Source organism: Pan paniscus, chromosome 8, assembly GCF_029289425.2.
Source record: "Pan paniscus chromosome 8, NHGRI_mPanPan1-v2.0_pri, whole genome shotgun sequence".
In the NCBI taxonomy this organism is placed as follows: Eukaryota; Metazoa; Chordata; class Mammalia; order Primates; family Hominidae; genus Pan; species Pan paniscus.
This window is the reverse complement of record NC_073257.2, coordinates 112,881,052-113,019,281: the sequence shown is the minus strand read 5'-3', so window position 1 is coordinate 113,019,281 and position 138,230 is coordinate 112,881,052. Positions and strand designations below refer to the sequence as shown.

At 53.0% G+C, this 138,230-nt stretch overlaps 5 protein-coding genes and 1 long non-coding RNA gene across 45 annotated transcripts in view; 2 read left to right on the top strand and 4 right to left on the bottom strand.

The window, feature by feature from the left end:
• The window catches only part of TLX1 (T cell leukemia homeobox 1), a 6,471-nt gene extending 3,473 nt beyond the window's left edge, over nt 1-2,998 (bottom strand). For both annotated transcript variants that reach the window (XM_057298989.1, XM_003825487.4), the window contains exons 1-2: nt 2,188-2,998; nt 1-125 (exon numbers count right to left, since the gene is read on the bottom strand). The exon at nt 1-125 is cut by the window's left edge and continues 77 nt beyond it. In XM_057298989.1, coding sequence (XP_057154972.1) covers nt 1-125; nt 2,188-2,755 — 693 coding nt within the window. In that variant the 5' untranslated portion in view covers nt 2,756-2,998. The remainder of the gene's footprint in view (nt 126-2,187) is intronic.
• A 109-nt stretch (nt 2,999-3,107) lies between these two features.
• On the top strand, nt 3,108-45,560 carry LOC130540559 (uncharacterized). The gene is made up of 3 exons (XR_008954555.2): nt 3,108-3,541; nt 7,198-7,336; nt 44,156-45,560. It is a non-coding gene; the product is annotated as an uncharacterized LOC130540559 (long non-coding RNA).
• Nucleotides 45,561-66,746: 21,186 nt separating this feature from the next.
• On the bottom strand, nt 66,747-77,409 carry KAZALD1 (Kazal type serine peptidase inhibitor domain 1). Of its 5 annotated transcripts, none has more exons than XM_063607525.1 (6): nt 72,781-77,409; nt 71,796-72,354; nt 70,469-70,684; nt 70,242-70,389; nt 69,947-70,064; nt 66,747-67,630 (listed from the first exon to the last, which is right to left on the bottom strand). In XM_063607525.1, exons 2-5 carry the CDS (start codon nt 71,835-71,837, stop codon nt 69,970-69,972), a joined length of 501 nt encoding a protein of 166 aa, XP_063463595.1. In that variant the 5' UTR covers nt 71,838-72,354; nt 72,781-77,409; the 3' UTR covers nt 66,747-67,630; nt 69,947-69,969. The 5 variants fall into 5 exon arrangements, with proteins under 5 accessions (XP_063463595.1, XP_008949067.3, XP_063463593.1 ...); XM_008950819.5 differs by having other exon boundaries at nt 70,469-70,629; nt 72,781-77,408; XM_063607523.1 differs by having other exon boundaries at nt 69,970-70,064; nt 70,469-70,629; nt 72,781-77,408.
• Nucleotides 77,410-92,970: 15,561 nt separating this feature from the next.
• Nucleotides 92,971-102,974, bottom strand: SFXN3 (sideroflexin 3). 5 transcript variants are annotated; one of them, XM_003825481.7, is made up of 11 exons: nt 101,733-102,974; nt 99,360-99,523; nt 98,548-98,718; nt 98,116-98,214; nt 97,656-97,731; nt 97,409-97,494; nt 97,015-97,142; nt 96,788-96,837; nt 95,524-95,573; nt 94,994-95,041; nt 92,971-94,728 (listed from the first exon to the last, which is right to left on the bottom strand). In XM_003825481.7, the coding sequence occupies exons 1-11, from the start codon at nt 101,739-101,741 to the stop codon at nt 94,632-94,634; spliced, it is 978 nt and encodes a 325-aa protein (XP_003825529.3). In that variant the 5' UTR covers nt 101,742-102,974; the 3' UTR covers nt 92,971-94,631. The 5 variants fall into 5 exon arrangements, with proteins under 5 accessions (XP_003825529.3, XP_063463591.1, XP_034787211.2 ...); XM_063607521.1 differs by having other exon boundaries at nt 98,116-98,210; nt 98,544-98,718; nt 102,679-102,708; XM_034931320.3 differs by having other exon boundaries at nt 98,116-98,273; nt 98,595-98,718; nt 101,733-102,365.
• Nucleotides 102,975-102,991: 17 nt separating this feature from the next.
• Nucleotides 102,992-126,593, top strand: PDZD7 (PDZ domain containing 7). 17 transcript variants are annotated; one of them, XM_034931306.3, is made up of 18 exons: nt 103,003-103,140; nt 103,529-103,701; nt 103,829-104,219; nt 110,120-110,260; nt 110,578-110,752; nt 111,796-111,972; nt 112,236-112,383; nt 113,503-113,563; nt 114,964-115,359; nt 115,885-116,082; nt 117,759-117,809; nt 118,375-118,550; nt 121,930-122,021; nt 122,172-122,263; nt 122,427-122,498; nt 123,330-123,947; nt 124,854-124,954; nt 125,354-126,593. In XM_034931306.3, the coding sequence occupies exons 3-18, from the start codon at nt 103,994-103,996 to the stop codon at nt 125,735-125,737; spliced, it is 3,108 nt and encodes a 1,035-aa protein (XP_034787197.2). In that variant the 5' UTR covers nt 103,003-103,140; nt 103,529-103,701; nt 103,829-103,993; the 3' UTR covers nt 125,738-126,593. The 17 variants fall into 17 exon arrangements, 13 of the variants coding, with proteins under 13 accessions (XP_057154961.1, XP_034787198.2, XP_008949063.3 ...); XM_034931307.3 differs by lacking the exon at nt 103,529-103,701 and having other exon boundaries at nt 102,993-103,140; nt 117,762-117,809; XM_008950815.6 differs by lacking the exon at nt 103,529-103,701 and having other exon boundaries at nt 102,993-103,140.
• On the bottom strand, nt 126,380-137,196 carry LZTS2 (leucine zipper tumor suppressor 2). Of its 15 annotated transcripts, none has more exons than XM_003825478.5 (5): nt 137,008-137,196; nt 131,252-131,701; nt 130,032-130,691; nt 128,494-128,751; nt 126,380-127,730 (listed from the first exon to the last, which is right to left on the bottom strand). In XM_003825478.5, the coding sequence occupies exons 2-5, from the start codon at nt 131,657-131,659 to the stop codon at nt 127,047-127,049; spliced, it is 2,010 nt and encodes a 669-aa protein (XP_003825526.2). In that variant the 5' UTR covers nt 131,660-131,701; nt 137,008-137,196; the 3' UTR covers nt 126,380-127,046. The 15 variants fall into 15 exon arrangements, with proteins under 15 accessions (XP_003825526.2, XP_008949064.2, XP_063463587.1 ...); XM_008950816.6 differs by lacking the exon at nt 137,008-137,196 and adding an exon at nt 135,833-135,999; XM_063607517.1 differs by lacking the exon at nt 137,008-137,196 and adding an exon at nt 135,537-135,673.
• Nucleotides 137,197-138,230: the final 1,034 nt, after the last annotated feature.

Here is a 138,230-nt window from a genome sequence, read left to right as displayed (position 1 = left end):
GCGCTCGGCCGAGGCCAGGTACTTCTGGCGGTGGAAGCGCTTCTCCAGCTCGCAGATCTGCAGGCGTGTGAAGGACGTGCGCGGCTTCTTCTTCTTGGGGGGCGTCCGGTTCTGATAGGGGTGACCTATACGGCGTGTTACAGTGAAGGGTGAGAGGGCCACTGGAGCGGGAGACAGACAGACGGCAGAGGCAAGCAGCAGAGCGTCAGGAAGCGTCCCAGGCCCAACACCCCGCGAGTCAGCGAGCGCAGCAGCTGAACCCCCACGAGCAGGGCCGAGATCCTCCCGTTAGCCCTCAGCGACAAGCCCACGGCGGGAAACGGCCTCCTCCTGCCCGCCAGTCCGACGCCGCCGTCGCCGCTACCACGGAGGCCTCCCTAGCCCCGGGCTCCCGCGAGCCCAACCACCTCCCTGCCGCCTCTCCTCCAGGGGCAGTCTAAGGCGAGCTAATGGTCACGCTCCCGTCCCCTCAGTCAGCCCCAGGCCTTCAGGCTCAGAGTAAGAGGCCGAGCCTGACTCTGGAAGCCGACCTGAGCCTCCATCCACAGCAGCACACACCAACACAACGTACAACGGGGGCAAACTCACAGATCTATACACCCAAACAGGACCAGACAAGCACAGGCACGGGACAAGCACACAGGACACAGAGCAACACAAGGCCACAGCCATACACTCGCTGAAACCGCCTTCATGCCTGACACAGTATTAGGGCCCCGCGGTAGGCCCTAAACCGGGTACCTTTCACCAGAGGCCCAGGATTAGTGGACTCCCGGCTGGGTTTCCAGCAGGGCCCTTCAAGACTGGCCTGGCCTGGGTGGGGAATGGGATGGGTACCAGGCCCTGCTGCCCCAGGCCAGAAAAAACTTAGGTTGGGGGCACTGGGACCCCTCTAGGGAGGGCCCTTCCTGAGGCCTAGACCCAAGCAACTGTTCTTCCTCTGGACACCAGCCTCCACACCACTTCTGTCCTGGCCCCAGAGTCTGGTAAGAAGCTGCAGAAGCAGTTTCCCTGGCTGTGCTGCTGCCTGGAACAGAAGCAGGAAGCCAGGGGTGCTTTGGAATCTCCTGGCCCAGTATCTAGCTCTCAGCAGCTTCTCCCAAGTAGTTATGTAAACCCCCCTTTCACTGTTGGGCCCTTGAACCGGGGGACCCCCAGGAGGCCCCATCTCTGCCAGCAGCAGCCAGTACCTCCTGCCTCCTCTCTCTAAGATCGGCTGGCTAACCTGGGCTCAATTTGTGGCTGCTTCCCAGCCCGGACGGAAGGATCGTGGTCTAGGATCCAGGGAACCCTAAGGGGAGCAGAAAGTGAGAACGGGGGAAGGGATCCACGCCAGAGGGAGAGTTGAGTGCCCGGAGTGGAAACGGGAGCAGAAGGAGCCAGGGCCAGCAGAGGAAGGCGGGAGCGAGCAGCAGAGAAGGCGGCAGCGGCCACCACTTAGTACCCAATGTCCCGGGAGTAGTCTTCCCGCCACCGATCACCAGCCTACCGGTGCATTGTTCGTGCCCAAGATAACAGGACTGGGCCCGGGGTAGGACACCCAGCCGGGAGAGAACAAAAATGAAAAGCTAGCTGTCCTGGGCGGCTATGCCCCGCTGCCATCCTCCCAGATGAAGCCTGCTCTCCGGAAAAAAAAAAGGCCACTGGTTCTGCTGATTTACCGGGGCTCAGAGCCCCCACTGGCCCCGCAGCACCACGGGCACCGGAGCTAGGAGCGCGAAGTGCATGTGTGTAGGGGACTGGAGGTGGGGGAACCTGTTCTTTTTTTGTGTCTGATCCTGGGGCTCGCTTCCTGGGTCCTAGAACAGCAGCCAGGACGGAAGAAACTGTTCACGTTGCACCCCTTTCTCTAAGATTCCCAGGCCCAGAGTAGCTGCAGAAGGTGGTCCTGAATCTATGGCCTCCTTCTCTCTGCCTGACCCGGCTAGTGGATCCCGAGAGGGGACCAGGGAGAGCTCCTCCGAGCAGGGGTCCTTCGGGAGACAGAGAGGGGTCCAGGCTGAGAGAACTCTTCAAGCATGGCGAGTCTGCGTTATAGAATCGGGCGGGCGGCTCAACTTGGGGGAAGCACCAAGAAGAGCTGGGCGACCTGGCTCGCAGAACGGGCTTTGGGGAGCCACCCGGCGGGGCAGGGGTAGCACGGAGCCCGGGCCGCGGCCAGGCGGGGAGCGCGCGGGCCGGACTCACCTGTGAACCTGTCCTTTGTGTATCTGCGGTTACTCTCCATCCAGGGGAAGGTGAGGCCAGTGAGGTTGTTGACGCCCGGCATGGCAGGCACAGAGGGCACGGTGGGCAAGCCGGTGGCCAGGGGCTGGGGGTGGGCCACGGCTCCGGCGAGCGGCCTGTGTGCCGGCACCCGGATCACCCCCGCAGCGCTGAGTGCCCCGGCACCGCCGCTGCTGCCGCCGCCGCCGCCAGGACCGGGGCCGCCCGCCAAGGCCATGTTCACGTTGTAGGAGCCGGTCAGAGGACCCATGCTGCAGGCGCCGCCGCCGCCTGCCGGGCCTCCGGGGCCGCCGGGACCTCCAGTACCATAGGCCCCCGCGCCTCCAGCCCCCGCCCCGGCCGCGGAGCCCCCGCCGCCGTAAGTGTAGGCGCCTCCGACCAAGCAGCCAAGGCCGTATTCTCCGTCCTGGAGGCGCGAGGCGGGCCCCATGCAGCCACCCTGGTCCGGGCTGTTGAGGATCTGGTCGATGCCGAAGCTAATGGGCTCTGCGTGGCCCGGGTGGAGGTGGTGCGGACCCAGGTGCTCCATGCTGGCCCTGGCCCCACGGGGGGGCCCGGGCGGCGGCGCTCGCTGCGCTCGGCTCGGGGGGGCAGCTAGCAGGGGCTGGGAGGCAACAGCGGCTCCTGGCTGCGCGGAGACTTGGAAGCGAAGTGCGCAGAAAGGCTAAAGTAGAAGGCGGAGGGGAGGGAGAGAGGGGGCGCCGTATTCTTCCCCTCTCTGGCTTCTGCTTCCCCGCTCCGGCTGCTCGCTCGCTGTTGACTCTGGGACATCAATCACCAGGCGAAAAAGCCCGGTGCAAGAGAGCTTCGCGGTTTCGACCGGGTCTCTCCATTGGCTGTGCGCGGAGAGGAGCGGGGTGAATGACAGCGCGAGGGAGGGGAGGGGAGGGGGAGAGGAAGGCCAGAAGCCGAGACTGATGCAGGAGCCAGAGATAGAGGGACGGAGACCAAGACTCGGAGCAGTTCATGAAGAGAGAGAAGAGGGGAACAAGGAGAGGCTTAAAAGGAAAAGGGAAAACAGGAAGCGACCATTCCCAGAGACGGACAGACAGACAAACCCAAGGAGGGTGAAGTCAACTGTCTTCCCGGCCTGTTGGGAGCCCTCCCCTCACTTTGAACTGGGCCAAAGGAGTCCAGCCCACAAGGCGTCTGAGGAAGGGATGTCTCTGCCCAACTGGAGAATCTCCCCAAGGGCTCAGCTGGGAAACACCTGTCACTCAACCAGGAGATTTACTCCAAATTTCAAGTCCAGCTTTTTAGAAAGTAGAAGACTGTCTACTCCCCAGGTATGGAGCCCAGGCCCTGAGGCAGGACGGTGAGTTCAGGCTTGCCCTTCTTTAAAACACAGGCCTATGAACAACTGGCTATATGTTATAAAAATCAGCAACCACCCCCCAACTCAGCCTTCTTAGACAAATTCAGGAAGGGAACATTTCCTGAAAGGCAGGCACAAGTCAAGAGGGTTGGTTTGGGGTCTGCTGCCAGGGTGCCCATGCCTCAACATACCCCTTTGGTTTTAAATAAACAGATGTGTCAAGAAGTAAAATCCTACAGGGTTCGAAAGAGGCAATTCCTACAGTGTTTGAATGAATTCAACCAGATTGCATTCCACCTAACAATTGCCCCAGGGTTGGCTATTCCAGACAAGAAGCCTTTGGACTGTGGTGTGTGTTCTTTTCTTACTTTTGGAATCTTGGGAGGGAGCCATAGGGGCTTAAGGCCGTGGGGGCTGGGATTGGTGGGACTAGGATCAGGGAAGTGCATCCAGGACAAATTTAGGCCTTTCCAACGTTTTGCCAGTGGCTGTCTGGCTGAGAGCCCAAGAGAAAAGGAGGAAACTCCCTTTTTCTTCTTCCTGTCTTTCCCCTCTCCAGTAGAAAATGTTTGCTACCTTTTAGAAGCCAAGCTTTGGGAAAGGCACAGGTTCCATCACTTGGGATCTATTTCTGTTCTATTTCAGTTCAGTTTCAGATTAGACTTTTGGGTAGGCCCTGTCTCTATCTGGAAAGATGCTAGGATGTGAAGACTCACATTCTCTCCCATCAAGTCTTATTGCAATCTATTTGCTTTGGGCATGTCTGTCACCTCCACTTGAAGAGATCTTCATGGAGGCAGAGAGTGGCTTATTCATTTCTGTTCTCTCCTGAAGAATACAGCCCCAAACAACAAAATATGGTCATCTTGGGTGAATAACAAATGAATGTATCTCTTTATTCAATAATATTTATTGAGTACTGTACTCACTATGTGTCAGGCACTGTTCTAGGCATGGGGGACATAGCAGTGAACAAAACAAAGGTCCTGACCTCATGAAGCTTACATTCTATAGAGGAGGTCAGACAATAAGCAAAGAAGCAAATACAACAAGACAGATGTTAGTAAGTATTATGGAGAACAATATAAACTCTACACCAATCCTTCGAGATGAGTATTCTCCCTATTTTACAGATGTGAGGAAAGTACATTTCAGAATAGCTATGATTGGTGTGGATCAATATGGAGGAGCTAGACTCAACTTGCTTTTGTGGGTTAGCCTGGAAACCTACGTGCTGGTTGGAAGTTTGTATCTGTGGGGAAAACCTTGTCTGAGCTCTAGCCAGGTGGACAAAGGCCCACTCAAGACAAAGCCAAATGTGAAATTGGTAGTTGTTTGTAAACACTAAGCAGAAGGCTGGGCATGGTGGCTCACACCTGTAATCCCAGCACTTTGGGAGGCTGAGGCGGGCAGATCACGAGGTCAGGAGATCGAGACCATCCTGGCTAACACGGTGAAACCCCGTCTCTACCAAAAGTACAAAAAATTAGCCAGGCGTGGTGGTGGGCACCTGTAGTCCCAGCTACTCAGGAAGCTGAGGCAGGAGAATGGCGTGAACCCAGGAGGCAGAGCTTGCAGTGAGCTAAGATCGCGCCACTGCACTCCAGCCTGGGCAACAGTGCAAGACTCCATCTCAAAAAACAAACAAACAAACAAAAAAACACTAAGCAGAAACATGAGAGGGCTCCGCTCCCTCGCCAGTTCTCTTCTTCCCACTTACCCAATCCAGGTACTCTACCCCTTCCCAGGGAGTTCCATAACTTACTTTGGAAGTTGTCTGACCCCGAATGAATCTCTTCCTGCCTCTTATCTTGAGGGAACTAAAGCAGAAATAAATTATTTATTGAAAGACAGTTTTGTGCCAGGTACCACATCATGCTTATCTCATTTAAGACTTATAACAACCCAGGTAAGTTAATAGAAATGTCCCAATTTTTTTATAATTGAGAGAATTGAATGAATGTTCATGGCAGTATTATTCATGATAGCCCAAAAGGGGAAACAACTCAGATGTCCACCAACTGATGAATAGATAAACAAAATTTGGTATATCCACACATGGAATATTATTTAGCCATAAAAAGGAAAAGAAGGGAAATGCTGGTTCATGCTATAACATGGATGAACCTAGGAGACTATTCTGCTAAGTGAAAGAAGCCAAGCACAAAGGCCACATATTGTATGATTCCACTTTTATGAAATGTCCAAAATAGGCAAATCCACAGAGGCAGAGAGTAGATTAGTGGTTTCCAGGGACTGGGGGCAGCAGGGAATGGAAATTGACTGCTAATGGATACAGAATTCCTTTTGGAATGATGAAAACATTCTGGAATGAGATAGTGGTGATGGTTACATAACTTTTAAAAATATTAAAACCCACCGAATTATACATTTTAAAGGGGCTGAATATTATAGCATATGAATTATACCTCATTTTTAAAAAGAAAAAAATGGCTGGGTGCAGTGGCCCGTGCCTGTAGTTCTAGCAGCTCTGCAGGGTGAGGCTAGAGGATCACTTGGGGCCAGGAATTTGAGCCTGAGATGTGCTATAATTGCACCTCTAGCCTGGGCAACATAGCAATGCCCCATCTCTAAAAAGAAAATGAAAACTGAGACTCAGTAAAGAGAACAAACTTGCTCCAAGTTCCATAGACAGAGAAGATTGATCTGGAATCTCAAAATCTGAGCTATTTTCCTTCTTTGAGGCTGAAAACTATGGGGAAGGGTACTGCAGCTTTTTTTGAGGCTGGGTCCTAGTGGCCTCACTCCTTTTAGTCTCACCACAGTTTTACTTGCTGCAGTTAAAACCCCATCTTTTGGTGTGGGTTGGTTGAAGGTAAAATTTACAAAACTAAATAAAATAAAATAAAATAAACCACCTATCTTTCCAGGTGCACATCTCCAGCTCAGATGGCCTCCCAACCCTTTTGGCATTTGCCTGATCTACCTCTTGAACTCCTCAGATCTGGTACCAGTTGTCCAGGGTACCTGGGAGGAGACTTTACCATTCCTGGCCCAGCTTAAGGTTGGCAGAGTCACCACTCCCTTGTACATGGCCCACTAAGACTGTCAAGCTCTTCTCATTAAAATCCAGCAGCCCAGGGATATACTGACTTTCCCCTGCTATCACAGCCGCTTCCTTGACGGATTTCTTCCTTTTTCCCCTCCTACCTTTTTTGTTTATCAGAGTCAACTTTTATCCCAATTGGGGATACTCCCAACTTTTACCCTCAATGAGGTGCTGGGATTCTGTGAGTCAGCTTAATCCCAGCCTTTGTCTTCCAATAGGGTATTTACTGAGGGCCAAGACTACCCTCTCTGTCCCTTCCTTACCTAGAAAGATGAGACCGGAGGGTCAGGATTTGCTGGGCTCTGGCGCCCACCCCTTCTCCTGAGAGCAGTGTTACCTGAGCACGGTGTTGCAAGGTTGGGAAGTTTTCTGAAACAGGAGAGGAGACTCACACAAGTTTATATTCGCTGCAGCTTCTGTGTTTCCACCGTGCTTTTGCATGCCTTGCAAAACAGCCCTGATAGGAATGAGGAGGGAGGGGAAGAAAGCAGGACTCACAGAGCAACTGCCATGTGTGAGCCACCAGAATGATCTCTCCACTCATCTTTAATCCTGTGATGTGGTTTTTGTTATCCCCATTTTACAGATGAGAAAACCAAGGCACTGAAAGCTGGAAAGGGGCAGACCAGACGCAAACACTGCTTTCTTGACTCCACTCACTACAAGCTGCTTCCTTAAGCCTAAACTTGGCTCTTGCCTCACAGGACTATCTTGCAGGAACCTAGGTGAGTTGCAGATCCTTCTCTCTGGTTCTGAGGCCACCTGGTAACACCCCTCCCCCCAAGCACTGGCTCCCCCTGGCCTGCAGAATAAAAAAGTGCCTCCAATTAAAAGAAGAGCAGCTGGGGCCAGGGCCCGGGCTGGGGGAGGAGGAAAGGACGGGCTCAGCCCAGGGGGAGGCCCCTTTGGATCCCACACAATCTCCTCCTCTTCCCCGCTCTGAAAGAGACCCCCGGGCCAGGGGTTGTCCTTTAGCTTACGGGTATGTGTGGAAACTTAATTACTTTGTGTTTGTGGGGCCGTGCATCCACGAGGGGAAAGCTGGATGGGAAAGCCTGTGTGACAGTCAGGATTGAGAGGGCTGTGCAGATGTCCTGGGCATGTCTTTAAGAAATAATTTTAACAATGTATTCAATGAATAATTATAGAGCGTCTAGTATGTATCAGGCACTGTGTTAGGCTGTTGGGATACAACTGCAAGCAAAATGCATGTTGGTAAGAGTGTTGGAGGAAAAGAAGGGAGTCTGGGTATTTTATACAACTGGATTTTGTCATGTGAGGATGTATGTGTCAGTGAGAATGCAAGTGAATGTGTTTTCTGCAACCGGATGAGTATGTGTTTACAACTGTTCCTCTGTAGTGAGTGCCTGTGATGGGATGAGGGCATCCCTCTGCTACGACTGCGTGCTGCAGATGGTGTGTACCATGGGAGGAGTGTCTTTTATTCCGATGGAATTGTCAGAGAAGTGGCTGTGTATGGGCCTGTGGTCGTGGGGAGGGGGACACAGGGTATACCCAATGGATATATAGTAGGGAAAGGGGGCTGAGAAATATGTAAGGGGATATGTGACATGATGCGATCCATGGCGGGGCCAATGGGGTCTGCATTCCTAGTACCGAAAGTGTTCCCTCTACCTTCCCATTTGTCTCAGAAAAGGGGCAGAAAACTTTCCCTGCTGTGGGAGAGGCAGGATCACCTGGTGACTTAGGGACTTAGAGACCCAGTAAAGGGCACTGTAACTCCAGGAGCCCTGGGTTGGGGAGGAGGGTCTCTAGGAGCCTAGACTGAGGAGGTAGGGGGAGTGAGTAGGCCAAGTGACTCAGCTCAATGAGTCCTCGGGGTTGGGGGGGTTGTTCCAAGGCCAGCCCCCTGTCCCCCTACCCAATTCTTACATAAGATATGGAGGACCTCTCCAACACCAATGGACAGGCACACATTTTCCCATCAGTGGAGAGACCCTGAATGGATAAAGGACAGATGGACAGGAGACAGACATGTCCCTGCTGTAGGCCACACTTAGCTGTCACCTTGTGTAGGGGTAGGGAATTTTCTTCTCCTCCCCTGCCCATTCCTCTCAATCAGAGCCCAGCAGGTGGATGCTTCAGAAATAGGGTGCTTCTGTAGGGATCCCTTCCCTTCACTGTCTCCCCTCCCTGCTCGGCTTCTTACCCTAAAGGAAGCTGTTGGCCTCATTACCCCTGGGCATTGAGCTAAGGCTTCAGGCCTCTCTCTGACTAATTCCCTCCCAAGAGAGGCCCAGAGATCCTCAGATTCCACCATCCATCCAGCACTGTATTGACCATGGTGGCCTTGATTAGGGAATCTCCCATCCTGAGTCACCTCCAAGGATGCCAGAAACCTGGAAAGGGGCAGGTAGGGAGTAGGCTAAGAGAAGGCTCAGGGAAGGACAGACCCCCAGGGCCCTGCTCCCCCAGATAGCTCTCAAAGGGCTCCCTGGGCACGGAGTTCAGAGTCCCATCAGTGGGTCCCATCAGTAGGGCAGCTGAGCCTAGGACCCAGGGCTGTGGACCAGCCCCAACCTCTCTCATCCTTCGTGTCTCCCTTGGCTCCACTCTGCTGGCCAGGTGGGTCTGTGCTGGGTCCAGAAGCCAAGCCCTGCACTAAGGTGTGGGGGACGGAGAAGAAGCCAAGAGAGCACCAGCCTGCTGTGGGACCAGGCCTCTGAGGGCCCCGCTGCTTTCTAAGAACCATCCTATTCCTTCCTGGGGTTGGCCAGCTCCCTTTGCGGTCTGCAGAAAGGACCTCTACAGGTGTGCGGATCCCTCACTTTGCCTGTGCACAGTAAAACAGAGGAATGAGGCAAGCTTTCCAGCTGGGTGGGTGACGGCCCTGCAGTGGCCAGCTCTACCCAGATTTCTCATCTCAATTCCTCGCCTCTGCTGGGGGTGCAGATTTGGCCTCAGAGTAAGGGTGGGTGGAGATGCTCAAGCACAGGAAACCCAGCCTCCCAGGGGACCCAATCCTGAACTGTGGCTGAAGAGGTGGAGGTGGGGGTCATGCAGTCCCTCCTACGTGCTAGGGTCACCTTGACACAGGCAGGTCTAGTTATTTCAGGGGGTACTTAGGACTGTTTGCACATTGGAAGCTGCAGGCTCCTGCTGAGCCAGGGCTGGACTGTGCTGGGAGTGGAAAACTGACTGGGACACCTCCTCAAGATGAGAGAGCCTGGCTACCTAGGACTCTGCCTCCACCCGAGCCTGGTGGATGGAGTTCAGGTTTGATACTAACTTGCCAAGCTCCTCTTCCACCAGAAAAGCAAGGCGGGGTGGGGAGCGGTGGAGAAAATGGCCTCAGCTGGGGAGACCCATCTGCTGGCCGGTGGTAGTTGGGGCGGGGAGGTTAACATGTTCCCCATGGTGTCCTGACTACACACTGAAGCACAGCATATACACCAATGGTGACACACAGAAATACCCAACTCCCGAAGACTTCCAGACACAGGCTTGGCACAGAGGCAACACTCTCACACGCAGATGCACAGACGCCCACTCACCTTGCACACGAACACGCAGACACTCCTCGGTGTGCAGTCCCCACACGTGCTCACAAAGCCTCCTTCATGCACTCATGTGCAGATGCCCACAAACACATCCATCCCACTCAGTCTCTGCAGCACAGATCCAGAACCAAACGAAACCCTCTCCCTCCGTGCACACAGCCCTATGGTTGCTGGTGCACAGGTACACACAGACACACCTAACCACACTCCTACAGACTTACAGGCACGCTCACTTCCACACAGACCTTCCTGCTCAGATAACACAAAACAAAAAAACAAAACCACCCCCTCCCCTCTCACACATACTCTGAAGACGGCCACAGGGAGCTCAAAAGCAACCACCGTTTCCCAACTTTCCTGGGGAGGCCACGGTCGCCTTCCCTCGCGGGGAAGGAGTGGGGGGGCGGGGCAAGCCGCAGGTGCCAGAAGTGGGTGTGGGTGGGGTGAGCGCCGAAGGGGGAGGAACCGCATCCATATGCATGGTCTTCGTGCACAAAGAGCAGCTGCCCAGAGCTGGAGTCCCGGCGGGCCCAGAGTCGCACGGAGGCGGCGGCGGCCCAGCTAATTGAATTAGGTCGGCCAGGCCCTGCCACCCGCGCGCCACCCGCGTCCGCTCTGCCACTCGTCTCCGGCCGCCGCAGGCGCTCCTTGGGTGCCGAGGGACGGATTGAGGGAAGGAGGCGTCTCCGCCTGAGCCCCGGCCCGAGGCGGCCTCTCCCCCCGGAAATAATCCCATTGTCCCTGGGGCTGCGGGCGGCCCTGGGCGCCCGGGATCCCCAATTGGACTGCGGCACTGTGATTAATGGGACTGCGGCGAGGAAGCTGACACCGGGAGGGGCCGTCGCTCTCCTCCGCCCGGTCCTTCTCAGCTGCCCTGCGTTCCGGTGCCCCTTCCCCACCAAAGTCGGGAAGCTAGAGCGGGGAGGGGCGAGGGGCGGGTGCGGGGAAGGCCACTGCTGGGAATTAGACCAGTTAGGGGCCTTCCTGAGTGTGGTATGAGCCTGAGATGAGCGAGTGGGTCTGGGTGTGCGGCCATGTGCCCGAGAGTGCAAGAGCACCAGAGCTGTCAGCCCCTGCCAGTGGGGTGGGATGCTGGGGGGGGTGTGGATATGGTAAAGTGCACAGGTACTGCAGGGCAGGAATTATTAGAGCTGTTTGTAGTGACGCATGAATGGGATTTGTAAGGAGACCAAGCTCCCATCCCTGGGGGCCACAATAGCCCCAAAACCAGGGAGCTGGGCCTGAGTCCCGGCACTGCCCTGGGGCCCACATAAAGTCGCTGCCTGGCATCTGCCCTCCTGTCGGCCCAGATTTCTGCAGCCACCTCACCCCTCGACCCGACCACCGGCAATTTACAGTGGGGCTCCTGGCACCTCACTTTTCCCATTCTCCCCTACCCGCCATGGGCTCTGCCTTCCTGGGATGAAGCACCAGCAGTTTCTGTTCAGCTCTTCCACTCCTGACATCCTTGATATCCGGACTGTTCCAATACTTGTAGCCCTTTTGAGGTTAAGCTCACAGATCCCCCCACCCTCTCCACAACACACAGGAAGCCTCCGATATGTGGCTGGGAAATAACTCCTCTGACTTAGGTCGCCTGCGGCTCCTAGGGCAGAGACTTTGTGTGTCTGTCCCTGAACTGCAAGTGCCTGGGGGCAGACCAGAGTCTCAGCTTGTCACCAGCAGATACCCACTCAGAGGTGTTCTGGACACCAGTGAGACTTCCCTGGCTGTTGAGCTCCACCCAAGATTGGTGCAGACCAGAATGTTCAGGCGGGGTGGGCACGGGGCATGCCCCTGAGTCCCACGGGCAACTTTGCCTTCTCCACTGTGAAGCCGGAGACCTGGTTCTGGACTGAGTGTACATATGAGGTGCCCTAGGGATCCAGTTCGGGGCTCTTAGGGCCGTGGAAGAGGGAAACCATCCTAGGAATCCCTGGCTGCACTGGGTTTTCAGGATCATCTCAGTGGCCAACACAGCCCCAGCCAGGACCCCTGGTGGGGTGCCTCCCACCTGCTGCTGCCCTCTACTGCCCCCCTGCCCCTACTTGACCAAATCACCCACTTCCTCACCTCCACTGCCACCCTTAGCCCCACTCCACTCAGCTCTGGAGTAGGTTTGCCTCCTGGCAAAAGAAAACCCCGACTAAGGGTGGGAGCTAGGCGAAGCCTGAGCCTCCCACCCACCAGAAAGACTCAGTGCATCTCATATCTTTGTGCCCCATTCGCCAGGGACCACCACCTGGGAGGGATAACACCACTGGGGAGACGTGGTTGCTGCTCCTGCCGGCACATCCTCCACTGCTGCCCAAGGCTCAGTGAGGTAGGTTGAGGAGGGAGCTCTGGGCTGGGGGCAGCCAGCGGGACACCGAGAGGGCGCGCGGCACCAACGCTGGGTATTCTCGCAGGCCCACCGCCAGGCCTGGGCGGCCAGCACCGTCTTTCCTGGGACTTTTACTGCAGCACCGAAATGAACAGTGACATTCCCCTCTCCCCTTTCATAAATATTGCATCTTCCCAATGCAATTACAGGAGACGGAACGGCATGAGCGTTTACAAAATAAGATTATGGGGTAATGCTAATGCAGTTTATGTCTGCGCTCTGACACCAGACAAACTCCCTATTAATAACCTCTCAATGAGGTGCGAGGCTCAGAACGCAGAGCCCGCGCTTCCGGGACGCGCGCTCTCCAAGAACGGCCGAAGCGAAGCGTGGCCGCCTCACGCTGGGGGCCGCGGCCTGCGCCCTTTCTCAGGGGTGCTGGGTTCCCAGCCTTTCCTGGCCTCTTGGCCAGGAGTTCCCCCTGCGCCCCTTCTCCAGAGGCAGCCTCACCGAAGCCGGGAGCCTCATCGGCACCCTCACCTCCATTTATCGTCTATTTCTGCAGCAGTTTAGTCCCGGCTGGTGCTAAGCCCCTCTCTTTTAATCCACACTGCTGGGAGGGGCCCAAGTTTTCTCCCCTAAAGGGCATACAGGCCGTGTTCTTCCCCCACTCAGAAATTGCTCAAGGCTTCGCATTGCCTTGGCGGTGGGGATCCAAATCCCTTCCCCCTCCATTCAAGGCACTGCACTTACTTTCGTTTCATCTGTAGTACCTTGCCCCAGTCGCTGGCTGCCCTTTGCCCTGTTGTACCAACTGATAGAAACGCTCACACCTTCCCCAGTCATCCCTTGGGTGCAAAGCCCTGAAAACCCCTTTCCCTATGCCCAGCCCCGCCAAAAGGAAAGAAAATTTCTACTCCTACTTCAAAAACGAAATCAAAGTTCTGCCTCCCTGCACATTCTCAGAGCACAGTTCATGAGTCCCTCCTCAAGTGGCCAAGAGCACACAATTTTTAAGAACTACTGTGTTTGGCCAGGCACAGTGGTACACATCTGTAATCTCAGCACTTTGGGAGGCCAAGATAGGAGGATCGCTTGAACTTAGGAATTTAAGAGTAGCCTGGGCAACATAGCAAGACCCCATCTTTATAAAAATAGAAAAGTAGCTAGGCATGATGGCGCATGCCTGTAGTCCCAGCTACTCCAGAGGCTGAGGTGGGAGGACCCTTGAGCCCAGGAGCTCTAGGCTGCAGTGAGCCATGATTGTGCCACTGCACTGCAACCTGGGTGACAGATAGAGACTCTGTCTCAAAAAACACAACACAACAAAACAATCCTTTTTTGGATCATAGATTCAGAGTCACAGAGACATGGGTCTAGTCACAGGACACAGAGTTGTAGTCACACTGCTTTTATAGTATGTTTGTAAACAGATCAATTAACTGCTCTAACTCTTGCTTTTCTTGCTTATGAGAGGTATAGTGGATTCTGTCTTCTCATTCATCAAGCCGAAACAGTGTAAAGGTTTCCTAATTTATTGGGCTATCTCTGTTTTTCTTTCTTTCTTGTGACTGCACTGAAATTTATGTAAGATGTATATCATCCCTTCTGGTTCAGCCCTGCTCAATTTTCCAGACTCAGTTGATGAGTTCCTCAGACACTGTGTGCCTTTCTTGCCTCCCTAACCCCTCTTCTTGTGTCTTCTTTAGGGTCCCATTAAGAGGGCAGGGCTAAGGTGACAGAGATCTGGGAAAATAGGGGATCTGCACAGCAGAAAAGTGCAGACAGGATTTCAAGGTCAAGAGAGCCAGCCCCCTGCCTACTTCTTGCCCTGCTGCTTGCTGGTCATTAACACAACCCCTGGTTCTTCTCGGCCTTCAAATAAAAAGACATTTCATGCCCAAGGACTCAGTAATGAGGAACCAGGGAGGGGCTGGGGAGCCTGCAATCTCAGCAAAAGTTTCCCCACCTCAGAGGCCTCCTCTCCTTCTTCCCTCCTCCTCCTTGCTTCTGAAGTCAGCGAAACCTTTAAGCAGCTTCTGGAAGAAGGAGGCCTCTCTGATTTTGGAGCAAGCAGAAGAGTGAGGGGCACGAGCAAGGCCTCTTTGTAGGCCTCCTGGAGGCCCTTTCCAGCAGCCACCACCTCTCCATCAAGGTAGAATTGTCCAGCCTTTGGAAGGCCATAGGGGACAGGATGGGGCCCAGAGCCTGTTGGATGGGGGGACAGCGAATGCTTTACTATATTCTTCTATCCCTTGCCCCTTAAAACTGGGGCTAGACCTAATCTGGCCAGCACACACTTACCCCCAACTCCCACCCACCATTCTTGCTCTGGGCTACAAGTGACTTTGCTAAATACTGAAAACCTGCCTGAATCTGCCTGGAGACATTTCTGACTGACCACAACATCCCTCTGCTTATTTATGAAGGATTAGACCTTCTCTTTACCCCACCTCTCCTAGCCAGTGTCCCTCCCGAGTCTTTTCTAAGTGCTCTGGGTATGGGAAACCTTCCTAACCAGGCCTTTCACATGACTTGTACATGATGTATAGACAAACACACACACACACACACACTCAGAGGTACATACAGACTCCTCACTCTCAAAAATGTGTATGCAAACTCGTAAGCATAACACATTGACCATCATTGAAGTCATGGGTCCAGCTATGCAGACATGCATCTGTACTATCCCCCACTGAAAAGCATGCACTCAGAGATGCATACAACCACACAGGTGTGCATGTCCACACAAAAGAACACGCACACATAAATACACAACCAATCCATATGCCAAGCATTGTTTCCAAAGGTGATGCTGCCATGGAATATCCCGGAGTTTGCCAGGGTTGAGAAAAGTGGCTTCTCTTATCCTTGATGGGAATTCTGTGTACATATTATAATGTGTTCAACCTATCTGGGCCTTGTGCAGTTGTACGACAGTATTGGTAAAAACCACTCCCCAGAAGGTACCTGGGCTATGAGTCATCCCGGAGGACCTGGAGAAGTACGAAGAGCAAAAAATCTGTGCTGAGGGGCGTGGCCTATTCATTGGAATCAGAACCTGACCATCATCTGCACTCTGTAAGCCAATTGAAGAGCTTAAAATGGGAAGTAGGAACCTAGTGGGCAGGCTCCAGTGGGGTGTGGACTTTGAAAAAAGAAAGGAAGGCAAGAAACAGTGGCTCATGCCTGTAATCCCAGCACTTTGGGAGGCTGAGGCGGGCGGATCACTTGAGGCCAGGAGTTCAAGACCAGCCTGGCCAACAAGGCGAATCCCATCTCTGCTAAAAATACAAAAATTAGCCAGGTGTGGTGGCACATGCCTGTAATCCCAGCTACATGGGAGGCTGAGGCACAAGAATCCCTTGAATCTGGGAGGCAGAGGTTGCAGTGAGCAGAGATCGTGCCACTGCACTCTAGCCTGGGCAACAGAGAGACTCTTGTCTCAGAAAAAAAAAAAAAAAAAAAAAGAACCCTGTGCTCTCAAACTCCCCCTTTTGTCCTCAGGTAGCTGTGGTTTTTTTCTCTTAGGAACAAGTTACCCTTTTAAGTCTTCATGCTGCTTGAGGGTTTGTAAGGGAAAAGTAGCTATTTCTTCATATGTTGCTGCTAATTGGTTCCATCCTCCCTGGGTTATGTAACAAAAAATACAGTACTGTTCATATTCTTTGCTCAGATTATCCCTCTTTTGGGACCATATCCCAAGGAAATGAAAAAGCAATTTGTACAAAGATGTTTATAGCAGCGCTATTCATAATAGTTCCACCTTGGAAACAATCCAAATACCCAACACTGGGGAAGTGGTTAAGTCAGCTAGGGGACATCAGCACAAAGGAATAGCACACAGCCCATCAAACTGCTAAACACAACACAGGAAAATGGTGTGATGTGCCACATTCTAGGTGAAGACTCCATGCATTATAAAATATCAGTATTCCCCAAGGCAATTCATAGACTTGATGCCCTACTAAACAAAAACTCATTTTCTTGAAACTCAGAAAAATAAAAAGATTCTACATTTCACATGAAAGAGTAAATAGGTGAACCTGTCAAATAATTTTCTAAAGAAGAGCAAGTTTGACCAGATGTTAAAACATTTTGTTATAGGATAATTAAATGGAAACAATGTAGCGCAGGCATCAAAATTGGCACTTAAATCAATGGGACAGAATAGAGCCTAGAAATAAACATAATCACACCTAAGAATTTAATATAGGTATTAGAAAATGGGGAAAAGAACATTACCAATAAATTGTGTTGAGAAAAGCCTTACCATTTAAAAATGAATTTAAGTTATTTTATATCATATAAAAATAAAAATAGGCTAGGCAGGGAATTGGGGAATTCTCACACCTGTAATCCCAGCACTTTGAGAGGCCAAGGTGGGCAGATCACTTGAGCCCAGGAGTTCAAGACCAGCCTGGGCAACATGGCGAAACCCTGTCTCTGTACAGAAAAACAAAAAACAAAAACAAAAACAAAACAATAGGCAAACAGGCATGGTGTCGCATGCCTGTAGTCCCAGCTACTCAGGAGGCTAAGGTGGGAAGATTGCTTGAGCCCAGGAGTTGTGATTGTGCCGTTGCACTCCAGCCTGGGTGACAGAACGAGACCCTGTCTTAATTTTAAAAAAAAATTTAAAAACCAACAATGCATGCTGGGTGCAGTGGCTCACACCTGTAATCCCAGCACTTTGGGAGGCTGAGCTGGGCAGATTGCTTGAGCTCACGAGTTTGAGACCAGCCTGGGCAACATGGTGAAACCTCGTCTCTACAAAAAATACAAAAATTAGCTGTGTGTGGTGGTGCCATGCCTGTAGTCTCAGTTACTCAGGAGGCCGAGGTGGGAGGATGGCTTGAGCCTGGGAGGTGGAGGTTGCAATGAGCCGAGGTGGCGTCACTGCCCTCCAGCCTGGGCGATAGAGCCAGAACTTATCTCAAAACAACAACAAAACAACAAAAAAAATGCAAAGTTAAATTTTTAAAAAATTGAAGAAGATGATATATTTTTATGGGCTAAACTCAGAAAAAGCACAGATGTTAGCTTTTGTGTGTGTGTCTCACTCTGTTGCTCAGGCTGGAGTGGAGTAGTGTGATCACAGCTCACGTCAGCCTCAAACTTCCAGGCTCAGGCGATTCTCCCACCTCAGCCTCTCGAGCAACTGGGACTACAGATGCATACCATCATGCCTGGCTAATTTTTGTATTTTTTGTAGAGACAGGGTTTCACCATGTTGCACAGGCTGATCGTGAACTCCTGAGCTCAAGCAATCCTCCTGCCTCAGCCTCCCAAAGTACTGGGATTACAGGTGTGAGCCACCGCTGGTTTTAACCTTAATAAGATCAAGAGATGAAGCATTATGAGTGATATAAACATACATCATGGTGGTGTTTAATGTTGATGAAGTTTTTTGTTGCTGAGAAGGTAAGAGTTCAGTAAAATGGGGAAGGGAGAGGTATGTGTTTGCACCTTTCTGTCAGCACAGAGGAGACCTTGGTGCTGCTTGTGAAAGGGCTGCGCCTCTACCTGCTGTGGGTCCAATGGGGGTCCTGGCAGCAGAGCTCCAGGGCAGCTAGCTGGGGATACTCACTCATCTTCCAATCTGATCCTGAGCCTGTGCTTTCCTGTCCCCAAACCAGACTCAGATACCTGCCAGCCACCTAGAAGCCAGATGGCTGGGGTGCCAATTCCAATCCTCCACTTAAAAACCGGGCAAGGCCGGGAGCGGTAGCTCACACCTGTAATCCTAGAACTTTGGGAGGCTGAAGCAGGCAGATCACCTGAGGTCAGGAGTTTGAGACCAGCCTGGCCAACAAGTCTCTACTAAAAACACAAAAATTAGCCAGGTGTGGTGGTGTGTGCCTGTAATCCCAGCTACTCCAGAGGCTAAGGCAGGAGAATTGCTTGAACCCAGGAGGCAGAGGTTGCAGTGAGCCGAGATTGCGCCACTGCACTCCAGCCTGGGCGACAGAGCGAGGCTCTGTCTCAAAAAATAAAATAAAATAAAAATAAAAAAATAAAAACTGGGCTGGGCACCATGGCTGACACCTGTAATCCTAGCACTTTGGGAGGCTGAGGCAGGAGGATCACGAGGTCAAGAGATTGAGACCATCCTGGCCAACATGATGAAACCCCATCTCTACTAAAAATAAAAAAAATTAGCTGGGCGTGATGGCAGGTGCCTGTAGTCCTAGCTACTCGGGAGGCTGAGGCAGGAGAATTGCTTGAACCCGGGAGGCGGAGGTTGCGGGGAGCTGAGATCGCGCCACTGCACTCCAGCCTCGTGACAGAGCGAGACTCCATCTCAATAATAATAATAATAATGATAATAATAATAATAATAATAACAACTGGGTGACCTTGGACCAGTAACTTGACTTTCTAGACCTCAGTTTTCTCATCTGGAATTGGGGATAATTACAGCATCTCTTCATAGACCTCCTGTGAGGGTTAAATTCATGTAAAGCCCACAGAATAGTGTCTGTCCCAGAGTAACTTCAGAAAAGTTGGCGATGATTCAGGCTGGAGTTGAGTTGAGGGAACTCTAACAGGGGAGGCAGAAAATGGTGATTGACTTCTGTGATGCCTCTGTCTCCTAGGTCTTTGGCTGGTTTTTGAAGCTGAACCCACCTGGTTTTCTCCTTTATCTGATGCAGCAAGAGAAATTTGGCCAGGAGGGGGCCGTTGGTGCAGACCAAGCATCCAGTGGGAACACACAGGGGTCAGCTACCTTGGATTCCTCCTCCCCACTTGGGGGTTCAGCTTTCCTATTTCCCCCAGGGACAAAGACCCAGCCAGGTCACTCTCAGGGATTCAGGGAAAATAAGCATTGTGTCTGGGGCATAAAGAAAGGCCAAGTTCTGGGCATGTGGCTGCAGGCATGTCTTACGGGACAGAGACAGCCCCCCCAGCCGAGGACTGGCCTCCTGATAACTCTGTTCTGCCTGGAGTGTCCTTGTGCTGGACTTCCTCCAGCAACCTCACCCTTACAGAAAAATAGGGATGCTTTTCTTGAACTTCCTCTTTCTATTCCTCCTTCTAAGTCAGGGACAGATGGGGTGGCAGGGGTGGGAAGTATACTGATCTGTTTCTTGTCACTGTTGCCTCTATGTCCTGATATAAAAACCTGGGAGTCTTGTCTTTTTGGTGAAAACTCAGTTTATTGCTACATTTTATTATTATATCACTCATTAAAATTAGCCAAAATAGGACTTTCCAGGACCTACTTATTGGCCACATAGTAGCCTCTGGGAGGAACAAAGGGAGTGGCTGCTGGGTCCACAGAGGATGAAGAGACATGCAGGGCAGGGGTCTTTCAGAGCCACATCGCAAAGTGCTTTCTTCTCTTGAGACTGGACCAGGTGAGCCTGTAAGAGCCAAGGTGACTACAGAATAAAGTGAATGTCAGCCCTGGGGGGAGGGGGGCCCAGAGGTCAGCTGCAGAGAAGGGGAAGAGGATCCTGCCTGGCCCCACCGAGAGGCCAGCCCCACATAAGTGCTTGAAGTTTGAACTCAGACAGAGTCAGGGTTGATGACCAAGACCCTTCTTTCATTCATCCACCCATGCATTTATCTATGTACCCACTTATTTATCTATGCAGCCAACTTTATTGAGCTTTGCTCCAGGCCAGGACTGTCTGGTGCTGAGCTGAACAGATCTGTAGGAAAGGAGTTTGGGACAGACCCATAGGATGTGGGTTTGGCAATTCTTTCTTTTCTTTTCTTTCCTTTCTTTCTTCCTTCTTTTCTTTCTTTCTTCTTTCTTTCTTTTTCTCCTTCTCTCTTTCTCTCTCCTTCCTTCCCTCCCTCTCTTTCTTTCCTTCCTTCCCTCCCTCCCCTTCCTTCCTTCCTTCTTTCCCTCCCTCCCTCCCTCCCTCCCTCCCTCCCTCCCTCCCTCCCTTCCTTCCTTCCTTCTTTCCTTCCCTCCTTCTTTCCTTCCTTCCTTTTTCTTTCTTCAATTTGCCACATTGCCCAGGCTGGTCTCGAACTCCTGAGCTCAAGCAGGCCAACTGCCTCGGCCTCTCAAAGTGCTAGGATTATAGGCATGAGCCACCATGCCTGGCCAATTCTTTTATTTCTGAATCAAAGCCAGAATCAACCACTTCTCAACCTTTCTGGGATTCCTGGTGACTTTGTAGTTTGCCCTGTGTTTGTTTTTTTTGCTAACCCCTGTTTGCCTATAGTTCCTGGTGATCAGAAAAATAAGCAAACCGAGCCTACAGCAGGAGAAGGGAGATGTATGCTTGTTTCAGAGCCCAAGAGCGGAAGAGACCTGGAGAGGCTGCAGAGAGAAGAGTCCAGGGAGGGGGAGCCAGAAGTCAGAGCTCTCCTACCTGTCCTCATCCCTCTGCCATGACCATCATCCTCTCCCTAATGTCCCCAACCCCCTCCCACATCCCCTGTTCCTTTCTCCACCCCCTACTCCCTCTACATGTCCCCTAGCCTCACACAGGGGTTCTCATATCCCCTCCCCCTTGGGAATCTGGCCTTGGGCCTCTGGTGCTGGAGAACTTGGGCTGGGCCTGAGCACCCCCTCCCTAATGAGCATTCGTTCTGGGATGAGCTCTGGCCTCCCAGGGTCAAAGGTGGCAGCTTTATTTACTCACAGCCATGCTCTCACTGCCCGGCTCCTTTCATCATTTTTTTTGTGATGGAAACAGCCCAGTGGCCACGGGCGCCCTGGGGGACCACCCCACGACCTCCCCTCTCCCCGAGCCCCCAGACACAGACACTTGTATTCCTCCAATAAGGGCTCAGGTTTCTCAACAAAGTACAGCTTTGCTCTCAGGACAGTTTTCAGCTGTCGATTTTATCACATTCACATTCTGTTCAGAGCCTGAGCCAGAGAAGCTGGGAGCTGGCCGGCATGTGAGAGTGAGCACGTGTGTGAGAAGCAGGGCGGCGTGGGGGCTGAGGGTGAAGGGTGAGAGTGGGCATCTGTGGGTGAAATCCCAGGTCCATATGGTGTGTCTGCTTTAAGAATGTTTTCATGTGTGTGAGAACCTATGTGTGTATAAGCATGAGTATCTGAGGACAAGTATTACATATATCCATTTACCCCCAAAATAGAATAGGAATACTGTTGCCTGCACTTTCCCCTACATGTGCCCATATGGCTCATCTCGCCAACTTGCCCCGTGCTCTTCCTCCTCTCTGCTCCTCACCCCTCCAGGTGAGGTGCCTCTGTGCAGGAGGCACGTGGATCTGGGTGGCCAGCCTGAATGTGAGACGCCTGTCCAAACCAAGGCTCTCCTCACTGCCACAGCCCTCCTGCCCACCTCCATCTCGGCTTTCTTGGCCTTCTTACTGGAACTCATTGACCCCCTTCTAAAGCAGTGTCCCGGCCGGGCGCGGTGGCTCACGCCTGTAATCCCAGCACTTTGGGAGGCCGAGGCGGGCGGATCACGAGGTCAGGAAATCGAGACCATCATGGCTAACATGGTGAAACCCTGTCTCTACTAAAAATACAAAAAAATTAGCCAGGTGTGGTGGTGGGCGCCTGTAGTCCCAGCTACTCGGGAGGCTGAGGGGGGAGAATGGCGTGAACCCGGGAGGCGGAGCTTGCAGTGAGCCGAGATCGCACCACTGCACTCCAGCCTGGGCGACAGAACGAGACTCTGTCTCAAAATAAGTAAATAAATAAAATAAAAATAATAATAATAAAGCAGTGTCCCTGAGGGAAAAACCCTGATCAGGGAGGAGTTAGCCCTCCAGGAGCCCCCAAGTTGGAGTCCTGGAAGGGGTCAGACCTCAGGTGTGCACACAAATGTGGCAGTATTGGAAGGCCAGCCACTCCACAGAGGGACAGAAGACTTATGGAGGGAGGTCGTGGCTGCGGGGTATTAGGCAAGAGTGGCTTCTGGCTGATGTTTGCTCTAAAATTTAAAAAAAAAAAAAAAAAAAGGAGTGGCTTCTTAGGAGAGAAAAGCCTGAAGAGGGCCTCTCTTTGGGGACCCTCCAAAGGTGGCCCTTGGTCACACTATTTAAACTCCCAGGATCTGATTTCTGAACCTGGAAAGCGAGAGAGAGCACTCTGGGCTCCAGCACCATCCCCGTGTGGTGTCTGTGCCTGCGAGTATCTATGTGTTCATGATTGTGTACTCGTGCCTGCGGGTGATGTGTTTGACAGTGTGTGCTTGTGTGATGAATACACACAAGCCTACAGGTGATGATTTCCCAGTGCGTGTGCTCATGCCCCATGGAGGGGGTAGAGCGGTAGGTCCCATTTTAAATTACGTTATCCCATGTGTCTCACAAGCCCTTGCCTGACCCTATGTCCCAGTTTTGCATTCAGAATCTCTGACTTCTGCAGGTCTCTGGGACATAGGGCCTACACTGGGAACGGGGCTGTGCAGCCCAGGGGTGGAGGTCAGCCTGTCTTAGCTCTCCCATCTCCCTCCAGGCTGGGCTCTGGCTCTGAGCACATTTGCACCCCTCCTCAGGCTGCCACCTGTCTGGGCGCCTGAGGAACCCGGCTCCATTCCAGGCCGAGGTCCCTCCTCCAAGTCAGGGTCCCTCCCACCTTCTCTCAAACCTGCTCAACCTGCCTGGCAGCCCAGCATCTCCCAGAGGTGCCTCCAGAGGTGGGATGCACTGGAACAGCCCTCCCAGCAGCATCAGAAGCAGCAAGAGCTGGGAGTGGGGTGGGTGGGAGGGCAGGCTGACCCTGCAGAAGAGGATGGGGAATTAAGCTTGCCACTGCTGCTGGAATGACACCTCTCTCTGACCTGAGCTTGCAGAGCCTCCCTTATAAACTGCTCCCGCCCCCGCCTTGCCCCTCCCTGCCCCTGGCTCTTGGATGGCCTCTGAGAGTGACCTACTTTTCTCCACCCCCACCCTCAGTGGTTCCCTCCTGGCTCAGCTGATATTTTATCTGAGTGACCCAGGGGCACAATGGGTATATTGCCACCCCCAGAAGTGTCCTGGAAGCATCGATGGTGGGATGCAAGCTAGATGTGTGTCTCTCCTCCGCTCCCAGGGCTTCCTGTTAGGATGGGAGCTCTGAGCAAGCCCAGCTTCCTCAAGCACTCCAGATGCTCGCAGTTACCAAAGTTAAGTGTCTACAAACAGACTGAAAGGATGGACAGAGCCACAAAGCCCCTCTAATGAGAGAAGGGTCAGACAATGTTCCTCTTTTTATTATTATTATTATTATTATTAGTATTAGTATTAGTATTATTTTTAACTCCTGGCTTCAAGTGATCCTCCCCACTTGGACTCCCAAAGTACTGGGGTTACAGGCATGAGCCACTGTGTCTGGCCACCTGCTCCTCCTGTTAAAGGGATGAGAAACATTAACATGCTCACATAGATACACAAAATAAAAAACATTTGTTGAACACTTACCATGTGCTGGGGGATGTTCTAAGAGTTTTACATGACTTAGTTCACTTTAACCTTCACAGCAATCCTATGGAGTAGGTATTATCCCCATTTTATTTTTTTATTTTTTATTTTTTTATTTTAGAGAGGCGGGCAGCTTGCTCTGTCACCCAGACTGGAGTGCAGTGGTGCCCCACCATGCCTGGCTAATTATCCCCATTGTTTTTATTTATTTATTTATTTTTGTTCTGTGGAGATGGGTCTCACTATCTTGTCCAGGCTGGTCTCAAACTCCTGGGCTCAAGCTGTCCTCCTGCCTCAGCCTCCCAAAGTGCTAGGATTACAGGTGTGAGACACCTGGCCTAATTGTCCCCATATTAAAGACAGAATGACTGAGACACAAAGAGGCTAAGTAACTTGCCCAAGATCATATCTCCAGTAGATACTGAATTCAGGATTCAAACCCAGGCAGCATGGCTACTGGCAGCGTGCTCTTCACCACCGCTTTACAACATTTGCATAATTCCCCTGAAGGATATACACAGCCACTCATATTTAGGACAGGCCACCTCACATACATAATTGTGCATAGAAATACATCATTACCTAGTTGTTTATCATAACTAACATTTATACAGCAATTTATTTACAAATCACTTTCACACCCAGAAACAATGCCCAGTGAAGGATGGGTTGTTAACTATTTAACAGATAACAATTAAGACTACGTTTACTGACTCAACTGGGGCTCAGCTATTTGGCTGGGAGCGGTTCATCTTTTCTTTTCTTTTCTTTCCCTTCCTTTCTTTAAATGAAAATAAAGCATGCTTCATAGTAAAATTAAAACAGGACAAAAGAGAATAAAGTGAAAAGTAAAAGGCTCCCTCCTTCCTCCTGTTATTCCCATTTCTGGAGGTATGCCCTTCCAAAAATTGTCAGTGCACACGTAAGTAAACAGTAATAGAGATTATACATGGCTTCTCATTCTTGCGAGGAAGTCTTTGTGGCGAACCCCTTGTTCTCCTCATTTTACACATTAAGAAATCTCTGGCCGGGCACGGTGGCTCATGCCTGTAATTCCAGCACTTTGGGAGCCTAAGGCAGGTGGATCACGAGGTCAGGAGTTCAAGACCAGCCTGGCCAAGGTGGTGAAACCCCATCTCTACTAAAAAATACAAAAATCAGCCGGACATGGTGGCAGGCACCTGTAATCCCAGCTACTCACTCGGGAGGCTGAGGCAGAGACTTGCTTGAACTCAGGAGGCAGAGGTTGCAGTGAGCCGAGATCGTGCCACTGCATTCCAGCCTGGGCGAAGAGCAAGACTCCATCTCAAAAAAAAAAAAAAAAAAAAAAACTCTTAAGAGTGGGGTACTGCGTTTTATTTTTATTTTTTTTTGAGATGGAGTCTCGCTCCATCCACAGGCTGGAGTGCAGTGGTGTGATCTTGGCTCACTGCAACCTCCGACTCCAGGGTTCAAGCCATTCTCCTGCCTCAGCCTCCCGAGTAGCTGGGATTACAGGCATGTGCCACCACACCCGGCTAATTTTTGTACTTTTAGTAGAGATGGGGTTTCGCCATGTTGGCCAGGCTGGTCTTGAACTCCTGACATCAGGTGATCCGCCTGCCTCGGCCCCCAAAGTGCTGGGATTACAGGCGTGAGCCACCGCGCCGGCCCGGTACTGTATTTTAACAAGCTCTCTAGGAAAAAAGTGGCATAGCTCTCCAAGGCCACTCAGGTACTAAATGGAAGTTAGGATTTCAGCCCAAGTCTTCCCGACCTGGAGCCCGTGTCCCCCACTGCCCTTGCCCCAGGGCCCATTGCCTCCTCCATCCCCTGTTGGCACCTGCTGGCTCAACACCCCTAGAGCCAAGACTCTGCTGCTCTGAGCCTTTCAGGGTAGGGCGAGGGCTGCGCTGGAAAAGGACATTCCCTTTGGAAACTTAATCTAAGGGAGGACTTGCTGAGCTAAGCCCTGCTGAGGGGGAGGCCAGGGAGCAGGCCTGGGGACTTGACTGAGACCCAGATCAGCCAAGGGATGGGCTACCAGGATGCCCCCTCGAGCCCCCGGCAGGCTTCACTGCGGCCTTGAGGGCTATGGAGAGTGGCAGGTAACAGGCCTCCGTCTCCACAGTACCTCCAGCCAGGGACTCAGGATTGGGAGAGGAGGCGGGGTCTGGGGCTCCCAGGGAGAAGAGGGGCCTGTAGATGAGAACTGCAGCCCCCCCACAACATCCGCCTCTGGGAGAGGGACTGAGCGGGGGCAAGAAGAGTATCATTTCCAGCTTCTGGGGTGAAAGGGGGCTCTGGAAGCCCCTGCCCCTGCTGTGACCCCTCCTGGGTAAGTTTCCCCAAGGGCCGCTCAGACCCGTCTTCAGCTCTTCCATTCAGGGCCTGGGTCCCTGGCAGGGCTGGGACCTTAGGAGACAAAATTGCTAAGACTCAGCCATAAACCCAGCTGCTGAGGATGTATGTGTATTTGTTACGAATGTCTCCAAGTGGCTGGCCACAGTGGTGCCACGGCATTCTGACCCAGGTGGCCTAGGCTGGTCATGCAGGACTTTGCTGGGTCTTGCGTGCCTCAGGCCTGGACCCAGTCCTCACACCCCCCATCCTAGTGTGGAATCTGGAGAACAGGCCAGGGCCAAGGCCAGGATGGAACCTATCTTCCCCCAGAGGACACTTTGGAACAGGGTACTCAGTGAGGTGCCCCCTTCCTATCTGGCCAAGAGGGAGCTTGCCAGGAATCAGGGATTCCTGAGGTCAGTACTCGGTGGAGGGAGAGACAGCCATGGTGAGACTTGCAGAAGCCAGAGGGAGACTGAGATTGGACCCCTCTCTCCACAATTTCCAGGCCAGGCCAACCCAGGGGACAAGGCAGGCCTCCCTGAAAGCCCACCCTCTCCCTCCTTGGTTCATGGCAGAGCCTCCCCAGTCCCTATCACCTTAAGGATCATGCCTGCACACCCTAACCTAGACATGCTACCTTTGAAGCCCCACAGCTCTGTCGTGATCAAGGTGGGCCTGCATGGGACACCCCGCTTCTCTCTCGGATGCAGTAGCACTGCACTGGGCATCAGAGGGCATAGGACTGAGCATAAGCTCAGCTTGGCTTCTAACTGACTGAGGGATTTTGGACAAGTCACCTCCCTACTCTGAGCTTCAATTTGGCCACCTGTAAAACATGAGAGTTGAACTTCATTTCGAATCATGGGAATCTGGGTTTGAGCTGGGGAGTGTGGGGTTGGCCATGGGTGTTCTTCTTGGTGAACAGAGCAAGGAGCAGAGTAGAGACCCCTAGGAGATATTACTGGTCAAGAAGAGAAGATGTATGTGTATTTGCTATGAGTGTATTTATGATCATATATAGTATGTGACGTGTACATATACATGTGGAAGCATAAATACACATGTAAGGGTGTGTGTGTGTGTTTGTGTGTGTGTGTGTTTACGGCAGCAGCTAATTGATCCCTGCCTCCCAGTTGCTGTGGGGGAAGGGGCTGAGAAGGCAGTCACTCATTAGGAGGCAACTAATGGGCCCAAATGGCCTTGTCAGCAAAGGCTGAGCTTAGATGAGCTTCCTCCCGAAGTGGGGAAGGAAAAAGATGTGAAATAGAAAAAGGAGGGGAGAAGAGAGCAAAGAAGGCGGGCAGAGGCCTCAGAAAGAATGAGGCTTCCCCAGGAGAATCTACAAGGATTGCAGTATCCTCACTTTATCCCTGTTAATAAATATTCCTCCTGCCAAGAGAAAAAGTTCCTGCTTTTTCTGACCCAAGGAAGTAGAGGGCAGAAAACTGTCAAGGGAAGAAAGGCAGACACATGTGTATTCCCATGCCCACAAGCACAGGTGTGCTAGCTGCATGCATATGGCCACACTGAGACGCAAGCATGTGGGCTATGTCGATGTGCAGTCTCAACACTTGTCATGCACGTGCTTACCCAGACACACCCACCCCACACACCAGCCTGAGCATAGGGAAGTGTGGGCATGTGCCTGGCACGGGAAGGTGTATGCGCATTCACCAGGGGTGCTGGCTCTGTGTTGGTGCAAGGGAGACAAAAATGAGGAGGACACAGTCCCTGTCCCCCAGCTGACATTTTATTTTATTTTATTTTATTTTATTTTATTTTATATTTATTTTGTTTTATTTTTGAGATGGAGTTTCACTCTTGTTGTGCAGGCTGGAGTGCAATGGCATGATCTCGGCTCACTGCAACCTCCACTTCCTGGGTTCAAGTGATTCTCCTGCCTCAGCCTCTTGAGTAGCTGGGACTACAGGTGTGTGCCACCACACCCATCTAATTTTTTTGTGTTTTTAGTAGAGATGGACTTTCACCATATTGGCTAGGCTGGTCTCGAACTCCCGGCCTCAGGTGATCTGCCCACCTCAGCCTCCCAAAGTGCTGGGATTACAGGCGTGAGCCACCGTGCCTGGCCCTCCAACTGACATTGTAGTTGGGAAGAGGTTGCTTGCTAAGGAAACGGATCATTTATATGATGACACAGGGTGTACTGGAAAGATGTTTTGTACACCAGGGCACGGGTAGATGGCCCCCCAGGATCCCTGGGGGCCACCTGCTATTCTCTTTGCAGGGAGCCATTTTTGTATCTCCAGTCAGCTGAGCCCTGTGAGGGGTCCCCTCCCATCACTCCCACTCCACTGCACACTTCCTTCACCTCACCTGATGCCCACTGTTGCTTCACATCCTCTTGCTTCTAAATTATGAAAACACTAATGGTGTGCTTTGATATTAGTAAATCAGACTCATAGTCCAGATACCCACAGTGGCGGGGAGGCCCTCCAAACTTCACGAAAGGGTTATTTCTATCTCACACTATTCACAATGTAGATTGGAGAGGAAATTAAGAGTTGACTCTAAAAATGTTAAGATAAAATGTGGGTTAAAATTAAATAATTTCAGGCTAGAGACAGCAATTTTAAATAAGAGAGTAACTACAAAAGCCATAAAGGAAAATATTGACAAAATATTTACATCTAAATTGGAAACTGCTGTATAATAGAAGATGGTAAAGGACATTGAAAGACAAGCAACTAAAATACAACAAGTAAGCTGGGCATTGTGGCGTGACTGTAGTCCCCGCTACTCGAAGGGTGACGTGGGAGGATTGCTTTAGCCCAGGAGGTCAAGGCTGCAGTGAACCCTGATGATGCCACTGTACTCCAGCATGGGCAAGAGGAGGAGACACTATCTCTAAAGAAAAAGAAATTAAATTAAAATAAAATTGTGTGTGTGTGTGTTTGGTCTGTCACCCAGGCTGGAGGGCAGTGGCAAGATCATAGCTCACTGCAGCCTCGAACTCCTGGGCTCAAGCGATCCTCCCACCTCAGTCTCCAGAGTAGCTGGGACTACAGGCACACATGCCACCATGCTTGGCTAAATTGTTTATTTTATATTTTGTAAAGATGGGAGTCTTGCATGTTGCCCAGGCTGGTCTCAAACTCCTGGCCTCAAGCAATCCTCCTTCCTCAGCCTGCCAAAGTACTAGGATTACAAGCATGAGACACTGCACTCAGCCAAAATACAACACATATTAATAACTAGAATTAAGAATTTCCAACACATTAATAAGAAAAATATTTTTGAAACCCCAGTTTTTAAAATAGGCAACTGGGCACGGTGGCTCACCCCTGAAATCCCAGCCCTTTGGGAAGCTGAGGCAGGTGGATCACCTAAAGTCAGGAGTTCAAGACCAGCCTGGCCAATATGGCGAAACCCTGTCTCTACTAAAAATACAAAAATTAGCCAGGCGTGGTGGCAGGCACCTTTAACCCAAGCTACTCGGGAGGCTGAGGCAGGAGAAGCTCTTGAACTTGGGAGGCGGGGGTTGCAGTGAGCCTGGATCGCCCACTGCATTCTAGCATGCGTGACAGAGTGAGACTTTGTCTCCAAAGATAAAAATAAAAATAAAATGGGCAAAGTATATGAAGAGGTGACTTACAGAAATAAAAATACAATGTCCAATGAACTTAGGAAAATATGCTCAACATGAGAGAAATGCAATCATAATTTGAGAACTACAAATTAAAGTAGACATAAGATTTGTTTTAGCTTCATCCATTAGATTAGCAAAAATTCAATGTACTGACAGTATCCAGCATGGGAGAGAGTGTGTACGTAAGTTGGTCTTCTCATCCTCTCTTGGAAGTGCCCTGAATTGGTTCAGTCTTCTTGATAGGTATTTTGGCAGTTTCTATTAAAATTAACAATACCCATCTTCATTTGACCAACTCTATTTCTAGATATCCATTATCCTAACAAAATAGCCATGTCTGCCCACAGAACCACATACCAGAGAGTTCACTAAGCAAATTTACAACAATGAAAAATCAGAAGCAACCTAACAGTCCACCAGTGGGAATGGGTGAATAAACAGTGGCACCCCCATCTATGGAATACTTAAGGTGAAGCAATTAAAAATAATGAGGTAGACCTCCATGTTCTGATATGGGAAAATGTGCATGCCATATTTTCATTCCAAGCCATATATATAGATAGATAGATACATTTTTTTTGAGATGGAGTCTAGCTCTGTCACCCAGGCTGGAGCGCAGTGGCACGATCTCAGCTCACTGCAAACTCCACCTCCCAAGTTCAAGTGATTCTCCTGCCTCAGCCTCCCGAGTAGCTAGGATTACAGGCACCCACTACCATACCTAGCTAATTTTTGTATTTTTAGTAGAGACGGTGTTTCACTGTGTTGGCCAGGCTGGTCTCAAACTCCAGACCCCATGATCCGCCTGCGTCGGCCTCCCAAAGTGCTGGGATTACAAGCGTGAGCCACCGCTCACTGGAAAAGCAAATTGCAGAAAAACAAAAATACTCAGGTACAAAGGTAAAAACCCAACAAAAAAATCGTATGTTTCTCTTTGAATAATATATACATGTAGGTAAATGCATAGGAAATGATCTAGAAGGATACACAGTGAATTGACCACAGCAGTGACCTCTGCAGATGATTCTGGAATTGGAAGGATTATTTCATCTGTATTTCTTACAACAAGAATGCATTTTTAGTTTACTTTTGAAATTTAAAGTAAATTTAAATAAATGTGGTTCATTTGAATAAATGAATTAACAAAAGTTTCAGCAGTGAGTCTTGACATACACAAACACGAGGCACTAAGATTTTTATTCATTGCATGAAGAAAGAGGCCCCTTTTTGGCAGCAATTCTGCTTTAGCAAATGTCACAAGGACCTGCCTCCCATTCCACCCCTGGAATGTTAAAATTGGGGGCTGTCTAGACTGTTAGAGGGCTAGAGACCTTCAGTTTACACAGGTAAGGGAAGATGGCCAGGGCCCAAGTCATAGCTTCAGAAAGATCACAAAAGGCCCATGGAAGGCGGAGAGTGGCAAGGTGACTGTATTCTTGTTTGACTTGCAATTTGTCATCTTAGGGACAAGTCCAGGCCCAGGGGCTCATGGCTGTACTCACAGCACCTGGATTCGGTCCTAGTAATTCATGATAAATATTGAGTGACTGCTGGCACTAACAGTCACTTACATCAGGCAGCTCTTTGCAGTTGATACAATCCTGCCTTGCACATTTCCTCATTTGTTCCTCATAACCTCTGAGAGGTAGCTTCTACTGCCATCCCCGTGTCACAGATGAGGAAACTGAAGTTCAGAGAGGTCAGACTTGGCCACGTTCACTCAGATAACAAGAGGCAGAGCAAGACTCAACTGCAGTCCTTTTGACCTCCTATCCCTAACTCCACTGTGGCAAAATCCCCCTGGGGTTACCATCTGCTCCCTCCCTCAGCTTTCTGGGTATGAGCCTTAGCCCTGGCCTGACATTTTCTCTGGGAAAAATCCAGTGAGGCTGATCCTAGGCAGAGGACTTAACTGAGCCTTGGTTGCTGATGAGGACTATGACAGGCAGTGCGGTTCGGTGGTGAAGATGCACGAGGCTCCAGTCCCAATTCCTAGCTGAGTGACCTTGGGCAAGTTATTTAACATCTTTGCCTATTTCTTCATCTGTAAAATAAGAATAGGAGAACCTGGCCAGTCACAGTGGCTCACGCCTGTAATCCCAGCACTTTGGGAGGCTGGGGCAGGTGGATCATTTGAGGTCAGGAGTTTGAGATCATCCTGGCCAACATAGCGAAACCCCATCTCTATTAAAAATACAAAAATTAGCCAGGCAGTAGTGGAGTGTGCCTGTAATCCCAGCTTCTCAGGAGGCTGAGCAGGAGAATGGCTTGAGCCTGGGAGGCGGAGGTTGCGGGTGAGCCGAGATCGCACCACTGCACAATCTATCTCTTGGAGATGTGAACATACACTGAGATAATACATATAAAGTCCTTAGTTTGGTGCCCAACATACTATTAGCTCTCACCAGATGCTCAAGATGATGGCAACTGATTACAGAATGGCCCTCCCAGCCTAGTGAGTGTGACTTGAATCTCAGTCTTACTGCACACTTGCACCATAGAAAGAGCTATACCAGAGAGAGATGTGACAGAGCAGCCTGGGAACTGCAAAGCAGTTACTTGGTTAGGGGATGCTGAGCCAACATTTAGCTGCCAAAAGGGAAAAATAAGGTCCCCAAACAGGAGAACAGGCCAAGTGTCCTTGGAGTGGGTAGACAGAGCTCAATGTGGGGATGGGTCTGTGGTCAAGGTCAGGATGGGACTGGTGTGCCAAGCAGAGATGTCAGGAGAAATGGCCTGGGGGAGGTCTTTAGGGGGCACTTAGGGTTCACAAGGAGAGTCACCAGATGGGATCCAAGAGCAAGGGTGCCATTTGGATGCAGATTTCTCTTCATCTGGGCTTCCTTCTCTGGAAGGGAGCCAGAGAGGAAAAAAATGGAGAGCCAAGGTATGCAGAAGACCGAATCCCCAAAGCAGCCTCTAAGCCTTGGCAACTGCTGACAGGGAGCCTCCAGAGTCACTCAAAGTCAAGGAGAAGGGCTCTCCAAGGCACCAGTTCCATAACGCATTTCAGGCAGCTTCCTGTAGCCTCTCTCCCACCCTGGTCCCACAAGAAGCTAAGCCAAACAATGATCAGACCATAGAGTCAGTAGATGTGGAAGGAAGCTTCAGAGCCAACCAAGATGGGCACGCCTCTTCACCAGTTGCCAAGTCAGTAGCCAGCTCAGGGGTTACTCTGGAGCCTCCCTCATCTTCCCCCTCAGCCTCCACCCAACTGATCACTGAGTCTTCCACAAGACTACTAACTTCTCTCCCTCTGCACCCACCTCATTAGCCCAGGCCACCACCTTTCACCTGGAATGTGGCAACAGCCTCCTGGCTGATGTCTGATCCTCTGATGCATGATCCATCATCTCCCACATGGCCACAATAATACATCTTTCTAAAATATGTATCTGAACAAGCTTTCCCTCTGTTTAAAACCCTCTGGTGGCTCCTCATTGCCATGGGATCAAGTTTGAGCTCCTTGTCACAGTTTATAAGGTCCCTGCCTTCTTCTCTGGTCTTGTCTTATTATTCACCATCTCTTAATTTATGCTCCGATTGGCCAGTACTTCTATAACTCCTCAGGCTCTCACCCCAGAATTAGTCAACTGGAATCTGCATTTTAACAAGATCCCCTCGTGATTTGGATGCGCATTAAAGTTTGAGAAACACAGCTCTAGGCTAGTAGCTCCAAAATTCCCTAATAATTAGAATCATCTGTGGTATTTATTAAAAATGCAAATTACAGGGCCCTATCTTAGACTCACCCAATGACAATTTCCAGGGGAGGGAGCCTGGGAAGCTGTGTATTTAACACAATACATTTCAATACCTGAATACACTTCAATACTTGAAGCGTCCCAAGTGATTCTTCTCAGCAAGGAGGCTTGGGAAACATCAGCAGTGGTTCTCAAGCTTGGCTGCACATTAGAATCACCTGGGAGAGCTTTAAACCTATATTTATTTTATTTTGTCATTTTATTTGCTTTTTTAGAGACTATCTGGAGTGCAGTGGCGTGATTACAGCTAACGGTAGCCTCAAACTCTTGGGCTCAAGTAATCTCCTGCCTCAGCCTCCCAAGTAGCTAGGACTGCTGGTGTGCACCACCATGCCCAACAATTTTTTTTTCTTTTTTTCTTTTTTAGGTAGAGAGGTGGTCTCGCCATGTTGCCCAGGCTGGTCTTGAACTCCTGGCCTCAAGTAGTCCTCCTGCTTTGGCCTCCCAAAGTGTTGGGATTACAGGCATGACCCACCATTCCGTGCCTAAACCTATAATAATGCCTGAGTACCAACCCAGAAATTCTGGTCTGGGGGCAGCCTCAGCATCAGGATCTTTCAAGTCTTCCCTGGGTGATTCCTGTCTGATGTGCAGCCATGGTTGAGAACCACTGTGCTAAGTAGATGATTTCCAAATGTAGGTGCATGGACTAGGTGCCCCAGAATCATTTGAGAAGCTCAGGGGAGGCTGGGAATGGAAGTGAAACAGGGCTGAAGACCCTGGGATCTTAGTGGGGAATGGCCTTCAGAAGGTCAGAAGGGGAACCTGAAGTGAGAGCCTCCTACTGGGGGGGCCTTCACCTCCCCAGAGGGAGGAGGCAGCAGAAGCCACAGCATGCTGGGCTGGGGTGAGATAGAGGAGAATCCCCTCAGATCCAGAGGAGAATAATGAGTGCTGATGGGCTGGTGCCGGTGGGGCAGGGCAGCCTTGGGTCAAACATGTGAAGCTGGAGTAGACAGGTATGGGACCACACCTGCTCACTCTCACCATCCCTAACCAGTCCTCCTGAGCCTGGACCTCTGGCCATGTAGCCTGCAGCTCTGGGACACCACCCACCCCAGCTTGGCACTTGGCTGGGGCCTGAGCATGTTGTGGGGGTGCAAGTGAGGGAGAGAGGCAGAGGATGGAGATTGCTTATTGACCTTCCCAGGGACCTACATTTGACAGATGACAAAGTGCTCCACCCACACCTGCACCTCGTCCTCATGATTACCCTGTGAGACAGTTTCCTCCCCATTTGCAGGTAGCGACATGTAGACTCAGAGAAGTCATGTGCTCAAAGCCACAGAGCTGGTCAACAGCAGAGCAGACGTTGGCTGTTGGAGTTCTGGGATTTTTCCTCTAAGAGACAGCAACTGTCTTTCCCATGCATGTTTGTGCGCTCACACAATCATACACTTGTAAGCAGTCACACCCCACATGGTCACACTAGTGCACTGCTCTGTCATACTCATTCTTTCAAAGACCCACATGTTCACACTCTCATACTCAGCCTGGACCCCACCTCACAGGCACACACCCACACACAGCCACAGACGAGCACACTCCCAATCTCCAGCGTGCACACTCACAAAGACACAAATGTGCCCATACTCACCCTAATGAGCCCCTGGTGGCCCTCCCTCCTTCCAGAGCTCACATGCCCTGCCCCTTCCTCACTGTGTGTGTGCATGTGCATGGCAGGGATAGGAAGCAGCTGTCTGGCTCCAATAGTCCACCTCCCATCCCTCCACCTGCCACATTGTGGCTCCAGCCCCAGGGCAGAGGCTGCCTGTGTTTGGGCAGCAGCCAGGGTTGAATGAGTAAGAGGAACCAGAACAGAGATCAGAATAGAAACCCCACCCTCATCCAGACCCTCCTCGAGAGCTCAGAGAAACAGAACCCCCAAACTCACATCCTGCAGCAGAGCCAGAGCTGAGCTCTGAGAAAGTTTGCCCTCAGCCGTGTGGACAGGGAGCTGACACATGACCAGGTTCATTTGGGACTGAGACGGCTTCCCTGGGTCTCCAGCAGGACTCTGGGGCCCCCTGAGTGGCCCAAGGGTCTCTTCAACCCTGAGTACTAAAGAGAGAGAGGAGCCCCCTACAGAAGCCATGACCCTGAGCTTTCAAGGGGCTGATGGAGCCAACACAAAGTAAACCCCGCTCTCTACAGCACATCCGAAGCCTGGAGCAAAAACCTTGGGCTCAGAAGTCAGAACTAATTGGGTTTGAATCCAGTTCTGCCACTTGCTAGTGGAGCTAGTGCAGCTTTGGAACATTTACTTAACCTCTCAGCTCCCTCATCTATAAAGTGGGGCTGTTATATCCATCTGCCTTGTAGGACAGAAAGATCAAATCACAAAAGCATCTGGCACATCACATGGGAAGTGTTCGATAAATAGGAGCTGTTTTTTGTTTTCCTTGCTATTATCATTATATATATATATATATATATATATATATATATATATATATATATATATATATAATTAGAGACAAGTTCTCATTCTGATTTCCAGGCTGGAGTGCCATGGCACAGTCATAGCTCACTGTAGCTTCAACCGCCTGGGCTCAAGTGATCCTCCCCACTCAGCCTCCTGAAGTGCTGGGATTACAGGTGTGAGTCACCGCCCCTGGCCCTATTGTCATTATTTTTATTTTATTTTATTTTTTGAGATGGAGTCTTGCTCTGTCACTCTGGCTAGAATGCAGTGGCACCATCTCAGCTCACTGCAACCTCTGCCTCTCAGGTTCAAGCAATTCTCCCGCTTCAGCCTCCCGAGTAGCTGGGATTACAGGTGCCTGCCACCATGCCTGGCTAATGTTTGTATTTTTAATAGAGATGGGGTTTCACCATGTTGACCAAGCTGGTCTCGAACTCCTGGACTCAAGTGATCCACCCGCCTCGGCTTCCCAAAGTGCTGGGGTTATAGGTGTGAGCCATCGTGCCTGGCCCTGTTATCATTGTTATTAAAGGTGTTCCCGGATGTGATCATTGCAGAGATCAGCCAATCGGCAGATAAGCTGAGGTGGCCATTTGGGAAAAGCAGAAGGCAAGGGTAGGGGCAAAAGCAGGTACTGGGGGAGAATTCAGAGAGGGTGCAGTGAGTAAGAGGGCTCCTTCCCACTAAGGAGAAGCGCAGCTGGAGGGGCTGCTGAGCATGGCCTCTGCTGGGTCTCCTGGTTCCTGCCACAGAGATCAATGGGAGCTGGGGCCTCTCTCTAGTCATGGATGCCTGGCATTCCATCCTCTGATGCTCCAGACGGAAATCAGGGCCCACTCATTAGCAGGCACCACGTCCTGCTTCCCATTGCTCCCTGAGACACCTCGTTGTATTCTCCAGGGACTCCAGGGAGCCTGGAAGGTTTGAATTTTTCTCCCTTGTGGGCAATCAGACTGGGAAATGTGTTCTGCTAATTGACCTAGAGAGGGGAAACCAAAGCACAGCTTGTGCAAAGACCACACTCCAAGTCACAGGGACAATCCAACAGAGCTGGGTCCAGGATCCCTGACTTCTGCTACCATCCTCAGACACTGACCACAAGGTCTGAGAGGGGATTTAAAAAGATCTCAATAGGCCGGCCTGGGTTGAGGAGTCAAGATCTTTGTCCTCTGGAGGTGAGGCCAGACTTAGCCAGCAGCTGGGAAGAAGCAAGGCTTTTACAAGTCACGTCCCCACTGAAAAAAAAAAAAAGGCTTCTGTTACATGAGACTGGAGAGAAGCTGGGAGACGGAGAGAGAGGTACTAAGACCAAGACACTGTCCCCTCTGTGGCCTGGGCCTACCTGAGGAGGCCAGTTACCCACGAGCCCCTGCTCCCCAGGGCCCTATCACTAGGAGCAGCTCTCATCACCTCCAAGCCCAAGCAGGCCCCCCTTTATCAGGCCCCCTGGCACCAGCCTGTCTGAGCCTCCACCACCTCTGACGCCCAGGACGTTTGTTTTGGTATCTGTGGTGGCTGTGGTCAGAGCATAATTGAAGTTGAAACACCCACTTGGACCCCCTGAAGGATAAACAAGCGGGGCTGGGGCAGCCTTGGAACAGATGTGAAGACAGACATGAAGACAGCAGGTCCAGGAAGCCAGGCAAGCTGGCTGGGAAGGGCCAGAGGGCTGGCGGGAAGGGAAGGGGACCAGGCAGGAGGACAGTGAGGAGGCCAAAGGTGTGCCCACTTCCAGGGCGGTGGTGGCAGGGAAGTCAGTACTCGGAGGCCAACTAGAAAAACCTCACAACTCACCCATCCTGGTCTGGGGCTGCCCTCAGGAAGCTGATCTAACGAGGGCATGAGCCTGGCTCTAAGGAAGTGTCTCGTACAGAGGTTCTCAGGCTTTAGGAAGCTTGGTAACAATTCAGTTATCTGGACCTCTTCCCCACAGATTCCAGCTCAGTAGGTCTGAAGTAGGCACAGGACTTGCACTTGGGGGAACACTGGTCTTCATTGATGGTAATGTCTTGACCTTGCCTTCAGGAGATAGGGCCCTGCCTGGGGTTGGGAGTTCCCATCAGAACCCAGAGGGCCTGTTGGGGTCCGGGAGGGGCACTCCAGAATCCCAGCGGATATCTCCAGAGAGCTTAGCGGTGGGATGTACAGCAAGGACACCTAGGCAAGAACTGCCAAGGAGACACAGAGTTCCAGATGTTTTCCTAGGACTCCCATCTAGGCAGCTGGGGCAAAAGGAGGCCTTCAGAACCTTGTTCTGCCAGCTTTGCCCTCTAGGCTCAAGGTATTTAAAGGACCGGAGCCCGCATCTTTGCTGGAAAGCAGCTCACTGGCTGGGTAACAAGGCAGTACTCTGCATCCTCTACACCATCCCAGTGCAGGCTCTGCCCTGCCTCAGTAGGTGATGTAAGGTGTGTGGGGAGGGGGTTGTGGAGGGGTGAAGGGCTGGAGGGGCCCTCTGGCAAGCCCAGTGTTGCAGCCACAAGTCTCCTGAATCTTAGGACCCATTTGTATCTCTGAGCAGCTCTCCACTCTACATACAGGAGTGGGAGGAGACAGTGGGCCTGTGCGGGGACAGGTGTTCTTGATGGACTGGGTCTAAGCAACTCACAGTGCTGCATGTGTGCAGTGAAACAGATCCTGAGGGCGGGGCTTGCTGGCCCCCAGCTGACCACAGTACACAGTAGCTCCTGTCTTGGCTGCTTCCGAGAGTGCCCCAGCCAAGAGAGAGGGGTTGGGATGCGATGGATCAGAGCCTGGGAAGGACAGCCTGAAAGTCAGGCTGCAGGGGTGTTGGGCCAGGGCCAGGGAAGTCCATCTGGTGGCACCCACACCCTCTGGGGTCCCACTTGCCCACATACACCTGGGCCCCAATTTCCTCTCCTGAGACCATCCCATTTGAGGATGTCACCATGAGTGGTTTGATGTGTGAAGTGGGTCCTGTACTTTGGTCCCCTGAGGCTAAGAGCTCTCCCTGTCAGCAAGACCCCCTCTCCACCCACTCCCCATCACCCTCCGCTGGCGGATTCCCACCTTCCCAAAGGCATTTCCTTACCCAAATGCAGCCTCCCACCTCCCTGAGCTACTGTCCTGGGTATCAGGGCTGCCATCTGGTGGCCATTGCCGTAACTACTGCCACCACCTTTTCCTGAGGCTGAGGCCATTTCAGAGGTGTGGCCAGAGAGCAGCACAGACCCCAGGGTAGGACAGGGAGCTGGGAGAGGCAGGTCTTCTGCCCCCGTGGACACGCCCACATCCTGCTTCCGGTGATGGGGAACTCCCAAGAGTTGGCCTTGATTGGCGGGAGAGTCTCTCAGGTGGTGAGCAGGAACTTCCAGGTAAAGGCTGGAAGGCTTTACTCTCCCGGAGCGTTAGGAAGCCCTGGGGCCACCCAACAGCCTCCTCCGCCCCATTCTGCCCTGTCTCTCCTGTCCAGAGCTGGAGAGGCGAGGCCGCAGCCCTGTTTCCTGGAGCTGAAGAGCTCCTATATGTGCTCCTGGGGGGACAGATATTCTTGCATGGGGGTCCCCACTCCCTATCATCCCCTCAATCCCATGCCTGTGGCTCCATGCCTTGACCCACCAGTGAACACAACTAGGTGGACCTGGAGGTCTGAGGATTCACCTTGGAGATGGGAGGATGGAAGGCCTCATTACAGGATTCCTTCGCAGCCCAGCCACAGTGAATAATTTATGTACAAGGCGGAGAAGACAATAAATCAGCGGCAGTGATTAACATGAGCTATTCTACGTGTGGAAAAGATCTATGGCAGGAGGCTGCCAGGTTGCTGGTGATTAATGCCACTGTTTGCACTAGCTTCTGGGCCTTTATATTCAATTATGGGCCTGGAGTGTGTGTGGGGTCCTGGGATGGCATGGGGGACACTGGGGGCCCAGAAGGGGAGGCTTGATGCCTAGGACCAAGAGTGAGGTGATGACAGGTGGCAGTCTGACCCCTGGGCACCTTTACTGATGAGCAGGTGAAGTTAGTGGGATGGAGCAGTGGCTGTTTCTGTAATGGGAGTCACTTTATCCCTGGGGTCACTTCTAAATACTAGTCAAGGAGGTGCCTTGGTAAGTGGGCACAGGTGGAAGGAGGTATCCTTGGGAAAACCTGACTCTTCCAGAGTCAAGGGTTGGGTTTCTGAATCCCCTGCCTGCCCTGTGCTGCCATGGCCACGCTGTTAGGAGTGCAGGAACATCAGCCAGCCAGCCTGGGGTGGGGTGGGGGTGAGGTCAATACTGGAAAAATTCCCCCACTGGCAACAGAGCCAGGGAGCCGGGGCCTGTCTCCACACTCTAGGGAGGGATGGCGGCAGGAGGGCGGGCTGGAGAAGAAGGCTCCGGGGTCTCTCCTCCCAGCTGACCCAGGAAGCCCAGGGAGGCCTCCTCCCTGGATTCCCACACTTGGGCCCCTTGTCCTCAGCCAGCTCCAGCTGGCCCCCATCAGTGCAGGGGCTCCAAAGACTAGTGGCGGCTTCGGGGTTAAGCGATTTCCCCCTGCCCAGCCCCCGCCCCAACCCTGGCTCCTGTCAGCTCCTTTCTTGTCTTCCTCCTCCTCCTTCTCTTTGGTGACCTCTGTGCAGTGTGGCTCTGCCTCCCCACAGAACCCGAGGGCTGTCATGAGGCACAGAATTGGTGTGGGGGAGGTGGGCTGACAGCTGGGCTCAGGGACCCTCTAGGCCAGGCTGGATTGAGGGGTGTGGAGAAACCACCCCCGCCTCCCTGCATCCTGGCTGGGAGCCGGCTCTGTCATTCTACCCACAGACCAGTGCTTCGGAATTCCAGTCCATGGTGGGAGGAGATGCTGAAGGAAAGGGAGAAGGGAAGCTCAATGCCCTGGCCAGGGTGGGAGAGGGCACAGGAGGGGGCTGGCAGGGGCAGGCCAGAGTTTCTGGCTGAAGAGGGAAATCTCTGGTTCATCTCCCCCACCCCTCCTGCACACCTCAAGGCTTCTCAGGGAGCAGTTCTAAGTCCAATGGTGTGTGTCTGTGTGTGTGAGCCTGTGTATGAGAGTCCATATGTGTCTCTGAAGAGTGTCTGGCCCGTGGCTGTGTGTGTCTGCGTGTCTGAGCACTGCTGGGTCTCATGAGCGCCTGTGTGGGTGGGTGGGTGAACACACAGGCTTGAAGCTGACCCCCTCCCCGGGGCCCAGCTCACAGCCCTGCCTAGCCAGCCTTCCCCCACAGCAGTCTTCCTCAGCCCCTAATCCCCTGTTTGCCTGGCTCATCCCTAGGCTCTTTGGGACTCCATTAATGAGCCCCGGCCACCCCAAGACAAGCCCCGAATAAACTCCACTGCTGACCCTGACATGGACACCTGTAATTAGGCCAGCAGCAGCTGAAGCAGAGAAGCCCCAGGGGCTCCATGGGGTGAGGGCAAGGCTGGGCTGGGACAGGGAGCCTAATGCTCAGGAATGCTCTAAAAGCTGGGCCTGGCTCCAGGGCCCGCCACCCGGCTCACCTCTAATACCGCCCAAAGCCTCCCAGACAGGGCTCCAGGGGGATTACCTGTGGAGGGGCCCTGAAGGTGGGCAGGGCAGCTCAGCAGGCCTACTGTGCCAGCTCTGGGGGGCGGCCTTCGGAAGGAGAATGCTGCCCTCGGCCTTAGAGCCCAGCAGCCTGGCCACAAGGTCCTCAACAGCCCAGAACCTGTGCCCACGATGGCAGCTACCCAGGGAAGAGCCAAGTGCAGGCTGACTGGCCCATCTCCCTCCCTGTGGCCAGAGGGCCGGCCCCTCCCCTCCCCTAACTTGTTTTGTTTGCACAGCGTGTCCCAGTAGCTCCATCGCATTAACCCCTGACCCTGACTGAAACTCTCCCTCCCTTCTGACAACCGAGTTTACCTAGTGGCTTTCTCAGGCTTAGAGGGGAGGGCTGGCTCCTGTCCCTCCTGTCCCACCCCTCCCCGGGGAAGCTGCGCTCCCTGTCCTGCGTGCTCTCCTTGGGACTCCCCCATCCCGGGAGCTGTCCAGGAGTGTGTCTGAGTGCAACTGAGGTGGCTGAGCTGAGCACCTGGGAGGCACCCCCTCTGCCGGTTTGACACTGGGGGTAGACAGTGCAATCATCTTCATGTGCAGTCTGGCAATATCTATCAAAAATGTTCAATGAACATGTCAGTTGACCCAACAATTCCGCTTCGAGGAATTTGTCTATATATGTCCTGCACTTGTGCTCAGAGAAATACATCAAGGTATTTTTGCAGTACTGTAAGAGCTAAAGACTAGAAACAGTCTAGGTTTCCATCTGGGGCACAAGCAACGTGATTAAAACTTAGCCATATGATGGAATATCATACAGCCATCCAAGAAAACAATGTAGGCTGGGCGCAGTGGCTCACACCTGTAATCCCAGCACTTTGGGAGCCCGAGGCAGAAGGCTTGCTTGAGCCTGGGAGTTTGACACCATCCTGGGCAACATAGGGAGACCCCCATCTCTACAAAAAATGTAAAAGTTAGCTGGTTTTGGTGGTACACACGTGTGGTCCCATCTACTCGGGAGGCTAAGGTGGGAGGATTGCCTGAGCCCTGGAATTTGAGACTGCTGTAAGCCATAATCACGCCACCGCACTCCACCCTAGGTGATGGAGTGATACCCTGTCTCAAAAAAAAAAAAAAAAAAAAAGAAAGAAAAAAGAAAGAAAGAAAGAAAAAGAAAAAAGAAAAAAAAAGAAAGAAAACTATGTGTTTCTGCATGTACACATATATTATATAAATATATCCCCAAAACTCTGGAAAAATAACAACCACATCGATGACAGAGGGATGAGAGGGTCACTCTGTGCTTCTGTATATACAAGAAGGCTTCATCAAACATTCTTGTGTTATTACAAAACAAACAAGAGCTCACAAAAAGAATAACAGCACGACAGTCACTCATCTAGCTGTCTCCCACTACATAGCTCTGGAACCCTCCTAACCATGCTGTTTTTATCCTCATGTTACAGAAGGTGAAACCGAGGCTGAGAGTGGTTATGCAACATCCCCAGTCATTCAGCACACACAAGTCAAGCCATGCCCTAAAGCTCAGAGATTGTCCGTGCCATCTCTCCTTGAAGATGACATTTCTTCCATGTTCTGAGCCTCTTCAAGGGTGTGGGCATTGGGGCTGAAGTTAATGATTTTCCCCCTGGACTTCTATGAACAGCACAGAGTAAACCCTTTCCCTTCCTGTCCACCTCACCACCTCCAATCCCAAGAGGAGCTGCGCGGGAGCCCAGCCAGGGGTGGGTGGTTCCAGAAGCCAGTGCAGCTCCTGGCCTTGGCATGGTTGCCAGCTTCCCCATCACCTGCTCCTGCCAGTGAGAGCCCACTACCCGTTCCCCGTGAACAACCCCCTCCTCGCCACAGAGCACCCCCTTAATTACACTTAATGGCAAAGACCATAAGAGCTTTATTAACTTTATTATGGACCCAATTAGCAGTTAATGCCCCATGACTACTGTCCCCCCCAGTATCCCATTAAACAAAATGAAGCAGTCTTCCCTGCTTCCCTGCTGGATGGGGCCTGAGGGGACAGGGAAATCCATCTTCCTGGGCCTGATTCTGCCCCCTCAGGCCCACTGGACACCAGCTCAGGCCCTGGAGCTTCCCGGGGACTAGGGCTGGGTGCTCGGAAGACAAAGATTAATCAGCAAGTATTTTGGTGCCAGCCATTGAGCCCACTCACCCACACACACATCCACACACATGCACACATGTGCACACACAGACACACACACTCACATATACACAAAGCCTGGCTGATGTCCAAATAGCACCTGTCTCAAATCAAGGATGTGGAGATACACATCCCTCAAACGCAACCCTATCTAGCGCGCCAGCGTTCTCCAGCCTCGTCCAAACAATCTTCAGAGCTGGGGTGCTCATGTTGAGGGCCTCTGCCTGGACTTGTCACAGTGAGAGATCAGAGAGCTGGGAGGCGAGAAGACTGAGGGTAAGAAGACTGAGGGCGAGGAAGGAGAGCCTCTTCCCTGAAGCCCACACCCTCACCACACCCCAGGCATTTCCCCACTCTGGCTGATTGTTTCAAATATTTATTCAGCACCACAATGTGCCAGACACAGAGCTAGGCCCCCTCTGCCATCTCACTTGGGCATCACAACAACCCAAGGAAGTAGGTGTGATTTCTCCCAATTTACAGACACAGAAACTGAGGCACGGAAGGATCAACAGGTTTAGAAACAGGTGTTCTATGTGATTTACCTGAAAAGATCTCTCCTCTCTTTTTCCCCAGCAACCCACCTTGCCCCATCCTAAGGCAGAGGAGGCAGAGATCACAGACAGCATTCTCTCCATTACCTACAGACGGAGAATTAAAGCACAGAGAAGGTGCGAGGGACAATTGTGGTGATCATGACAAGACAGCCCTCGGGATCTGAATCCACATCCACCTTGATGGGTTGAGAGGACTAGAAACCAGAGAACACCCCCATCTCTAATGCCGCAAGAGGCCCCTGATGCAGGATCTTGCAGGAATAAGAAGGCTCCATGGAACGGGACGAGGCAGGAGCAGAGAGGAGCCATGATAGTTAACTCTCCCAGTCACCCCACTGATCAAAACCTTAAGACTTGAGGATTCTGGTTCCTTGTGCTAGGGGTCTCCATCTATCCCCACTCAAGCACAAGAACCACCTCAAGATGGGACAGGAGGGGCACACACCAAACCTCCAGGGACTTGGGTCCCTCCATCGGCTTTGGTCTCAGATAAGGAAGAAACATTATGACTGACAGGGCAGAATGGGTGGCTGCCCTGAGCAAGGGGGCGGGAGCCCAGGAAAGGAAACCCTTGAACCTTTGCTTGGAAACAGGCTCCTTGTTCCTGCTCCCCCTCCCCAGGGCTGCGTCATCCTGGAAGCAACCACTTGAAATGGGTCCTAGGGAGCCTGGGAGAGGGGCTGGCCTAGTTCCAGCCTCCAGCGCCTGGCGCCTCAGACAGGCCCATGTCCCCAGTCCCCCTCCAGCCTAGCCCCAGCTAGGGTCAGGAGGTGACAGGGAGAGTTTTCCTCTAGGCCCTTCTAAGTCAGGATCCACTCCCACCCCAACACACACCCAGCATGGCACCCCTCCAATTGCTCCATCCTTGGGGAAGGCGGGGGGCATAGGCAAGTCAGCACTCTCTCCTTTCCCAAGAGGCCATGGGGCCTGGGGAGGGGGCAGAGCCTACTCCCTGGGGTTACTTGAGGGCAGAGCACTGGGGAGCCTCCCCGAGTGGGGCCCCCACTCTTCCCTTTGCCCTGGATGAGTGTTCTCTGACACCAGGTCCCCCGCCCCACCCTCCAAACAAACAGAAGCATCACCCTCCCCACCCTTCTCAAACCCAGAAGGATCTGGTGCCCAGGTCACCTCAGCTGGAGAAATCCAGAATCCGCCTACGGAGAACACTGAGGAACCTTGGTGGAGGCAGGGGTCAGAGGGGACAGTGAGATTTGAGGGCCTTGGGGGAAAGTTAGCCTATGCTGAGCTGAGGCTCTGGCTAGGGGCCCAGTATTGGCTTTGCTATTTCCTGGCTGTGAGAGCTTGAGTGAGTCTTCCAACCTCTTTGAACCTCAGGTTTTCATCTGTAAAATGGGGCTGATCACAGAACTTGCTTCATAGGGCTCTTTGCGAACATTAAAGTAGTAATGTATAGAAAACCTTTAGCCAGTTTCTGGCACTAGTCACTGTTACAGCATTGCTGTCTGTAGCGACGGGGTGGTCCCTGATTGGTAATAATGACAATGATAATAGGGAATACTGTGAGGGCATCACAGGGGCCATAGCCCCTTCCACGAACCCTGTGCCTGGTTCTCACTGAGCATGGAAGAAAGAACTCACAGTTCACATCAGCCCTCCAAGGCCCCCACTACTAGCAGCTCACCCTGGCATAACAATTTCAGAGGACTGACAAGGCCCTGGCTCACTCCCAGCAGTCCCTAAAGGTGCCCAGCACATCTTCTTACCTATTTACCTCTCTCTCCCTCTCTTGTCTTCTCCCTTCCTTTCCCTGGAGCAAGGAGGGAAAAAGAGATATCAGAATTTGAAGGATGTGAAAATTAGCCAGAGCTGAGAGAGGTGTCAACTTCAAGGCGGCGCCCCCATCCCCACCCCTTCTCTACTCAAAGGGTGGTGTTTCCACAAGTCTCTGCAGGGAGACCCCCACCCCCTAGGTGTGGACTGACACTGTCAGGTGGGAGGAGAGAGAAGGAGGAGAGAAGGCTGCCCAGGAAGAACAGCAGCCCCAGCCCAGGAGTCTGTGCCCAGGATGGGACCTCCACCCAAGCCACACAGAGCTCAGGTTTGTGGCTGAGGCAAAATAGCCCGGAGGAGGGGATCTGTCTCACCTTCCTGATTCCAGCTTCCCTGGCCACAGCTGAACGTGTTGGGGCCAAGCTGGCTGACTTAAGGACAATTCTTTTCCCGAGAGTTGAGAGGGATCTAGGACACTATCCTTTATCCCAAAGTACCTTTCCAGCCCCACCTCTGGCCTGTCTGAAGGTCTTTTTGGAATTCCTGCCTCGATTTCCCCACCTCTCAAAGAGTGCCATGAGCTGGTCCTTGCTCTACCTTCTGGGAGTGGTCAGACGGAGCAGTGGGTGGGAGCTCTGGGAGAGGAAGCCCTGCCGCAGGAGCCCGTCCCCTCATCCTGTCTCTGTCATCGTTAACAGCCGTAATTATTATTACTTGGAGAGACAGACCAGAGGTGGTCAGGGACATGGTTGGGGTGAATGAAATGAAAAAGTCCTGGGTACGTGCCGTCTCGCCAGGTTAATACTCCTGCCTGTCGGCCTGACAGCTGCAAGATTGATTACCCAGGCCTCCCGCTCTTTATAACTCGATCAGTTGAATTAATCTCTGGCTGTCGGCCCATCTGATGCCTGAATCACAAATTTAATTTGGAGGTGCACAGCTCCTCCCCCATTCCGTCTCCCCCTTCCTCCCAGCTTCCCCCCTTCCTCCCCAGCTCATCCCGTCTTCCTCCTTCCTTTTCCTTTCCCATTTCCTCCTCTCTCCTGCTCCACAGTTTCCTGTTCCTCTCGCTCTTCCTCTTCTCTGCAGCCTTTCAAGGCCCTCAAGGGGACAGTGGGTGGAGAGGAAGGAGGGAGAGAGGGAGCGGGTTGCCCTGAGTCAGTAGCCCCCTACCCAGGCCAGGAGAGGGGTCATGTGCCCCCACCCACCGGGCGAGGTGCCCACCCCAGCATGCTCCACCCCAGAGAAAGAGGCTTGGCTGACACTAAGTAAGACATATTAATGTACTAAAGACTTAATGAAGTTGGGGCGGGGGGGTGAGGGGTGGAAAGTGCTTGCTTTATTAGTTTATGGCCGATTAATGGGGACGCCATTACTGTGATGGAGATGGATTGCTGCTGTCAGCAGCCTGGGCCGGGGCGGCCGCCGCTCCTTTCCACGGGTGGTGGGTGCCCCAAACAGAGTCAGAGAGAACTTCATTAGAAGCATCTACAGGATCCCACCTGGGAAGGGCCCAAGGCCAAGCTGGAAGGGTGGCGGCAGGGACTCAGCTCTAGGCTTTGGAGGGAAATTCCAAGGGGTCAGGGGCTGGGAGCTGACATCAGTTGGGATGGGGCAGTGGGGCTGTGTGGTGGCCTGGCTCTGGACCTGCACATGCGAGGGGTTCCATAGTCACCTGGGGAAAAGGAGGAAGGAAGATAACCACAGAATAACCAGTGCCCACTTGACCTGCCTGAGACACCTTCAGGATGAAGGGAGTGGAGAACAAGGGAAGCGGGCCCCATTCTTCTGCCCTTCCTTATTGGGAGCAGTGCACAAAGACCTGGGCCCACCAGCCCAGAGGAATGGGCAACCCACCAAGCAGCAAGGCTGCCTCTAACACTAGAATCCCCAGCTCCAGGGCCAGGGACTTCCCATACTCTCTAAGTAGATAGAGGTGAAAACCACATTGCCTCAGTTACCTCCGACCACTGCCCCCAGGCAGCCAATGGGAAGCAACGCCAAGGAAGGCGAGGAGTGGACTTCGGGGAGAGCGGACCTGGCAGACACCACCCAGCTCTGGGCTTTCTCCTTCGGGACTGGAGGTCCTGACACTGGGCAAGCTAACCCAGACACACCCCATCCCTTCATGCCTCCTTCTGGGACCCTGTTTTCTATGAAGAGGGAGAGTAAATGCTGGACCCAACACAGCTCTGCTTCAAGGGGCTGCTTTCTATTTGGAAGTCTCTAGGTTCCTCCAGACCTCAGGGTCTTCTATCAACTCCTGTCTCTCAGGCATATATGACATTTTGGCATGGCCATTTTGATGCAAAAACATTAAACTTTCAGGATTTTAAAAAATCAAGTTATGTGGCCAGGCATGGTGGCTCACGCCTGTAATCCCAGCATGTTGGGAGGCTGAGGTGGGAAGATCACTTGCGGTCAGGAGTTCGAGACAAGCCTGGCCAACATGGTGAAACCCTGTCTCTACCAAAAACAAAAAAAAGTAGCTAGGTGTGGTGGGTGGGTGCCTGTAATCCTAGCTACTCGGGAAGCTGAGGCATGAGAATTGCTTCAATTAGGGAGATGGAGGTTGCAGTGAGCCAAGATTGCACAACTGCACTCCAGCCTGGGCAACAAAGTGAGAGTCCCTCTCAAAAAACAAAAAAATCAATTGATGTTCAAAATAGACAGTGCCAGCCCCTCCCTAGTGCCTACTCTGTCCTGAGGCCCTCCCAACCCAAACCCCATTTTGAGAGGCATCAGGGATGAAGATGGATTCCATATGGGCTCAGAACCACAGCCTGTTGACCAAAGTACATAGTACCACAAACACATTTTGATGCAAGTTAGGCAAAACAATAGTGGCAAAATGATAGAGCCAAAATTCCCTCTTTGGCCTCTTTGCCTGTTCCTCACCATGTGTGTAATTCTCGCTGAGTGTGTGTGCCCCACTTACAATGAGTTACTGTACATCCAAATGCCAGTCCATGAGTCATGGCTAGCACATGGTATCATGTGTCTGCATGCCCTACAATGGCCTGTATCTGTGTATGCTTGGGTGTCCGTCCTCATCACGGTGCGGGCACTCCCTGCTGGGCACCGTGGTCACCACTCTTTGCCTGCTCAGGCCAAGGACCAACAATCGGTTTAGGGGTCATCACCCAGGCACACCCCCCAAAGGAAGAGCTACCTGCTCACACTAACTGGGAAATAAATACCCTGTTTCTGAGAGTAATTTAATTATTGGCTCCTGTGGACTAGTGGGTAATTAAATTCCGTAGCTCCCAAAGTAATTAATTGCTATGCAAATAGTAATGCCCTCTGCTTTGGAGAGAAGGATCCCGGCCTTGAGTTTGCCCTGCAATTAGAAGCTAATAATTGCCCTGTCAGTTCCTAGCTTTTGCCGGGTAATTACCTGCTGAAGCCCCACTGGTCACTGAGGGCTATTCCCATCAACTGCCACTGTAGCTCTGGCTCTGGTGGCCCCAAAAAGCCAGAGCAGGGGACCCCCAAGAGTGCTGGTTAATCCTGAGGTTCTCCCCATCCTACACCATGTCCACAAGCCCCAGGAGTCCCGTAGAGACACACTTACTTCTGACCATGGGAAACTCAGGATGGGATCTCCTTAGCCTCCCTTTGCTAAGGAAGAGGTGCCCCATCTTCTCAATGGCTAGAATCCTGTCAGATAGGTTCACCCAGGCTGGAGTGCAGTGAGCCGAGATCAAGCCACTGCACTCCACCTCCCAGGTGGAGTTCAAGCCACTTGAACCTCCACCTCCCAGGTTCAAGCAATTCTCCTGCCTCAGCCTTCTGAGTAGCTGAGATTACAGATGTGCACTACCACACCTGGTTAATTTTTGTATTTTTAGTAGAGACAAGGTTTTGCCATGTTGATCAGGCTGGTCTCAAACTCCTGGCCTCATGTGATCTGCCCTCCTCAGCCTCCCAAAAAAAAGCAGGCATTTTGCAGCTTCTGCACACCTTTTCCCAGGTACTCAATAAACACTAATCTAGGTCCTGCTGTAAAGGGGCTTTGAGGATGTAATCAAAGTCCCTAATCAGTTGGCTTTAAATGAGGGAGGTTATCCTCCATGGGCCTGACCTAGTCAGATGAGCCTGTAAAGGGTCAGGGCTCTCCCTGATGAAGGATGCTCCAAATAGCAGCTTGGTGTAGAATTGTTCTCCCTTTGCTAGGTTCTCCCATCCCGACTGCCTGTGGACAGCAGCTTTGCTAGCACCCAGGGGGTTCCAGCTTGTTCCTGATCTTTCCTTCCTGACTGCTTGCCCTACAGATATCAGACTTACTTAGCCAACCCACACAATTGCATCAACCAGTTCCTTGAAATAAAATTTGGTATGTATTTAATAAAATTTATTTTATTATTTTTAGAGACAGGGTCTTGCTCTGTCACCCAGGCTGGAGTGCAGTGGTGCAATCACAGCTCACTGCAGCCTCAAACTCTCAGGCTTAAGCAGTCCTCCCACCTCAGCCTCTTGAGTAGCTGAGAGGTGCACACCACTGCGCACCACTGCAGGTGCACAGAGGTGCACACCACTGCAGCAAGCTAATTTTTATTTTTTATTTTTTGGTAGAGATAGGGTCTTGTTATGTTGTCCAGGATAGTCTCAAACTCCTGGCTTCAAGCAGTCCTCCCACCTCTGCCTCACAAAGCACTGGGAATACAGGCATGAGCTAACATGTTTGGCTCCCCCAAATTTTTTTTAATGAGCCAGGTGTGGTGACATATGTCCGAAGTCCTAACTACCTGGGAGGCTGAGATGGGAGGATCACTTGAGCCCAGAAGTTCAAGGCTGCAGTGAGCTATGGTTACACCACCGCACTGCAGCCTGGGTGACAGAGCAAGACTCTCTGTCTAAAAAACAAAACAGGATGGGCATGGTGGCTCATGCCTGTAGTTCCAGCACTTTGGGAGGCTGAGGCAGGCCGATAGCTTGAGTTCAAGAGTCCGAGACCAGCCTGGCCAACATGGTCAAACCCTGTCTCTAATAAAAATACAAAAATTAGCCAGGTGTGGTCGCGCGTGCCTGTAGTCCCAGCTACTTGGAAGGCTGAGGCAGGAGAATCACTTGAACCCAGGAAGCGGAGGTTGCAGTGAGCCGAGATCACGCCACTGCACTCCAGCCTGGATGACAGAGGGAGACTCCATCTCAATAAAATAAAATAAAATAAAATAACAAAACAAAACAAAAAAAGTGGCTCACCAAAGTTTCCCTAGCTAGTAAGTGGGAAAACAAGGTTTCTAGCCAGGCTCCCAATTAGATTATAACTGCCCATTCAGTGTCAGGACCTGGCTCCAGGTCCCAAGTTCAAGGTAGGTTATACCTGTGCCCAATGAAAAGGTGCTTGTGGATCTCCCCAGCCATCTCATAACTCTCAAGCATCACTGTGGCTAAGCTGAGTTTTTGTTTCTGACCTGGATCTTGTCCCCTCTATCAGCCTCCTGGCCCTTTGTTCTGGGTTCTTATTGCTGTCCCTGATTCCTTCCTAAGGAGATGGGCCTGAGAGTGGCAGAGCCTATGTGCCTTCTAGGCTTTGGTCGCTCCCTTTGAGAAACAGCCAGACCCCACCCTCCAGGTCAGAAGTCTTCCAACTGAATCCCTGTGGAATATTGTCCTGATGTAGTCTCAGAGCCGAGGGACTCCCTAGGAAGCCGGATGCTGGGCAGGCTGTGGGTGGAGGGGGAGGGCTCATGGAGACTGACTGAAGGACTCTGAGCCAAGAATGGGTTTCAGGAGTCTGGGAAAGAAGTCTAGGGAGCACAGGGGCTCAGTGAGGGCAAAAATCCTCCCCAGCCCCTCAACTGGTACCTCACAGTTATCTTTCGGGTCTCAGCTGCAGGAAGCTCTCCCTCACCCACATGGGAGGGTAGGCCACATGCTCCGTGTTTCTTCTCTCCCATTCTCCGTCTTAGCCCAGGTGAGCAAAAGGGCAGAAGACCTAGGCAGAGGAAATAGACCTCACAGGTGACCAGCTCTCCTCAGTCCAGAGGACATGTCTAGGGCTGAAGCCTAGAAACGGGATGGCAGGAAGCACTATGGGCTTTGAGGCCAAAGTCTAGCCCTGTGAGTGCCTTGCCTTTGGTTCAGACACTCTAGGATTAGTGAACCATCCAAGGCAAGACTTCCGCACCACCACCAGGGAGGACAAGAGAAAAATGGGAGGCAGAGGATAGCCCTGGGAAAGCCAGAGGTGATCAACAAACAAGCTTCCTACGCTTCATATAGGGATGTGGGCAGAAACTACACACAGGGAAATACTCAAGCCTCTCCATACGAGATGGTTAAGGTCACTTGATATCGAGGGTCTCATCTATTTGGGAAAATCCAACCTGGAAGAGATCCCTTACCTCCACTGCCCAGCTTCACCTGACCTAGGCTTCCATGGCACAAGAAAAGTAATAGCGTCCCATGGTCTTGAGTCTGTGCCCTGACTTCTATTTCCAGCTTCTGCTCCAATTTAACTGCAGGAACTGGTGGGAATCATACTCCCACCTGTGCCTTTGTGAGGAGGTAATTTCTTGCTAGAGATTTTAGGACAAAAATGTCTAATCAGCCGGGCATGGTGGCACACACTTGTAATCCCAGCACTTTGGGAGGCTGAGGTGGGTGGATCACTTGAGGTCAGGAGTTTGAGACCAGCCTGGCCAACATGGTGAAACCCCATCTCTACTAAAAATACAAAAATTAGCCAGGCGTGGTGGTAGGTGCCTGTAATCCCAGCTACTTAGGAGGCTGAGGCAGAAGAATCTCTTGAACCCAGGAGGCGGAGGTTGCAGTGAGCAGAGATTGCACCACTGCACTCCGGTCTGGGCAACAGAGTAAGACTCTATCTCAAAAAAAAAAAGAAAAAGAAAAAGAAAAGTCTAATCATTTATAAGTCAGCAGTCTTCAGAGAACTCAGAGAGCACTCCGGAGGGTGGAAGCCACGTCTCCCCCATTGGACTAGAGGCTCCCTAAAAGGAGGAGCCTCCATGTCCCCTTTAAATAGGGACTCCCAAATGCAGTTGTATTTCTCTCTTATCTTCCCCCTCAGTGCCTTGCCTTGAGGTCTGCAAACAGTGATTCTCAAAACAGAGTCCCTGTGAAGAAGCCCGGTAGGATCAGGGGTCTCAGAGCATGGCCAGGGCTGCCAGACACCCTCCACACAATATGGCCCCCTGCATAGGCTGGTGCAGTTGCTACTCCACTGACAGCTCTTTAGAATCCATTCAGAGTTTTGGCCCTGCTGTAATCTCTGGGTGATGAATATTTCCCCTAATGAAATGACAGGAATTGAATTAGGCTGGAATGCTTGTGTGCTTAGACTGTAGCTGATTAAACCCCCATCTGTGCAAGGCCTGCCTGTGAACAGCTCGTTACATACAATTTTTTAAAGGAGGGAAAAATGATGTTGGTATTCAAGTTCTGCAAAGGAACAGGAGAGAAAGTGGAAGCAAAATGTCAATCCAGGCTTTTAGCAGGATCTGGTTGCTTTTAATCTGATCAGGCCAGTACTCCCACCTTAGGGCACCTCCACTTTCCAGCCAACTTATCTCATGAGGAGGGACTTAGGCCAGGTGTCTTCAGGTCACAGGTACCTGCACCCTTCCCCAGGAGTCCTGCCCAGATCTCCTCTGAGCCCACAACTGTCTACCTCTTGCAAGGAGCATTTATTAAACAGGGAGTTGCTTTGGGGAAAGGTAGGAGAAGGAGAAGGTGTGAGAGCGAAGCCAGGCCTGTGGATTCAGTTCCCATCAGATGCAGCTCTAGCTCTTTGTTCTTCCTCCAAAATCATCTGGTCACCTTCATGGGAAATTGCAGGGAGTTTGGGGTAGGCACTCCGTCTGGGCTATTCGTGGGCCCTTAGTCAGGACCAAGGACAGCACCCCCACTATTTCAAGGATCACCAAACTTCCAGGTCCCTCCGCTTTTCCCTCTTCTTCCCTGCTAAACATTCCTCATTCTTCAACACACCTTTTCCTTTTCCTTCTTGTTCCCTTCCTCTTATTCCTCCCTCTTCCTTCTCATTCCTTGTCCTTAATCCCAGGGACAGAGCCTGGCTTCTGATTCTTCACCACCAGGTACTTCACCCCAGGAATCCCTCAAGAAAAGTTATTTAGGCTGGGCACAGTGGTTCACATCTGTAATCCCAGCACTTTGGGAGGCCAAGATGGGTGGATCGCTTGATCCCAGGAGGGAGAGACCAGCCTGGGCAACATGGTGAAACCCCATCTCTACAAAAAATTAGCTGGGCATGATGATGTGTGCTGGTGGTCTCAGCTACACAGGAGGCTGAGGTGGGTGGATCACCTGAGCCTGGGAAGTCGGGGCTGAAGTTAGCCATGATCGTGCCACTGCACTCCATCCTGGGTGACAGAGTGAGACCTTGTCTCAAAAAAAGAAAAGTTATTTAGCACCCCAAGAAGCCTATCCCACCAAACCTCTGTTAAAAGCCTTATTCCCATGACTGACTCTTACCCAAGCCATACAAGAACACACACGCCGAAATCTGGTGGTTAGCAGGAAGGAAGGTCAGGGTGATTGTTTCTGACAGACTGGCCAACTCCCCTTCTCCAGTGGAGCTCAGAATCAGCCCACCTGATTTGAGTACTCCCAGCACAACTGTGGCTCAAACACTACAGCCCTCTCCTCTCTTCACCTCTCCTCCCACCCTTATCCCTTTCCCTCCCTTCCCCCCTCTCCTCTCCTCTGTGTCTCTATGAAAAGTGGCAGCAGCTGCTGAAGAAGGCAAACCCTTCAATGAGCATCAGCAATTGTAGTGACTGAATGTCCCAGCCTTCTTTCCCAGTTAATCTGACTTGGGAAGAGTTGAGGTGTGCTCTGGCTCTGCTGCCCATGAAAGGCAGAGAATAAATAACAAGCCAGAGGCATAAACAGATGTGCAGATATATGCAGCTGGCATTTCCCTGCCAAATTACTATGGACAGAATGCTGGCAGGGGGCCAGGATGCCTCCCTCCCTGTTTGGAGTTCCGCCACCAGGACCTATCCAAGCTCACCATCCATTTGGCAACATCTGAGTGAAGGGAAGGGATGCCAGGGAAGGGAGTGGGGAGGCTGCAGGTGCCCTTAGGTTTGGTGAAGAGCTCCAGAAGCTCATTCTAAAGACTCAGGTGGGTGGGAGTTAACATGATGGGGAGGGATAGGGAGCTCTGACCAGGCCCTCCCTGTAGGTTCCCTAGGGTAGTCCCCTTAGGGTGTGGCTTGAGGGTCAATTCTTATCATACTATATGGCTCTGTGTTTCCACCCTCCCACTCACTCAAGGATTGGGTGTTCTTTGATCTTGGATCATATATGGCATTCCTCGGAGTTGGCATGGAGTACAGGGGGCAGGCACCAGCTGGTTAAGAGCCCATCAGAAACTATGCAGAACAAAAAGATGCCCCTACAGGCTGGACTCAGTGGCTCACACCTCTAATCCCAGCACTTTGGAAGGCCAAGGCAGGCAGATCACCTGAGGTCAGGAGTTCGAGACCAGCCTGGCCAACATGGTGAAACTCCGTCTCTACTAAAAACACAAAATTATCTGGGCATCGTGGCACATGCCTGTAATCCCAGCTACTTAGGAGGCTGAGGCAGGAGAATCGCTTGAACTCAGGAAGCAGAGGTTGCAGTGAGGTGAGATCGCGCCACTGCACTCCAGCCTGGGACAGAGTGAGACTCTGTCTCAAAAAAAAAAAAAAAAAAAAAAAAAAAAAAAAAAGATGTCCCTAGAGACTCTAGCTCTGGAACAAGAAACCGTGCTTGGAATTACTGTGCAAGTAGCAAAGCAAGTGGGCAGGGAGAGAGAGAATGAGCTAGAAGGAATGTTGCCCAAGGGGGTCTCTCTATGGCTAGCCCCAGATCTGAGTTCAAAGAGACACCAAGCCACCTTCTGGGCTTCATTCAGATCACAAAGGGTCTTTTCTCTTATTAATTTGCCTTTCTTATGCCAGGCCATCTCATGCAGATTTGAGTGGCATGGAAAAGTTTTTCCAGTGCCTGATTATTGCCCTTGCTCCATATAAGGTTCTGCAGATTTCTGACTTTATGGGGATGGGTGATGTCTGCTCTGATGAGCCATGGCATTATGACAGATCTTGAATAGTCTCAATTCTGTAGGCAGTGGGGAGCCAAAGAATTATATGATAAAAATAAGTGGCCTAAAAAGACCAGACTGGGAGTGGAGTGGAAGGATGGGTTGAAGGAATGAGAGATGCAGAGTGGGGAGGCTAGTTAAGAGCCTGTTGTCATTCAGGCCTGATGATGGGATCCTGAGTTATGCAGAGGCAAAGGAACAGAGGGAAGAGTGGAAAAACAACGGCTGGGACTTTGTGATGAACTGAACAGGAATCAGATGAAGAGAGATAATGTGGCCACATAATTTATCATGCAATCTAGAACAGTTTTGAGCATAAATGGAGTTCTAGCAATGATTTTACCAAGACAATAGACATGAACTGTGGACAACTCTGGGCAAATCTGAACACACAGATGCCTTGGTCAAAGATGACTCAAAGTATGACGTTTGGGCAAAAGCATGTATAGGAATGATGCTGACCAAAGCAAGGAGGCTGGGAGGCAGAGTAGCAGGATGGGAAAAGGGGGAACAATGCCCTTGGCATTGGACTTGTCAAGTTTGAAGCACTTAGAGACATTCACCTTGCAATAACCAGCAGGCCACCCTCTTCCAAGCATCCTTGGGTGCCTTCTTGGCAATGTGTGTTTCAAACTTGAAGGACAGTCAGGGTTAGATATAGTGCTGTTTTTTTTGTTTTTTTTTTTTTTTTTTGAGACAGAGTCTCGCTCTATTGCCCAGGCTAGAGTGCAGTGATGCGATCTGGGCTCACTGCAACCTCTGCCTCCCAGGTTCAAGCAATTCTCCTGTCTCAGCCTCCTGAGTAGCTGGGATTACAGGCATGCAAGCCTGGCTAATTTTTGTATTTTTAGTAGAGACAGGGTTTCACCATATTGGTCAGGCTGGTTTCGAACTCCTGACTTCAGGTGATCCACCGGCCTCAGCCTCCCAAAGTGCTGGGATTACAGGCGTGAGCCACTGCACCTAGCCTAGTGCATATTTTTTGACTCACAGATGCCACTTCTAGAAACGTTAATCTCAGGAAATATTCATTCTTGTACCAAAAAATGACATGTATTAAAGCAGGATCATTGTGGCATCGCTTGGAAATAACCTAAAGGTCTATGAATAAAGAATTGGTTCAATCTATTCTGGAGTGTCATGTGAAATATATTCACACATATTGAGGTATATCCATATATGACCTAGAAAATATCTCTGGTATTTTTTTTTTTTTTTTTTTTGAGACGGAGTCTCACTCTCTCACCCAGGCGGGAGTGCAGTGGCGCGATCTCGGCTCACTGCAAGCTCCGCCTCCCGGGTTCACGCCATTCTCCTGCCTCAGCCTCCCGAGTAGCTGGGACTACAGGCGCCCGCCACCACTCCCGGCTAATTTTTGTATTTTTTTATTTTTAATTTAATTTTATTATTATTATACTTTAAGTTTTAGGGTACATGTGCACAATGTGCAGGTTAGTTACATATGTATACATGTGCCATGCTGGTGTGCTGCACCCATTAACTCATCATTTAGCATTAGATATATCTCCTAAAGCTATGTATTTTTTTTTAGCAGAGACCAGGTTTCACCATGTTAGCCAGGATGGTCTCGATCTCCTGACCTCATGATCCGCCCGCCTCGGCCTCCCAAAGTGCTGGGATTACAGGCGTGAGCCACCGTGCCTGGCCCATCTCTGGTATTTTTAAGTGAAAAAGGCAAATTGCAAAATAATAGTATGACACGATAAATATACAGTAATTGTTTTAAACCCTATTTTTGTGTGTGTCTATATGGTGACTAGGTAAGAGACCTAGAAGACTACACACTGAATTGTTAACAGTAGTTGCTTATGGAAAAGGGAATAGAATTAGAGGGAAAGAGAAAGGCTTTCACTCCTTTATACGATACAGAAGTTTGACATCGAATTTTTTTTCTTGAGATAGGGTCTCAGTCTGTCGCCCAGGCTGGAGTGCAGTGGCATGATCATGGCTCACTCAGCCTTCAACTCCTGAGCTTGAATGATCCTTCCACTTCAGCCTCCTAAGTACCTGGGACCACAGGTGTGCACCATCATGCCTGGCTGATTTTTGTATTTTTTGTAGAGATGGGGTCTTTCTGTGTTGCCCAGGCAGGTCTCCAACTTCTGAGGTTGAGTGATCTACCTGCTTCAGCCTCCCAAAGTGCTAGAATTACAGGCGTGAGCCACCACGCCTGGCCAAAATGGAAATTTTTATAAGCGTATGTTCCTAGACTACATTTTTAAAGTAAAGGACCAAAAAAAAAAAAGGATTTTTTAAACACAGACTAAGGAGTTATTAAGGGGATAGGTGAAGCCCTAGGAGTGGGTGAAACCAGAGACTGGGGCTGAAACTTGAGACCTATTCCCACAGATGGGAAGCTAGGAGCAAGGAGACAAGGCCAGAAAAGAAACCCCAGAGGGCGGCCAAAGAGGGTGGAAATCACTTCTGACTCCCAAGGCTAGGGAGATAGAATCTCCACCTCACACGTAAGGCTGCCCTCATCAGTCTCTCCAAACTCCAACCATCCCCTTCAGGAGAACAGAGCTGTATAAGAGCCCAGCTTTGTTCCAGGGCCGTGATGTGTCCTCGGTGACCCACAGCTGTTCCAGACTCCGAGCTGTTAGAGAAAAGTCCAGCTCTACGTTAACTGCCACATCAACCCAGAAGATCAGCTCGATCTTAGGCACCACCTAGGGTGACCCAGCCCCAGCCTAGGTGGCCCCACCCTGGGTAGTCCTGACTTTTTCCTACTTCTCTCATCTTCCCTAATGCTGTCAAAACTCGCAGTACTTCTCCAGGTGAAAAAACTAATAGTCAGAAATTAATTCCATCTTGGGGAGCAGGGCTGTGTGTGTGTATTGTGGGGGGTGGCGGGGATGGACAGAGAGCAGCTTGACTCAGAGAGCTCCTCCCCTGGGGAGATGGAACCTGACAGACAGGGGTGTGGGATGCATCGAGGTGACTTCCTGACAAGGCTGTCAGCACGTTTCACTCTTCACTCTCAGCAGCAGGTCCCCTGCAGCTAAGTCGGCTTCTTTTTCTCTGTCTCCATCTCTCTCAGGCTGACTCCCTTCCCCCTGCCAGTGTCTCTTCTCCCCATTGGGAGCCCTTTCCAGTGCTCACTTCCTATCTTGGTACTCCACTTCCCACCTCTGCTAGGCTCTTCTTTTAATAGAAATGCATAGAGTCAGCTTTTCTATTAGGGTGCCCTAGCCCCTGCGTCCTTCCCAAACACAGCAAATTTTATAGTTGATTGGGAGTCCAGGGATGTACACAGCACATGGGGCAAGGAGACAGTGTGCACACGTGTGTGTGTGTGTGTGTGAGAGAGAGAGAGAGCACCTTTTGGTCCGTGTGTATGCTGCTAGTGGAGGGAGGGGTTCAGAATGTGTATGTGCTGGAGGAGGGCACAGCTGGCCCTAACCAAGGTTCCTCAGGTCGTAGAAGATTATAGATATCAGTACCAGCATTGTCTATAGAGTTTGTCTCATCAGCAGCCCCCTCCCCAATTTATAAGTGAGAAAGCTGAGGTCCAGAGAGGTTAAGTAACTTATCTTCCATCACACAGTTAGCTAGTGGTAGAACTAGGGTTAAAACCCAGGAATTCTGACTCATGGACAATACTGTGTTCACAACTCTCTCAGAGACCTTAGAGAAAAGGTCCTATATCTCAGACACCACAAAGGTGACAGATGCCCAGGCAACAAGGTGTTGCCCATCTCTACAAAAAAAAAATTAAAAATCAAAAAAATAAATAAATAGCTGGGGCTTGGTGGCATGCACCTGTAGCCCCAGCTACTCAGGAGGCTGAGGCAGGAGGATCCCTGCAGCCCAGAAGTTCAAGGCTGCTGTGAGCTATAATCACACCACTGCACGCCAGCCTAGGAGACAGAGACTTTGTCTCAAAAAAATTAAATTAAATTAAATTAAAATTAAAACTTAAAAGATGAGGCTGGGCGCAGTGGTGCATGCCTGTAATCCCAGCACTTTGTGAGGTCGAGGCAGGTGGATCACATGAGGTTGGGAGTTTGAGACCAGCCTGGCCAACATGTCTCTACTAAAATTACAAAAATTAGCTGGGTATGATGGCGCATGCCTGTAATCCTAGCTACTCGGGAGGCTGAGGCACGAGAATCACTTGAACCCAGGAGGCAGAGGTTGCATTTAGCCGAGATGGTGCCACTGCACTCCAGCCTGGGCTACAGAGAAAGACTCTGTCTCAAAAAAACAAAAACAAAAACAAACAAAAAAATCTTAAAGATGATAGATTTGACTAACAACTTCTTAAAGTGGTGGGAAAATCTAGAATCTCCTGGCCTTCAGGCTGCCCAGGGGACAGGCCGGCCCTGCCTCTCTCTCTGTGTCCCCACCAGCCCCAGCGGTGACAGCAACCCCTCTCCTTTCCATCCCCGCTGATTCTCTCCTGACAGAGTTCTCCTTGGCTGGGTGTTTCTTACAGATCCTTATTCTCCCCCACCGGCTGCCTCATCCAAGGACCCAGCCCAAGACAAATTGGTCTTCCCCTTACCCAAGCTCTGGTTCCAGCCACTGCTTAGGGGCTTGCTTGACTTTTTCGAGTGTCCTCTGTTTCCCAGCCCAAATCTGAAGTCCCCTTTGAGCCACAGCTCCTTGGCATTGGAATCATTTGACTGCTCCAGGAATGACCCAAGACATCTTCCCCTTCATTGATTGGAAGAAAAATTGGTTCTTAACACAAGCTCTGTTCATTTGACAGCAACATGAAACGCCAGCATGGGGCGGCCACCCCCTCTACCCCTGCCTAGCATGCTGTAAGTTCTGCGGGTCCCCTTGAAGAGCTCATATATGAAGATTGTCTTCCCCGCCACGCTCTGCCCCCAACCCCTGCCAGGAGCCTCTGCTATGAGGGAATGGTGGTGAGTACGGCAGGCTTCTCCTATCGCTCTAATTGCCTCTCCCACCTGCCCGCAGCTCCCCTAGGAAGAGGGGTGGAAAGAAGGGTGCGGAAAAGAGGTTGGCAGAGCAGTAAAATGTCAGGGCCTTTCCCCTCTGCTCCCTCTTGTGACTCTGGAAGCGTCCCGCTTTCTCCCCTCTCCCCTCTCCCCTCTCCCCATCTCCATCTCCTCCCCTTCCCTCTTTCTCCTCGGCAGCCCCCATGCAACCGCTGCTGAGGCAATGGCATTTGGGGGATGAGGTGGGAGAGGTTAATTATTGCTCCCTCGCCCCCCACGCCCCCCCCAACAAGATGTATCTGACTGTCAGAAGGGGTGACAGATGAAGACAAAGTACAGGTACAGCGCAAACCGGCCCTCCTTGTACCAGCCAGGGGTGGGGGTGGAGGGGGGCGCGCTACAGAAATTTTAACCCCTCCAACGCTGGTTCACATAGCAGGGAGGGGCGGCGGGAGTCGGGGAAGCTGGAGTTAGAACCTGGGTCCTGATGAGGGCCGGCTGAACCCAGAAAACCTGTGGGGCCTCTTGCCTTGCTACAGTGATCTGAGGTGGGGGGCTAGGTTGCGGGGAGCGACTGTCCCAGAGGCTACAGAATCAAGGTCACAAGCAATCATTCAGAGAACTTTACAGGAACAGAGAAAGGGGCTCATGGAGTAGCCTAGGTCAATTTGGGGACTCAGGAACCCCAGTAAGAGGGAGCGTTCCACCACTCTTTCACCTTCTCCATGACAATGTCCCCCTCACATGTCTGTCCCCAAGGCTGCTTGTCAGGGTGTGCCTGTGTATTTGAGAATGAGCGTCTGTGTAATTTTGTGTCTGAAACTGTGTGTACTTCTGATGATGTAATGCAATAGGCTTGGAAGTACTGGCCTACATTGGGGTTGTGTGTGTGCGTGCGTGCACCTGTGTGAACGGGTGTGTGCGTACACACCCACGGGTGCTTGGAAGGTGTTTAAGGGTACTGTGATGGTGCCTGTACTGTGAGCACAGTGTGCTGTGAGTGTGCATGAGAGAGAGTGCTTCTGTCTGTAAGTGTGGCTGTGGCGAAGGAGTGTGTGTCAGGAGAATGTGGATGTGTGCACGCAAGTACTGAAGTGTCTGCATTTGGGACTGTACACACATGTGCTAGTGTGAGAGATATGTGGACGTGGATTATGGTGTAAGTGTGAGCATGGTTGTGTGTGCACGCACACTGTGTGCACACTGGGCTCGAGACTGCAGCCTCTTCCTCTCACTGGCGTCCCTCCCTTTCCTGACTCCCCTCTCTCCATAAGCAAACGAGGTGAAATAATTACTTTTCCATTTAAACGCCCCATGTTCAAGCCAGAATGAAAACAAAGTGATTTAATAAAATTGTCTTTAAAAGGGAAAAGAGGAAAATAAATGTCTGCTCTGCTCCCCTCCCTGGCATTCAGGGAGGCCCCAAGCCCTTCAAAGTTAATTAAAACAGGAACTAAAATCACAGAATCACTTCCCAATCCTTTTCCCATCTCTCTCTGCCTTACAGGTAAGGCAGCCCCAGAACCGCTGCCTCAGCCCTGTGCCTGGAGGTTTCCTCCTGTTTTAAGTTTCGACTTCCCCCAGGACCAACCCTCACTCTCAGCAGGCACCTTGGCCTTCCTGCACACATGTCTGGGGGAGGCAGCTCCGTCCCTATTTCCCTCCTCCCAAAGAGTCATTAAAGGCTTTGTCTGGTCATTTGAAGTCCTTGATGGACACTGGTCCCCATCAGAAGCTTCCGGCCTTGCCTCCTCCCAGGACACAGCCAGCCCTCAGCCCTGCTGCTCCCCCGCCCCAGGTCCCTTGAGCCTCCAGCTGCTCTGAGCTTTATCTGTCTTCACTGACCCCCTGGCCCAGTCCTCAGCTCCAGCCCAGCACAGTTCCGGCTGCTTCCGCCTGGTCTGTATCTGTTCCCCATCAGAGGCCCCATTGGAGCTCTAGCCCTTCATCAGCCCAGATAAAAGAGATGGATGGAGGTGACTTTGGGGGATGTCCCTCCTCACAAGCCCAGAGGTGGAGCCCTGGGTTCTGACAAGGGCTCCCTGAGGAGGGTTAGGGGTGGGGGTGAAGACTGCTGAGCTCTCTGGAAGCCCAGTCCCTGCCCATCTCTATTCTGCCTCCGCCTTTCCCCTTTTCCTAAGGCCCAATTCCTAAGGCCTCCTCCAGGCAGATGCCAAGACTGCAATCACCCCATTCTCCAACACACCCACTTCAGCAGGAAGCTCTGCACTGGGCACCCTGCCCCCATCTCCATGCAGATCATCTACCCCAAAATAGTAATGCATAGTAAAACTGACGTTTATTGAGCACCTATTTTGTTACAGACACATTGCTTATAAGATCTCTAATCCTTATCACAACCCCTATGGAGTAAATTTTATCACTATATTGCAGAAGAGGACTCAGAAGAAGGAAGGTTAAGAAACCTACCCAATGTACGCATTTAAAAAGCAGAACTGGCTGCGTGGGTGGTGCATGACTGTACTCCCAACTACTCAAGAAGCTGAGGCGGGAGGATTGATTGCTCCAGCTCAGGAGTTCAAGGGTGCAGTGAGCCATGATTGTGCCACTTTAGTCTGGGCGACAAAGTGACACCCTGACTTAAAAAAAAAAAAAAGAAAAAAAAGCAGAACTGAAACTCAATCCCATACTGCAAAATCTCCTATGCAAAGACCCACCATTACCCTTCAGAGATTACTGCCCCCAGAAACCCCCCACTACTGCCCCCAGAACTTAACCCCTCTGACACCAAGGAGTTAGGCCCAGGAGAACTGTGAGGCCTTCTCCAGCCCTACTCCAGCTCTCAGGGTGGGGGTAGCAGGAAGCAATTGTCCCTAGAGTCCTCAACCCTTATCCTGGGAGACTCTATTACTTCCCTCAAGCTGTCACCACTTCTCATAGAGACCCTGTCTTTTCTTCCAGGGGACTCCAGCCCTCATTTCAGTGAAGATACTGAGTACTTCAAGGTGCTCCCCACCAAGAGGATGGGATGAGATTTGATTGTGGGGTAACTCTTGTCACCACAACTGGACTTTCATAACTGTCCACCCTGTCCAGAGAGCCTTTAGTTGCCGAAATGGCAGAGTAAATGTCAAAACCAAATCCAGGCCAGGCACAGTGGCATGCACCTATAGTCCCAACTACTCGGGAGGCTGAGGCAGAAGGATCTCTTGAGCCCAGGACTTCAAGTCCAGTCTGGGCAACATAGCAAGACCATGCCTCTAAAAATAAATCAATCAGAAAAATAAATCTAGGCCAGGAACTAGCTTGCGTTTTTAGCACATCCCACCCGCACCCCACTCCCTAACCAGCGAGGACACAGCCCAGGGATCTAAGGCCTCAACCCTGGGGAAAAAAAAGAGGCCCTGAAGAAAGGGGAAAAAGGCAGTGAAGGGGCAGAAACTCTGGAAGTCCAGCAAGGGAGGGTGAGAAGGAAGGGGAGAGGTATGAAAATTACCATAGACCAAGGGTTGGGGCGGCACCTGGTGACTCCCGGACTTGACTGCATCTGGAAAGCATCTAGCAAAAGCAGGGAAAGGAAGAAATGATTCAGAAGCACCTTCCCACTTCAGTCCTAGAAATGTGTGTGTTGGTGGAGCGGGTGGATATTCTATGACCTTTTCCAGGTCTATGCCCCACCCTTGTTTGAACGCCTTGGGCTGAGCCCAAACTGGAAGCTGGTAATGGCAGCCAGGTAGGTGATAACCCAGGTGGCTGGGACAAGGCTTCATGGGACGCTGGTATTGTGAGCCCTGCCCCACCTCGACCACCACTTAAGTGAGTCACCTAAGCCAGGCCAGGCCCTGGAGCCTTAGCCCTCCTCTGCCCCCAGCACATCTGGGAGCCAGCTTCAGCAGAGAGAAGGCTAAACTGGGGCCCAGCATGGGGAAGGGAGGTGGGGGTGGGGAGGGAGGGAGGGATGACTCCCTCAACATGGCTTCCAGGCTCCACCCCCAGACAGGTGTATCCCTGCCACCAGAGCCTCTATCTCTGCCCTGTCCCCACCCCAACTCCATCCCCAATCCCAACCTCATTACTCACTTCTGCCCCCTTCTCTATCCCACCACCCCATCCCTCCCCAAGTGCCCTCAAACCGCCCCTCATTATCTGCAAGTGACTCCCAGAGCTCACTGCCTCCCAGAACTGATCCCTCCTGGTCTCTAAGTGCCCTCATCACTGTCCTCAGAGAACCTAGCCTCTTACCCCAGCCTCCCAGACCCCGCTCCCACCCTTCCCCAGCACTGAGCAGAGGCAAGACTTGATGTGCACTAACAGTTCCTTACCACGCGTGGACTTACACAGCTGTTCCCGGTTTAGAAAGAATTCAGTCATTCAGAAGGCTGAGGAAATAACCACAATGCATCCTAGGAGGCAACAGGCCTATGTCTCTAGTTTCTTTCCCTCTGCCCTCAGCTGCCTTCATGCTCAGAATAGAGCTCCAGGTGACAGGACCAGTGATTGTGAGTTAAAAACCAGGGAATCTCCAGGCCTACCAGAGTTTAGGCCTACCTACTCCTCACATATACACATATTAGACAGTATTATATGTGCATGTGCGCATAATCCTGGAAATATAAACATACCTAACTAATGTAAGTATACATACACATCTTAGACTGGAATCCAAGTTCCATGAGGGCAGGAACAATTTTCTGTTAAGGCTCTGTCACCCAGGCTGGAGTGGTGCAATCATAGCTCACTGGCAGCCTTGAACTCCTGGCTCAGGCAATCCACCTTCCTTAGCTGCCAGAGTAGCTAGGATTGCAGGTGTGCGCCATCACACCCAACAAATTAAAAAAAAATTTTTTTTTGTAGAGATGGGGCTTCACTATGTTACTCAGGCTGGTCTCGAACTCCTGGGCTCAAGCAATCCTCCTACCTCAGCCTCCCAAGTGCTTGGGTTACAGGCAATTTTTTTCCCATGATGTAGCCCCAGTGCTGGTACATAACAAGTATTTGTAGAAAGAATATGACACAGCCAGGCATCATGGCTCATGCTTGTAATTCCCAGCTACTCAGGAGACTGAGGCAGGAGGATCACTTGAGCCCAGGAGTTTGGGGCTGCAGTGAGCTATGAAAGTGCTACTGTATTCCAGCCTGGGTGACAGAGCAAGATCCTGTCTCTAAAAAAAAAAAAAAAGAAAGAAAGAATGATACATAATGGAATATATACTTGAAAATAAATGTATATATGTATACATATAACAATACATACAAATGCAGTCGAGTCCAGGAGTCTCCAGGTGCCACCCCAACCCTTGGTCTATGGTAATACTCATACCTCTTCCTTTCCTTCTCACCCTCCCTTGCTGGACTACCAGGGTTTCTGCCCCTTCACTGCCTTTTCCCCCTTTCTTCAGGGCCTCTTTTTTCCCCCAGGGTTGAGGACTTTTGCACACACATACATACATACAAAACCTACATGTAGGCCAGGCATGGTGGCTCACGCCTGTAATCCCAGCACTTTGGGAGGCCGAAGCACGCAGATCACTGGAGATCAGGAGTTCGAGACCAGCCTGGCCAACATGGTGAAACCTCGTCTCTACTAAAAATACAAAAAATTAGCTGGGCATGGTGGTGTACGCCTGTAATCCCAGCTACTTGGGAGGCTGAGGCAGGAGAATCGCTTGAACCCGACTGCAGTGAGCTGAGATAGCACAACTGCAATCCAGCCTGGGCGACAGAGTGAGATTCCATCTCAAAAAAAACTTCATGTATAATATATCCACATACATATATATGAAATTAGATGTATACATGTATACATACAATGCACACATAACTACTATATTATATTTTACATAGATATCATACTAATATATGCTACACATACATGTGCACATTCATATACATTAAATGAATACAAATTGAAGCATCTTTTTTTTATTCAGATTTTTCCAGTCAAGTAAATTGTCTCAAGGCCCCTGGCCCAGGTCTGAGTGTCACTACCAGAAGGATCCACCAGATGGCACTCCTTCGCTACTTCCTGTACTCCCAACTTGCCAGAGATGTCGCCTCTTTCCGCTAAGGCACAAAACTTGCAGAGCCAGGTGTTCCCCAGGCGCTTCCCCGCACGCCACCGCCCGCGCCATCCCCCCAGCCCCCACCAGCGTGGTGAGGGTGTCCTCGGTCCCCAAGGTCTGCAGTCTTGGCCCTCTCTGAGTCGGGTTCATCTCTCGGGCTTCCAGGCTTCTTTTTGAGGGGCGCTCTCCAGCTTCGGGCTCCAGTTCTGCCCAGTCCGCACATCGACCCCCCCGGTCACCAGGGCGCCAGGGGCTGGGCTTCGCCAGGACACCCTCGGTTATACCAGCACGGCTGCGCAACCCTTCTTTGGAGCCTTCGCGATGACGAGCAGCCGGGCGAAGCGGCCCTCCTCCTCACGACAGCCCGAGGAGGGGGTCAGGGTCATTTTCAGACAGCCCCCTCTGGCTTCCTCTTCACACCCTGCTCTAGATGGAGGAGAGAGGCACGTCCAGCCCGGCTCAGCTAAAAGCAGGGAGAAGAGCCCGGCCGAGACCTGGAAGCCTCGGCTTGGGAGGCGCTGGTCCGACGGACCCTTCCTGCCCCGGTTTGTCCGGACTCCGGATCTCCGGGTAGGAGCCAGAAGAAAGCGCATTCCAGGGATTTCAAGCGAACTATACTTAAAATCTTGGAGGTGGGAAATGTAGGGTGCGACTGAGCCTCTCCCGCCTTCAGGCCTGGCAACTCTGGGTCGGCGCTCCTGGAACCTCACATCTCGGGTGTGAGCAACCTAGGACACAAAACGCGGGGATGGCTTGGAAGCCCGTGGGCAGGCGAAACCGGGAGTTCTGGCAGCGGCTCAGCCTCCCCCTCCTCCTCGCTCCCCCTCCCTCCCCCTCCCCTGCCTTCCCCCGGGAGCAGCGGGAAATTATTTATTAAAACGCCGCCCGCGCTCTCATTTATTTGCGGTGAATAATCCTCGGCATCTCAGCACGTTTATTAAACCTTTCCCGTCCCCGCGCCCGCATTACTTTAATAATAAATCGCGTGTCACTTTCCAGCGACATTATTAAAGCGGGTCCGCTGCAGCAGAGGCGGGGTGCGGGGAGGGAGGGGGCGGTGGACAACAGTTCTCCCATTCCAGGCTGTGGTGCTTGAACCAGCAGGGCGGGGAGGGGAAAACTGAGGCTGCTAGGAGGCTGCTCCTGAACACCTACAAAGTCGGCTAACGCGATCAAGGAGTGCGGATTCCCCGGGACCTGCGTGACCCTCTCCGGTGGGGTGGGGCTTTTGGTGAGGAGCCTCTGCTCTGCAGGTGGACGCGGTAGGAGCTATGGGCCCGCAGAGGGCGCCTTGGAGCCCAGCTGGGCGAAGAACAAGCTAGGGGCGGATTCCCTGGCTGATGCTGGGACTCACACCCACGTCCCCTCTTTCAGCGCCGGGCGGATTTTGGCCACAGCGCCGAACAGCACGCCCCACCCCCGCCTACCCCTCTGACTCTGCTTCTGTGGGCGCCCTGGAATCGGCTCCCGGTATCCAGCCCGCTTGCGCTGTTGTGCGCGGCTCCTAGGGCCGCCCGCCTCCAGCCTGGGTTCGGCAATAAAAACTGTCGCTGGCTTAAGGACCCGGGGCAAGCCAGCAGTAGATGGAGTAGTGCGTAGCCGCGGGAGGGGCGGCCAAGCAGGACCTGGGGTTGGAGTTCCGGACCACACCCCTCCCATGTGGCCAGGCTCCCTGCGTTGGGCCCCAGAGGACAAACTCTGACGCTGAGCCAAGGGCAGGCCCTCCCGCAGTGGCGCCAGGATCCGGGTGGAGCCCTGGCGTGTAGGAGGCTGTCGCCATCTACACACAGCGCCTCGGCCTCGCTGACTTATGCTTTCATTCTTTCCTCCAATCATTAAATAAACATTGAGTCTCACCAGTGTCCCTGGGATAGGTAAGGAGAATGAGGAAAGAGATTTGGGGACCCCAAGCCAGAGAGGACAGGTCACAATTGGGGCAGATAGGAAACAGGCTTACCATGGCTCTGGCTTCTGCAGGAAATGGGTAGATTCCTATGGGAGCTGGGGAAGGGTATGGACCACACAGGTGACCAAACTTCCACCCTCCTCTATCCAGTTTATGCTTTCATTTTGGGGGCCTACCCACGTAGCCCTGTTCCCCATTCTGGCCTGGGGAAGGGTTTGGAATAAGATGAGCAAAGAAGCAGGTAATGTATACCAGCCCCAATGGAGGGCAGACTGGGAAGATAACTTCCCTCCAGCCAGATGGCTCCAGCCTCCCTCCCTCAAAGGCGGGATAGGCCCAAGTTCAAACTTTCTCTTTGTACATCTGGCAAGCATGTGCTTAGAGAGCAGGCCCTGCAGCTTCTGGAAGCCAGAGTTCTGTTAGTGTGGGAGGCCTCCCAGGGATATTCAGTTTTCATGTGCACATCTGCATAAACTGTCTGTGCATCTGTCTGTGCATCATTAGAAATCTTTATTGGTGCCTAGCCCTGTGCTAGGCTTTGTCCAATACAGAGTGGTATAAGATCTCGAGCTGGCCTCACCTATCTCTCTGCACTGAACTAAGTCATGCTCCGCTGTTCTCTCTCTTGTACAAAAGACGGCAGACAGCAAAGGGGACTGCAGGTAGTAGGTGCAACTGGGGCTTAGGAGAGAGGGAAAAGTTCTGGAAGATGAGTTTGGGGAAAGGGCAAACAAGCTAGATAAACGTTGGGGACCAGGAAATAGCAAGAACCAGGGCCTGGGAGGAAGGGCAGTTAGAACTGTGGCCCAGCAGGGCTGGAAGAAGTGGAGAATCCTGGTGCCTGCACCTCTGTGTCTGCTCCGGCCCCCACCCCAGCCTGGGAAACAACCTGTTGGAGGTCCTACTGGCCAGGGCATCTCCTGCATGGGCCCCTTTGTACCCCACCAGTCCTGGTCTCAGCTTCTCTCCCTACCCTTCTCCAGCTTTTGTCTCTATCCTACCACACTGCTACCTTGGAGTCAAATAGGCCTCCCATGATCATCCCTACTGACAGCATGAAAGCAGTCGATGAAGGGACTCTGCTCCCCTTTCCAGGTCTTTTCAAGAGCAGGGATGAACACTATAGCCGCTCACCCACCCCCATGGGCCAGAGCTCTGGACCTAGTAGTAATCGTCATTCTCTTCACTCTCAGCCTCCTCCTCAGGAACCAGGTTTAGTGATCGCAGCTGGGGGATGCCTGTAGCGTTCAGCTGGTCTGCAAACACACATAGGCAAAGAAGAGAGAACAGGAGAGAGGGGCTGTCGGTGCCCACATAGCCCAGTCTGCGGAAGGCTATGCTTGTGTATACAGACACATGGTCTGTTTCTTACACATTCACAGCTGGAATCCAGCACCATCCCCCCAACCCCCAGAGCTCAGGAATCCCCTTACCAGGTGTGAGCACTGTCAAGCTAGCAGGGGCCTCCACTTGACCCAGGGCATTGCGGGCAAGGCAGCGGTAAGTGCCCTCATCACTGGGACGCACAGCCTGGATCTGCAGCCAGCCAGTCACCTCAAACCTCTGGGGTCCACCCCTAAACTGGAGCCAGGCAAGGAATCAGCAGGGTCCTTCTGGAGGGCCCTGGGCTGCCTGAGGAAAGCCTCTCCCACCAGTCTACCTGCACAGAGATGTGGGGGTCATCCCCTGGCAGCTGGATGTCCAAGCCATCCTTCCTCCACTCGATGGAGGCCATGGGGTAGGCAAACACCTCACAGCCAAAGATCACATCCTGCCCTGTCACATTCCAAGTGTCATATGGATGTGACACGATCTGGGGCCCTGGGGGTGAAGGTGGGAGGTCTGAGAATAGCATGGCCCAGAAAAGGCATCCAGTCTGGCAAAGACATGATACACAAATTTTTGTGGACATGCTTGTGGCAGAACACAATATATGCTGAGGTAAATACACATCCATAAACACACCGTGACACACACAGGTACACACAGATATGGATGCTGGTACACACAAGGGTACCACGCAGACGTGGAGATAGGTATACATGCACATGTGCACATAGAACCTCATGCAGACCCAATGCACAAATAAGCACACACATCTACATTGTAGCTTGGCAGCCACTCTGTCCCTAACTGCTCCCCTGTCCTCATTTCACCCTCCCCAGCCTTTCCTGCAGTGCCTGCAACCAAAACCTTCCAGATCCCCCTTCCCCTTTTCTAATCAGGCCCAGTTCCCAAAGGAGGAAAAGCAGCCGTTCCCTCCGCAGTACCCCCTGGGGGAGTCCTGCGGCAAGGCAGAGAACCTGAAGCTGGACTTGTGCGACAGGCAGGAAGCCTGCAGGAGTGGAGGAAATTGCTGGGAACCCCACGGGGTGTTTGTTTTCTGGCTGCCCCAGCCGAGCCAGACGCAGAGCCGGGGCTCAGGAAGTGAAAGTTACTAAAGCTACCAAGGAAAGCTAGAGGCCTGAATGGACCCCAGTCCCCAGGGATAGAGAGAGAACTAGCTGAGCTTCCCGCTCCCTTTCACTAATCCCTAAACGCAGGAGAAAGCAGAGAGGTGGGGAGACTGGGTGAACAGACTGCTCTAAGAATGAAACGTGATTGCATCTCACAGGAACCCGTCTTGCTGCCTGGACTCCGCTGGTCTGGGAAAAGTCGGGGGGTCTCTGAGCAAACCATAGGTTATGTGCCTGCGCCCTCAGAGGACCTGTCTCTCCCTGCCAGCCAGCTCTGGGGCTTTCACGTGGTTCAGCGCATGCAGCTTGCTGACGAAGCCCGGGACTCCCACTCCACTCCACCCCCCACCCCCACCTTAAGGTGGCAGCTTTTATGGACCAGTAGCGAGAGCAGGGTTTTATACTGGACTCGAGGCCTCTATGGCCTTATCTTTTTTGCTCTGCTGGCCAGAGACCAATGCTGTCAGGGGTCGGGGAGCAGTGCCTCTAGGAAACCTAAGTGCTGGGTTGGGGGCCCCGGGCCGTGCGTACCCGATTCGCAGGGCCCCGGGTGTGCCACAGTGAGGTTGGCATCGGGCCGAGCGCGGGCCGCCTCCTGCAGGCGGCAGATCTGGGAGTAGGTGTGACCGTCGGACCCGCAGAGCGGACTCTGCGAACGACAGGCACACAGAGGTTCCGGCACCTCTCCGCGGCTCAGGTCGTCGCCTGTGTCCAGCCGGCACTCAAGCTGCTCGCCGCAGTGCCCGTAGAAGTGAGCACTGGGGTCCAGGTCGCAGAGCTGGCCCTCGAGGTTGGCACATTCCCAGCAGCAGCCGCACGCGTCGCGCACCCAGCCCGCCAGGCAGCCCCGCGGCGCGGCGCACTCTTCTGGCCGGCAGGGAGCGCAGCCCTCGCCCTCCGCTAGCAGCCGCAGCCAGCCGCGCCGCAGGTAATCTGGGCCTGGGGATGGCCTTGCGCCGGTCGGGGGCGGAGTCAGCACCACCAGCAGTAGCAGGAGCACAGGCAGCGCCAAGGCAGCTGCGGGCGGCGGCGGCGACATGGTTAGCGGGAAGCCCTGCGAGCACTCGGGGCATCAGCGCGTTCGGGCACCCTGCCAGGAAGGGAAGCCAGGTCAGGAGGTCAGAAACAGGGCCTGTGCCGAAAGACCAACCTCACTGCTTCTTGTACCAAAGCATGACACTAGCATCGCCCCCTCCCCTGATACCAAGTAGACTCCCCCAACACACAGGCCTAGTGACCCTCTAGGGATTATCCAGTTATGGCACTTAGCAATCAGTTGGGCTGTTCTTGGGAGGGCTGGGAGTGAAGAGAGGTGAGGAAAGAGTGATAAGGCTCAGGCGCACGCACACCCACCACCAGCACCACTTCCGTGCACCACCCGACTCCGATCCCTGGCCCCTGAGCATCCTTGCCCAAAGAGAATGGGCGGCTCCAGAAGTAAGAAGCTGTTAATGGGGGGTGAGAACTGGGGGAGCTGATGCCGCCTCGCTTATGGCCTGGGGCACAGAGTGCTCACCTAGTGTCCGGAACTAGACCCTTCGCAGCAGCCGTGATTCGAGTCCGAAAGAAAAGGTTATGGAAAGAAAGCAGAGGCGCAGTCAGCCGGGCCCGCCAGCCACCTCTGCTCCGTCCTGAGGACTTCTGAGAGAGCCCACGAACTTGGATTCAGAAAGCAGCTCCTCCGCCCCCCTCTCTCCGCCCCTCGACTTCGTGCACCCGCCTTCCCACTAGTTCTAAGGCTGCCAATTTTATGTAGCCGCATGGGACCCTCCCGGGTCATTTCCCCCAGCCTGGCCCAGAGTCACAATGCGAGCAGAGGAGCCGTAACCAGACACCGAGGCTGGGAGAGAGGAAGGGGGTGAGGACCGGAGGCGGGGAGTGGGGGTAGGAGTTTGGCTGGGAAGCTCAAAGTGTTGGCTGAACGGCTAGGCCCTGTCCCATCTGACTTTACAGTCCCTGGCGTCGGCGAGGGCAGCTGCATAAGGGGGAGGCGGCAGGAGCTCTGGTGCCAAGTCATTTTACGTCGATGTCGGGGCGCTCCTGGAGGGCAGGACCAACCACCTTCGTCTCCCCGCAGCCCAGGGCTGGTTTCCGGGAGCGACCGCAGGCTTGCCCACCCAGCTGCCCCACCAAGGCGCGGACAGACTGGGCGCCTACATCCGCCTTCCCTCATCTGGCCTCCTTCTTCCTCCCCACATCCGGCAGGTGCTGCGACCCGCGGGTGAGCCGGGTGATTCGAGGTCGGAGCCGACCAGCGGCCGCAGGGAGAGGCGGGCTAGCGCCTCCCCGGCGGGCGTCCCTCGGGTCGGGATTACAGGTTACGGTTGCGAGGCTGGCAGGGCCGGGGACACTCGGCCTCGCGGCCGCCACCACCGCCACCGTGGCACTTTGGGCCGGGGGCGGGGAGGAAAGCATTACTAGGGGCCCGCCAGCCAAACCCGGGTCGGGTAGGCCCCGCCCCGGCCGGCCCCAAGCGGTTCACAGAAGCCTCGGCGCAGTCCAGCTCGCGGGGGGATGGGAGAGGGTGGGGGGCAGAAATAGCAAAATGCAGCCGGCAAGGGGGCGGCACTTAGTCAGGCTCCGCCCACAAGACCCGGCTGCCGTCCCCGCCCGCCTGCGCGGGATCGACTCCGCATGCGCACTGAAGAGCCGTAATACAGCCAGGACTCTCCCGTCGGAATGCGCCCCTGAGTTGGGCCAAGCCCATTCATTCAGGGGCTTCCGAGCCACGTAGGCGCCATCCCTGGCCAGAGGGGTTCTGAGGAGGTGGGCAAGGGCAGACACTCTCTCCCGGTCTCAAATTCGAAATAGGGACTAGAAGGGAACGTCACGCGAGGCCTCGCAACTGTCGCGAGAATCAGAACAGGAAATCTAGGAACCGAGAACACTAAGAGCCCGCGGATTTTAAACAGGAAAAAGAAAGGGCGGAGCAAACTCTGGCGGATAGTTGTGAGTAATCGCTGGTCTTTGGAGTAAGTATCGACCTGAGGCAGAAGGGGAACTGTCAGAGAGCTGCCGGAGACCCTGAAAAAGGCCAGAGACGGGGACTTGTGGGGCTGACGAATGGAATCACCCAAGGAGAGGTCTCTGACTCTAACAAAACACCTTGGGGACGGAGCTCCTTGCCTGGGATACAGAGCAGAAACAAGTCCGGGATCTTTTAGTGAATTGCTGCCGGCTTCTAAGGCCTGGAGCAGATATTCAACAACAAACTCCACGGACCTAGAAACTCTCCACTTATCCTACTATTGTAGCCGGTGGCTTACTTTTAGTCTTCCCTATGCTCTAAGCTTCTGGTAGTAGGAATCGTGCCTAACTCACTACTGTATCTTGTGAACCTAGCCCCGCGCCTGGTGGCACGTCAAATTCTCGGTAAATATTTGTGGATTAAATGTGAAAGACTGCCTGAGTGTTTAACCTGGATTTTCTGAGTCGCTGATGGAGAACAGTAGGTAGACGGGGAACCAGCGCCCTCTGGTGGGCTTGTGGTTCGTGACGAGAACATGCTGGAACCGTGCATCCAGGTAGGCACAAAGATAATAAAAGGAGATCCGCTGTTATTAAGTAGAGATTTTGTTCCAGTAAAACCCTACATACCGTAAAAATGCTTTTAGAAGGGAGTTTTTTGATTAGGACACAACTTGAAAGTTTAGATACATTCCCCGATCAACATCCCATACTTTATCCATCAAGGCTCCAAAATATTCAGTAACACCTATGCGCATCATACATAATAAAGAGATAGCAAATGATTTTGCGTATATATACTTTGAAAATGTTTACTCGGTTTTGTGCAAAACGGGCCAAAGGGAAGGGATTTTCTAGCCTAGATGATGTGAATACTGCTAGGGAGAGGAGCCAGGTGGCAGCATCCTTTGCATTTAATGAGGGAGACTAGATCCAGATGGGCAGGGTGAAGTTGAAATTTGTTGAATAATAGATGGTCCCGCCTCTTTTTTCCCCTTTTCCTGCAGATGCTTGTATTGAAGAAGGAATGAGGTATAGAATGTAGTTTTCTTTCCAGTGTGAAGCCCTGTGTTCACAAGATTATCATACGTTCACTTTCAGTCACTGACACATGAAATAACTGAAATATAATGACAGAATGATGAGCTGGAGTGTGGTGGTGCACGCCTGTAGCCCCAGCTACTTGGGAGACTGAGGCAGTCCCTTGAGCTCAAGGGTTCGAGAGACCATGTCTCTTTAAAAATAGAAGTTTAGGGCCAGGCGTGGTGGCTCATACCTCTTAATCCCAGCACTTTGGGAGGCGGAGGCGGGTGGATCACCTGAGGTCAGGAGCTTGAGACCAGCCTGGTCAATATGGTGAAACCCCGTCTCTACTAAAAATACAAAAATTAGCCCAGCGTGGTGGTGCACGCCTGTAATCCCAGCTACTCAGGAGGCTGAGGCAGGAGAATCGCTTGAATCTGGGAGGCAGAGGTTGCAGTGAGCCCAGATCACGCCACTGCACTCCAGCCTGGGTGACAGAGCAAGACCCCCTCTCAAAAAATAAAAATAAAAAATAGAATTTTAAAAATAAAAGAGTGAAAAGAGCCCTATACAGATGAACAACAAAAGATGAAACAAGGCATACAGTCATTGTTTAATTTGGTAAAGAAAAGAAATTACTTCAAATGATCCACATATTTTAACCTGTCACTTCACAAACCCTGTTTTGACACAGCTGGTGAAAATAGTAGAGTTGCAACTTTGAGGAAGAAGCAGGAATGAAACAAATGGTCCATACTGACCTATTAGAGACGGATATGGAGAAATTGTGCTTCCTGTGAATATTAGAATTGGTTGAGTAAAAAAAAAAACCTCAACATAGATAATTAAAATGGAATACTTTGTAGCTACCAACTATGACAAATAGGTAAACTCAAAATAATGTATGTAGGAAACAAAGTGAAAAGTATGTATGGAAAAATAAGGTTAAGAGAAAAGAAGAAGTATATGGATACTGATCACAACTGTTTGTGTATTTATCATCTATATCATCAATAAACATCCTAAGAGAATTTGGAATGAGGCTAATGGTTGAGTGTAATACTCACTACTGCTTTATAAGTTATTTTTCCTTTTTTTTTTTTTTTTGAGACAGAGTCTAGCTTTATCGCCCAGGCTGGAGTACAGTGGCGCAATCTCAGCTCACTGCAACCTCGGCCTCCCGGGTTCAAGCGATCCTCCTACCTCAGCCTCCTGAGTAGCCACCTGGCTAATTTTTTTTTTTTTTTTTTTTTTTAAGTAGAGACAGGGTTTTGCCATGTTGGCCAGGCTGGTCTTGAACTCCTGACCTCAAGTGATCTGCTCACCTTGGCTTCCTAGTAGAGGCTATTTTTATAGGTAAATTAGAATGTCAAGATAAATGTAGCAAAGCTGGGGTGGCCAGGTAAAAAGATTGGCTGGGCACAGTGGTTCATGCCTGTAATCCCAGCCCTTTGGGAGACCAAGGTGGGCGGATCACCTGAGGTCAGGAGTTCGAGACCAGCCTGGCCAACATGGCAAAACCCCATCTCTATTAAAAATACAAAAATTAGCTGGTTATGGTGGCGCATGCGCATAATCCCAGCTTCTTGGGAGGCTGAGACAGTAGAATCGCTTGAACCCAGGAGGCGGAGGTTGCAGTGAACCGAGATCGCGCCACCACTCCAACCTAGGTGACAGAGCAAAACTCCATCTCAAAAAAAACAAGAAAAGAAAAGAAAAAGGAAAACGTAATTCAGCTATAAGTAATGTTACAAAATGAAGACTGGAATAGCCAGGAACTGGTTCTCTGGAATACCTAGGCATTAAGGCAAGTTGAATAAGCTTCAGGACATCTAAATCAGGCCTCAGTCTACCTTCGTATATCTCAAAAGGCAATCCCTCCCCCCAACACCCACCTTCAGTATCCCATTGACCCTTGAAATGGTGACTATAGCTCCATCCAACCTGATGACTTGGCCAAATGTTATATTGATAAACTTAGAAAAGATGCTTAAATCATTCCACATGTACATTGTTTCTACATTTCTATTTCTTTCTTTCTTTTTTTTTTTTTTGAGACAGAGTTTCACTGTTGTTGCCCAGGCTGGAGTGCAATGGCACAATCTCGGCTCACTGCAACCTCCACTTTCCACGTTCAAGCGATTCTCCTGCCTCAGCCTCCCGTGTAGCTGGGATGATAGGCATGCACCACCACGCTAGGCTAATTTTGTATGTTTAGTAGAGACAGTGTTTCACCACGTTGGTCAGGCTGGTCTTGAACTGACCTTAAGTGATCCACCCACCTCGGCCTCGCAAAGTGCTGGGATTACAGACGTGAGCCACCGCGCCTGGCCCTTTCTACATTTCTTGTTCTCATTTTGTTTTTAACTTAATTTCATTATGAAGTATAATAGACAAGCAGAAAAGTGCACAAAGTAGATATATGGTTAAATTAATTATTACTAAATGAACACTCGTGATTATCCAGGTCAAGAAACAGAACATTGCCAACACCCTCAGAAGCCCCCATCATGCCCCTCCCCGATAATTTTCCCTCCTCTTCTCCCTAGATAACTTTTGTTTGTTTTTTTGATTTGTTTGTTTGTTTTTGTTGAGACATGGTCTTTCTCTGTTGCCCAGGCTAGAGTGCAGTGGCGTGATCATGGTTTGTTGCAGTCTCAAACTCCTGGGTTCAAAGGATCCTTCCACGTCAGCCTCCCAAGTAGCTGGGACTACAGGCACACCACCACACCTAGCTAATTTTTTTATTTTTATTTTTGCAGAGACAAAGTCTTACTATGTTATCCAGGCTGGTGTGGAACTCCTGACCTCAAGCAGTCCTCCCACCTCAGCCTCCCAAATTGCTGGGATTATAGATGTGAACCACTGTGCCTGGCCAATAACCACCTTTAACTCTATACTTTAAGTTTACCTGGTTTTGACATTTATAGAAATTGGGACATGCCTAGGATTGGAATTACTGCTTCATGTGATATGCATATTCAACATTAGTAGATTTTCTTTTCCTTCCTTCCTTCTTTCCTTCCTTCCTTTCCTTCCTTCCTTCCTTCTTTCCTTCCTTCCTTTCCTTCCTTCCTTCCTTCTTTCCTTCCTTTTCTTTTCTTTCTTTCCTTCTTTTCTTTCTTTTTTTTTCTTTTCTTTCTCACAGGGTCTCGCTCCGTCTGGGCTAGTCCCAAACTCCTCGGCTTAAGCAATCCTCCCACCTCAGCCTCCCAAAATGCTGGGATTATCAACATTAGTAGATATTACCATACACTTTTTCCAGTGTGATGTATGAATTTATATAGTCTTCAGCAGTTGATGAGTTTTCATTATGCCACATCCTTGCCAAGAGTTGGTATTGTTGTTGTTCTTTTAAATTTTAGCCATTAGGTAAAAATTTTAGAGCCTAAAATTTTTAAATGGCCAGTTCTGCAAGGATTTCCTCTCTTGGATATTTTTTTAAAAACCTTTTATTTTGAATTTTAGACTTGGATAGAAGTTGTGAAAATAGCAAAGAAATTTCCCATGTACCTGTCACCTAGCCTACCCTGGTGATAACATAATATCTTATATAACCATGATATAATTATCAAAACCAGGAAATTGAAATTTATACAGTACTATTAGCTAAACAATGGACCTTATTTGGATATCACTGGTTTGATATTACGTGTGTGTGTATAATTGAAATTTTATTGCATGTGTAGAGTTGTGTGACCATGAGGTGAGTAAATGGGTCTTCAGGGGTATGACAGGGTAAAACTGATGCCAAGGGAAAAGCTAGTAGACTCTATAGTACTAAACACAATGTCACTTAATATATGAGTAGCTTTAAAATTATTATATCAAAAGTCAGTGATAGGAAAGGCAGCTAGTTATGGTAGCTAAACACACACAGCTGGGTGCGGTGACACATGCCTATAGTCCCAGCTACTCAGGAGGCTGAGGCAGGAGGATCACTTGAGTCCAGGAGTTCAAGTCCAGCCTGAGTGAAATAGCAAGACCCCGTCTCTATAAAAACAACAAAAACCCACTCTCACACATTTGCACACTGTGCGTCTACCTGTTGGGGGAGCTGTGCACATGGCTAAAGTCCCAGGGTCACTGGTTGAAGTTCACTTTGCATTATGACACACTCAGAAGGAAAGATAAGTTTCTGCCCTTACATCCAATTTTACTTGCAGACAACTTTCTGTAGGTGAGGCCAATGAGATAACTTTCTGCTGACACCCCACAGCATCCTCGTTCCTTCTGCCAGACTTCCAGATTTCTATTTCTGGCCCAAACCTCTCTCCTGAACATCACTCCATGGATTCGTCTACAACCACTTCTAGTATTTTCTTCCACAGCCAGGGAAGAAGTCCATAAACAGCTCCCGGCTACATCATACTTAGGACACCTAGAAAAGTGTATCAGTATATCACATCTCAGGGAAACCTTTTATTGACTCTGTTTAGGTGACGTGCTCAACAATAATTCACCACATGGCCCAGGAGCCACCACCCTGGACCACAAACCCCATAGCAGATGCAGTCAGTACCTCACTCATATACCCTTGGCTCACTCCAAAGGTTACCTGCAGATAGTTCCTTTATGACCCGGTGGGTCTGTCTGTTGGAGGGAGTTCTTTAGCCCCTAGAGTCAGCTTGGCTGACATGCAGGGCAGGCTGGAAATGCTGTGGAGGTAACAACTCAGGAGCAAGCCACATCCGGTGAGGAAAAACAATAGAGGACAGATAATCCTGTTCCTTACCCTTCAGTGGGATAATTTTGAGGTGTGTTCTCCACAGTTTTGCAGAAGGCTTAGAGAGACTGAGTCACAGTTGTCCTCAGTGGTAACCTGCTCATTAATGCATCCTTTATTTGGTTTTCCTCCTCTCTCTGACTTCCCTTCCCCCTCACTGTGTTTTCTGGGATAAACTCCCAAATAAACTACTTGTACCAAAATCCTTGCCTTGGGATCTGCTTTCTGGGAAATCAAAATTAAGACAACCCCTGTAAAGGGAGGAGGCCATCTTCCTGAGTGCCCCATCAAGACCACAGGGACCAGGGGGAGATCTTAGACCCCAAAACCACATTGTGACAATATCTTTGCTGACATCCCACTTTATTTCCTTCCTTTTTTTTTTTTTTTTTTTTTTAAGAGAATCTTTTTCTGTGGCCATGGCTGGAGTGCAGTGGCATGATCATAGCTCACTGCAGCCTTGAACTTCTGGCGTTAAGCAATCCTGCCTCAGCCTCCCAAGTAGCTGGGACTACAGGTGCATGCCACCACACCTGGATAATTTTTTTTGGTAGAGACAGGGTCTGGCTCTGTTGCCCAGGCTGATCTTAAACTCCTGGTCTCCCAAAGCACTGGATATCCCACTTTTGTCTTCTTCTTCTTCTGTTTTTGAGACAGTGTCTCTGTCACCCAGGCTGGAGTGCAATGGCGCGATCTTGGCTCACTGCAAGCTCTGCCTCCCGGGTTCAAGCAATTCTCCTGCCTCAGCCTCTTGAGTAGCTGGGATTACAGGCACTTGCCACCATGCCTGGCTAATTTTTTTGTATTTTTAGTAGAGATGGGGTTTCGCCATGTTGGCCAGGCTGGTCTCGAACTCCTGACCTCAGGTGATCTGCCTGCCTCGGCCTTCCAAAGTGCTGGGATTACAAGCATGAGCCACTGCACCCGGCCTGGATATCCCACTTTCAACCTTTGCACTTGAGAAATAACAGAGTCTAGTGTTGGCTTCTGTGGAGTGTTGGGACTCCCCTCAGCTGACCAGTTCACTGAAACTAAGGAAGAGCCTGACAAGTGTATGCTCAGAACTCCAAGCAAGAAACAGTGGGGGCTTTCTCAGGGCTGATGGGAAATAAAAAGGCTAATTAGCTAGGAACTACTTGGCTTTTAAGCAACCAAACCACATGGAGAATCTCAGGTCCCAGCAGAGCATCAGAATATGATTCATAGAATGCTGTGCATGTATAAAAGTTCATAAGCATTACATGTCAACATACTCAGCCTGCCAAAATCCAGAATTTTTTGTGCCTTTTCTATCATTTTCCCCAAGGGTAAGGTACAAGAAGAGAGGTAGCAAAATGTCGCAATCACAGGACCAGGAGCAGTGGCTCATGCCTGTAATCCTAGTGCTTTGGGAGGCCAAGGCAAGAGGATCACTTGAGGCCAGGTGCCTTGGGAACATAAGGATACCCTGCCTCTACCCCCCTCCCCAAATAGCTTAGCATGGTGGCCTGCACCTATAGTCACAGCTACTTGGGAGGCTGAGGTGGGAGGGTTGCTTGAGCCCAGGAGTTCAAGGCTGCAGTGAACCACGATTGTGCCACTGCACTCCAGCCTGGGCGACAAAGCAAGACCCTGTCTCCAAAAACAAAACAAAAAAGTGGCAATCAGGAGAACTTCCCAACAAACCTGCTGGATCTGTCCCCCAGTGTGGGGGACACAGATGGGAAATCTGTTGAGTAGAATTAAATAGAAGTTGATGAACTAAAGAAGTGTGTAGAATTTGGGGGCTCTAAATTGGGGGTTAAGATCTCCTGGGTCCTGGGACTTTTTGACTTGCTGTCACACTCCCCTCAACAACTTTTTTTTTTTTCTTTTTTTTTTTTTGAGAAAGGGTCTTTCTTCATCTCCCAGACTGGAGTGCAGTGGCGCAATCACAGCTCACTGCAGCCTTGACCTTCTGGGCTCAAGCAATCCTCGTGCCTCAGCCTCCCAAGTACCTGGGACCACCACCGCCTGTCAGTACACCCAGCTAATTTTTAAAAATTATTTGTAGAAACGAAGTCTTGCTATGTTGCCCAGGCTGAACTCAAACTCCTGGGCTCAAGCAATCCTCCCACCTCAGCCTCCCAAAGTGCTGGGATTACCAGCGCATGCCACCACACCTGGCCTAACATTTTTGTTCTGTTTAGAGACGGAGTTTCGCTTTGTCACCCAGGCTGGAGTGCAGTGGCACCATCTTGGCTCACTGCAACCTCCGCCTCCCAGGTTTGAGCAAATCTCATGCCTCAGCCTCCTGAGTAGTTGTGACTACAGGTGTGCACCACCATGCCTGGCTAATTTTTTGTATTTTAGTAGAGACAGGGTTTCACCATGTTGCCCAGGCTGTCTCAAACTCCTAAGCTCAGGCAGTCTGCCCGCCTCAGCCTGCCAAAGTGCTAGGATTACAGGCATGAGTCACTGTGCCTGGCCTGGCCTAACATTTTTGAAAGTGTGGCTGCATCACAAGAGACAAAGCTGCTGTGACCCAGGTCTTATGCTTCTGGAGCTGCCAAGTGCAAACAGTAGCCCAGCCACTAGGCACTGCCTGTGACGGGCAGCATCTATGGTAGGTGGCAGCTAGAGGCCCCACAGCCTAGGAAGGGCCTCCCAGAAGTTTTTATTTTGACTTAGAATCGAGGCTTTCAGTCTCAGCTTTGCCAGCAGCTGAGACCCATCTGAACCAAGGTTTCTTCTGAGAAACAAGGGTGAATTTGGACTTAAGGCATGTCATATTTGGCATGGTGTTTTTAAGTTTCTACTCAAACGTTGAGACATTTTATATAAAAGTCCAGAATTTGGGGCCAGAATTTTCAGGCCAGGATGTTCAGAGAGGCTTTGAGGAGAACCCCCAGCTGCTCCTCGTGCTAGGATAGAGAGGTGGGAGGGGTAAGGTAAGAAAAGCCAGAGGTGATATCCAAGCTGCTGATGTTGCCAGATTGTTTTGAAAACAAACAACAAACAGTGGGGAATCTGGTCTACCCAGCAACAATTGAAGGTGAGTACTGGCTGCCGTTTTAAATAGGACTAGCCCTCTCCAGCTCAACACAATCCCAACCTAGTGTGCTTCCCTTATTTAAGATTCCTGACATAGCCTTTGAGTTCATGTTCCTTGAACTAGATGGTTCCTTCAGCTCTAACATGCAATAATAACAGGCCAGGCATGGTGGCTCATGCTTGTAATCTCAGCACTTTGGGAGGCCGAGGTGGGAGGATCTCTTGAGCCCAAGAGTTCAAGATCAGCCTTGGAAACATAGTGAAACCCCCATCTATACAAAAAGTAAAAAATTAGCTGGGTGTGGTGGCACATACCTGTAGTCCCAGCTACTAGGGAGGCCGAGGCTGGAGGATGATCACTTGAGCCCAGGAGTTGAGGCTGCAGTGAGCTATGATGGTGCCACTACACTCCAGCCTGGGTGACAGAGCGAGACCCTTTGTCAAAATAATTATAATAAAGATGATAACAATAACAATAATAGCTATCATTTATCAATGCGCCAGGCCCTATGGCAAACAACTTGCATATGTTAACTTGTTTCAGACTTACAAAACCGTGTAGGGTAGGATTATCAGAAGAGAAAGCTGAGTTTCAGACCTGTAGGAAAGTTTGCCCAGTGTCACTGGCCAGTAAGCAACAGAGCTAAGACTTGAACCTGGGGCTGCCTAGGTCCAAGGCATGATTCTAACATCACACTATCCTGCCACTATTAGAGTATCTTTGCCAGGCTAACTTCATTGCAGCTGGAGCCAGAATAGCAGCAAGTGTTTTATAAATGTAAATACCCCATATTCAGGGGACAAGCTGTGGAAATGCAGGCGAGTGTGTGCCCAGGTGGCAGGAGATCAGGAGGTAGGGAGATGATGGGGAAATCGCAGGTCACAGCATCTGGGCACCTGAGGCCAAAGTGCTTCAGGGTTGGCCTCAAGAGAAGACAAGAAAGATGAGGTGGGGGGAGGAGAGAGGAGGCCAGGCTGTCTGAGAGTCCCTGGGGAGAACCTCCAGGTGTTCCTCCTGCTGAGATAGGCAGGTGGGAAGTGAGAGAAGCGAGCGCTGATGACTGAGCTGCTGGCGTTCGCAGGAACCTAACCGACTGGGTGGTTGGAGCGGGGGAGTGAGGTTAATGGGAATCAGGAGGCTCTCTGAGCCCCGGGGCCTAGTCCTCCTCATTCTTGTTCCCCTCTCCTTGCCTGAGTGGTCTGTGGTGACCAGCCAGGTTCCTTTACAGGAAACAGCCCAGCAAACTTACAGGGGGAAAAATGGAGTCCTCCTTAGGTGCAGAAACACAGCAACTTACCTAAGGTCTTGGGGCCCCCGCCCAGGGCAGTGCATCGAGGTGGGACGTGAGAAGAGAAAAGGGCTTGTCCAGAGGCGCGCGGTTCCACAGCCCATAAGGTTGGGGGTGGCCCGAACCTGAAACGGAGCCTTGGCCAGGATCCTGCAACCAAAGTCTGAAGCGCCCCCCGGTGGGGGCCGAGAGCGCTGCAGGCAGGTGGCGGCGCGGGGCAGGCGGGCGGGCGAAGGGAGCTCCGGCTACGCAGAGAACGCGGTGCGCCCCCTTCCCACCTGCGCGAGGGCATCCTGCCCGGGGGAGGAAAGGCGGGAGTCCGAGGCGGGTCGGATTCCCAGCCAGCTCCCTCCTCACAGGAGGCGGCCCATTATCCGGCGTCGTTAAAGAGCAATTAGATGGAAATTAAGCCGAGAACAAGTATTGATTATCTCATTAAGGCCGGGGGAGCCCGCTCAGTCGGGGAGAGTTTACCGCCGCTCACCCCATTATCTGCAAGGTGAAAGCCTGCGGTCATCAAAACCCAGTGATGTATCGATCTTGCCCCCATCCCCAAACCCATTCCACCCCTCCCCCCTAGAGTAAGTGGGTTCTAGAGAGGTGACACCAGGGGTGTGATGAGCTGGAGGAAGAGCTCAGGCCCCTACTGTCTCTCTTAGCACTTTCTCTTTAGTTCCCTTTATTTCTTCAGTTTCTGGTCCCAAATTTCTTTCTTTCTTTTTTTTGAGACGGAGTCTTGCTCTGTTGCCCAGGCTAGAGTGCAATGGCGCGATCTCGGCTCACGGCAACCTCCGCCTCCCGGGTTCAAGCGATTCTCCTGCCTCAGCCCCTCGAGTAACTAGGATCGCAGGCATGTGCCTGCCACAACACCCTGCTAATTTTTGTATTTTTAGTAGAGACGGGGTTTCACCATGTTGGCCAGGATGGTCTCGAACTCCTGACCTCAGATTATCCTCCCGCCTCAGCCTCCCAAAGTTCTGGGATTACAGACGTGAGTCACCGAGCCCGGCCCACATTTCTTCTAATGGTGGGGAGGGAGGGAAACCAGAGACAGTTCACCTCTCTCCGAGATTGGAGAAAGAGGACTTCTGTGGTTTTACATCCAAAGAAGAGAAACTGGAGTTGAGATGTAATTGAAAGAATTTGCCCCTGTTGACACACAGTACAGGGCACCCCTGCGCCCCGAACTCCTTTACCTCCCAGGAGAGGTTGAGTTCTGGGTCACCATCATCGCCAAAGGAAGAGATTCCTAGGACAACCCCACAGGCTCCCCAAAGCCCAGCAACTTCAGAAGTCAGAAGGGGCTTCCTTGGGGTCCCTGATGGTGTGATCTTTGTAGAAAAATCACAGTGTCGAAGAGGAAAGTTTTCATCCTGGCTTTGCTTCTAACTGGCTATGTGACCTCCTTCTTCCCCGAAGTGCCAAGACTTGCCTTCGAGCGCGCCCAGGTCGGCGACGCAGCAGAGAACACTGACGCTCGCAATCCCATTGCTGGACTCACCTGAGAGCCTCAGGTGCGCGGGCGAGTGGTAGGAGGAGAAGAAAGGAAGGCGGAGTGGAGCGACAGCAGCGGCAGGTGGTGCGCTCAGCCCGCGCCGGGTTGGCTCGCGCGAAGCGAGCGCCGCCGCCGCAGTATCTGGGCTCATCTCCCTGCCCCGGAGCCGGGCAACTATTAATCTTGGTTGACGGTTTCTAATGTCCTGGTTGGGAGGCGGGGAGTGCGGCCCAGTCCGCCCTAAAGGTAGAAGTGGTTAATGGGCCTCTTCATCACCGCCAGGAGCCGGTCCCTTGCGGAGCGCGAGGGGCGCTGCAGCAGGTGAGCTGCAGAGCTGGCGGAGGCCCTTAATGAAGCTGCCCGGGCTGGGGCGGACGGAGAGGGAAGCCGGGGGAGGGAGGCGGTTCCAGGGGTGAGAGGTAGGTTCGTCCGCCCCGACAGCCCAGCTTTGGGTGTGTGGAGTGGGGGAGCTCACCTGGGCGCCCTTTACCTGAGGGGGCCTTCTGAAGGCGCAGTGCTGGGGTAGGATGCTGAGTTAGGCCTGCCTAGATATGGATCTTTTCTAAGGTGACAGGAGTTGGGTGGGATTGGGGTGGGAAGGGGGGGTGTCCGATAACCCGGGTCGTCCTGCAATAAGCGAGGACCAGACACAAAGTGGGTGCTCCGAAATGTTTGCTGACCTGCAAGGCCTGTGCCTCACGTGTGCAGGGGAGAGATGTTAGGGTCAAGTGAGAATTTCGGGACCTCCGGACCCCAGTGATCAAGAGCGTCCTGTCTTTTTACTGCCGCTCCCGTTCCTTCTCTGTGACTCAGTTTCCCCTCTGAGGCGGGTTTTCAAGCTCCCCAGCCCTCCAACTCCCAAGCCCGTCCCCTCCTCCAGCATAAGCTAGTGGGACCTGTCCCTAACCCCGTCCTTTCAATGCAGTCACCACCACCCTCGCCCCCATCCTGGCCCAGACTGCTGGGAAAGAAGAGGTGGTCCCACCCAGCCGCGCTGGCGCCACTCCATGGCCCTCCGCTGGGACCGCTGCCTCCCGGAGACCGGGCTTCTCTGCGGGTTTGGCTGTCTCCCGTTTGCTGTCAGCTTCTCTCCCGCCCTCTCCCGCCTCCAGCTGCATCAGAAATATATTGTATTCTCACCTAATCCTGTTCAATTACAGCATAATAAAACACATAATAAAAACCTAATTCATTTTTCTCCTGCGCCCCCCATCTCCCAGCATGTTCTTGCTCGGGATTAAAAATTTGTCTTCATGTTTGTGGCACGCAGTCCCAACGCCTCCACATATTTAATGTATGAGCTGGGGACCCGCGGGCTCTGCGGTCTTTGAGCCGGGACGGCGCCTGCCAGTCACCTGAGGATGCCGGCAGGAAAGAGGGAGGGGTGTGGACCTGCGTGGAGCCCCAGCGGTGCCCACTCCCCTCCTTCTCCTGGATGAGGCGCTTGAAGGCCCCGAGGTCTCCAGTGGCGGAGAGAGATAGCACATCCTTCCCTTCCAGCAGACCCACAGTAGCTTCCAGTAGTCACAGCTTGGAGCAGGTCCTTGGGGATCCAGTTGGGGAAAGAGACTCGGCCTACCTGGTGCCGCTCGGCGGGAGATACAGAGCATAGCCACAAAGAGGGGCCCCTCGGTCCTCAGCCTCCATTCCCTCCTCTGTCTCTGACCTTCTGAGATGGCTTGGCCTGGCCTGGCCAGTGAAGCTCTGCCTTCCCTGCCTGGACCACCATGCCCAGTCCCGATGGGTTCCCTAACACCCTCTGATCACATTGTAAACAACCTTGAACTGCTGAAATAAGGTTAGAACTTCCCACCAACAAGGGAAAATTTCCTGCAAAGGCACAGTACCTGGTGGGTTTACAGAGGGCAGGTCTGACACCCAAATGCAGCCCAGTGATATTCCTTTGTTTTCTTTTCTTTCTCTTTCTCTCCCTTTCTCTCCTTTCTTTCTCTTTCTTTTTCTTTCTCTATTTCTTTCCTTTTTCTTTCTTTTGACAGGCTCCACTCTCTTGTCCAGGCTGGAGTGCAATGACATAATCATAGCTCACTGTAACCTCGAACTCCTGGGTTCAAGTGATTCTCCTGCCTTGGCCTCCTGAGTAACTACGATTACAGGCACATGCCACCACACCCAGCTAGTTAAAAAAAAATTTTTTTTTTTAGAGATGGGGTCTTGATATGTCCCCCAGGCTGGTCTTGAACTCCTGGGTTCAAACCATCCTCCCACCTTGGCCTCTGAAAGTGTTGGGATTACAAGTGTGAGCCACAATGCTTGGCCTGTATTCCTTCATTTCTTCCTTCATTTATTTGGGACAGAAGTTCTCAAACTTTCTACATCCATAGAACCCTTAGTTTTTCAGTAATTTTTTTCACAGCACCTTAAGTCAAAAGAAATAGCTAACAGCCGGGCATGGTGGCTCACGCCTGTAATCCCAGCACTTTGGGAGGCCAAGGCAGGCGGATCACCTGAGGTTGGGAGTTTGAGACCAGCCTGACCAACACAGAGAAACCCCTTCTCTACTAAAAATAAAAATTAGCCGGACGTGGTGGCATGTGCCTGTAATCCCAGCTACTCAAGAGGCTGAGGCAGGAGAATCGCTTGAACCTGGGAGGCAGAGGTTGTGGTGAGCCAAGATCGCGCCATTGCACTCCAGCCTGGGCAACAAGAGTGAGACTCCATCTCAAAAAAAAAAAAAAAAAGAAAAGAGAGAGAGAGAAAGAAAAGATCATTAGCAGTGATGAACAAATCCAGCAGGATGAACCAGACTCAGAAGACTTGAGAATTTAGAAAGTAATGCTGCCAGGTAGAGTGCAGGGTGATGTTTTACCTGATACCGTCACTGACCAGCATCACCATCCCACCCCACTGTGCCTTGGTGCCTTGGAAAGAAGGTCATGAAAATGAAATCCTATATCACTAAGGCCAAGCAACACAGCTGTGGGACCGCTCTCTAGGAACTGGACAACAGTACGGTGAAGTTGTCTCCCTTCCAGCCTGCCTTAAGCGATAGCAGCTTGGTGCCAGCCCCAAGAAGCTGCAGATGTGAAGGGTAGGTCAGCCCCACAGGGAACTGCCAAAGGAACTAGGCATTGGCTTGTGCAGGGAAACAGATAAACAACAGACTTGGAGAGAGTGGCTCTGATTACACATGAGACACTCTCTCCAACACCCCATTCTCTGCATTGGAAACTCCTGAAGAGACAAGAGAAGAGGGAGGGAGGAGCTGAGTTCTTCCTTCCTCTTGCTGACTATAATAACTAGGGGGCAAGCGTCACTTCCTCAGGGGATTTTTCAAGCCATGCTACCCCCAAGATTCTGATATGACTCCCTGGGAGGACATCCTTCCCCATCCTCCAGGCTGAAAATCACTAAAGCTGTGAGCCATCATTTGTTTTGAAGGTGTCACATTTTTACGTTTGTTGAGGTATAAAACAGATTGAGAACCACTGTGTTTGTGACCTTACCTGAGATCAATATATGGGTGGGATTTAGGGCACATTTGGATTCCTCATTTATTTATTCAGCAAATAAGTATTGAGTACCTACTGTGGATCAGGCACTATTGTAGACGCTGTGGGCATTTAAAAGTAAATATATGAATTGGTGTTTAATGGGTATATAGTTTCAGAATTGCAAGAGAAAGTTCTGGAGCCTGTTTCACAACAATGTGAAAATATATATATGTGTGTGTGTATATATATATGTAAATTTTTTTTTGAGACAGTGTCTCCCTATATTGCCCAGGCTGGTCTCAAACTCCTGGGCTCAAGGGCTCCTCCTGCCTTGGCCTCCCAAAATGCTAGGATGACAGGTGTGAGCCACCATGCCCAGCCAACAATGTGAATATAGTTAACATTATTGTACACTTAAAAATGGCTAAGATGGGACATTTCATGTTATGTGTTTTTTACTGCAATTTTAAAGTGAAGATATGGTGCCTGCCCTCAGTGGGGCTTTCATTTAAACTGGAAAGAAACATCTGTATAAGGCCAGTAGCACATGTTGTAGTAAATACCAATCAGGGTGATTCCCAGTTCACAGCAATTGCCCTTCCTTGGTTACAGCCTCAACGTCAGAGGTAAACCTGAATGTCCAATGTCCTTGCCTGTTGACCCTGACCCCTGGCCACCTCCTAGGGGTACACAACTGATCTAAGCTGCTCCAGTTTTTGAAACTTGGAGTAAGCAGGGATAATTCTGTTATAAAATGTTCTTAAGGGTTTTGTTTCGCAGAGATTTCTGTACCTCACTTCCCAGATGGGGTTATGTTACATAGATTTTCCAGTAAAAGTGTTAGGTTGGTGCAAAAGTGATTGCAGTTTTTGGCAATACAAGGCCTCTTTTCAAGGGGATTGCCATGCCCATAAACTCCAGCTGCTGACACCCCCAGAGTTGGCTTTGTCCTTTCCTATTGTTCACCTCCATCTCTGGGTATGAAAACTATAGCAGAATCCTTCCAATATCTCCCCCTATTTACTGAAGCTAGCCACAATTATTTTCTGTTGGTTTCAACAAAATAATCTCAAAACCCAAACCAAAGTGTTCCTTTTGGGAAATAAAAATTGTCAATTGATGAGGACTTGCTGGTGATAGAGGAGGAGAGGTCGGAAGGAAAATAACATAGCTGGTTAATTTATAGGTTAACATAGCAAACTCTTGCCCCATAAGCAAGCACTTCAGCCTGAAGGAGCTTCTCGTTTCTTTATTAAAGGCATGGGGTTATTTTCCTACTGGATGTGTTGGATGTGGGATTGTGTGTGTAGTCCAAGCTATGCAAGGTTCCTCCTGCCTTCTCCAGGTCGTTATTTAGTTGCAAACATTGCTGGTCTGAGAAGACAGGAAGGAGGAAGCTATGGGAGGCTGTGGCCTGGAGCGGAGGCAGCCTTTGTTTGGCAGCCTGAGCTGACACTGGAGCCTAGGAGAGCCCCAATGAGGGAAAAGATGTGTATAAAAGAAGAGAGAAGGGAGCATCTTAGGAAACTCCCCTTTTGGGGATAATACAGCTGAATCAAGATTCCTCCACAATTCCTAGCAAAAGGTTGTCCTTCATGCCTTTCGGGCACGCGCGGTGTCCCTGCAGGTGAGAGGGTAGCTTCTCTGTTCACCCAACCGCCCATTTCTACCCAGCGCCGGCCACAGAGCCACGATTAAGAGTTCAGCAAACGTTTCCTGGACTGTTAGGCGCAAGGGTGGAGAGAGGGAAAGGAGGAGGACGGCGCAGAAGAAAGAGCCAACAGCCTCAGAGGCAGCTGAAAAAAAATCTGGGCTTGGGATCCAGGAGGAGAGTCCTCGCGTGATTCCTCGAAAACCTCGCGGATTTCTGGGCAGGAAGTCAAAGGGCTGGCGCTAGAGAATTCGTGGGTTTCAATATTGGAAACGAGGGAGGGGGACTTGGTGGATTTAACGGCGCAGGATCGAGGTCAGCGGGAAGGCGGATCTGAGACGTAGCTTCCAGGCTCCGACCCGGAAGGTGAGCGAGAATCGGGGCCTGAGGTACTAATGCCGTTGCTCGGGAAACGGGAAGGAGGCGGAGCCGAGCCTAGCTTTGACTGACAGGGACCACAGCAGGGGCGGGACTCTGCTTCTGACTGTTCCCAGAGGGTGGTGGCTTACCTTTGACCGCGAGGGCCCGGGGGCGGGGCTTGAAATGGACAGGCTTCACTGGGAGGAAATGGGGCTTGGCTCTGACCTGTAGGGCATCAGACCCAGCAGGACTAGGCCAGAGTCTGGCATAGCCCCACAGTGCCAGAGTTGAAGCTGGTCCTGATTACCTGTCCTTAGGAAGCAGGTGTCATTGGTTCCGGTGATCCTGGAAAGGAGCAGAATATCCCTACTTGACCACCTCCCTATGGCCAGGCTAAACTTAAAACATGGGCAGGGAGAGAGGGAAGGTTGTGGTCTTTCCGGTCTTCATAATAGGCAGGATGGGGTTCTCGAGCAAATGAGGCCAGGCAAGGGGAAGAAGATGGGAGGGAAGGTCAAAGACACCAATTCAGGCTTCCAGAGAAAGTTCCTAAAGTCTGAGGTCTGGGAGGAAGACAGGAGGCCCACCCAAGAATGGGGCAGAGCACTTTCTAGTGAAAAACGTGCTGCCCCTCAGCCCAAATGCTGACTTCTGAGGAAATTTCCAAGTATAAGGAGGCAGTTTGGAAGGTATGATTGGCTAAGGTTTGTCCCTAGAGAGCCTGTGATGTGCCCTATAGCTAACTCTTTTGACGTGTTTGAGAAACTGGTGTGGAATTAGGAAGGAAAGATGACAGAGAAGCCCACTAGTGCCCTGGCCAATCTTTTCTCTGACATGGTTTAGTGTTACCTGTGGAGCACAGATAATTCTGTTATAAAATGTTCTTAAGGGTTTTGTTTTGCAGAGATTTCTGTACCTCACTCCCCAGATGGGGTTATGTTACATAGATTTTCCAGTAAAAGTATTAGGTTGGTGCAAAAGTGATTGCAGTTTTTGGCAATACAAGGCCTCTTTTCAAGGGGATTGCCAAAGGCCAAAAGTGTAACTGCAGAAAGAGCTTTAGGAGTTGACTAAGGATCCCAGTGGGCTTGGTGATTGACAGGACAGGATGAAATTAAAACTGGTTATCTAGGCCGGGCACGGTGGCTCACGCCTGTAATCCCAGCACTTTGGGAGGCCAAGGCAGGTGGATGGCTTGAGCCCAGGAATTGGAGACCAGCCTGGGCAACATGGCAAAAACCATCTCTATAAAAAAATACAGAAAATTAGCTGGGTGTGGTGGCACCTGCCTGTAGTCTCAGCTACTTGGTAGGCTGAGGCAGACGGATCAATTGAACTGGTGAGGTTGAGGCTGCAGTGAGCTGTGATCCGTGATGGTGCCACTGCACTCCAGCCTGGGCGATAGAGTGAAACCCTGTCGAAAAAAAAAAAAAAAAAAAAAAAAACAGAAAGAAAGAAAAGAAAAGAAAAAAGAAAGAAAAGAAAAGGAAAAAAAAAAAGAAGGTGAAACATCTACATTCGCCCTCTGTCTTAGTACATACTTGGGGGTGCCAGAGGGAGGACTGATTTTCTAATCTCAGAGCTCCCTCTGCTGGGGGATGAGGCTCCCTACACAGGGGGAGGAATGAGACAAGACCTGGACTTGGGGAGAGTCCAGGGAGAGACGGAAGGCTGCAAGCAGGGGACTCTTTCTGGGCCCTCAGGACGTGGAATCAAGTGAAGACCAAGAAGTAGACAAGTTTGCAGTTTATTGAGTAATGGCTGGCTTCACAGATGTTATCACTGGGGGCGGTTGATAGGGGGAACAGGAAAATGCTCTCAGAGGTTCCCACTGAAGCCCTTTCATCTGCCCTGCCCCACCCACCACTGAAGCCAGAGGTCATGGGAGTTGGGATCTAACTACACTCTGTGAACTTACCACCACCCATTCCATCCCCAAGCCCATATTTTATTTGGACTAGCCACTGATGCCCGGGCCCTTCCTCTTCCAGGGGGTGGGAGGGTGGAGGTGGGGACAGGACCAACCCTCAAGAAAGAAAAGAGGTTAAGGTGGGGGTTTTGCTGAATGTCTAAGAAATGTCAGTGGAACAGGCTGGGCGCGGTGGCTCATGCTTGTAATCCCAGCGCTTTGGGAGGCCAAGGCAGGTGGATCACCTGAGGTCAGGAGTTCGAGACTAGCCTGGCCAACATGGTGAAACCCCCATCTCTGCTAAAAATACAAAACTAGCAAGATGTGGTAGCACACACCTGTAATTTCCACTACTCGGGAGACTGAGGCAAGAGAATCACTTGAACCCAGGAGGCAGAGGTTGCAGTGAGCCAAGATCGCACCATTGCACTCCAGCCTGGGCAAAATAGTGAAACTCCATCAAAAAAAAAAAAAAAAAAAAAGTCAATGGAACACAAAATTCCCTGTCTTAACATTGTACATTCGGGGCCTAGCTGCCCTTGAGGATGTCCTAGTTACACCCTCTCTGATACCTGTGGAGTTTAAGCACCATTCCTACAGCTGTGTCCGTTGGGAGGGGGTGCAGTGGAAGCTCTTAAAGGGGAATGCTTGCTCTGCCTCTGTGGCTTTTTGTTTGGGAAAGGGAGTTGGGATTGGAGGATTTAGATTTGAGGTCATGATGTCAGAGCACACCAGGAACTCCCAAGGCTGTGCCTGAAGATGCCCACGCTGTCGAGTAGGGTGGTGGGGGAGACAGCGAGGGCAGTACAGGACACAGGCACTCCTTTGTCTGGTAGAGAGGAGGAGGGGAAATGGAGCTATTCCAGGATACAAGGGATGGCACTGAGGGATGCATAAGTCCCCTGCCTCCCTTGTCCCAACATGTTCTCCTCTGCCAGCCCAGTCAGCTTGGGGAGCTAGGTATCAGAAACCTGAAGGATTCAGCCCACTTTGTCCTACTAGTGTCTATCAGTCTCTGTCCTGAGATCCTGGGGCTCCTCCTATGTCTAGAAGGGATGAGGTGCCATCAAAAATAACTTGGCTGGTGTAACAGTTTAGAGAAGGAAGTCCCACCTGTAGCCTGGCTGGCAGGCAGGCGGACATGAGGCTGAGAAGGGAAGCCAGATGTCAGAACATACTAGGCTAGCATGCCTGCTTCTAGCTTTCAGGACCCAATGTACACATACACATGTGTATCATGTATGTATATGCATGGACACTCAAGCACAGGAGGGGTTATGTGCTCTGATCTTTGAAACCAGAGAAGGGAGGAAAAGCCTTATGGAGGTCCCTCCCCCACCCTAATAGGTTGCTACCCTCAATTGCCATCTGCCCACCAAGGCCCCTGCCCAGTGCTAGGCAGATAGCCAAGTGGTAGGGGTGACATGACTCCACTAAAGCAGCAGCCCAAGGAAGTGAGGGAGGGGACAGAGGCTGACCCTCCTCAAAGCCCCTTGTTGTAGTAGACCACTTCAACGCTGGGGTTTTGCTCATGGATCTGAGCTCTCAGCTCTGGTTCCAGCTTGCTCATGTGTATGGAGCTGCAATAGAACAGCACAGGCCAGTTAACGTCCCCTGAATCCAACCCCACTCAGGCCCAGGGATTGCCATCCCACCTCCTCCCAGGCTGAAGACTCCTCTCCTTCTACTGCCAGAAGGACTGGCTCACTGTCATTCCCCCACTCCCAGAATCAGTGGAGTGCCTGCCAGGCCTCCTCCTGAACACCCTGGAAGACCCTAGGTCAGCTGGTCCAGAGATGCAGAGTCCAATCCAGAGTCCCCCATCAGCCCAGGGACAGCACTTACCTCTTCTGGGGGAATAGGGCACAGCACAGGGGGGTTGCAAATACCAGGCTGGGGGAGACAAGTGTTGGAAAGGTTTGTAAGGCTTTGGCCTTAGGGTGTTCCCTCCCTGCACCCCACCCCATCCTTGGAGATAGGCCCTAGGGGTGGAGATTGATAAAAGCTGAAAGGACCTTTTAGGAATAGTAAACCCAACCTGGACATCAGGTTCTGAGGAAAGAGAGCCCCACAACCAGTAAGTGGCAGAATCAGGAATTAAATGGGCATGAATCTCCTGGATGGCACCAAAAGGTACATTTCCATGGTTTCCTCTTATAGATGAAGACTGGAACCCTCTCACTAGGATCTTGACCTTCAAGGACAGGGACCACCCCGTAACACACAAAGTAGACCCTATAGGTGTTCCAAACACACACCCACTGAATGTATGAATGGATGATGTCTATAAACATCTTAAAGACAATCCATACCCACCCACATCCACCATGGACAAGGCACTCCCACACACCCCAGCTAACTCCTTGCACACTTACCAGAAGCCCACCAGTCCCACCTGCAGGGGTGCCCCCAGCCAGGGGCGGCGCTGTGGAGAGACAGAAAGACAATGGAACGGCTTGTGTCCCCTGCCTCACTGTCACCCCATTTCACCCACCATAGCTCTATCCCATCAGCCTTGCCTTGGAGCCCTTAGACCTGTGGCCGTTTTCTTTCTCCCAAGGCAATGACAGGGCTGGGACCTCCAGATCGTGCCCTTCCACTCCACCCAGGCCTGTCTGCTGATCACCCTCCCTGGCATCCCATGACCTCTCACCTCTCAGAATTGGTTGCCATGGCACTCCCTGGCCCTTTTTTTCTTCCCTCACTTCCTCCAGGAGCTGATTTCTTCAGGAAACCTCCTATGAACCTCCACTTACCTCTTCCCATCCCAGTGGCATGAATCTGACCCTTTCCAAGCACATCTCTTCCTCGGCACTCTTCTCAATTTGCTCTGGCCACAGGGACCACCAACCTGTTCCTCAAATGTGCAAGCCCCTCCTACTGCAGTGCCCTTGCACTGACTGTTTTCTGTACCCCAAACACTCTTCTCTGTGTTATTTGGCTCTCTCCTCATCCTTTGCGGCATTAAAGACCCCTTCTCTGACCATCCTATCTAAACAGCTCTCCCCCATGAATCTCAATTACACTACCCCCATTGCTTTCCTACAAAGCACATATTACACTTTCTAAGAATGTATTTATTGGGTGCCTCCTTGTTTATTGGTTTCTGCATCAGACTATAAACTTCATGAGGACAGGAGCCATAACCATCGTGTTCAGTGCCATCTCCTCAGCCCTAAAACATGCCTGGTGCATGGCACTCAATACATTTGTGAATAAATGATTCTGTGAATGAGCCAGAGCTTGTTCCTGTGCTTTGTTTTCGTGTCCTGTTCATGTCTGTGTGTGCGTGTTCACCCGTGTGTACCTCTCAGTATGGAGGCACTAGGGGGTAAAAGAATGAGCATGAGATCAAGCATGACTATGACAGTCCCCTTCTGTGTGTGTCAGAAGCCACTGGAGTAACACTGATGAAGTTGGTTTCCTTCCCTTGTCCTCTCCTCCTGCCCCTGCAGGGTTCTTTCACCCCAGCCCAGTTCATTCTTGCTGAATGAACGAAGGTGGAGGAGGCGGTGCAGGGGTCAGGAGAAGGGCTGGCAAGTCTTAGAGAATCAGGCGAGGCTGGAGAGAGAGTTGGGCCTGGTCACTTCTTCTCCCAGCCATCGCCCATTCCAGGACAAGAGAGGTACAGTCGCCTACCTTCAGGAAGTCTTTCTTCTCCAGAGTGTCCATGATCAGTGGGGGGATGGCTGTGGGGAGAGCAGGGCCAAGAAGGAGAACATTAGTAGTGGAGTTAAAGTCAGGAATTGTGAAGGGTGACCCCCCTCAAAGCTCCTCCCTCTCTCCCCAGAGTCCTCCAAAGTCCTGAGAACTGCACCTGCTTCTCTCAGAGTCTCCTATGCCCCACCCAGCCACTCCCGCCTTACCCATGGCAGGAATCGCCATGCAGATTCTTGAAATCACCACCTGGAAGATTCCCTGCTTGGCTGCAGTCACCGAGTAGCCAAGCCTCTGACCTGCCTCGTCAGCTACCGGGATGCCCACCTGCAGCTCTCTGCAAGGGAGGGGGGCTGGGGTCAGATCACAGGCCCCGGATCCCACCTGCAATGCCCGAATGAGCAGCGGCTCCTCAGGGTCCCCTCACACACCCCAGGCTCAAAGGCTGGCTCTCCCACCTGAGGATCCCGGGTCAGACTGAGCCAGGGCCCAGCAGCTCATGTCTGGGGAGGGAGAGGGATGTCCCCATTTTGAGGTGGTCTGCGTGGATGGACAGTGTGCTACATTCCGGGCATGCACATGCCAGGAGCCGGGGTCACTCACCTCTGCCTCATCAGGGGGATGTTGATGCAGTTGGCAGCTGCCACTGCTGCAAAGGGCACAAATCTGCCGACCAAGGGGGGCAGGTGCTGGGGAGGAAGGGTGTTGTTCAGTGGCCCTAAGGGCCATGGGGTGGTGAGGGACTCTGGGGAGATATAGGGGGCATATAGGTCAGAACTGGAGGTGTGATGAGGAAGAAGGAGGCAGATAGAGGATGAATGGGGTGGTCAGGGGAGTGAGGGGCCTTTACCTTGGTGAGGGATTTGAGTCCCAGGGCTGTGGCCACAGCTCCAGTGGTGGCACTCACATAGGCTGTCCCCAGCTGCCTGTGGGTGGAAAAGCCAGGTCACGGGGAGAGGTGACAAGTCTACCAGGTGGCCCTTTCCTTTAGGGATATGCCAAGTCCTCAATACATGAGGCATAAAAGGGGAAGCTCCTTGCAGAAGAAGCCTTCCCTCCATCTCCGGCGTAAACTTGTCTGGAAGCCCCAGTAGCACCCTGTGAAGAGGGGTGGGTCCCCCACAGCATACATAAGAGGACCTCATGCCTTCAGTTAGGCAGGGTAAGTCGGGGTGGGGCAGGCTGAGGAGAGGGCGCTGAGCACTGGCTGCATGGTCCACAGGGAATCGGAGAGAAAGGAGAGGGCACTGCAGGCTGGGAGGAGAGGGTCAGATGGGACAGTGCAGCTGCTGCTGGGGGCTGGCTCTCACCTCACAGTGATGGGAGTGTCACCACTGCGGTTGGAGTAGTTAACAATGGCATTGAAGGACTGATTCACCCACTGCCAGAACACCACGGTTGGGGTCTTCCTGAGGGAACAAAGACACTCACTTCTGCCCCGTCTACAGTGGCCCTCATCTTTAGACCCCTGTAATGAAACCAAAGGTTATTCCCCAAGCCTAAGAAGGGACCCAGTTAATGGCCCTAGAACCTGTTCTGGTAACCCCTATGTACCCCCACCCCCATTTATACAAACACACCTACTCTCTCTGGGGTGAGAGACCTCCTGAGGCTGAATTCTGAGGAATGGAAGCGATTCTGACACAATCTTTCACTCACCCAGTTGGCCCAGACAAGAAGCACCTAGTCAAGCTATGCTCTAGCTTAGGGCACTGAAGAAGGGGACATGGGACAAGACCTGCCTGTAGAATGTGAGCATGCAGCCAGTGATGGTCATGTTCATGGGCACCTGGGCTGACATGCGGCCAATCAGGACCACCTTCTCCCCTGTGTCCGGATGGAAGGCAGAGTCATACACATACTTGGCCCTCCACAGCTGGTCCTCGGTGATCCCTGGGGTCACCACGCCGGCCCTGCAGAAGTTGGCAAGGAGCAGACAGGCTATGCCAGGGGGCAGATCTGCCCTCACAGGCCCCACCTGCCCAGCTCAGGGTAACTCTGGACAGAGAACCAGGAACTTCAGCCCCCAGTCTCAGCATAAGGAAGCTCCTTGTCTTTGGGAGAGGGCCAACGTTTCCCAGAAGTGGAGGCTTCTATTTCTATTTCCCTTATAGCCACACAAAGAAGGGTACCCTTCTGTTTCTGCCAAAATGCTGGGTCAGGGATGATGGTGGTTTCCAGTGGGTCAAAAATGGCTGCAAGCATTGCAAGAGTTTTTCCTCCCAAAGATAAGGGGATTTCCCTCCTATCTTCCTGGGACTCCACTTTGAGCACCTCTATCCTTGCAGAGGGTGACCCCGCAATGGGATAGGTCCCTGTAGAGGTTTGTGATGCATAGAGCAGCCCCTCCCATAAATATCAATGCCATCTTCTCAACCCAAATGCCCTAAAATCCTTTGGGTTAAAGCTCTGTGATGCCAACAGACGGGGCTAGAGAGTGAGGGGATTGAGGGACAGGGTCACTGTCAAGCTTGAGGAGGCAGGTACAAAACATGTTATATTAATCACAGAAAATGAGATCCTGGCACACAGGGTCAGATTGGGGGGTGGTCACCTGTAGTTCTGCACGATGTTCCGAGAAGCTTCCAGCTGTGCCCCGGACAGCAGCAGATTTCGAGGATCAGTAACAGTGAAAAAGTGCCGGGCTCTGCCCAGGAAAGTACTTTGGTCCCAGCGAGGTTCCTGGATGTTGATGTCTAAAGGCAATTCACCCATTTTCTGCAGGACAGAGACAAGGGTCAGAGCGGGAGTCCAAGGGTCCAAGGGCTTCAGCTAGGGGAAATCTTTGGTGCCCCTGCCCTGGCCCCTGAGCTTATCATCGGTCCCTTCAAGAGCTCAAGGTGACTAGATATAGGGAAAAGAAAGAGAGATCAGACTGTTACTGTGTCTATGTAGAAAGAAAAGACATAAGAGACTCCATTTTGAAAAAGACCTGTACTTTAAACAATTGCTTTGCTGAGATGTTGTTAATTTGTAGCTTTGCCCCAGCCACTTTGCCCCAGCACTTTGACTCAATCTGGAGCTCACAAAAACATGTGTTGTATAAAATCAAGGTTTAAGGGATCTAGGGCTGTGCAGGACGTGCCTTGTTAACAAAATGTTTACAAGCAGTATACTTGGTAAAAGTCATTGCCATTCTCTAGTCTCAATAAACCAGGGGCACAATGCACTGCGGAAAGCCGCAGGGACCTCTGCCCTTGAAAGCGGGGTATCGTCCAAGGTTTCTCCCCATGCATAGTCTGAAATATGGCCTCGTGGGATGAGAAAGACCTGACCGTCCCCCAGCTTGACACCCATAAAGGGTCTGTGCTGAGGTGGATTAGTAAAAGAGGAAAGCCTCTTGCAGTTGAGATAGAGGAAGGCCACTGTCTCCTGCTTGCCCCTGGGAACTGAATGTCTCGGTATAAAACGCGATTGCACATTTGTTCAATTCTGAGATAGGAGAAAAACCGCCCTATGGTGGGAGGCGAGATATGTTTGCAGTAATGCTGCCTTGTTATTCTTTACTCCGCTGAGATGTTTGGGTGGAGAGAAACATAAATCTGGCTTACATGCACATCTAGGCATAGTACCTTCCCTTGAACCTAATTATGACATAGATTCTTTTGCTCACATGTTTTTTGCTGACCTTCTCCTTATTATCACCCTGCTCTACTACTACATTCCTTTTTGCTGAAATAATGAAAATAATAATCAATAAAAACTGAGGGAACTCAGAGACCGGTGCCGGTGCAGATCCTTGGTATGCTGAGCGCCGGTCCCCTGGGCCCACTGTTGTTTCTCTATACTTTGTCTCTGTGTCTTATTTCTTTTCTCAGTCTCTTGTCCCACCCGACTAGAAATACCCACAGGTGTGGAGGGGCAGTCCACCCCTTCAACTAGATAGGTAAGCAAGGGTGTGGGGAGGAGCTGTTTCCTGGGCAATGTCCCAGCCCAGGGACCTGCAGCCACTGGAGAAGGGGGAAGGGAAGACCAGAAACAGGAAAACAGATCTCCTTGTGCTCTATCCTGGTACAGATTTTCATGAGTGAGGATTTACATGTATGTGGTTGACACATAAGCAGCAACAAACATCCCAGCCACGTGTGCTACAGATGCACAAGAATATATAATATATATATTACACACCCATGCTCAGGTGAGCTTTAGGCCCCAGCTGCACTGAGACCTGGATACAAACCCCCAAGACTGTTTTGGAAAATGGCACAAGACATCCCACACTCCAGTCCCTGATTGGAGGAGAGCAAGGCCTTGCTGGCCACCCAGGGCTTATCTGTTCCAGATCTCAATCAGGGGACTCTGATGTCAGCCATGTGTGTGCATGTGGGCATGCACAAGTCCTCTCTACAGACCCATTTTTCTCCAACTCACACTGAATGACCCCAGGCTCTCCCTGGTCCCTGGCCAGGCAGGGCTGGCACAGACACTCATCCACCTCTCTCTGGGCCACTTGCCTCCGGATAAGAGCAGGATTCAGTGGCTGCTCCCTCCACCCAGCACAGAGAGGAAAGCCTGGTGCAGCCATCTGGCTGAGTTGGGCAGAATCCTACAGAATGACTAATCCTTTCCAGCCACACTTCCTCCCGCAGAGGCAGAGACGCCCTCCCCTCACACTCACATACCCACACACAAAGACACTATCATGCACACCCTGCCCAGACATACAGACAGAGTGGAGGTGTCCTGTATACACCGGCCTTCAAACACCTTTACAGGCACACACTGTGACCATCTGCAGACACTTGAATGTGTGACTACACACAGCCCCACCCTGACATTCCTCCCCCCAACCTCCCTTGTGCCCTGTGGACTTGGACCTCCATAGAGCCGAAGACACTGACTGCACCAGGACAGACAGTTTCAAGGCAGGCTTCCTTCTCTGACCCCCATTCCAGAACCCCGCCCGCCAGGGAGAGCTAGCACTTACGCTTTCCATAGCTCTCTGAAGCTCTCAGAACCGCCTTCCTCTCTGCCTCCGCTGTCGCCGCCAGGCCCTCCCAGCCATCACGCGGGACGTCACGCGTGACGCCGACCAGCAGGGAGGGGCAGGAGCTTCCCGGCCGCGCCCACCCAGTGGGCACGGGGATTGGCAGAACGTGGGGGCAGTGGGTGTCATTCGAGGCGATGCCCCCAGCCTGGGCCACCTGCCAGGCCCTAAGCTGCTTCCCAGAGCCAATCCCACCTCGGGGATCAGTTCTGGCCCCCTCCCCAGCCAAAGGGAGGAGGGGCTGGAGCCGCGGGCGCTGCTCCCTTTGTTTACAGTCCCCTGGCGGGCCTCAGCAGACCCCCAGCCCTGCAGCAAGCGGTCTAGGTGCCCAGAGAGAAAGCCCCGGGCGCAGGTGGGCGGTGTGGAGGGGCAGTCCTCTGCTGGCGCGCCGGGAGGGACTCGGGTTACCGCCTGGCTTGTTTACTTGATGGCTGCCTTGGCAATGGCCTTTGGCTTGCTTGTCCCCCTGGGCTCCTACCCCAGTATCCACAAGCTCCTCTTGTAGCAGCGCGGCATTCGCATCACTTCACAGCCCCGTTCCTGTCGTGCCTGTGCCCCTTCTATGTCCCCAACCCTCTCCCTGCTCCCCCTCTGTAACCCCTAGCTCCATTGTGTCCCTGGTCTCCTTACGCTCCCAACCCCTAGCCCTGCACCCCAGACCATAGCCCCACCCCTGAGATGTGGAGGGGCAGACGACCCCAGGAACCTCGCGGTCTGCATCCGAGCAAGTGCATCAGAAGGATTCTTAGGATTCTTCCCGTCCTGGGACCAGCTGCCCCACCCTGCGACCATTCCAGAACTGGGTAGCCAGAGACACCTTCTGACAGAGGAGGAGGATGCAAGCGAAGAAGGCACCCCCTCCGCCACGCACATACTCACAACTCACCCAGCCATCACACAGAGCACGCCTGCAGCAAACTCAGGCTCACGTCCCGCTCTGCCCCGTGACGTCCCCCCACGGAGGCCTCAAGGGTGCCCACGGAGGGGTGGCAATTCCAGGAGCCCCGGTAGCTGGCTCGGCTCAGAGAAGAGGTGGTTCGAGCGGGAGGGGAACAAGCCAGACCCAAGCCCTAAATTTGCGGAATGAGCTAGGGCGTCAGAACCAGAACTGGGGTGGGTAAAGAACTCCGCTGCCCGGGACCAGGTAACGCTCGGCTGTCCCTGGAGCCCAAGGGAGGTGCCGGAATAGAATGACTGGCGGCCCTACCAGCCAATGGGAGCCCGGGGCGGTGCAGGCCAGCCCAATTCCCGCAGCCTCCGCGCAGCGTGGGTGGGGTTTGCCGGCTGCAGCAGTAGCTCTCGCCTGCGGGTGGTTTGACGAGGCTGGCGGCGCCACACCAGCGACCAGGTGAGGCGGCCCAGGCACAAAGGGGTGGGGGGCCTGGAGGGCCGAGTTGATGTTGGGGTGCTTCATTCTAGGACCCAGAGCTTCTCTGAGGGAACTGGCCCTGGGTTTTGCGCGGGATGTCGTGGGACCCCTCTCCGGCAGATCCTCCCCAAAGCTTGGGAGAGGTTCATGCAGCCTCTTTAGACCCGGAGCCGCAGCCTGGAGCCCGCGGGTGTCTGGGGGTCTTCCTGGGCCTCAGCTGTCTAAGGTCCTGAAGCCCTATCCTCGAGGCCCAGCCCGCCCCACGCAGCCCCCTCCCTACCCCGGGCCACCTCCATGCCCGCATATGCATGAGAGAGGTGATGCCATGAGCTGTCCTGACTTCTCTTTTGTCTCACACCTCTCTAAGCCCCAGGGCCCGCAGTAATCCCAACTCCACTCTCAACCTCTACTGAGGACTGGGGACGGGAGTAGATGACTCAGCCCCGAGCAGGAATGAGGGGTGAAAGGTTCCCACCTGCCTTGTATAAAGTCAGCGAGAGTCCAAGATGGTGCCTGGACGGGGCAGTTCTCTGGCCTAGGGTGAGACAGGAGGGGGGCCTAAGGCATGGGAGGGCAGGATGCTTAAACCAGGGGGAGGGGTGGAAGTTTTAGGGGGCAGCAGGGGAAACATTTACACCCCTCCCTCATCCCTGCTCTCCCTGCCCAGGCCTGGAGCTCACACTTCTGAGAGGCATCGCAAGCGAGGGCCTTCACGTTACTGAGACCCCAGCCCCGCACAGAGGCTCATGGAACTCGAAGTACGCAGGGCTGGCCTCTCCAGAGCTAGCAGATTCCTTCTGGACCTGTAGGGTGCCGCCCTAGCCCAGCCGCCATGGCGCAGGGTTTCGCAGTGGGCTTCGACCCACTGGGCCTAGGAGACCTGAGCTCCGGCTCTCTGAGCTCCCTCTCCTCCCGAGGCCACCTAGGCAGCGACTCAGGCTCCACCGCAACGCGATACCTGCTAAGGAAGCAGCAACGGCTGCTGAACGGGCCCCCCCGCGGAATCCGAGCCTCATCGCCCATGGGACGCGTCATCCTCATCAACTCCCCCATCGAAGGTAGGGGTGGGACCCAGCCACTGGCCTGGGTTGGGGAGGGTGGGGGTAGGGGACAGTGGGAACTCAGCAGGAGGAGGCAGAGCCAGTATGATTGGGGGAATTCAAGAGATGGGAGTCACAGGGAGGTGGCAGGCCGCCTGGGAACCCATACACTCTTCCTCACCTGCCCTTGGCCTCTCCTCCAGGCCAATCCTGCAGGGGTCCAGGGTCGTAGAAGGGTCAGAGGAGGGAGAGAAGGCCATGGCAGCAGGGACAGGCATGCGTGTGGTATGCTAGCCCCTGGTGGACAAGGCAGGGGATTGAACTGGCCTCTCTCCCATGGGCTCTGCCCTTCTCCAGATCCATTGTGTGTACTTCTGGGGGATGGGGCAGGATAAAGAAGGACATCCTCCATCAACCAGTCCATTGTGTGACAAGCTCTGTGCTGGGCTGCGAGGAGTCAGTGCCCAAGCGGGTAGACAGAATTCAGGGCTTCCGTGCTGAAGGAGGGGAATGAAGGCAGCACAGCAAATGTTCAGAAGAGGAGGGTTGAGGGTGGAGAGGGAGCTCCATCAGGGAAGGGGAGACCTAAGCTTATGTAGTTGCTTAATGCCGCTTCATGGAGCACCAATTCTATACCAGCCCTGGGGAGGTGTTACAAGGGACCTAGAGAGAAATCAGGCTCCCTCTTTACCTTCCAGAAATCTACAGTGTAGCAGGACAGAGCAATAAGAACAGCTGGTGGCAGGGGTGAGCTGTCACCAACAAAGGCTGGAAGTGAAAAGCATGGAGCATGGTAGGTGGGCACTTAGGAGCCAGCCTGGCTGTAGTGACAGATGTGAGGTGACTAACAGCTGATGAGCAAGACAGGACCTAGAATGCCAGGTGCGGAGCCAGGCCCCCTGAGTCTGAGCTTTCTGTGAGCAGGACCAGATAAATATCTCCAGCTCCTCTCCTCTTTCTTAGCCAGCAGAGCTCCCCTGGCTGGATCCCAGACTGGACTGTTCAGGCCCTGCTCCTCCCCCTCTGACCCAGCAGGGCATCTCTCTTCCCCTCCCTAGGCCACTGGAGCAGGGGGGGGCATGTTGCTCAGGGAGCAGGCTTTCCTCCACCAGTGCCCTGGCACGCTCACCCCTGTCATACACCAGTCTATGCTTCACCCTCTGGTGAGCACAGGGCACTGCTGAGGGTCACCACGGTCATTCTGGTGAGGGAGCAGAAGTCCCCAGAGGAGTTAGGAGACATTGGGGAAAAGGGAAGCAGGCACCGCATAACTGTCTTTATTAGTCCCATTCTATTAAAAGAACTATGCTATACTCCCTCTGATACACTCTTTCTGTTTCTCTCTCTTTCTCTCTCTCTCCCCTTCCCTTTGCCCATGTATGATGCAAGCGCTGTTTATAACGTCTTTTTTTTTTTTTTTAAGAGGGAAAGGGTCTTGCTCTGTCGCTCACCCAAGCTGAAGTGCAGTGGTGTGATCATAGCTCACTGCAGCCTCAAACTTCTGGGCTCAAGTGATCCTCCAGCCTCAGCCTCCTGAGTAGCCAGAACTATAGGCATGCAACACCAAGCCCGGCTAATTTTATTTTATTTTATTTTTTGTAGAGACAGAGTTTCACCATGTTGCCCAGGCTGGTCTTGAACTCCTAGGCTCAAGTGATCTTCCGGCCTCAGCCTCCCAAAGTGCTGGGATTATAGGCATGAGCCACCATGCCTGGCCTATACCGTCCCTCTAAAGATCCTCTTCCAGGGGTTTCATGATTGCTTTCTCCCTCTGCCTCATGCTAGCGCCACTGTGCAGCCAAGGAAGCAGCATCTCCTAGCAGTGAGGGACTGAGGAGTTGCTCTGACCACTTGGCTTCTCCTCTGACTGGGCTGGGACCCTCTGAGCTCAGAATTCTCCCCTCTGCCTGAGAACAGGTATCTCCCAAGTCACCGCAGCCTGGAACCCTGCCCCATGTTATTATTTAGATCACTCCCGGGGAGTAAAGTAACTGATAAGGAATAAACGGTGACATTGCCACCTACATCAGCCCCATGAGATCCCACCAGCTCCTTAAATTCAACTGGTCCCAGAGAAAATGCATTACCTTTAATCCAGGAAAGCATTACCCTTAATGCATTTCTCCTCACTCTCCTAGTTTGACCATCCATCCATCCATTTATTCTTTTACTTATTCAAAAAAAATACTTATCAAATACCAAGCACTGTCCAACATATTGGAGATATACTAGAAGAGTATTACGAAGTCCCTACCATGATTGAACTTATGGTCTAGTGAAAAGAGACAGATAAATCACAAATAAGCGAACGACAACAAAGGATGGGAAGAGTCAGAAGGTGATCATCTGATGATATGATAGAATGGTGCTTCTCAAACCTCAGATGCCTCAGAATTGCCGGGAAGGCTCATTCAGGAATAGATTGCAGGGCTCAGTCCCAGAGCTTCTGGTCCAGTGGGTCTGTGGTAAAGCGAAGGAATTCCCGTTTTTAGCAAGTTCTCAGATGACACTGACGCTGCTGATCCAGGATTACGCTTTGAGAAGCCCTACAAAAGGTACTCACTGGGAGGAAGGGAGGACACTCCAGGAAGCCTTCTCCAAGAAAGTGGTGTCTGAGCCAGGAGGGGAATGAGGAAGAGGAGCTGACCTTCTAAAGGCCTGGGCAGGAGCACTGCAGGCAGAGGGAACACTGGAAGGGCTTGGCCTCCACGAGGAACAGGAAGATCAGTGTGGCCAGAGCTCAGTGAGGGAGGGGAGGGTGGAGGGGAGGGCGGAGGGGTGGGCAGAGGAAAGCCCAGGCAGGGCCTTATAGGGCATGGTGAGGAGACTGGAGTTCTAGAAGCAGGAACAGGTGTTGAAGTTTTTAATCAGGGAAAAGACATGAGCTAACGTAAAAGCTGACTCTGGGTACTGTATAGAGAATAGCTAAAGGGGGCAAGAGTGGAAGCAAGGATAGTGCCGGGGCTGCAGTGGAGCACCTGGGGGAGAGGCTGGGGCAGTGGAGGTAGAGAAGATTCCATCCTTACAGGGCTCAGGCTCCTGGAAAACCTCAGATTTCACATTCCCTGACCTAGGGCCCTAGGGAGGCCCCAGTGAGGCCCTGAGGAGAGAGGGTTGGTAGCAAGGGAGTAAAAGGCTCCTTGGCTAAGGCTGAAAGTGTCCTGAGATCTGTGTAATCTAATCAGCTGGGAAAGCCCTGGCCCCCCACATCTGTCCTGCACCACCCCTCCCCCCAGGCTGCCCTCGGGGATTTCTTTCTGAGCTGCCCTGGCCATGCCCTGTAACCTGACTTCTCTTAGATCAAATTGAAGTGTGTGTGTGTGTGTGTGTGTGTGTGTGATTTCTCCCTGTCAAACACCTCTAGAGTAACCCTTACCTATGAAGAAATCTCAGCTTCTCACCTGGGACCCAACTTATCCCTCCAGCCTTCTTGCTTTTCTGTAACTGGAAGGCCTCCTCAAGGGCCCACAGCTGAGCCTCCCTGGCTCTTTCCCCCTCATCAGTTCCCCCCCTTACCCCCGACCCATCAAAATCCCACCCATCAGAGTCCTTACAGAAACCTTACCTGGCCTGGGCAAGGTGGCTCACGCCTGTAATCCCAGCATTTTGGGAGGCCGAGGCAGGTGGATCACTTGAGTTTAGGAGTTCGAGACCAGCCTGGCCAACATGGTGAAACCCTGTCTCTACTAAAAGTACAAAAATTTGCCCGGCATGGTGGCACATGCCAGTAATCCCAGCTACTAGGGAGGCTGAGGCAGGAGAATCGCTTGAACCCAGGAGGTGGAGGTTGCAGTGAGCCAAGATTGAGCCATTGCACTCCAGCCTGGGAGAAGAAGTGAGATTCCGTCTCAAAAAAAAAAAAATTCTTCCCCGACAGGTTCAACCTTTAGGAACCCTCTTCCCCGCCTACTTTCCCCAGCGTGATGGAGAGGGCCGCCTTGGGCACAGACATATTGCAGTGTGGTGTGGTCTGGGGTTTCTTTCCCTGTGTAGCCAGGTAGTTCCTAGAACTCTGACTTCCAGAATCACAGAGTCTAACAGATGGGAGGACCCTCAGGGATTCCATAACATCCCAGACAGAGATTTGCTGGGTCCCAGCTTGCACGCCTCCGAAGATGGGAAGCTTACTATCTGTCTTAGAAAATCTCTCCCATTGGCCGGGTGTGGTGGCTCACGCCTGTAATCCCAGCACTTTAGGAGGCCGAGGCGGGCGGATCACGAGGTCAGGAGATCAAAACAATCCTGGCCAACACAGTGAAACCCCGTCTCTACTAAAAATACAAAAAATTAGCCGGGCGTGGTGGTGGGCGCCTGTAGTCCCAGCTACTCGGGAGGCTGAGGCAGGAGAAGGGCGTGAACCTGGGAGGTGGAGCTTGCAGTGAGCGGAGATCGCACCACTGCAGTCCAGCCTGGGCGACAGAGCGAGACTCTGTCTCAGATAAATAAATAAATAAATAAATAAAATCCCTTCCATTTCAAGGCTGGGGTGGTGGCTCACTCCTGTAATCCCAATGCTTTGGGAGGCCAAGGCAGGTGGATCACGAGGTCAGGAGTTCAAGACCAGCCTGGCCAATATGGTGAAACCCCATCTCTACTAAAAATACAAAAATTAGCCGGGTGTGGTGGCACACGCCTGTAATCCCAGCTACTTGGGAGGCTGAGGCAGGAGAATCACTTAAACCTGGGAGGCCGAGGTTGCAGTGAACCGAGATTGCATCACTGCACTCTAGCCTCGGCGACAGAGCAAGACTTTGTCTCGGGGAAAAAAAAAGAAAGAAAACCCATTCTATTTCCAACAGCTGAATGTTTTAGAAAGTTTTTCCTTACAAAATCTGCCTCTGTCTAATTCCATTGTGTGAGCAAGAGTACTGCAGGCAGGTTCTGTTTACACAGATGAAAACATCTAATGCCTTCCACAGGGTAGCTCTACAAGCATTTGAAGATAGAGCTAATATACTAATTTATGCTGCAAGCTGATGAAGCCAGACACCCTCAACCATCCCCCATAGAACAGAATCCTGAACCTTCTTGTCTGTCCATCTGACCCTGGGAGTATCAGAATTGTTTATTAATTTGGCTTACCCCAGGCCCATGGGCATGTGAAGCTCAGAAAGCACTGATACACACACACACGCGCGCGCACATATTAGGAAGGAAGGAGAACAGTATCTTTTTTTTTCTTTTTCTTTCTTTCTTTTTTTTTTTTTTTTTTTTTGAGACAGGGGTCTCACTCTGTCACCCAGGCTGGAGTGCAGTGGTGTGAACACAGGTCACTGCAGCCTCGACCTCCTGGGCTCCTGCCTCAGCCTTCCGTGTAGCTGGGAGCACAGGCATACACCACTACACCTGGCTAGAGAATGGTGTCTTTAGCATAGAGTCCTGTCCCGCTGATCTCACCTTCTTTCACACCTTCCTGGCCCATGGTCTCAAAATCACTCAGAGCGGGCAGGATATGTGGCTCATACCTGTAACCCCAACACTTTGGAAGGCCAAGGTGGGAGAATTGCTTGAGGCCAGGGATTTGAGGCCAGTCTGGGCAACAAAGTGAGACCCTGCCTCTACAAAAAATTTAAAATTAATCCAGGCACAGTGGTGTGTGCCTGTAGTCCTAGCTACTTGGAAGGCTGAGGCAGGAGGGTTACTTGAGCCCAGGAGTTTGTGGCTGCAGTGAGCCATGATCATACCACTGCACTCCAGCCTGGATGACAGAGCAAGACCCTGTTTCTTTAAAAAATAACATAAAAATCACCCAGAGGGGCCTTAGAAATGGGCTGACCTGCCCCACTGCATTTAGGCCCCTACGTGCCTGTGTGACTGTGCCCAGCAACCTAGCCTTTGCAGGCCCCAAGTTGGGGAACCCAGGGGCCCTCTGTGCCCACAATGAACATGGGGGCATCCCTAAATCCCTGTCCTCACAGCCAACAGTGATGAAAGTGACATCATCCATTCAGTCCGGGTGGAGAAGAGTCCAGCAGGGAGGCTGGGCTTCAGCGTGCGCGGGGGCTCAGAGCATGGCCTGGGCATCTTCGTCAGCAAAGTGGAGGAAGGCAGCAGTGCAGGTAAGCGGAACCCCCAGGCTGAAGTCCACGTTTAGGATGTGACTCCAATCTCAGTGAATGGCAGGGGATGCTGCTGTCAGGGACAGACGGAAGAGTCCCCAGCTCTGGAGGGCCTGATTGATGGGGAGACGGGGCCAACCCTCAAGTCAGAATGGTTTAAGGGACAGATCCCTAGGCACTGGGAACACTCAGCCCCTGCTCTGACAATCCTCACTCTGATTGAGAAGCTCAGTTTGACCCCAGGGAGCTCCATCTGATGGGGAAGGCTCAGCCCCACCCTGGGGACCCATGCCAGCCACTCCCATCCTGTGGTGCAGAGCGGGCTGGCCTGTGCGTGGGGGACAAGATCACGGAGGTGAATGGGCTGAGCCTGGAAAGCACCACCATGGGTAGCGCCGTAAAGGTGCTGACCAGCAGCAGCCGCCTGCACATGATGGTTCGGCGCATGGGCCGTGTGCCGGGCATCAAGTTCTCCAAGGAGAAGACCACGTGGTGAGCAGCAACTCCCTCATCCTAGCCCTGGCCTTGCCCCAGCCCACCCCAACCCTACCAACACCCAAAACCCACTGGCAGGAGAGGCTTCTGCTCCTCCTGCTCGCTGGCTCAGGAAACGCAGGGGATCCAAAGGCCTGACCTCAAAATAAGGAGAGGCTGCATCTTTCCCCTGCCCTCCTCCAATAGCTCTGCTCTCCCAGATCCCAGTGGTTCTGCTGCCACATTGCCGCTGCTCCTGCTGTGAAACCCAGAGGCAAAACACCACCTCTCTACAGGGGTGCTGTAAGGATTAGAAATGGGGCCTAGCCTGGGCAACATAGTGAGACCCCTTCTCAAAAAAAAAAAAAAAAAAAAAAAGCCGGGCACGGTGGCTCAAGTCTGTAATCCCAGCACTTTGGGAGGCTGAGGCAGGTGGATCACCTGAGGTTGGGAGTTCAAGACCAGCCTGACCAACATGGAGAAACCCCGTCTCTACTAAAAATAAAAAATTAACCGAGCGTGGTGGAGCATGCCTGTAATCCCAGCTACTCGAGAGGCTGAGGCAGGAGAATCACTTGAACCTGGGAGGCGGAAGTTGCAGTGAGCCGAGATCATACCATTGCACTCTAGCCTGGGCAGCAGGAGTGAAACTCCATCTCAAAAAACAAAACAAAACAAAAACAAAAAAACTGGGCATGGTGGGCATGTACCTGTAGTCCCAGCCATTCAAGAGGCTGAGGTGGAAGGACTGCTTGAGCCCAGGAGGTTGAGGCTGCAGTGAGCCATGATCACACCACTGCACTCCAGCGTGGGTGGACAGAGCAAGACCCTGTCTCAGAAAAAAAAAAAAAGGAATGGTCCTGGCACATTGCAGCTGCTCAATAAAAAGAGGCAATTAGGCTGGTTTCCCAGCTAATGAACCTATGCCCCACTGCAGGTCTCAGGCCTGGGGAGCCCCCAAAGGCAACCCCCACTCTCCCTGCAGTTGTCAGAACTGCTGGGAGGGTGGTGGGTGGCAGTGGATGGAGGACCCCACCTGAGGGCCCCCTGCTGTTGTCCAGGGTGGATGTGGTGAATCGGCGCCTGGTAGTGGAGAAGTGTGGTTCAACACCCTCCGACACCAGCTCAGAAGATGGTGTCCGGCGCATCGTCCACCTATACACAACCTCCGACGACTTCTGCCTGGGCTTCAACATCCGTGGGGGCAAGGAGTTTGGCCTGGGCATCTATGTGTCCAAGTGAGGGCTGAGGCAGGAAGTGTCTTTGGGTAGAACTGAGAATGGGGTCTGGAGTGGGGCCTAGGCTGGGATGTGGGGATGGTCAGCAAGTGAGGCCTGGCCAACCACCTGTCTCAGTGAGGGCCTGGGAGGGGGCGGGAGGCCCCAGTAGGAGGGTCAAGGACCTTGACTGGTGCAGTCTTGTGTCCAAGAGAAGGGGGTCTGGAGTGGGGTGACGGAGGGCAGGCCAGGGGCCTATCAGACTGATGCCTGTCTGGCCTCAGAGTGGACCATGGTGGGCTGGCTGAGGAGAATGGCATCAAGGTGGGGGACCAGGTCCTGGCAGCCAACGGTGTCAGGTTTGACGACATCAGCCACAGCCAGGCCGTGGAGGTGCTGAAGGGCCAAACGCACATCATGCTGACCATCAAGGTGGGCAGAACAGTGGGGGTAGGGAGAGGTGAGGCTAGAGTAGGGGCTTCCCAGACCACCCTAGTTCTTAATAATGCTCTGCAATTTATGACGTTCCCACAGCCACTAGAAGGTAGACAGGCATTGTTCTCATCCCTGTTTTGAAGAAGAAGAAACAGGTTTAGAGAGGCACAGCAACTCACGAACAGGTCACTTACTCAGCTGGTCAGTGGCTGGGCTTGGTTCCAGTCCTGCTCCCCACAGTACTAGAGTGGTGCCCCCTTCTTATGAAGGGTGGAGGCCTAGGGTTGAAAGGAACAAATGTCTTGCCCAGAAGGGAGGGGTGGTGGCTGTGGTTTGGACAGGACCTGGGTGATGGGCATCCCCAGGGCATACAGCTAGGAGGGCTGGGCTGGGGCCAGAGGTTAGATTTCACGGGAGGTGGCTGGATTCATTATTCATGTGGGTCTCACACTTGTCTGAGGATCAGGTCTTCTCATTCCGGCTCCTGGAGGATGCCACCTCACTCTCCCCTGGTGCCCAGCCCTGGCCCCTGCTCTACCCTTCTGCTTCCCTAAGCCTTCACTTGGGGTGAAGGCTTCACTGGGTGCCTCCTCTGCCGCCTTCCCCCGCCAATTTCTACCTCTCCCCCATCCCATTTTTCCTTTTCCTTCCTCTCAGATTATCCCAAACATCTTTCCTCACTCCCACTCTGCCCCTCATTCATTCAACAATATTTTTGAGCACCCACTATGTGCCGGCCACTGTGCCAGGTACTGGGGCTGCAACAGTGAACAGGACAGATAAGTTCTCTGCTACTGGAGGGAGACAGACCAATAAACTAGATGCTTGCAGATAGTGACAAATGCTCTAAGGAAATTAACAGAGAGATGGAATGGAGTAATTCAGGAAGGCCCCTGTATCTCGGGGTCAGGGCGGCCTCCAGGCAGAGTGAACAGCAGGTGCAAAAAGGAACTTGGCACGTTCAGAAAGAAAGTGGCCTGTGCGGCCAGAGCATGATGAATTTGGAGGACAGAAATGAAGTTGAAAGTTTACTCCCATCCTGTCACCCCCACCCCATTCTCACTCTCCCTCCTCACTGCTCCCCCTTCCCTCCTATGCCCACCATCCCCTCCCCAGGAGACCGGCCGGTATCCTGCCTACAAGGAGATGGTTTCTGAGTACTGCTGGCTGGACCGACGTAAGTGGCTCAGATCTCCAAGGTTGGAGGGAAAGGGCTGAGGCCTTAGGGTGGGGCCCGGATCTCTGAAGAAGAAAAGGGCCAGGCTTGGTGGCTTACACCTGTAATCCCAGCATTTTGGGAGGCTGAGGTGGGAAGATCGCTTGAGTACAGGAGTTCAAGACCAGTCTTGGCCATATAGGTAGACCTCGTCTCTACAAATAATAATTTAAGCCGGCCGCGATGGCTCACGCCTATAATCCCAGCACTTTGGGAGGCTGAGGTGGGCGGATCACCTGAGGTTGGGAGTTCGAGACCAGCCTGACCAACATGGAGAAACCCAGTCTTTACTAAAAATACAAAGTAGCCGGGCATGGTGGCCCATGCCTGTAATCCCAGCTACTCGGGAGCCTGAGGCAGGAGAATTGCTTGAACCCAGGAGGCAGAAGTTGCAGTGAGCAGAGATCATGCCATTGCACTCCAGCCTGGGCAATAAGAGTGAAACTCCATCTCAAAATAATAATAATAATAATAATAATTTAAAAATTAACTGGAGTGGTGGTGAGGGCCTGTGGTCTGTGCTACTTGGGAGGCTGAGGTGGGAAGATTGCCTGAGCCCAGGAGTTTGAGGCTGTGGTGAGCTGTGGAGCTGTGATTGTGCCACTGCACTCCAGCCTGGGTGACACAGTGAGAGCCTGTCTCAAAAAAAAAAAAAAAAAAAAAAAAAAAAAAAAAAAAAGCCTGGCGCGGTGGCTTATGCCTATAATCCCAAAACTTTGGGAGTCTGAGGTGGGTGGATCACCTGAGGTCAGGTGCTCGAGACCAGCCTGGCCAACATGATGAAACCCCGTCTCTACTAAAAATACAAAAATTAGCTGGGTGTGGTGGTGGGCACCTGTAATACCAGCTACTTGGGAAGCTGAGGCACAAGAATCGCTTGAACTCAGGAAGTAGAGGTTGCAGTGAACCGAGATCACATCACTGCACTCCAGTCAGGGCCATAGAATGAGACTGTCTCAAAGAAAAAAAAAGAAGAAGAAGAAAGAAGAAGAGGAGGAAGAAGAAGAAGAAGAGGAGGAGGAGGAGGAGGAGGAGGCAGAAGCAGAAGCAGAAGGGGAAGCAGAAAAGCACAGGAACCAAGACCCTTCACACAGTCCAGAGCTATTTCTGGGCTCCCCTCTGAGAATCTGCGGATAAAATGCAGGCCCTCCTAGGGTCTGGAGTCCCAGTGGGTGATTTGAGAAGTGACATGCCTTAGGTCAGTGGCAGCATTTCGGAGCAGCGGGTTCCTCACCACTGCGGTTCTAACCCTGGCTGCTGCCTGACCTTGCCTCCTCCACCCCTAAGCCCAAGGGTGGTCTGCAAGCCGGGCAGGGCTCTGAAGCAAGCCCGCTGATCCCTGGCTTCTCTACTCCCTGCAGTGAGCAACGGGGTGCTGCAGCAGCTGTCCCCGGCCTCTGAGAGCAGCTCCAGCGTCTCTTCGTGCGCCTCCAGCGCCCCCTATAGCTCGGGCTCCCTGCCGTCGGACCGCATGGACATCTGCCTCGGGCAGGAGGAGCCCGGCAGCCGCGGCCCAGGCTGGGGGCGGGCGGACACAGCCATGCAGACGGAGCCCGATGCGGGAGGCCGGGTGGAGACCTGGTGCAGCGTGCGGCCCACAGTCATCCTCAGGGACACCGCCATCCGCTCGGACGGCCCCCATCCCGGCCGCCGCCTTGACTCTGCGCTCTCTGAGTCTCCCAAGACGGCTTTGCTGCTGGCCCTCAGCCGACCCCGGCCCCCCATCACGCGCTCCCAGAGCTATCTGACCTTGTGGGGTACGTGGGGGATGGGTGGCGGCTGCTCCCTCCACAGCCTCTGGTCCAAAACCTGTCTCACATCCTGTCCCGGGCTCAAACCTCCCTTTGCCCCAGGCCTTGACGCAGCCCTTGCCCAACCCAAGCTCCAGGCTGCTCAGACCCTGCTTTGGGCTCCACTTTAAATTAGTCCTGGACCCCACATTCACCGTTAGTCTCAGCCCCCCTTCCCCGAACCAGCCCTAACCCCAGCCCCTGGATCCTGGAGTTCCCAGGCCTATTTACACACACAGTTGCTCAAACACACGCACGCATGTGTGCCCTTCTCTAACTGGGCCTCAAGGGAGATTCCTTACATAGCCACAGCTGTGCGGTGGGGAAAAGGGTCAGAAAGTCGGAAGAGGAACCGCACTCTCACCCCGGCGTAGCTGCAGATCCTGTCTGCCCTCTCCTCTCCCTTCTCTCTGTCCCTCCCCACACCCCTGCCCCTCGTCCTTCCCTTCTGCCCACCCCTCCAGCTCCCCCGTTGCTCCCTCGTGTCTGCAGAGGAGAAGCAGCAGCGGAAGAAGGAGAAGTCGGGGTCCCCTGGGGAGAAGGGTGCCCTGCAGCGCTCCAAGACGCTGATGAACCTCTTCTTCAAGGGAGGGCGGCAGGGGAGGCTAGCGCGAGACGGGCGCAGAGAGGCCTGGACACTGGACAGCGGGAGCCTGGCCAAAACTTACCCTCGCCTGGACATAGAGAAAGGTAAGTAGTGGGCTGATCAAACAGGAAGGCAAGGTGAAGTCCACTAGCTTCGGCATTCAGCAGTTCTGAGTTGAGATCCCACACCGCCTCTTACAAGCTGAGTCCCTACTCAACCCCTGAGAGCCTCAGTTTCCTCATGAGTAAAATGGGGGTAATAATACCTATTTCTTTTTCTTTCTTTCTTTTCTTTCTTTTCTTTCTTTCTTTTCTTTCTTTCTTTCTTTCTTTCTTTCTTTCTTTCTTTCTTTCTTTCTTTCTTTTCTTTCCTTCCTTCCTTTCTTTCCTTTCTTTCTTTTTCTTTCTTTCTTTTTTTTTTTTGAGATGGAGTTTTGCTCTTGTTGCCCAGGCTAGAGTGTAATGGCACCATCTCAGCTCACTGCGACCTCCGCCTCCCGCGCTCAAGCGATCCTTCCACCTCAGCCTCCCAAAGTGCTGGCATGACACGTGTGCATCACCATGCTCAGCTAATTTTTTTGCATCTTTTTGTAGAGGTGGGGGTTTCACCCTGTTGCCCAGGCTAGTCTCAAATTCCTGGACTGAAGCTATCTACCCGCCTTAGTCTCCCAAAGTGCTAGGATTACAGCGTGATCTACCACACCTGGCCAATCCCAACTACTCTGGAAGCTGAAGCAGCAAGATCACTTGAGCCCAGGAGTTTAAGACCAGCCTGGGCAACATAGCAAGACCCTGTCTCTAAAGAAAAAAAAAAGTAAAAGAAAAATAAAGCACGTCTTGGCTCAGCTGCTGATTTAAGCTGGGTCTAAACATCTGAGCAACATCATCAGACATCTGTCCCCCTCCATCTCTCCCATGAGTTGACTTCGCTATTGTGGGGCTTTGCCCACCTGGGGGTAAGATGACCTCTATTGCATAGCAACCCCAGGGGAAAGTGCTTCTCCTTAAATAGTTCCAGCTGAAGTCCCAGGGTAGGCTCTCCCTGGCCCAGCTGAGATCCTGTGCCATGCAGAATAAATCGCTGTGATGTGGGAGAGAAAGTGCTTTTGTTGGCCAGCCTGGGTCATGTACCCACCCTGGAGTACACGGGCTAAGAACAGAGTGGGGTGGGTCCCCAGGGGAAAATCAGGGTGCTGTTTTCAGAAGAGGGGGGTGGATGTCGGATCAACAAAACAACCAGAGGATGAGGAGCTGGACCCTGCTTTGCCCTGGGGTGGGATGTTCTGGGGTCTCAAGGTGATTGTACCATGGGAGAGACAATCCCTTCCAATTACGGCTGCCTGGCCCCTCTCCGTCAGTGCATCTCTCTTCCCACAGTTCCCAAGGCCCTGCCCTCTGCTGGTTCTCCTCCCACCTCTCTGGCCACTTCTCTATCTCCTTCCAAGGCTCCTCTTTTTCCCTCTGTCCCCTGAAGGTAGGTACTTCTCCAAGCTCTGTCCCTGAGGTTCTTCCCTCCATACATTTGCTTCCAAGTGAATTTGCATAAGCAGTGCTCAGACTGCACCCTCTTTTGATCCAAAACCGTCCTGACTCCCCATTGCCTATGAAGGAAGTCCATAGCCTGAGCATTGCCTTCAAGCCCCTCAGGGCCAGGCCTCTTGCCTCCCTATCCCACCTACTTCCAGTCTGAATTCTCCATTCCAGCTTGTCCTGAGCCCTCCTGAACCCCATTTTCAGACTGGGGGCCAAGGCCTGCAGCTGAGCCTCTTTCTTCTTCATAGCAGGGGGCGTGGGCCCGGTGCCGAAGTTTGTCACCTGGAGACTGAGACGCGGTAATTCATGCATCCCTTTACCAAGGCCTAGTTTACAGTAGAGCGGCAGATGAGGGTGCATACTGGGGGCCAGCTGAGTGGCTCTGGACTAAACTCAGTCAGGGTCAAGCATGGGGGATCAGGCAGCTAGAATGGTACGTATTGGGGGCAGCTAAAAGAATTGGACTAAGCTGACTAGGAAAGATAGGGTGGCAGACAGATATTGGGATGCATTTTAGGAGCTTGTGTTGGGACTCCCAAAGATATATTTGGGGGTGACGAGGGAGCCTGTGCTGGGCCTCCACTGGGCAACAGACTACTATGACAGTGCATGTTCAGGGGGCCCTGGGGGCACTGGGCTAAGACCCCATTAAGAAACAGACTGGTATAGGGGTCCGTGTTGGGGCTGAGGGCTGGGGTTTGTGCTGCATTGGTGGGCAGGTTGCTGTGGGCTACCATGGTGGGGAGCATATAGGCTAGGCTAGGATTCTGCCCCAGGTACCTGGGCTCTCAGCTGGCCAGTTCTGGGGCCCAGCCCTGCTGAGGGAAGCCCCTCTCCCCTCCCCTGATGGTTCCTGCCCTGCAGACCGGGAGAGGGGCCGGGCCCTGCTGTCTGCCAGGTCTGGGAGTCCCTCCAGCCAGCTGCCTAATGTGGATGAGCAGGTTCAGGCCTGGGAGAGCCGGCGGCCCCTCATTCAGGACCTGGCCCAGAGGCTGCTGACTGATGACGAGGTGCTGGCTGTCACCCGCCACTGCTCCCGGGTAAGCCTTCATCCCATCCGCAGCCCTGGCACACGGTCTTTCAGTCACCCAGCCCATCATTCATTCAGGCCACTGTCCACTGACCAGTGTCTGGGCTTGATGCCAGGAGGCTAGTGGTCAGTAAAATCAGAAGTTACTCCTGACACACACACACACACATACACACACACACACACACACCTGCCAGCTCACAGGAAGAAGAGCTAGAAAATCACTAGAACCTAAACGCCCATGGTGATGAGTCACATGAAGAGCTGTGAAGAAAAAGAACATGAGACGGTAACCCAGGAGACACACATTAGATGGTGTGGGCTGGGAGGCCCTCCTAGAGGAGGTGATATTTAAGCTGAGAAGAGAAGGAGCGGACAGGTGCCAAGTGGGGAAAGTGAGTCCCTGCAGTCACCTGCCTCTGCCCTCTGCAAGCCTCCATCCTTCACTGCATGCCACCCTCTGCTCCTAGGTCAGCCAGTAAGCCTGGCTTCATGCCAGGTCCTCTCCCCTGTTGCCCAAGTAAGTAATCCTTTGCCTCCCCCAACACCTAAACTGTTGTTCTCTGTTCTCTTCCACTTCAAAAAGAACCAGAGCGCCCCAGGGTGGAGAGAGAGTCAGATTTGAAGGAGTCTCTGGGGCCCACCTGTTGGGGAGGCTGTGGGGCACAGCTCACTCACTCCAGGACTGGCAGGTCCTCTCCTGTCCCTGTCTCAGGAAGGCCTGTGTGTGTACACTGGGCTCTTTGTGAGGAGTCTGCACACTGTGTGTGAGGGCGAGCTGGGGGGTCTTGAAAAATTGTTTGTGGATTCCCTCACCCTTCCCCTTACTCAAAGTGGGGCTGTGTTGTATGTCTGTGTGGTGTGTGCACTGGCGTGTCTGCGGGGTACCTGGTTTGTACTGATATGACTGCATGATTGTGTGTGTGTGTGCATGTGAGCAAGCACGTGTCTGGCTAGCGTGTGTGTGTGTGTGTGTGTGTCCATGCATTGTCACCTGGAGACTGAGACATGGTCATTTATGCATCCTGTTACCAAGGCCCAGTTTGCAGCAGAGCTGCAGATGGGGGTGTGTGCTGGGGGAAGCTAAGGGGCTTTGGGCTAAACTCAGAAAGTGTCACCCTCAGCTCCCAGCGCTAAGTAGGGCAGCGTGTACCAGCCTCCAGTGGGCCGGCAATGCAGGCTTTGGCCACGAGGTGGGGCTCTGGGTCTGTCTCTTTGGAGGCTCCTTTTCCCTCGTCCCTCCCTTCTCCTCTGCCCAAACCTCCCACTGTGCCCCCATACCACCTGCCGAGCTCAACCACCACCCAAACCTGACCCAAGGCCCCCACACCAAGAGATCAGACCCTCTGCGATGGAGCCCTGGCTGGAGTGATGAGTAAAGTTCTCCTAGTGACTGGGGCATGTAGCCCTGAACCCCAGGCTTCCCTTCTCTCCCCATGTGAGCCATCTCTCTACAGCTGCCAGACCAGGAATCAGAAACCCCTGTCTGGTTGGCCAGGCGCAGTGGCTCACGCCTGTAATCCCAGCACTTTGGGTGGCCGAGGTGAGCGGATCACCTGTAGTCAGGAGTTCGAGACCAGCCTGTCCAACATGGTGAAACCCCATCTCTACTAAAAATACAAAAAATATATATATATAGCTGGGCGTGGTGGTGGGCGCCTGTAATCCCAGCTACTCGGTAGGCTGAGGCAGGAGAATCGCTTGAACCCTGGAGGTGGAGGTTGCAGTGAGCCAAGATCGTGCCATTGCACTCCAACCTGAGAACAAGAGCGAAAATCCGTCTCAAAAAAAAAAAAAGAAAGAAAGAAAAGAAACCCCTGTCTGATCGCTGTACACTCCCCAAGCCACCTGGTGACCCATTGTCTTTGGCAGAGGTGACCCATTGTCTTTGGCTCTCACATTCGAGGTCCTCCCAGATTCAACTCCCTAACCCACCAACCTCCACTTTCCCACGGCCGCCGCATAGGTTTATACAGGTTACAACCTGCACAACCTCAGAGACGCTACTCATATAGTCACAACCTGTGCAGCAGCCCTGCAGGGAGGCTCTTCATGGACCCCATGGCCACGTTTAAACTACTCATTTTTCCACGCCACCTTTGCAACACTTTCTTCCCAACTTTTGTGCTGTTCCCTATGTCTATCTTCTAAGAGTCAGTCAAAATACCACCACCTCCATGAAGCCCACTGGGATCTTCCCACCTTCCTCTGAGACTCCCTGTGCCCCATTGCCCATGGTTTGTAGTTCACCGGGGTATGTGACTCATCTTCCCCTCGCTCCCACTAGACCCAGTTCCTGAAGATCTGAGACAGGATCATTGTGCCCCTGCTGCCCAGTACAGGGCCTGGCACTTAGTAGGTACCGAATCCAAGTCCATGGACTTAAAGCGTGTGCACATATGAGGCTGGTTCTGCACCACATGTGTCTCTCCAGACAAAAGGGAATGTATTATTGATATGTGTATGTGTGAGTCGCTGTAACTGTGTGTGGTTTGGGGCCACACACATCGTTTGTATTGTATTTATTTCCAGATATTTATGAATGACTCACTCTGACCACCAGGGCATGCTCTGTCTCTGTGCCTGTGCCCATAGAAAGTGTTCTATGCATGCGTGTCCCTGACTCAGTCTCCCTCTTGCCACGAGGGGGCAGTGTGCTGTCCAAATGGGATGGCTCCCAGTGTTCAGGTCTTCAGAGTCAGTGGGGTGTGGCTGGTGGCATCCGGGCAGTGCCAGGCAGAAGGGGCTCCACCCTGCCCCCCTCCAAGGGAACTGATTGGAGAGGCCCTTCCCCAAGGCTCCTATTCTAGCCCCGAACAAAGCCTAATTTGTAGGTCTGTGTGCAGACACATGCTGGGACAGCCAGGCACACAGCCTAGAGTTTGGCTCAAATTCCTTCCTTCTGCCTGGGATGTGGGGGTGGGGAGGAGAGTTCACTCCCTGCACATCTTTTTCCGGCACCAGAGCAGGCAAGAGTTAGACTTCCCGGGTTCCAGTCCCTCTTCACACTTCCTTATCTGTGTGGCTTTGAGTGAAGTCCTTCTCTCTGAGCCTCAGTTTCCGCATCTGTAAAACGGGAATAATTAATGCCATTTCTCAGGGTGGTTGCTGAGAGACGGTATGTAAAAGGCTTAGAAAAGTGTCTGTCCCAAAGCTATTATCGATGCTGTTGCCATTTATTGCAGGTCTGTTATTACTGCAGGCTTCCACCCCGTCACCAAGATCAGACCACCCTGTGGCAGCTGGGGGTGGAGTGAACCTTTCCCAAGGCATGCAGGGCTGGATAGGTCCCTACATGCGTAGAAGAAACACCTGCATGCCTTGGTGTCCCCCTCACTCAGCTCTGGAAGTCCCCACTGCTGTCTGACCTGTGCTGCCTCTATCTGCAGTATGTGCACGAGGGAGGCATAGAGGACCTGGTGAGGCCCCTGTTGGCCATCCTCGACAGGCCGGAGAAGCTGCTGCTGCTGCGGGACATCAGGTGGGAAGAGGTTGCAGAGAGGGCTTGGGGGCAGGAAGGGGATCCCTGGTACCACCTCCAACCTCCCGAGGGCTGAAGGGCATCCTGGCACCTCCGGAACTGAAATCCTGCCTGCCCCTCCCACCCCTGCTGTCTCTCGCCCTCTCCCAGGAGTGTGGTGGCCCCCACAGACCTGGGCCGCTTCGACAGCATGGTGATGCCTGTGGAGCTGGAGGCTTTCGAGGCCCTCAAGAGCAGGGCAGGTCAGCAGTGGGGGGCGGGGCTTCTGGGTCCTGAGCCCTGCTGGGGGTGGGGATGGGACCCCGTGGTGGAGAGGGCTGCAGAGATTGCCTAGCCCCTTGAGCTGCCTCCGTCCTGGAGCCTTGCGGGGTGCCTTTCCGCTGACCTGTTCATCTCTCCAACCAGTCCGGCCTCCTGCTTTGAGACCAGCCCGGCAGGACACGCCACCCAAGCGTCACCTTATCACCCCCGTGCCTGGTCAGTCAGAGTCCCAGAGCCCAGGGAGGGGCACAGCCCTGGGGAGATTAGGGAAAGGAGGATGGGCCTTCTACTTCTTTCCCCACTGGGGGCAGTTGTGGCTTCCAGGCACATTGTGGTTCCCTGAAGGAAAGCTCTTGTCCACCAGAGCCATTTTATCACATCTGCTGGTCACCACCTGTACTATTACTTAATAGTTGGTTTGAAACCCACTCACTTTTAAAATCTAGTCTCATTCTATGCAGTAACCTCTGAGAAATTACGTTTGGTGTGCTAGTCGTATTTTTTCTTAGACACATTAAAATAGAACTGTAACGATTCCAGCAGGAAGCATTAAAATGCAATTCTAGGCCGGGCACGGTGGCTCACGCCTGTAATCCCAGCACTTTGGGAGGCTGAGGCGGGTGGATCGCTTGAGGTCAGGAGTAGAGACCAACCTGGCCAACATGGCGAAACCCCGTCTCTACTAAAAATACAAAAATGACCTGGGCTTGTTGGTGCACGCCTGTAATCCCAGCTACTCCGGGAGGCTGAGGCAGGAGACTCGCTTGAACCTGGGAGGTGGAGGTTGCAGTGAGCCAAAATCGCGCCACCACGCCTGGGCAACAGAGTGAGATTCCATCTCAAATAAATAAATAAATAAATAAGCGATTCTAATAGAACATGTTTGTCTGCCTCCCGGGTGGGTGGGCCGCTCTGCAGTGGTGCCTGAACAAACTCGGGCCTGGCTCTCACAGGCCCCACACAAACCAAAGCAAGGCCTGGGTCCTGGAGAGGTGGTCCAGGCTGGGAGGGGAGGAGTGGGCAGCTGACCTTGGCGCTCTTCCCCAGACAGCCGCGGAGGCTTCTACCTGCTGCCGGTGAACGGCTTCCCGGAGGAGGAAGATGATGGGGAGCTGAGGAAGCGGCTGGGGGCCTTCAAGGTCTCCCCAAGTGCCTCTGCCCCTCGCCACCCCCATAAAGGGATCCCCCCTCTCCAAGACGTGCCAGTAGATGCCTTCACCCCCCTCCGAATTGCCTGCACACCCCCTCCCCAGCTACCACCCGTGGCTCCCGGGTCCCTGAGGCCTAACTGGCTGCTGACAGAACCCCTGAGCCGAGAGCACCCTCCGCAGAGCCAGATCCGGGGCCGGGCTCAGAGCCGCAGCCGCAGCCGTAGCCGCAGCCGCAGCCGCAGCCGCAGCAGCCTGGGTCAAGGCAAGTCTCCAGGTAGACGCTCCCCATCCCCGGTGCCTACCCCTGCCCCCAGCATGGCCAGTGGGCGCTACCACAAGCCTCGGAAGGCCAGACCCCCTCTGCCACGACCTCTGGATGGGGAGGCAGCCAAGGTGGGGTCCAAGCAAGGGCCCTCGGAGAATGGAACTGAGGGGACGGCCGAGGAGGCAGCCATGAAGACCCCCAGTGGCGAGCTGAAGACAGTGACACTGTCCAAGATGAAGCAGTCCTTAGGTGAGTTCACGTGGGACTGGGCCCGGCAGGGGACACTAGGAAGCCTGGGCCTAGGAAAAGAATCTGGAGGAGTATTGGGCCAGGCACGGAGGCTCACACCTGTAATCCCAGCACTTTGGGAGGCTGAGGCAGGCGGATCACTTGAGGTCAGGAGGTCAAGACTAGCCTGGGCTACATGGCGAAACCCCGTTTCCACTAAAAATACAAAAGAATTAGCCGTGTGTGGTGGTGGGCGCCTGTAATCCCAGCTACTCAGAAAGCTGAGCAGGAGAATCACTTGAACCCAGGAGGCAGAGGTTGCCGTGAGCCCAACTGAGGTTGCGCCACTGCACTCCAGCCTGGGTGACAGAGTAAGACTCTGTCTCGGCCGGGCGCGGTGGCTCACGCCTGTAATCCCAGCACTTCAGGAGGCCGAGGAGGGCGGATCACCTGAGGTCAGGAGTTCAAGACCAGCCTGACCAACATGGAGAAACCCTGTCTCTACTAAAAATACAGAATTAGCCTGACATGTTGGCACATGCCTGTAATCCCAGCTACTAGGGAGGGTGAGGCAGGAGAATCGGCTGAACCCGGGAGGCGGAGGTTGCGGTGAGCCGAGATCGTGCCATTGCACTCCAGCCTGGGCAACAAGAGTGAAACTCCGTCTCAAAAAAAAAAAAAAGACTCTGTCTCAAAAAATAAATAAATAAAAGGGAATTTGGGGTATTGGGGTGCAGTTGGGTGGGGTCTAGATTTGAGGGGCTGGGATCTGGAGGATTTTGGAATGAGTTGAGATTTGAGTAGTAACAGAATGTAGGGATGTGGGAGAAATTGGGGCCTTGGATTTGGGGATGGGATTCTAGGTTTCTCCAGGGAGCTTGCATTTTGGGGTCCGGCTGCACTCTCACACGGTGTTTCTGTCACTAGGTATCAGCATTTCTGGGGGCATTGAGTCCAAGGTGCAGCCCATGGTGAAGATAGAGAAGATCTTCCCTGGGGGGGCCGCTTTCCTCAGTGGGGCCCTGCAGGTGGGTGAAGCATGCCCTGGCCCACGCTCTCAGCGCACAGCTGAAACCAGGCAGGAGGTGGGGCTGGCTATGCTCAGCTTCCAGCCAGACATGTTTAGCCCAGGTTGTGGGAGGAGGCTTGGGGTGAGGGGGTTCAGGTGAGCAGGATGAGCAGGCCCAGGGAAAACTCTGTCCCCTCATGCTAGCCTGAGCCTGAGCCCCAAGGGACAAAGAGCCCTTGTCTGTGCCCCACCCTGCCCCCAACAACTGCAGGCACAAAAGTCTCATTGTCCATCCCCTCCACCCAGATGGGGGAGGAGTGTCCTCATGGGTGGAGGTGAGAAGATGCTGCCTTCAGGTTGGGGGCTGATGCAGGGTGACATGAGGAGGGAGGCATGTGACTCTCTCACCCCATCCTAGGCTGGCTTCGAGCTTGTGGCAGTGGACGGAGAGAATCTGGAGCAGGTGACCCACCAGCGTGCAGTAGACACCATCCGTCGGGCTTATCGAAACAAGGCCCGGGAGCCCATGGAGCTTGTGGTCAGGGTCCCCGGGCCCAGCCCACGGCCCTCACCCTCTGACTCATCAGCCCTTACTGATGGGGGCCTTCCTGCTGACCACTTGCCTGCCCACCAACCCCTTGATGCTGCTCCAGTTCCTGCCCACTGGCTCCCAGAACCTCCCACCAATCCCCAGACTCCTCCCACTGATGCCAGGCTCCTCCAGCCGACTCCCAGCCCAGCCCCCTCCCCAGCCCTCCAGACTCCTGATTCTAAGCCTGCACCCTCCCCACGCATCCCATGACCCTCCCCCTAACCTCAGATTCACCCACTGACTCCAGCATCCTGTTATCCCCAGGACCTCTCCTACCAACTTCTTCAGGACTCTCCAGCTCCTGCCCACCCTGCCTCCTCCCAGTGCCACACTGGTGCCTCACATCTTTCCACTTTCTTCCCTCCTCAGCTGTCATTAAGGCTCTGCCTTAGTGTCCAAGGACAAGGTGCTAGTGGGCAGCCTGTGTCACCTGCACTCACTGCTCCCCAACCTCCCAAGCCAGGAAAGGGGGTGAGAAAGCCAAGGTCTGGAGCTTGGGATTGGTGTGCACTTTCTCACATGCTGTCCCTTATGAGTCGCCCAAGCCTCCAGGGACACAGACTCTCAGACAGGGCCCTGAAGGGGTCAATGCATCCATTCCTCAACCCCAAGCAGCATTCTGTGCAAGGAAACAGATGAAAGGCTTTTCTAGTCCCTGAAATCCTGAGAGATCATTTCACGTTGGGGTCCACTAAGACCTCAGACATTCTACTGGATTTGTCCTTCCTCCATCACCTTTTCTCCCCAAGAAAGCTCTATGAGGGGGAGAATAGCCAGCAAATGGTGGGTGGGTGGGGGGGGGGGTGTGGGTCAAACAAGTTCCTGTACTCTTTATCCAGCACATTCACATTATTTTTAAACAAAAAAAATTTTTTTTTAATTTTTTCTTTGGGTTTGTACAAGAAATTTACAGTGTGAAAAATATACAAGTGAAAACGAGGCCATAAACCTGGGTGAAGGGAGAGGCTGCTTGGTCACAAACACAAATAAACAAGACATTTCTGAGTTCTTCCTTTGGTCTGACTTCAGCCCCCTCACTCCAGGAGAGAGGCTGCAGAGCTCAAACCTGGGAACCGAGCCCAGGCCCGGCCCTGTCCCCCAATGTGGGCAGGCACATCCGGAGCAGCTGGTGCCATCTGGCTTTCTCTGGCTTTGGGGTCGGGGGGAATGTGAAGAGGAGGGAGCCCCTTCTTCTTCCCTGCTCCCCTGGCTGGAGTGGGCTGGAAGCGCCTGTGAACAGGGTTGGCAGTGGCACTGGCAGCGGTGGGGAATGAAGTGGGTAGTAACAGGAGCCTCTGGGTAACAGTGAACACGGGGACCTTCGAGCGGTCTGATCTTGCTCCTCCAAGTCATAGGGCCACCCTGAGTTCTTGGCAGAAGCCCAGAGGCCTGGATCCTAGGAGACAAGTGGCTTTGGGGCCCTCAGCCTTTGGGGCCATCCGTGGACCCTGGGGCCTAAGTGGATCTGCAGCTGCTGCCCCTCTGACAGAGCTCCCTACAGAGCTGCTTGCCGAGGGCCCTAGATCTCAGTAGCAGTGATCTCCTCCAGGCAGATGCAGGGGGCCTGCTCGGCCAGGCCCAGGTCAGCGAGCTCCCGGGCCTCCAGCTCCAGGCTGAGCTGCTGCAGCTCCTGCTCTAGCTGCCGGTTTCGCCGGTACATCTGGATGTAGTTGTGCTGCAGCTGCTTCTGGTAGCGGATCACCTGCTCCTTCTCTGCCTGCCAGGCCAGCCGCTCCCCCTCAAAGCTGTCCCGCTGCTCCTCACCCCGCCGCCGCTCCCGCTGCAGCTCCACCCGCAACCGCTCCACCTGGGCCCGCAAGCTGCCCCCAACCCCGGCTGCTGCCCGCTGCACTTTGGCCTCATCACTCTCTGCCAGGAGGAATGGGTCAGCGGTGGCAGGTGGCACAGGGGGCTCCCGGAGTCCGGCCGCCTCAGCATTCAACTGCCCAGCTTTCTCCCGCAGCTGCTCAGCTTCCTGGCGGTGTCGCTGCAGCTCCTGGGAACAGGCTTCCAGCTCCAGCTCCCGAGCTCGGGCGGCCTCCTGTAGACCCCGCGCACGGCCCTCACTGACCCGCAGCGTAGCACGGGCCTCCCGCAGCGCCACCCGCAGGGCCACCAGCTCGCTGCCCTTCTGCACCAGCTCTGCCTGAGACTCTTTCAGCTGCTGCTTCAGCAGGGAGATCTCGCCTGATTTCTGGCACACCTGGGGGTGGGAGGAAGTGGGGAAGGATGGTGAGACAGGTTCTCCTGGGGGGGACAGGCCCTGCACATCATGCTGGGCATTTGGGAGAGAAGAGTCCATCTTTATCCCCATTTTACAGATGGAGACACTAAAGCAAGTCTAGTGACATGTCCAAGGTCATACAGTTAAGATGTGGCTTAAGTGGAAAGCAGACCTAGAACTTTTTGCTTCAAAGCTGGTGTCTTCAAAGCATCACAAGACACTGCAAGTACCACCAAGCCCTGGAGACTGGGGACTGGGTCCTGGCAAGTGCTGCAGGAGTGGGGACAATGGAGGGCAGTGCCCAGGTGCCTGCTGGAGAGCTACTACAGTGACTTAGTTAAGAGCTCAGATATTGGAGCCAGACTGCCTGGGTTCAGATTTGGGGCTTCAGCCTTTATGGGCCTCAGTTTACTCATCTCTAAAATGGGGAGACTAATGGTAGCCCCCTCAGTGTTGTTATAAGGATGAAATGATCTGTTCCATGTAACATGCTTAGAACAGTGCCTCCACACCACAAGCACCACATTCTTACTACTGGCTGGAAGCGTGGCTACGTGCCACTAGACAAGGCCAACAAGGAGACCCCCCTCCCAGAAAGGGACAGAGGGGAACCTCATCTCACGGAGGTGAGGAAGGGGAGGACCTCTGGGGGTGGCAGGCTGAGGGAGGGTGGGGCTGGGCCCCTTTTTCCAGGGTTTCTCCCTGTGTGACCCTGCTCCCTGCCCCTCCTGGTCTGGCCCACCTCCCACTTGGTCTCCTCAAGCCTCGGCCCGAGCTCCCGCTGCTCCCGCTCCAAGGTGGCACAGCGCCGCTCCAGCTGTTCGCGCTCCTGCAGCAGCTGTGCGAAGTCGTCCTGCAATTGCCGCTTCTCCTGCTGCAGCTGGAACACCTGCAGCTGCAGCAGCTGTTGGGCCCGCTGTGCCCGCTGTGCCTGGGCCGCACAGTCCTCTCGCAGGGCCTCACGCTCTCGCTGCCAGTGCCGCTGCCGCTCCTCGTATGCCTGCAGGCGAGAAGAGAGACCTGGCTCCTGGGCAGTTTTCCCAACTCCCCACTCAGTGTCTGCTCTGGCGGCCCACTTCCGAGGGCTCAGGAAGGGTGGATTCCATTAAACAACAATAGTAATTGCAACAACAATACTAACTGCTTTTATGATGATCATAGAAACAAACACAAGAGCAAGCAGACCGGGCTCGGTGGCTCACGCGAGGTGGGTGGATCACTTAAGCTCCGGAGTTCGAGACCAGCCTAGGCAACACAGCAAAACCCTGCCTCTCCAAACAACAAAAATTAGCTTGGTGTGGTGGCATGCGCCTGTAGTCTCAGCTACTTGGGAGGCTGGGGTGAGAGGACTGCTTGAGCCCAGGGGGTTGAGGCTACAGGGAGCTGAAATTGCACCACTGCTCTCTAGCCTGGGTGACAGAATGAGACCTTGTCTCAGAAAATAAAAAAAGCAAGCACTTGGCCGGGTGCAGTGGCTCACGCCTGTAATCCCAACACTTTGGGAGGCCGAGGCAGGTGAATCACTTGAGGCCAGGGGTTCGCGACCAGCTTGGCCAACATGGTGGAAACTCTGTCTCTACTAAAAATAAAAAATAATAAAAAATTTAAAAAAGGCAAGCATTTATATAGCACTTCCTAGGTACCAGGCATTAGTCTAATCACTTTACACCTTTTGCCTTATTTAATCCTCATAATAATCCCATGAAGCTAGAAATATCCCTAATATAGATGAATAAATAAAGGCTGAGTAAAGTTAAGCAACTTGCTCAAGCCCAAAAACTAGTATTTGGCAGTGGGAGGTTTGAATCCATGCACTCTGACTCCTTTCCACCCCACAAGTTTTGTTTTTTGTTTTGAGATAGAGTCTTGCTCTGTCGCCCAGGCTGGAGTGCAATGGTGGAATGTAACCTCCTCCTCCTGGGCTCAAGTGATCCGCCCACCTCAGCCTCCCAAGTAGCTGGGACTACAGGTACATGTCACCACACTTAGCTAATTTATTTTTAGTAGAAATGGGGTTTCCCCATGTTACCCAGGTTGGTCTCAAACTCCCGAGCTCAAGCAATCCGCCCACCTCGGCCTCCCAAAGTGCTGGGATTACAGATGTGAGCCACCACACCTGGCTACTCCACGCATTAAACCAGACAACTGGTGGGGAGGGCAGGGGGGTCACAACTACAACTACCCAACCCCCGTTCCCTGCCAAAATGGAAATGCCGCTTGCATCCCAGGGCCTTGGGATGTCCTGCCATGCCCCTTCCCCATCATTGCCTCTGACCACACCTGGCACATGGTAGCCTCATTCTCGTCCAGACTGTCCCGCAGCTGCTGAAGCTCTGCCTCCCGGTCTCGGAGCTTTCCTTCCAGGACACAGTGCAGCAGGGCCTCGTCCGAAGGAGGTGGAGGCGGGGGTGGTGGTGAGCGCTCCCCACAGGAGCTGCTGTCAGGGGAGGCCCGAGTACCACTGCCCAAAAGCCCCCCAGCCACACGGCCCCCCAGGGAGCCTGTGCTCTTGCTGGAGGAGGACCGGCCACTGTCTGAGTGGGAGGGCCCAGTAGGGACCCCTCGGCCTGGCCCAGGCAGTGCCCCTCGCCCAGAGCCATGGGAAGGCAGGTGCCCGCCTGGGGAGCTGGTGGTTGGCTCGGCACCTCCGGTGCTGTAGGTGGGCAGGCTGGACAGTGAGTTTCGGCCAGAGTCGGATAGCGTCCCTGATGGGCAGCCACTGGCCCAGCCACTAAATGCCAGGGGTTTGTCAGCAGCTGAAGAGGAGGAGGAAGAAGAGGAGGAGGAGGCAGGGCCCCCAAACAGCTGCGTCAGGCTGCCCTGGCTCCCAGACAGCCCGGTGGCCCGAGGACCCATGAAGCTAGGCAGGGACGGAGCCCCTCGAGGTTTGGGCAGCACTGGCTTGAAGGCTGTTGGGCGGATCAGGATCTTCTCCATGTTCTGAAATGAGGTGCCATGTGACACTGGAGATGAGCTGCCCAATCTTGCAGAGCCCTTATGACACTCCCTGCCCTCCCATCTTGGGTCCCCAGTGCCCATATATTCATAACAATTGCGGCCACTGGTGGAGGTGGCCACCAGTGTCAGCTTTGTGTCAAGCAATTTGAAAGGTTTATCTCCATTGTCTAAATATGATCACTATCCCCATATTACAGATGAGGAAATGGAGGCTCAGCAAGGTTAAAGGCCTTGCCCAAAGTCAAACGTATAACTGGTGCAGAATAACCAGAACGTAAGCAACTAGCACTTACTGCATACATGCTACGTGCTAGGCACTATGCTATACATTATTTGACCTTCATGTCAGTTCTAGAAACTGAGGCTCAGGTTAAGTGACTTCCCTGAGGTCACACATCCAGAATGAGAGAGAGCTGGGATTAGGACCCAGGTCTGGTGAATCTGGAGCCCACACTCTTTCCTCTATATAAGCTTCTAAATTCCAGTTTCCCAAGCGAGGACTCCCGTTCTACCCAGGCCCACAAGGAAGAGCCGGTCCTCACCTTCTCCAGCTTTCCGGAGACAGGGATGAGCTTCGGTGGTGGGCCGCGGAGGTGGGCATTGTGTGCCCGCTGCTCTTGGGCATCCTCAACATCACTGCTTGGGCTGGGGGGTGACTCTGTCCGGAAGTCCTCATTGATGTAGGTGAAGCTGGTGACAGGGACAGCCTTCCTAGGGGGCACAGCTGGGCACAGCGGCTCCTGTGCCTCATAGCCACCCCGTAGCAGGCCATCCTGCTGGCGGAAGAAGGTGGGCCCAGGAGGGCCGTGGTGGCGGGGAGGAGCTGGCCCCCCGGGACAGGGCCGGCCTGAGATAAGGCTGCTCACACTACCCATGACTGGAGCTTGTGGGGCAGTGGCAGCTTCAGGAGCAGGCTCCAGTGGCACTGGCAGAGTCTGCACAATGGCCATGGTGGCAGAGGCTCAGGCCTGGCCAGCGGCCTCGCAGGCGACCTGTAAGCAGGGCAGTGGCGTCAGAGTCCCTCCACCTTGAGACCCCTCCTGACCCACTGATCCTGACCAAACACCTCCTTGACATCAGTAACAAGCCCTGATCCCCACCAAGACTCCCCCTTCAAGCGCTGGAATGAATCTCAATTCCCCCTGGGCCCCAGACCACACTGCCCAATGCTGGTCTGAACAGGGCTGAGGAGTGAATTCACTCAGCAGAGATGCTGAGAGGCATGGGAGGCCTGGATGATTACCGCAGGGCCACCTGGCAGCAAAGACCCAGGCCCAAGCCCAATCCTGCATCCTCCACAGAGGCCAGGACTCAGGTGAGGGAGGGGCCTTCTCTACCAGCTTGAAGCACAGGTCCCTGGTCCTCTCAGCCAGGTGGCCTCATTACAGGGCAGTTTGGGCAGAGGTACCTCAGGGGTGCAATCAGCACCTCAGATGGTAATTAGGGAACAAAGAGCCAAGGCCAGGCAGTGCCCTGCCTCCCTCTGCTGGGCCTCAGTTTCTCTCAGACAGAGAGGCGGCTAAACTGCCTCTCTGTCGATCTGGCTAAATAAGAAACCCGCGGCTCTTAGGGAGTCCACAGGTGTCCTTTGGGGTCTCCTGCCTCCCAGAGGTGGGTGCAGGCTCATACCAGTTTCCGTGACAACTCCTAGCCTCTGCACACCCAATCGGTGAGGCCTGAAGGCCTGAAGGAGCCTCCACAGGCTCTGCCCCACTGCCAACCTCTCTGAAACCCTACAGCTTCAGAAGGTCCCCAAACTAACCCTGAGGGGAGGAAGGTAGATGCCCCGCCTTCACCTCTGGAGGCTGCTCCAAAACCTCACTTCCACAGAGCCCAGGCAAGAGGGCTCCACCTCCCCAGGCTCTGCTCCTTCCTGGAAGCAGCTGCAAGCCTCCACCCGGAACCCCCTCCCTAGTCCCAGTCCCGAGGCCGCTGATGACCAGGACTTAGGCATCTGCTGAAGTCATCATGCAGAGCGGGGCCAAGAAGTGGACAGAGAATTGCACTGGGAGTAGGAGTGTGTGCATTTAGTTATTTGTTGTGTGACTACATGCACAGGAGCATGAAAATGAACACGTGTGTATGAAAATGTGTGTGAAAACATCATGTGAGTCTATGCATGTTTGATATATCAGTTCATTCACATACATATGAGTTCATGTGTGAATTCACATGTGTATATCTTACAAGAGTATGTGGATCAGGGGTCATTAGAAAGCCTGTGAAAGTTATAAATGCGGATCTAACAAGTGAATTTGTGGTGTGTGGGAGAGACGGTGCCTGGACAGACTTGTCAGTAAGTTCATGAGTTTATGTGTGAGCTCCTGTGTTTGTGTGTGACTAGGAAGGTGAGTGCACCAGGGTGTGCAGGGGAGCCTGTGAACGTGGGCACGCAGGTATGAGAATGGTGGGAGCCTGGGTGGCTTGAGGGCCCGTTGGTGGGGGGAGCCTGTTTCCTTCTCTCTTCGGCGTGTGGGGAGAGGTGGGACATTATCTAACTCCTTTGCCTGATCTGTTCCCCTTCTTTCTCGCATGCCCTCCATTAAATCCACCGCCCTCCTTCCCACCCAAGTCAAAAGACACTGCGAACCAGGAAGAGGTGTCCACGCTGGGGCAGGAGCTGCGGGGAGCTGGGGGAGGGGTAGGCCAGGAGCAGGGAGTGACCACAGGCCCGTCTGTAGGGCTGGGGCTCAGACCACCCCACACACCCCAGCCCCCAGCAGAGCAGATAGAGAACCCCCTCCCCTCCCCTCTCTGGGCCCACTCCAGGGTGTGGAGTGAACAGTGGGGAAGGGACTTCTTAGGGGGCCAAGGGGGCTGGCACCTCTGTTGCATTTCCCCACTTCAGCGAGCACGGAGAAAGTGAAAATTGAAGGAAGGAGACAGGCTCAGAGAAAGACAGGGACCCCAAAGAGACAAAGACTCGGAGAGGCCCGAGGGTCAGGCCGACAAGGGGACAGCCAGCGGGACCCAGTGAGCCAGGGCCCCCCAACCCCACGGAGCCGAGGGCCCATAAGTCCAAAGTGCCACAGAGCCGGGCCCTGAGAGCCACACATCCAGGGAGCCAGAGCCAGGAGTCTGGAAAGCCAGGCCCAGCCAGGCCGGCTCCCGCTCTTGGAGCCCGAAAGAGAAGGAGGGGCAAGTGGAGGCTCCATTTTGAGAAATGCGTTTGTGGCTGTGGGAGATGGGAACCCCTCATTCTCCCCAGCACTCCCTGAGCAATCACTCTGACCCAGGAGCACCCCCCTTTTAGTGGGCTGAGGAGAGCAGAGGGCTGGAGCTGGTTCAGGGCCGGAGACGGATCTGAAGAGTTGGGGAAAGTCTCCCTCCCACCCAAACTCCAAGGACCAGTCAAGCGGGGTCAAGTCTGCGATCACGAGTTCCCATTCTGCGGCGGGAAGCCAGGAGCCCCTGACCCATTCTCCAGAGTCCAGCCCCCCTTCCAGAAAGTGGGGGCGACTGGGGAACGCCGTCCCCCCGCTGGATTCCACCGCGCAGAAGTTGGGGGCTCCCCAGGCCGCCTCCCAGACCCGGCCCCCCCTCACCTCCGCCGCGCTGCTCCATGCTCAGCCCCAGGCCGCCCCCAGCGCTCCACAGGCGCGCCGCCCGGCCCCGGCTCCGGCCCCGGCTCCGGCCCCGGCCCCGGCCCCGGCCCCGGCCCTGGCCCGCGCGCCGCCACTCGGAGCTGCCCGGCCCAGCCCCGCCTCCGCCTCCGCCTCCGCGGCGCCCCCGGCCCCGGCCAGCCCCCGCCCGGTGCGAGTGGGCGGCACCGCGCAGGGGAGGGTCCGAGGGGCGTCTCCGCCCCGGGGCGCGGACACGCGCAGGCACCCGCGTCACGCGAATCCGCCGGGGCGCACGTAGGGGCTGCTCGGCGGCAGTCGGGAGCCCTCCCTCCGACGCCCTGTGACTGCGTATCTGGGGGCTCGGTTCGGCTCGACGCGGCGGCGGCGGTGGTCACCCTCAACCCCAGCCGGGGCCCCGGGGCCAGAGGCAGCTGGTCATTGTTCCAGCACAAAGGGCCACGGCGCGGCGGCGGCCGCCCCTCCCCCTCCGCTTCTCCAGGCGAAGCTTCCCTGACACGCTCTCAGCCTCAGAGTCCCAAGCGAGAGGCCGATGGCCGGCCGTCCCCCACTCTCCGGTGCCGGGACCCCGCGCCCTAGCCCGAGTAGGAGGCCGAGGCTCGATCCGCGCCTGCCCCACGGCGGGTTGGAGGCGGCAACCTGAGCTTCGCGGAGGCGACGCCACCTGGCGGCCGGCTCGGAGAACACACCCAGCCGCCCCCCACACGCGGGCCCTGCCCCACTCCCCGGCACGGTGCCCTTTTCCCCGCGAACCCAGGCCGGCCTCTGGCGCGACCGCGTGCTCCCCAGCCTCCCCTCGGGATCACTTGCTAAGAGAGAGGTCATTTATCGGAGAGGAGCGGCCCCTGGCTCCCCAACAATCACTGGGGCGAACCGGTGCAAGCCTACAGCCCAAACCTACACCAGCCTCACGGCAGACAATATTCCACTTCCTCAGGGTCAAGTAGTCTCACCTTCTCGCACACAATACAGTCTCCCTAACACCCACACGACCTTTCCCACATGCAGCCTCACCACGCAGCCACAAGCAGTCTCAGCCGTCACGTGGGTCCGCGTTCCTTCTTTCCATAATCTTCCAGTCCAACTCACACACAGACACGGTGTCACAGGCCTGTTGGGCACAGGCTTCCACAACAATCCGCAGTCCTTCGCACCCAGTCACAGTCTCAAGTGCACTTAGTCTCCTAACCATCTTTCACGCATTGACAGCCTCTATTCACAGTCACTCACACAGACAACTTCTTACACGCCGTGCTTCACAAATATTCTACCGCACAGCCTTTCCCCTAGGGGTCTCGGTGACCCGGTCAGGTCAGCTGATGCCTGCATCCCTGGGCAAAGACAGCCTTTCTCCCCTAACCACCCCCTCCCCCGCAGGGCCAATGCCTGCCAGAGCTCGCCCGGGCCCCAGGAAGGAGCATCCCCCCCCTTCCAGGCCACAGCCCTGGCCGGCTCTCAGCTCTATTTTTAGCTCCATGGACAGGGTTGTTTTTCTTTCTTTTTCCCTGGAAAGGGAAACACAGCCCAGCCACCCTGACTCACCCCAGACCCTCAGCCTCACAAGAACAGACTGAGCCCCTCTCCCCAGCAGAGCCCCCTCCTCTGGCCTTGCCCTGATCCCTGCCTCCTGGGGCACCGAGAGCCTCCTCCTCTTTCTGGCAGCCTGCCCAGCTCAGGCGGCAGCTGGGCTCAGCGTGTGTGTAGGGGTAGGGGGTGGGGCGAGGAGGAGGCATCGGGCTACTGCCCACTCCCTCATTCCCTGGGGGGAGGGGCTCGTCCTCCTTTTTCTAGGGGGGCAGGCCCACTCTGGTATTGAGGGAGCGTTTACACTCATGCATTTTCTGGGGGGAGGAGACTCCGACTCCCGCAAGGAGTGGAGGTGAGGGTAGGAAGGGGACCCGCAGGCGCTCAGGCAGCTGCTCTCTGGGCTGGCGGTAACAGGCGGGGGCAGCTGTCCACTGCCATCAAGGGCCTGTCTCCGAAACCTTCAGGGATGCAGACACCAAGAATGTGCTGGGGAGAAGGACGTCCAGGAGCCCGAGTTAACCCCAGCCCTGCCCAGCAGCCGGGCCCTCCTGCTCCGCCCCGGCTCCAGGGGGCGCTGTGCTCCGGTTCCCGGGAGAGGGATAACCCCGCTCCAGGCGGAGAATGGAACGCCGTCCGGCCTGGGACCAAGCAAACGCGCCCCGGACTAGGGTGGATTTCCGCCCCGTGGTGGGGTTGGGGGCACAGGCCACTGGTCTGCGGAGCTGTCACGTGCTCGGCGCCTGTTTACGTCTTGGTCTTCACCTGCGGGAGGCCAGGAAGCAGGAACCTCCGGGTGCGTCCCACCCGGCCCGCCCCCGTCGGTAGTCACAGGGCTGCCCCTTTCCCGCACCCAACACGCGACCGCAGAGTGCCCTGCCCGCTGTGGGTCCGCGCGGGCCGGCTGGCGCTGTCCCTGGGAGTGCAAGGGTGGCCAACTGGGCGCGTCCTTTCCGAGTGCATGTGTGTTCGCGTGTCCCAAGTGCGGGCGTGGGTCTGTGCACGCGTGTGTGGGGCCCGTCGGCGTGCGTTTTCGTGTCACTTCCCTGTTCGGACTCTTCGCGGGGGCCCCACCAAGTGCGGACCCCCCTCCTCACCCCAACCCCTAGCTTCCCTGGAAGCGGAAAGTTCGTTCAGGAGCGGGGATGTGCGGGAGGCGGGAGTTCCTGCACCTCCGCCGCCCCACCACTCACCCAGCGCCACCTGCGCCTCGGCTCCAGTTCCGGCCCCGCTCCTGCTCCAGCGCGCCCACCTCCTCGCCGCGACAACGCCGGCTCCCTAGCCCGCTCCGAACTCTAGGTTCCGAACTCTGGGCTCCCGGCTCCCAGCTCCCGGCGCCCGCCTGGCCCGACCTGGTGGAGCGGGGCGGGGCGGGGCGGCTCAGGCCGCGCCCCCCACCCAGGGAGGGGAGTGGTCTGCCCCGCACTCCACCAGCAGCCGACCCAGTGCCCAGCCCAAGAGTGACTCGACGGTGGCCGAGGCTGCCCCTCTGGCCTCTGACTTCACAGCTTACTGGATTTGGTTTTTGACCTGGGGAAGGGGGCGAGCATCACGTGACCGAGAATTCGGCTACCTGGCTGCCTTAAACTAAGCTGCCTATAGAGCTTGACTCTGCCACCCTCCCTGCTCCGATGGGAGCCCAACCCGGTCCACTCTTGGCCCAATCCCCAAATACAGGGACAACCCCTGGGAAGCAGACAAAGAAGGCTCAAGTTTCACCAGAGCAGCTCCCACCTACCCCTACCACGCACACACCTCAGCGTGGGGCTGCCCAGGCAGAACCAGCACAGCCCCCTCCCTAGAGTAGGTCTCTGCCCAGGTGAGCAGGCCTGTGGGTTCTGACCCCCACGGGGCATGGCTGGGCTTCTCGAAGACTCATAAAGTCCCACCCACAGGCACAAACAGGAAGTTGGCCTGTATTGCAGGGAGGCCCCAAGGGCTCCCTCCCGCCATGGCACTCAAGGCAGCATGTAGGAAGGTCTACAGGTATCTGGGCCATATGGGCTACAGGAGACCTCGGTGAGTTGTTTTTTGAGATGGAGTCTCGCTCTGTCGCCCAGAATGCAGCGGCACGATCTTGGCTCATTGCAACTTCCGCTTCCCAGGTTCAAGCGATTCTCCTGCCTCAGCCTCCAGAGCAGCTGGGACTAGAGGCGCGCACCACCACGCCCGGCTAATTTTTGTATTTTTAGTAGAGACGGGGTTTCACCATATTGGCCAGGCTGGTCTCAAACTCCTGACCTCGTGATCCACCCGCCTCGGCCTCTAAAAGTGCTGGAATTACAGGCGTAAGCCACCGCACCCGGCCGAGTTGTTTCTTCTTAAACCCATCCACAGCAGAGAGGAAGCTGCCAGAGGACCAAAGCTGTCCCCTCATGGCCAAGTGTGACATACACTATCAATTAGAGGACAAGGC

What these genes read in the sequence shown, in the direction of transcription:
- KAZALD1 (XM_008950819.5), bottom strand. Translation starts at nt 72,303, where the DNA reads ATGTCGCCGCCGCCGCCCGCAGCTGCCTTGGCGCTGCCTGTGCTCCTG. An exon ending in ACCCCCACATCTCTGTGCAG is followed by an intron (nt 70,390 to 70,468) that starts GTAGACTGGTGG and finishes GCCTGGCTCCAG; the next exon opens with TTTAGGGGTGGACCCCAGAG. An exon ending in CTTGACAGTGCTCACACCTG is followed by an intron (nt 70,065 to 70,241) that starts GTAAGGGGATTC and finishes GTGTGTTTGCAG; the next exon opens with ACCAGCTGAACGCTACAGGC.
- SFXN3 (XM_034931320.3), bottom strand. An exon ending in GACACTCCCATCACTGTGAG is followed by an intron (nt 97,732 to 98,115) that starts GTGAGAGCCAGC and finishes TTCCACCCACAG; the next exon opens with GCAGCTGGGGACAGCCTATG. An exon ending in GCCCTATTCCCCCAGAAGAG is followed by an intron (nt 94,729 to 94,993) that starts GTAAGTGCTGTC and finishes GTTCTATTGCAG; the next exon opens with CTCCATACACATGAGCAAGC.
- PDZD7 (XM_008950815.6), top strand. Translation starts at nt 103,994, where the DNA reads ATGGCGCAGGGTTTCGCAGTGGGCTTCGACCCACTGGGCCTAGGAGAC. An exon ending in CTGGGCATCTATGTGTCCAA is followed by an intron (nt 111,973 to 112,235) that starts GTGAGGGCTGAG and finishes GTCTGGCCTCAG; the next exon opens with AGTGGACCATGGTGGGCTGG. An exon ending in GTACTGCTGGCTGGACCGAC is followed by an intron (nt 113,564 to 114,963) that starts GTAAGTGGCTCA and finishes TACTCCCTGCAG; the next exon opens with TGAGCAACGGGGTGCTGCAG.
- LZTS2 (XM_003825478.5), bottom strand. Translation starts at nt 131,659, where the DNA reads ATGGCCATTGTGCAGACTCTGCCAGTGCCACTGGAGCCTGCTCCTGAA. An exon ending in TCTCCGGAAAGCTGGAGAAG is followed by an intron (nt 130,692 to 131,251) that starts GTGAGGACCGGC and finishes ACCTCATTTCAG; the next exon opens with AACATGGAGAAGATCCTGAT. An exon ending in TTGAGGAGACCAAGTGGGAG is followed by an intron (nt 127,731 to 128,493) that starts GTGGGCCAGACC and finishes TCCCACCCCCAG; the next exon opens with GTGTGCCAGAAATCAGGCGA.